Source organism: Gopherus evgoodei, chromosome 2 (assembly GCF_007399415.2).
Source record: "Gopherus evgoodei ecotype Sinaloan lineage chromosome 2, rGopEvg1_v1.p, whole genome shotgun sequence".
In the NCBI taxonomy this organism is placed as follows: domain Eukaryota; kingdom Metazoa; phylum Chordata; order Testudines; family Testudinidae; genus Gopherus; species Gopherus evgoodei.
Genome location: NC_044323.1, coordinates 164,718,356 through 164,862,534, shown reverse-complemented (window position 1 = coordinate 164,862,534; position 144,179 = coordinate 164,718,356). Strand labels below are relative to the sequence as shown.

Here is a 144,179-nt window from a genome sequence, read left to right as displayed (position 1 = left end):
TTCATAAGTGGTAATTAGAATTGTGCACGTACATGCACCCACCTCACATGTTCTCAAAGCCCCTTCTTTCTTGCACACATGGCAAAACCAGAAGGGATGTCTTCAGTAGTTTCACAGAAAGTAAATTTGTTAATGATTCCACCCCAATTTTTCAGTCTTCTACACAAAAGAAGATTGTCATTTCTATAAGCAAATAAAAAGGAACAATTTTTGCTTTGAAAACCAGTGACAATTTTGTAACTATGGCAAAAATTCTCTTTGGGGGAACTGTAGCACATATAAAACTTCATAATATTTCAAAGGTAGAATCTCATTATTTCTTACTGTAAATCACCGTGCCTGATAATAGAAATGATTTCACCTATTACCATATTCATGAAATCTAGCAAAAACTCCTGAAGCCCTCTGCTTATGTCTTTTAAAATTCAGTGAACAATTGTTGGTTTTCATTGCTCCATTGCTCATCAGCTTTTTGTGAGCAGATGTTCATTGTTCATCTGCTTAATATTGTCTAAAACTACTTGTAAAACTAATCCAAACAAAACTCATACAAAAAATACGCACAGGTTAAACAGAAGTGCATCTGTCATGGTATAATTCCCCACTCTGAACCTTAGCGTCCAAAAGATGGGGTACCAGCATGAATTCCTCTAAGCTCAGTTACCAGCTTAGTACTTGTAGCGCTGCCACCAACCAGGAATTCCAGTGCCTGTACACTCCGGTCCCCCCTAAAAACCTGGCCCGGGGACCCCCAAGACCCAGTCCCTCTGGGTCTTAACACAAGGAAAGTAAACCCTTTCCCTCACTGTTGCCTCTCCCAGACTTCCCCTCCCTGGGTTACCCTGGAAGATCACTGTGATTCAAACTCCTTGAATCTTAAAACAGAGAGGAAAATTCACCTTCCTCCTCTTTCTCCCTCCCAGACTATCCCTGAGAGAGAAAGTAATCCTAACACAGAGAGAAATTAACCTCTCTCTCTCCCCTTCCCTCCTTTCTCCCCACCAAGTCCCTGGTGAATCCAGACCCAGTCCCCTGGGGTTTCAACAGAATTAAAAAAAAAAATCAGGTTCTTAAGCAAGAAAAGCTTTTAATTAAAGAAAGAACAAAGGTAAAAATTATCTTTGTAAATTTAAGATGGAATATGTTACAGGGTCTTTCAGCTATAGACACTGGGAATACCCTCCCAGTTTAAGTATACAAGTACAAATTAAAATCCTTTCAGCAAAATACAAACTTGAACTCCTCCCAGCCAAATACACATTTGCAAATAAAGAAAACAAACATAAGCTTAGCTCGCCTTATCTATCCAGTACTCACTATTTTAAACTTATAAGAGCCTGTATTGGAGAGATTGGAGAGAAACCTGGTTGCAAATCCGGTCCCTTTGAGCCCCCAGAGTGAACAACAACCAAAAACTAACAGCATACACACAAACTTCCCTCCCTCAAGATTTGAAAGTATCCTGTCCCCTGATTGGTCCTCTGGTCAGGAGACAGCCTGGCTTACTGATCTGGTTAACCCTTTACAGGCAAAAGAGATATGAAGTACTTCTGTTCCATTAACTCTTAACTATCCGTTTATGACAGCATCCGTACATTAAAAAACCCATTAAATGAAAATGTCAAAGAGGAGAATAAGTTGACATAAGAGTCAAGAGTCACGCTCCCTGTAGACCATACACTGTACTCAGTTTCTCACAGGATGGGACCTTTGTATATGCTGGGAAGGGAACTGTAAGGGTCTGGTGCTGCAGCTCATCCATTTCAGGAGCGGCAGGGAGCCAGGGTGCCTCGCTACACAGCAGCAATCTGTCCAGGGCTCAGAGCCTTCAGTGGGGCTGAGCAAACAAACAGTCCCTAAGCAAGTCAGAGTCCCGGCCCTTCAAACAGGGGCCGGGCGGACACCGAGTCCGTAAGCCCGGCCCTGGAGCAGAGCGGGGCAGCAAACCCCGGTAAGGGTCAGACCCTCAGGCAGGGGCTGAACAGCAAGTTAAACAGTACAGAAGGCCTCCTCAGGCCAGGGGGAGGGGGACTCTGCCACCCTCAAGGGGTGGCAGGGGGGACACAGGCCCTCCCACTCCACTGCGTCCCGACCCAGGGCCCTGGCAGCAGCAAAGATTCGCTGCAGTCAGTGGGGATCCTGGCTGCAACACACTGACATTGGTTCGAGGTCCCCTGGAGCCAGACTGGGGTCAGCTACCCCAGGCCACATCCAATCTCCTCCTCTCTAGGTACCTGTCTCTCGCCGGCTTCGTCCGGTGGGTCCCAGACCATGGGCTCCTCAGGATACCGGCCGTAGGGAAGCTCAGGCGACTCCTCTGGATAGCGGGCATAGGGAAGCTCAGGCAGCTCCTCTGGATACCGGGCGTAGGGAAGCTCAGGCAGCTCCTCTGGATACCGGGCGTAGGGAAGCTCAGGCAGCTCCTCTGGATACTGGCCATGAGGAAGCTCAGGCCAGCACTCTTCGGGATACCAGGCACGGGGAAGCTCAGGCCAGCACTCTTCTGGATACCAAGCACGGGTCAGGCTGGGCCTGGCGGGAGCTTGAGCACCCACATCTGTCCCCTCCGGCGGCCTGCGCCTAACTGAGCGCTGGGGCCGGGCCTTTATACTTCCTGTCCTGCCCCTTAACTTCCGGAGGGTGGGGACTGGCAGCGGTGGCTCCGCCCATCTCGGCACCTGTTCTGGCTCGTCCCTTTCAGGCGCGGCAGGGAGCCAGGATGCCTCGCTACAGATGATAAGGCCATTGAGAAGAAACAAAATGAATTCTCTGCATCGGTCTTCTCAGCTTGGAATATGAGGGAGATTCTCAAACCTGAGATTCTTTTTAGGTGACAAATCTGAGGAATTGTCCCAGATGGAGGTGTCATTATAGGAGATTTTGGAACAAATTGATAAACTAAACAGTAATAAGTCACCAGGACCAGATGATATTCACCATACAATTCTGAAGGAACTCAAATGTGAAATTGCAGAACTATTAACTGTAGTTTGTAACCTATTATTTAAATCAACTTCCATACCAAATGGTCTAAAGATAGCTAATGTGACACCGATTTTCAAAAAGAGCTCCAGAGGTGACCCCGGCAATTAGAGGCTAGTAAGCCTAACTTCAATACCAAGCAAACTTATTGAAACTAAACCTCTACCCCAGTATAACGTGACCCGATATAACATGAATTTGGATATAATGCAGTAAAGCAGTGCTCCGGGGGGGGGGGGGCCTGCACACTCCAGTGGATCAAAGCAAGTTCGATATAACACGATTTCACCTATAACATAGTAAGTTTTTTTGGCTCCCAAGGACAGCGTTATATCGGGGTAGAGGTGTATAGTAAAGAACAAAATGGTCAGACACATAGATGGACATAATTTGTTGAGGAAGAGTCACCAGGATTTTTGTAAAGGGAAATCACGCCTCACCAATCTACTAGAATTCTTTGAGCTAGTCAACAAGCATGTGAACAAGGGGATCCAGTGGATACACTGTACTTAGATTTTCAGAAAGCCTTTGACCAGATCCCTCACCAAAAGCTCTTAAGCAAAGTAAGCTGTCATGGGATAAGCAGGAAGGTCCTCTCATGGACTGGTAACTGGTTAAAAGATAGGAAACAAAGGGTAGGAATAAACAGTCAGTTTTCAAAATGGAGAGAGGTAAATAGTGGTGTCCCCCAGGATCTGTACTGGGGCCAGTCCTATTCAACATATTCATAAATTATCTGGAAAAAGGGGTAAACAGTGAAGTGGTAAAATTTGCAGATGATACAAAACTTCTCAAGATAGTTAAGTCCCCAGAAGACTGTGAAGAGCTAAAAAAGAATCTCTCAAAACTGGGTGACTGGGCAATAAAATGGCATACGAAATTCCATGTTGATAAATGCAAAGTAATGCACATTGTAAAACATAATCCCAACTATGCATATAAAATGACGGGGTCTGAATTATCTGTTCCTACTCAAGAAAGAGATCTTTGAGTCATTGTGGATAGTTCTCTGAAAACATCCATTCAATGTGCCGTGGCAGTCAAAAAAGTGAACAGAACGTTGGGATTCATTAAGAAAGGGATAGATAATAAGACAGAAAATATCTTATTGCCTCTGTGTAAATCCGTGGTACGCCCACATCTTGAATACTGCATACAGATGTGGGTCACTCCATCTCCAAAAAGATATATTGGAATTGGAAAAGGTTCAGAAAAGGGCAGCAAAAGTGATTAAGGGTATGGAACAGCTTCTGTATGAGGAGAGATTAATAAGACTTGGACTTTTCAGCTTGGAAAAAAGACAATTAAGGGCGGGATATGATTGAGGTCTATAAAATCATGACTGGTATGAAGAAAGTAAATAAGTGTTATAACACTTATAACATAACATTTACTCCTTCTCATAACACAAGAACTAGGGGTCATCAAATGGAATTAATAGACAGCATGTTATTGTTTCTTCACACAACACATAGTAAACCTGTGAAACTCTTTGCCAGAGGATGTTGTGAAGGCCAAGACTATAAGAGGGTTCAAAAAAGAACTAGATAAATTCATGGAGATAGATCCATCAATGGCTATTAGCCAGGATGGGCAAGGATGGTGTCTCTAGCCTCTGTTTTCCAGAAACTGGGAATGAGCAGCAGGAAATGGATCACTTGATGATTATTTGTTCATTCTCTCTGGGGTACCTGGCATTAGCTGCTGTCAGAAGACAGGATACTTGGCTAGATGGATATTTGGTCTGTCCCAGTATGGCCGTTCTTATGTTCTTATGTAGGCTTCATGGCAAAGGAGAGTTTTGAGGAGGGATTTCAAGATAATTAATGAAGTAGTTTTGTGGATGTTTATGAAACATGTCCCAAACTTGAGAGACATCATGGGAAAAAGCATCAAGGTACTTATTTGAAAATTTAACAAGTGGGCAATGGAGGCTGACATGGGTATAATCAGAGGCAATCGTTGATAACTGGATAGCGAATGAGAGGTGAGAGGGAGTATGGGAATTGACACTGAAGGGCGTTGAAAGTGAAAACAAGGAGGTTATGTTTGATGCAGCAGAGAAGGAGGCGCCAGTGGAGGAATTTAAAGAGAGGGGTAACATGGTCAAAGTGACTTGGATGTCCTTTAGGTGGTTGCTTCTCATCTGCAGAGCAGTAGAATATTCTTTGAGCAGTACTTGTGAAGATCCTTGCTTGCCTCTTTGTCATATTCTCACTGGGTTATTCACATCCCAAGAGGCAAATAGGTTTGCTGTCCAGTTGTAATAGCTTTTCTGCATCATCTGTTTGAGGATCATGATCTGAAAGCACTTGATCAGAAATCCTGCATCACAGAGATAAATTTCACATGATGAATCATTGTTTCATTAAGAAATCTCAACACAAAGTCTTTATGGTACTTGGTGAAGATATAAAAGTCCTTTAAACTGTTGTGATCAATATGTGATATACTGAATATTTCATAGACATATCTGCAATCTGTTTGTTCATCTGAACTCATTAATGTATTCCTCTGGCTCTCTCTTGCATAAGCCCACACTCAAATGGCCTTCATGGATCAGATGTGCATTCCTTTTCTTTTGCTGTGTGGAAGTTAATTTAATTAATTTTAAAATTACATTATCAACCACCATTAAGCCAATATGAAATGATGATGATCATCACTAGAAATTTTTGTTTCTTTCTTTACCTCCAGCTATCCCTCAGGTATCATCGTTTTGAGAAATTCTAGTTCTCCAAGTTTTGGGGGAGGAAATAAGCAAATGCATTTTGAACAATAGCTTATCAGTGTTTATCTTCACATTGTAACTCTTATTGCATAGCAAATGTGCTTTACCTGAAACTTTTGGACGCTTTCCTCTGTTGAAAGCTGCAAATTCTTTTTGGTGCTATTTTGCTTCTTTGTATGTAGACAATTTTTTTTCCTATTATCCACTACTACGTGACCATAGTCATTTCTCTCACTGACTGATTTAATAACTTTAAATTCACCAAATATACTTACCTCTGAAGCATCTGTTCTTTTGGTGTAACTAGTTTTTTTTTTCTCCTTCGGGGATTAATACCTGGGATTTCCTCATGATTTAAACAAATCTAACGTGTGTCTTTGGTGCAACTGATTTAGTAAAACAAATCTTTGAATTGTTCTAGTTTATTATTTATATTTTGATTATATGAGGTAAGACCTGCAGTATACATTTAATCACCTATAATTTTTCACAAATTTTAATCCCTAATGCAGGCTGTTACCATACTCTGAGCAGTAAAACCAAGTGGTCTCACTGTGCATTTTTATATTCACTTAACACTTGATAATGATAATCCCAGTTACTAGCAGTTTCTTTCTGATGCAAATTCCTAAAATTTTACTTTTGTTTTCTCTACCTCAGATTTATTCCTGATTTCCTGCTATACTTTCTCTGGCAACACATTATCTTGAGCCCTCTATCAAGTTTAACAGTGACAGGAGCTTCATAGAGTTCCAAACATTGTTTTCTTTCCCATATTATTGAAAAAGAATACTCTTTCAAAAAATCTATTAATTTAATGCTGCACTTGCATCATCATATTTTTTAAAATACACTTCATTTGTTTTGAACATTTTTTGCAAAATAACTTGTTCTTTTGTGTGTGCAGATTTTTCTGATATGCAGAACTTTTAGAGTCTTTTTCAAAGCCTATTAAAGTGTGTGGAAAGCCACCTACTGACATCAGAGTCTTTGAGTTGGGACATTACTGTGTTTGAGTAATTTTCATTATAGTGTCTTCCTTTACCTACTGTTAAGTGCTCACTGTCTCTGTTTGTCTTTTAAGGAAATACACTGTTTCTAGGTGTTGAACTTTTTTGAATGACACTCAAATCAGTGGCTTCATTGTCTGACTATACCAGTGGTGGGCAACCTGCAGCCCACAAGCTGCACGCTTCCTGTCACGGTTATCCGCTGGTGGACCGTCAGACCATGTATTTACATTTGCACTGCCACCCGCAGCTCCCAATTACCACGGTTCGCCATTCCCGGCCAATAGGAGCTGTGGGAACTGACAGCCAGGCCCGCACCGCTTCCCACAGCTCCCATTGGCCAGGAACGGGGAACTGCGGCCACTGGAAGCTGCAGGCAGCTGTGAAAATGTAAACAAATGGTCTGGCAGCCCGCCACTTTATTTGAGCAAGTATTGGTGGCTAAAAGTGGACATATTTACTTGTATAAGCAGTCAAGATAACCATTATTTTCTATATATACATGATACAAATGAACCCCTTGTTTTGTTGTGTGACCTTGGGCAAGTAACTTAATCTTCCTGGGTGAAATTCACTTCACCTGTGTAGACCCTGAATGAGTGAGTGCTTTGTGGGTGAAATGTGCAAGGATTGGAGACATAAAATCCAAACCACCTAAACAGTGCTTAATTTGTGCCTTCTAGGCTTGGCAGTTCATAGCCCTGGCACCTCTGGGCTTGCTGCATCAATTATGAAGGTAAAAAGTTGCTTGGGCCCCGGCACCTAACTTCTTAAGCCCCATCGTTGCTTTCAGGCTGGGCTCAAGAAATTAGGCCAGGTTTCAAGGCTGCTGTGCTCTACTTTGCTACAGCTGCTATTCTATCCTGTGGGCTGTAATACCAGTCATGCATCCTCCACCTCATTTGCACATGGTCTTAAGGTTACTTCATCGACATCTGCACCAGCCCTCTGCTCCACAGGTGAATTTCACTCTTTATGCCTCAGTTTGGGCTTCATCCAAAGCCCAGGGAAATAAATGGGAGTCTTTAATTGATTTCAATAGGCTTTGGATCAGGTCCTTCATCTTCATTAGTAAAGGGAGGAGGGGAGGGGATAATATGTACCCACTGTAAACAGGTCTGATCCAAAGTTTATTGAAGTCCATGGAAAGAACTCCTTAGAAATCACTGAGCTTTGAACCGGTCTTTCAGTGCATGATTATTATTTATTGTTTGCAGTTGCTTACACTTTACTGTGACCACAAAACACTTTTAAATGTAGCACTGTGTCATGTTACAAGTTTTTAAAGGTACCGGTTTACCTGAAGTAATGTAGCATGTACCATCTTTCAAATTTGATCACCATGGAATGAGAACATACCATTACAATGATATCCAGTACAGTGAAGTGATACTATTTTTCTAATTAAAATGATTTTTTGTTTTAAAAAATAGCCCTACAATTCCTCTCTCCAGCTGTGATTTCAATGTCCTTATTCAGTAGTTATTCATGCAAAGCTCCCATTAAATTAAAAGGGTATTTTGTCTGGATAAAGCAAAATGACTTTAGAATTTATCCCTATTTGGGCATTTCTGCTGTAACAGTGAGGAACAACAACTGTCAACATGTGATAGCAAATTTCTGTATGTCAGATTCTTGTACGGGGCCTGGTCTTGTGCCAACTGAAGTCAATGGCAAAACTTCCATTGATTTCAGTGGTGCAGAGTGATGTCACGCAGAGCTAATAAAAATGGTTCTTGATCTTAACTCTTTGCACATATTGTTGTTAGTTTTGGACTTCATCCTACCATATAAATCTAAGAATTACCTGCATATGCTGTATTTGTGTTTTTCCACCTTAGAGCTTAGCTAGATGTATCGAAACCATTTTTGACAATTTCTGCTTTGAATGAAAACCTCCATTCCCAGGGCCTTTCCACACCCCACCCTCATTTGATGCTGCTAATTTTCCTACTAGTCAAATACAAGTACACTTAGGCAGCTCCATGTGTCAGACAGTAGAAGGTGTTACCTCAAATGTGTGAAAATACTAAGGGGCTAACTCTGATCTCATTGGTATCAGGTTTGCTTTCACAGATCATTCCTATTACTTTGGTGGTGTTGCACCAGATTTACACCATTCTAGCAGAAAAGGGCTCTCTGGCTTTATTTCCCAGTGTATAAAATACTTTTGATTTCAAGAAAGGGCAATGCTTTTGATATTAGAGGATTAGAGTAATATTATTTTTCACCAGCCAGTTATTCTCAGTGGGGATAAATGCCACATGGTAGAAGCTTGCTAATCTACACTTTGACATGCTCTTTATAACCAGCACAAAACACCTGGTGGTCCTCACAACCTACCCCACCCACCTCCATCTCTCAGCACAGATTTATTAGCAGATGCTGTAATTATGTTTTACATTGCTAACACATCACTATTTTTACAAAATAGGCTTTATAACTCATATATGCCTGCTCCAGAACGGCACAATATTTAGGAAATGTATTGACCCAGAGGGAGTTCAGTAAAGATCAGCCCCTCCATGAGTTGCTGGATGTGTGTGTGTGGGGGGGGTGCAGACTGCTCCTCATTGTGTATGTGGCCTGCTGTGGGGTCAGCCGAAGAACAGGGGTATGGCATTGTTCCTGGACCTCGACACTTCTTTGGGGTGATACGGTCCTGTAGTGAGGTGCCCTGGCTCCCCGCCACGCCGGAAAAGGAAGAACCAGAACAGATGCTGAGGTGGGCGGAGCCACCACTGCCAGTCCCTGCCTCCTGGAAGTTAAGGGGCGGGACAGGAAGTATAAAGGCCCGGCCCTAGCGCTCAGTTAGGCGCAGGCCGCCGGAGGGGACATGCTGGTGCTCGAGCTCCTGCCAGGCCCAGCCTGCCCCGTGCTTGATATCCAGAAGAGCACTGGCCTGAGCTTCCCCGTGCCCGGTATCCCAAAGAGCGCTGGCCTGAGCTTCCCTACACCCGGTATCCAGAGGAGCTGCCTGAGCTTCCCTACGCCCGGTATCCAGAGGAGCTACCTGAGCTTCCCTACGCCCGGTATCCAGAGGAGCTGCCTGAGCTTCCCTACGCCCGGTATCCAGAGGAGCTACCTGAGCTTCCCTATGCCCGCTATCCAGAGGAGTCGCCTGAGCTCCCCTACGGCCAGTATCCTGAGGAGCCCATGGTCTGGGACCCACTGGACGAAGCCGGTGAGAGACAGGTACCTAGAGAGGAGGAGATTGGATGTGGCCCAGGGGTAGCTGACCCCAGTCTGGCTCCAGGGGACCTCGAACCAATGTCAGTGTGTTGCGGCCAGGATCCCCACTGACTGCAGCGAATCTTTGCCACTGCCAGGGCCCTGGGCCGGGATGCAGTGGAGTGGGAGGGCCTGCGTCCCCCCTGCCACCCTTCTGAGGGTGGCAGAGTCCCCCATCCTCTGGCCTGAGGAGGCCTTCTGTACTGTTTAACTTGCTGTTCAGCCCCTGCCTGAGGGTCTGACCCTTACCAGGGTTTGCTGCCCCACCCTGCTCCAGGGCCGGGCTTATAGACTCTGTATTTGCTCAGCCCTGCTGAAAGGCCTGAGCTTGAACTGTTTGTTGCCCTGCCCTGCTCCAGGGCCAGGCTTAGAGACTCTGTATTTGCTCAGCCCTGTGGGGAGGCCTGAGCCTGAACTGTTCGTTGCCCCGCCCTGCTTCAGGGCCGGGCTTATGGACTCGGTGTCCGCCCAGCCCCTGTTGAAGGGCCGGGACTCTGACTTGCTTACAGACTGTTTGTTTGGTCAGCCCCGCTGAAGGGTCTGAGCCCTGGACAGATTGCTGCTGTGTAGCGAGGCGCCCTGGCTCCCCGCCGTGCCTGAAAGGGACGAGCCCCAGCGCTGGACCCTTACACATGGTGCCTTCTCTAAGGAGTTCCGCCCAGGATGTGGGCGCGATCTCTTGACTCCAGTGAGAGAGGGGCTGGGGAGGAGAGACCTCCCTCCCGGGAGATGGATTTGTCGCAGCTCTTCGCCCTCCTGACAGAGAATCAGGAGTGGCAGCAGGCGACTCAGATGGCAGCAACCAGAGCAGCAGACCGCCCAGCTTCAGCAGCAACAACAGCTCATCGAGCAGCTGGGGACTCAATAGCACCAGCTGATTCAAGACCTGGTCAAGCAGCATCAGGAGTTCCAGCAGCAATGCATCTGGCAGCTCACGGCGGTGCAGGCCCCATGGGTTGGGGGCCCAGCTGGGAGTTACCAATGGGGGCCCACGCCCCAACCCCCCGATCTGGCTGACGAAGATGGGCCCCGGCGACGACCCCGAGGCCTTTCTCGTCATCTTCGAGCGGGTGGTGGTCTTTTCAGGGTGGGCCCCTGACCAACTGGCCTCTATACTGACCCCGTACCTGACAGGGACGACTCAGGTGGTCTATCGAGGCCTGTCTGCTGAAGCTGCCCAGGATTATAGTCAGGTGAAGTCTGCTATCCTGGACGCCCTAGATGTGAGTCTGGAGACTTTCCATCAGTGGTTTAGAAGCGTGACCTACCACACTGGGGCCCGGCCTCGTATGGTGGCCCAGGAGCTCCGGGAGGCCTGCCAGCGGTGGTTGCAGCCCGAATATCGAATGTCAGAGGAGTTAGCGAAAAAGGTGATCCTGGAGCAGTTCACCCACATCCTCCCATCGCGGGGAAGGGCCTGTGTCCTCTGCCATCGGCCTGCAACACTGACCGCCACCATCACCTTGATGGAGGACTTCCTTGCCGCGGAAGCACCCGTGGGCCCAGCTGGTTGAGCAGCCCCACCAGGGACGGGATGCCAAAACCCCGAGGAGAAGGCAACACTCACCCAGGCTGCAGCACCACCCGGGCGACCGGCTCGAGCCCCGACTCCGGCCCCGCGGAAGAGGTACCAGAGCCCTGCTAGGGACACCCTCGGGGCCCGGCTCCGATCGGGATGAGACGACCTGGGGCCCTGTTTTTCCTGCGGTGAGAAAGGCCATCTCCAGCGGGACTGCCCCAGACGGGAGTGCACCTTTGGCCAGGTCTGCTCCGGGGAGGGTCATGCCCACTGCACACAGACCGCCAAAATTACTGTGCCCGTGGTTGTTAAGGGGTACCCGACAGTGGCCCTCCTCGACTCAGGCTGCAGACAGACATTGATCCGCGAACACTTAGGTCCCCAGGCCGATGCATGCCTGGGTGAAATCTGCCTGCAGTGCATCCACGGCGACGTACGGCCTCACCCCAGCGCCCAGGCCCAACTGACGATAGACGGAGTTACACGACGGATGGTAGTGGATCTCAAACCAAGGTTGGCGTATTTGGTGATCCTGGGCCGGGACTGGCCCGAGTTCCTGGCTGTCCTACGCCAACATGCCGGAGGTGGCCCGGGCCCCGTACCAGCCTTGGAGGGGGAGACCCCGGAGACTGAGGAAGACAGGTGGGAGGTCCTGGAAACTGAGGAGGATGAGCAGGAAGCACCCGACCCCACCGTCAAGATAAGGGAATGGGAGGATGTTTCCCCGGGAGGGGTGGGAGATCCCTTGACCCCCACAGACTTCTGCTGGGACCAAAGGGCCGACCCCACCCTCAGCCGGGCATATGAGCAGTTGGCTGCGGTGGACGGGACCATCCTCGATCCAGGTCAGGCGGCCCAGTGGACGCACTTTGAATTGCGGCAAGAGCGCCTGTATCGCGTTGAGAGAGACCACACACCAGGGAGCCCCGGACTCAACTCCTAGTGCCCCGATGTCACCGACGGGCGGTCATGAAGCTGGCCCATGATGTCCCAGCCGCTGGACACCTGGGTCCTGAGAAGAGCCTAGCCAGGATACTTGGAAGCTTCTTTTGGCCGGGTATACACCAGGAGGTAAAAGACGATTGCAGCTCCTGCCCGGATTGCCAGTTGGCTGCCCCAGCAAGAACTCCCAAGGCGCTGCTGGTCCCGATGCCGCTAATCGAGACCCCCTTTGAGAGCGTGGCCATGGATCTGATGGGACCCCTCCCCAAGAGCGTTGCGGGGTTCCAGTACATCCTAGTGATGCTGGACTATGCCACCCAGTTTCCCGAAGCGATTCCTCTCCGTAATGTCACAGCCCGCACCATTGCAGGCGAACTGGTGTAGGTCTTTGCCTGCGTTGGCTTGCCCCGGGAGATCCTCACGGACCAGGGGACCAACTTTACCTCACAGCTGTTACAGCAGATGTGTGGACTCCTGGGGATCAAACAGCTGCGGACATCAGTGTATCATCCCCAGACCGATGGGTTGGTTGAAAGGTTCAATCGAACCCTGAAGGATATGTTGCGGCAGTTCCCCCCAGAGGACCTCCGCCAGTGGGACCAGCTACTCCAGCCCTTGCTCCTGGCGGTATGAGAGGTCCCCCAGTTGTCGACCAAGTTCTCACCTTTTGAACTACTGTACGGCCGCTGATCCCAGGGCCTCTTGGACCTGATGAGGGAAACCTGGGAGCAAACCCCATCACCTGCCCAGGGTCTCCTAAAATATGCGCTCCAGCTACAGGAGCATCTTAAGCAGGCTGGAACCCTGGTGCGAGCAAACTTGAAAGCCGCCCAAGAAACGCAGGCCCAGACTTACAACCGGGATACACGAACCTGCGACTTTCAACCCGGAGATCGGGTCCTACTCCTCCTTCCTTCCAGTGAGTCCAAGATCCTGGCTCAGTAGCAAGGGCCGTATGAGGTGGTTCGAAAGGTGGGCCCTGTTACTTATGAGATCCATCAGCCTAACCGGCGAAAAAAGGTCCAGCGGTACCACGTCAACCTTCTCAAACCCTGGCGGGAACGAGAAGGTCTGTTGATCAATCCCTACCCACCGGAACCCGAGCTCGGACCCCAGGTGAGCCCTGCCAAAGACTCCGAGGGACCCCAGCTTGGGGAGACACTGATGGAGGAACAGCTCAAACAAACCCAGTGCCTCTTTCAAGCATTCTCCCGGACTTTTACGGCTCAACTGGGGTATACCTCCCTGATATATCATCGAATTCAGACTGAGCCGGGGGTGGTGATCTGGGGCGCGACCAGGCCCCTGCCGTATCACCAGAAGCAGATCGTTGATGAGGAAGTACGGGCTATGCTAGACCTGGGGGTGATGGAACCCTCGCAAAGCGAGTGGCGTAGCCCAGTCGTCCTGGTGCCAAAGCCCGATGGCTCCCAACGTTTTTGCATTGACTTTAGATGCATTAACGCTGTCTCCAAGTTTGACGCCTATCCCATGCCCCGAATAGTTGAGCTGTTGGCCCGATTAGGAGAGGCCCGCTATATCACAACCCTGGACCTAAGCAAGGGATATTGGCAGATCCCGCTGGAATCAGCCTCCAGGGAAAAGACCGCGTTCGCCACTCCTACGGACCTATACCAATTCACGCGTATGCCCTTCGGCCTTCACGGGGCACCCGCTATGTTCCAGTGTTTGATGGACCGCCTCCTCTAGCCACATCAGGACTACGCGGCGGCTTACCTGGATGACGTAGTCATTTATAGTCACCAGTGGGAAACCGACCTAGAGAGAGTCGCCGCCGTCCTGAGGTCCTTGCGGGTGGCTGGACTCATGGCCAACCCTAAGAAGTGCCGCATCGGCTGGCCAGAGACCACCTATTTGGGGTACACCATCGGAAATGGGCAAGTGAAACCCCTCATGAACAAGGTTCAGGCCATTGCAGCCTGTTCTCCGCCGACCACGAAATACCAAGTCCACCAGGTTTTAGCGCTGGCGGGATACTATTGACGGTTCATCCCCCAATTCGTGGCGATGGCCGCCCCCTTGACGGGGCTCCTCACCAAGGACAGCCTGCGACAGGTGCGCTGAACCCCCGACTGTGACGAAGCTCTCCAGTCGCTCAAGGCAAGCCTCTGCAGTAAGCCGGTCTTATTTAGCCCCGACTTCACTCGGCCGTTAATCCTGCAGACAGATGCTTCGGAGGTGGGGCTCGGGGCTGTCCTCTCACAGGAGGTGGATGGGGAGGAGCATCCAGTTCTCTACATCAGCCGGAAGCTGTTCCCCCATGAGAAAAACTATGCTGTGGTTGAAAAGGAAGCCCTCGCAGCAAAGTGGGCATGAGAAGCCCTGCGATACTACTTCCTTGGGGCCCCGTTCACCTTGGTCACTGACCACGCGGCCCTTCAGTGGTTGGCCCATATGAAGGACCACAATATGTGGCTCCAGCGGTGGTACTTGGCCCTGCAGCCCTACGCCCTCACCGTCCACCATAGGGCTGGGAAGGACCACACAAACACAGACTTCCTTTCCCGCCTAGGGGGTATGGATGGGCTTGGCCCCGTTGCATGGGAGCCAGCCTTGAGGGGGGTGTGTGTAGCGAGGCACCCTGGCTCCCAACTGCGCCTGAAAGGGATGAGCCAAAACAGATGCTGAGGTGAGCGGAGCCACCACTGCCAGTCCCTGCCCCCTGGAAGTTATGGGGCGGGACAGGAAGTATAAAGTCCCGGCCCCAGCGCTCAGTTAGGTGCAGGCTGCTGGAGGGGACAGATGCTGGTGCTCAAGCTCCTGCTGGGCCCAGTCTGCCCCATGCCTGGTATCCCAAAGAGCGCTGGCCTGAGCTTCCTCGTGGCCAGTATCCAGAGGAGCTGCCTGAGCTTCCCTACGCCCAGTATCCAGAGGAGCTGCCTGAGCTTCCCTACGCCCAGTATCCAGAGGAGTCACCTGAGCTCCCCTACGGCCGGTATCCTGAGGAGCCCATGGTCTGGGACCCACCAGACGAAGCCGGCAAGAGACAGGTACCTAGGGAGGGGGAGATTGGAAGTGGCCCGGGGGTAGCCGACCCCAGTCTGGCTCCAGGGGACCCCAAACCTATGTCAGTGTGTTGCGGCCAGGATCCCCACTGACTGCAGCGAATCTTTGCCACTGCCAGGGCCCCGGGTCGGGACGCAGTGGAGTGGGAGGGCCTGCGTCCCCCCTGCCACCCTTCCGAGGGTGGCAGACTCCTCCTCGCCCTGGCCTGAGGATGCCTTCTGTACTGTTTGACTCGCTGTATTTGCTCAGCCCTGCTGAAAGGCCTGAGCTTGAACTGTTTGCTGCCCCACCCTGCTCCAGGGCCGGGCTTAGAGATTCTGTATTTGCTCAGCCCTGTGGGGAGGCCTGAGCCTGAACTGTTTGTTGCCCGCCCTGCTTCAGGGCCGGGCCTACAGACTCTGTGTCTGCCCAGCCCCTGTTGAGGGGCCGGGACTCTGACTTGCTTACAGACTGTTTGTTTGCTCAGTCCCGCTGAAGGGTCTGAGCCCTGGACAGATTGCTGCTGTGTAGCGAGACACCCTGGCTCCCCGCCATGCCTGAAAGGGACGAGCCCCAGCACCGGACCCTTACATCATCCTTGAATGCTTCTTTAGCACCTTTATTGTCCAGTGGCCCGACAGGTTGTTTAGCAGGCTTTCTGTTTCTGATGTACTTATAAAAAATTGCTAGTACTTATGCCTACAAAAAATGACAACAGTTAGGTTGCTATTGTGCAGAGACCACAGCTTATCATGCTGACCAGTATTGTCTTGTTCCCTTGTAATGCCCTGTCTGTCTGTACCCATCTATTGTCCTTTGTCTTATACTTGGATCATAAGTTCTTTGGAGCAGGTACTGTGGTTTTGTTCTGTGTTCGTACATCCCCAAGCACAATGGGGTCCTGTTACAGGATTAGGAGTCTTAGGTACTATAGTAATACAAATAAATAATAAGAAGGAAATGAGAAAAAAAACTTGTTTCAGTAACACATGTGAGACACGCACCTGAAATATATAATGGAATGCATTGATGTAGAAGCCACACCAGGAGAAAGATGAGACAGTGGTGTTTGTCACGATAAAACAAATCAGGTGCATTCTACTATGCTGAAACAGTTAATTCAGTGATGTAATCCACTCTATAGTGGTAAAATAATCAGGAGACCTTCCACATAGAGGTCAGAGCATCCCCTCTCAGGATAAAGGGCAGAGGAATGAGCCCAGTAAGGGAAATTTCTATAAGTATTTCCTGATGGGGATCCCTCACATTGTCCTTTGGGGAAGATGGGCCCGGCTTCTGTCTTCACCCAAGAAAAGGGTTGGGGTCCCCAGCCCAAACCTGGGGCTGTCATAAACAGGTAGCTAAGGGTTAATGTCTCTTTCACCTGAAGCACCTGACCAGAGGACCAATCAGGAAACAGGATTTTTTTTCAACTCTGGGTGGAGGGAAGTTTGTGTCTGAGTCTTTGTCTGTCTGCCTGCTTTTCTCTCAGCTTTGAGACGTGATTTCTGTTTTCTAATCTTCTGTTTCCAAGTTGTAAGGACAAAGAGATCAAATAGTGAGTTATATGATTTCTTTTCTTTGGTATTTACATGTCTATAGTTGCTGGAGTGCTTTGATTTGTATTCTTTTTGAATAAGGCTGTTTATTCAATATTCTTTTAAGCAATTGACCCTGTATTTGTCACCTTAATACAGAGAGACCATTTGTATGTATTTTTCTTTCTTTTTTATATAAAGCTTTCTTTTTGAGACCTGTTGGAGTTTTCTTTACTGGGAAACTTCAGGGAAATTGAGTCTGTACTCACCAGGGAATTGGTGGGAGGAAGAAGTCAGAGGGAAATCTGTGTGTGTTAGATTATTCGCCTGACTTTGCATACCCTCTGGGTGAGGGGGGAAAGAGAAATTAACTCTCGGTAATTCTGTTCTCCAGGACTGGAAAACGGGGAGGGGGGAGTCCCTCTGTTTAGATTCACAGAGCTTGTGTCTGTGTATCTCTCCAGGAGCACCTGGAGGGGGGAAGGGAAAAAGGATTATTTCCCTTTGTTGTGAGACTCAAGGGATTTGGGTCTTGGGGTCCCAAGGGAAGGTTTTTCAGGGGGACTAGAGTGCCCCAAAACACTCTAATTTTTTGGGTGGTGGCAGCAAGTACCAGGTCCAAGCTGGTAACTAAGCTTGGAGGTTTTCATGCTAACCCCCATATTTTGGATGCTAAGGTCCAAATCTGGGACTAGGTTTTGACAGGGGCATCTGTGGGAAGCCATGACCATCAATGTAAAGGCCATGTGTTTCTACACTGGTTTGAGCTCCCGGCAGGGATCTCCCACCTCCCTGGCACTGAAACTCCACCTTCAGGGACTCTTCCTAGGCTATAGCAACCTCCCCCTACAATTGAAAGGTAGTAAAATTGGGGGAGGGAGATGCTAATATCTTTTTTAGGTGAGGTACACACATGACTAGAGGACTGACAACATGTGTCAGCACTCCCAACCTCATCCCATCTACTCCTCTCCCTCCAACAATGCAGATCCCAGACATTCATTAAGGATTTCACTAGTTTCCACATAGAAAGAAGATATGCATGTGAAGGCCCCCTCTTCATATGGATCTAGTGGGGTATGAGCCAACTCAGAGAGATGAATGGCACTGATGGATGTGGTCAGCTTGCAGTTCTGATTTTTAAGAGGGGACTCAATATTGTATCATATTAATATTAGAGTTTCTGCCATGTGGAATGTAACTTGTTATGTTGCTCATTCTGCAATAGTCTTTCTTCTGGTAACTTGGCCTTCTGGCCAGGTCCCCATTTAGCCCACCACTTCTGGGGCTACAGAGTCCAACAAGACCACTGTCCAAATGCCATCTCCAGATAGTGATCAGCCAAACTCTGTGCCAGTGTCTGGTAGGGGAACCCAGGTCCACCTGCTGTACTTGATTCTGGCCCAGGAACCCTATGAGCCAGCAGTCCTCTTCTGCTCAATGCCTGTCTCTCTTGCTGTTTCCCTGGGCTCCTGACTACCCAGAATCTCCCCTTTCCCTTGCCAGTTTCTGGGTTTATCAGAGGAGCTTACTTTATTGCCCATCGCTACTTCCGCCTCTTCTAGACTCTTGCTAAACCTTTCTCCAAGGCAGGATCTCATGGTGTGTTCTTCCCCTGGCTTTCCTTCTTGTCCTTGACAATCTCCCTCATTCTAGGGAGTGACAGCCGACTCCTTCTTCTACAGCTTCCTGGCTTTTTAGTACTGTCCCAGACCTTCCTCAACTGGGCTCCCCTCTCAATTAACCCTGGCTCTACCTCTGTCAGGTAAAACCAGATAATCTAATTAGCCTCTAAGGTACTCATTAACCCTATTAGGGCTGGTATTGGGTGCACAACCCAACACACTGCTCTTACCTACCCCAGCTGACAATTAGAAGCTTTGAATTAGTATTAGTGAAAAAAACTACAGGATTTCTACCATGTACTGTCTTTTTCATCATAATTTCTTATTTCAATATCTATTGCTGATTAATAACAAGGAGGGACAGTAAAAAAAAGACGGTTACTCACCTTTGTAACTGTTGTTCTTCGAGATGTGTTGCTCATATCCATTCCAGTTAGGTGTGTGCGCCGCGCGTGCACATTAGTCGGAAAATTTTTACCCTAGCAACTCAGTGGGCCGGCAGGTCGCCCCCTAGAGTGGCGCCATCATGGCACTTGATATATACCCCTGCCGGCCCACCCGCTTCTCAGTTCCTTCTTGCCGGCTACGCCGACTGTGGGGAAGGAGGGCGGGTGTGGAATGGATATGAGCAACACATCTCGAAGAACAACAGTTACAAAGGTGAGTAACCGTCTTTTCTTCTTCGAGTGATTGCTCATATCCATTCCAGTTAGGTGAATCCCAAGCCTTACGTAGGCGGTGGGATCGGAGTGAAATGTGGCAGAATGAAAACTGCTGAGCCAGAGGCTACAGCATCTCTTGACTGTTGAACCAGGGCATACTGCGAAGCAAAGGTATGGACCGAGGACCAATGGAGCTGCGCGACAGATCTCGTGGGTAGGAACACGAGCCAGCAAGGCGGCAGATGAAGCCTGAGCCCTGGTAGAATGTACGATGATGTGGCTTGGGGAAATATGAGCCAAATCATAACAAGTGCGGATGTACGCCATCACCCAAGATGAGATCCTCTGAGAGGAAAACAAGCAAGCCCTCCCTTTGGCCCGCTACCGTGACAGAGCTGGGGCACCTTACGAAATGGTTCTGTCAGCGCAATATAAATGTGAGCACTCCACAGATGTCCAAGGAGTGCAATGGTTGTGCCCATTGCGTTGAGCTGTGGGTAACCTGAAAGGCCGAAACCACCTTAGGGAGGAAATCCGGGTGCGATCATAACTGCACCTTGTCTTTGTGAAACCTAGTGTACGGCGGAACCACCGTAAGAGCTCTGAGCTCGGAGACCCGTCTGGCCGATGTAACAGCTACGAGGAAAGTTGTCGTCCAAGACAGGTATAGCAGAGGGCCGGTCGTGAACGGCTCAACTGGGGGAGACATAAGTTTGGTTAAAAATAGGTTGAGGTCCCAGGTTGGGGCTGGGCGGCGCACCCGAGGGTGCAAGCGCTCCAAGCCCTTGAGGGACCTCGAACCCATAGAGTGTGAGAACACGGAACGTCCACCTTAGCCTGGCTGGAAGGTAGAGATGGCTGCTGAGTGTATCCTCAGCGATGATACCGCCAGGTCCTGCCGCTGAAGGCCAGAGGCAGGCCAAATAGAGGGGATCGAGACCTCAGCAGGAGCAAGATCGAGCGTATTGCAGCTGTAGAAGAAACGCTTCCACCCGGCCCGGTACGTTGATCAGGTGGAAGGCTTCCTGTCACCCCGGCTCAGTTACGCAGCAGCCACACCGTGAGGCGAACAGGCTGCAGGTCCGGGTGACGAAGCCTGTCGTTGCCCTGAGTGATGAGGTCTGGTTGGGGGTGGCAGGGTAATTGGGTCGGTTATTGACAGGCCGAGCAACGTGGTATATCAGTGCTGCCTGGACCACTCTGGAGTGATCATGATGATGCGCGCTCTGCCCCTGCGGAGTTTGAGCAGGACCTAATGAACCAGTGGGAACAGTGGGAAGGCATAATGGAGTTGGCCTTTCCACGGCATCAGGAATGCGTCCAACATCGATCCCGAGGAGAGACCTTGGAAGGAGCAGAACATCTGGCATTTTCTGCTCTCGCGGTGAGCGAACAGGTCTATGTGAGGAAACATCTCCACTTCTGGAAAGCAGAACGTCTCACATGGGGCAGAGTGATCACTCGTAAGACAGGAAAGACCTGCTGAGTCAAAGCGCCAAGACGTTCTGAACGCCTGGGAGAAAGGACGTCACCAGCTCCATCGAGTGGGCCATGCAAAAGTCCCGGAAATGGATGGCCTCCTGACAAAAGGGGGGAGGACCATGTCCCTCCCTGGTTATTTATGAAGCACATGGCCGTTGTGTTGGCTGTAAACACCGAGATACCACGGCCTCGCAGCTGCCGCTGGAACCCCTGGCACGCCAGGCGGACTACTCTCATTTTTGGGGCATTGATGTGGAATGCCAGCTCCCAAGAAGACCAAAGGCCTTAAGCTCGGAGGTGACCATGAGCACTCGAGCAGAGAGATGACGCGTCCGTCGTCAGGAGCAGTGAGGGCTGGGGCGGATGAAACCGCATCCCTGCCCACACCAGGGAGGGAGCTAGCCACCACTCTAGGGAGCCTAAGGTGCTCGAGGGAATGGTGACTACCATGACCATTGGCTCCCTGTCCGGGTGGTACGCCAAGGTGAGCCGGACTTGGAGAGGACGGAGGCGGAGCTTGGCGTGTTTGGTTACAAACTTGCGGGCAGCCATGGACCCAGGAGACTGAGACAAGTACGAGCCGAGGTCGTTGGGAAAGCCTGCAGACCTCAGATGATTGTTGCCATCGCCTAAAACCGCAGTTGTGATAAGCAGGCTCCGGCTAGGTAGGAGACCAGGATAGCCCCTAGGAAGTCCAACCTCTGCGTGGGAACCAGAGTGGATTGCTCTATAGTAATCATCAGGCCTTGACCTGTGAATAAGACTGTGACGATGCCCACGCGCTGAGTGGTTTGTGTCTCAGAGTCTCCTCGGATAAGCGAATCGTCCAGATACGGAAAAACGCATATCCGACATCAGCGAAGGTAGGCGGCGACTATGGCCGTAAACCAGAAGTACTGACAGTTGGCTAGAAAGCGGAGGTATCTCCTGTGCGGAGGGAAGATGGCGTTGCAAAAGTACGCGTCCTTCATATCCAGAGCGGCATAGTAGCCCCCAGGAGGCAAGGATGGAATAATGGTTCCCAGGGATACCATGCGGAACTTCAACCTTATCCTAAACCGGTTGAGTCCGTGCAGGACTAGGAAGGTCTGAGACCTGCGTTCGAGTGGGGGACTAGGGCATAACGGGAGTAAACCCCCTTGCCCCTTTCGTCAGTCGGCGTCTGCACCTCTTGTATGAGGAATTGCTCGTGAGAGGGGTCCCTGAAGGGGGACAGGACTGGAACAAATTAGAGGTGGTACCTATGCTCCACCGTGCGCAGGACCCAGCGATCTGAAATTAACTGGGGCCACGCCAGGAGAAAGCGGGATTGGGATCCCGGCCTGTGACTGGTACACTGCCCTCAGGCGCACCTTGGAAGGTTCGTCCTTGATCCCAGTGGTAATTGCGAGGGACCTTGACCTTGCTCTTTAGGGGTCCTGAAGTTCGTCTGCGACCACCTTGGCCTCGCCGTTTGCCAAAGTCCTGTCTCTGGCTAGGCACAGAGTATGGCGGCTGGGGACAGAAAGGCCTGCGTTTGGTCGCTGGCATATGCATGCTGAGAGAGCGCATTAGGACCCTCTTGTCCATCAGGCTTCGCAGCCTGGGGCTGTCTTTGCCGCGAAGAGGCCTTTACCAACAAAGGGTAAATCCTGAATGGCATACTGCAGCTCCGGCCGGAGGTTTGAAACCTGAAGCCATGAGATGCACCTCATGGCGACACCAAAGGCCAGAGTCCTGGCTGCAGAGTCTGCTGCGTCCAACGAGGCCTGGGGGGACGCTCTGTGTACCTTTTTCCCCCGTCCTCCAAGACGGCAGCGAACTCTTGGCGGGAGTTTTGAGGGAGAAACTCCATAAACTAAACTACCTTCACCCAGGTGCTATAATTATCGCAGCTAAGCAAGGCTTGTTGCTTTGCTACCCAGAGCTGCAGGGCCTCTGCAGAGTACACCTGGCGGCCAAGCAGGTTCATTCGCCAAGCCTCTTTCGGTTTCGGGGCTGGCGCCCGCTGGCCATCATATCAGAATAGTGGTCCTGAGCATAAGATCTGTGCATGTGGGATGACACGGATGCGTGTCTGGATGGCCATGGAGGTACTAAAAGAAGGCACAGGCAGAGTCTCTGACTCTATCGGACCTTGCCCAACTCGGCACCGGGGACCGGCACCGGGAGGCGTACCGGTACCTGGAACGAGATCCAGACCTGCAACCAGAACGGTGCCGGGAGGTCGACCGAGATCTCGAGGCTCGGGGAGAGGCTACAGGAGTCAAGGTACCTGTCGCGGTGCCGGGAGTCGGAACGGTGCCGATAGCTGGTCGGCGAATGGGATACCGACCAGTGCAGCGAGTGCGACCAGTACCGATGAGGAAAACAGCACCGGGACTGCAAGTGGTGTCGGGCTTGCCGACAGGACCTGGAGTGTCTGCGGGACCGTGATCATGAACGGTGCCGCTCTGCTGTGCTGACAGAGGACGGTCACATGAAGAGACTGTATTACCCGCACTGGCGGTGCCAGGGTCAGGCAGCATCGACTCTGTCATGGCAATGAGATCCCTCGCCGTTGGTAATGTCTCCGGCGTGGAGGGAACAGCAGGCTCAACTACAGTGCATACTGGGGAGCTGTCAGGCACCGGATTCGACGGCCCTCGTGGGACCAGGATCGACGGTACCGAGGTCGTCAGAGCTTCGGTAGGTGTCAGTGCCGGGCGATCCGAGTTAGATGAGCTGTCTGGCTGTGGTGCCGTCGGCACGGAAGCAGCAGGAGCAATAAGCTCAACCACGGCGCGTGCCGGGGAGCCGTCAGGCACCGGATTCGACGGCCCTTGTGGGACTGGAATCAACGGTGCCGACGTTGTCGGTGCCTCAGAGGTGTCAGTGCCGGGCAATCCGACTTAGACGAGCTCTCTGGCTGCGGTGCCGTTGGCACAGAAGCAGCAGGAGCAGTAGCTCAACCATGGCGTGTGCCGGGGAGCCATCAGGCACCGGATTCGATGGCCCTTGTGGGACCAGGATCGACGGTGCCAACGTCGTCGGTGCCTCAGCAGGTGTCGGTGCCGGGCGATCCGACTTAGACGAGCTCTCTGGCTGTGGTGCCGTTGGCACGGAAGCAGCAGGAGCAGTAGCTCAACCACGGCGCGTGCCGGGGAGCCGTCAGGCACCGGATTCTACGGCCCTTGTGGGACCGGGATCGACGGTGCCGACGACGTCAGTGCCTCAGCAGGTGTCGGTGCCGGGCGATCCGACTTAGACGAGCTCTCTGGCTGCGGTGCAGTTGGCACGGAAGCAGCAGGAGCAGTAAGCTCTACCACGGCGCGTGCCGGGGAGCTGTCAGGCACCGGATTCAATGGCCCTGGGGGACTGGAATCGACGGTGCCGATGTCATCAGTGCCTCTGCAGGTGTCGGTGCCGGGCAATCCGACTTAGACGAGCTCTCTGGCTGCGATGCAGGTGGCACGGAAGCAGCAGGAGCAGGGGGCTCAACCACGGCGCGTGCTGGGGAGCCGTCAGGCACCAGCAGGAATCGTAGGCTCTCGACCTCGGAGGAAGGGAGCGGTGCCGAGTCGACTTCGGTGCCGGCGACGGCCGGTGCCGAAAGGCCTTGGCAGTACCGGCGGGGTCCGGTGCCGAGGAGGCGCTTCTGCCAGCCGCTTGATCATCCCTCGGCGCCAAAGGTGGAGGGGTAAGTGAAAGTCCCACTCCTTTTTGTTCTCGGCTTAAAAGCCTTGCAAATGGGGCACTTAGCTGTCAAGTGTGATTCCCTGAGGCACTTCAAACAGGAGTCGTGTGGATCTCCCTTCGGCATCGGCTTCTGGCAGGCCGAGCCCATTTTAAAACCCGGTGAGCCGTGCATGGGCTCCGGCACCGGGTTCATGGAAGGGGCTACTTCCTGAACCCCGCTAACAATTACTAAACTAACTATGTTAGCAGAGAAAAAACGTATAACTATACAAATATATATATAAAAGGATTATAACTGCATAACTATATACGAGAACTACGAGTAGCTAGGGAAGTGGAGGTCAGCTAAGCCGCGCTCCACTGTTCCAACGACCGACACGGGCGGTAAGAAGGAACTGAGGAGCGGTTGGGCCGTCAGGGGTATATATCAAGTGCCATGATGGCGCCACTCTAGGGGGCGACCTGCCGGCCCACTGAGTTGCTAGGGTAAAAGTTTTCCGACGAATGTGCACGCGCGGTGCACACACCTAACTGGAATGGATATGAGCAATCACTCGAAGAAGAACTACCCTTTAAAGCCCATGTCATACAGCTGTGATGTATAAATATTTAACTAGAGAGTTTGGCTTTAGGCACAAAATTTGGATTTGTACCCAGATCTTGGCCTATGTCTGTATGAAAATATCCCCTAAGATTTAAGGGTTTTATAAACTGAGGTTTTGGTTTGGACTCATTTTCTCCTTTAACATGGCAACTATGTAATACCATAGTTATACAACTCTCCTGTCTGTGTACTGTTTCAGAGTGGTAGCCGTATTAGTCTGTATCAGCAGAAACAACAAAGAGTCCTTGTGGCACCTTAGAGACTAACAAATTTATTTGGGCATAAGCTTTCATGAGCTAGAACCCATTTCATCAGATGAATGGAGTGGAAAATATAGGAGCAGGTATAAATGTATGAAAGGATGGAGGTTGCTTTACCAAGTGTGAGGTCAGTCTAATGAGATAAATCAATTAACAGCAGGATACCAAGGGAGGAGAAATAACTTTTGAAGTGGTAAGAGAGTGGTCCATTACAGACAGTTGACAAGAAGGAGTGAGTAACAGTAGGGATAAATTAGTATTGAGGAAATTAGGTTTAGGTTTGTGATTACCTAACCACTCCCAATCTTTATTCAGGCCTAATCTGACGGTATCCAGTTTGCAAATTAATTCCAGTTCTGCACCTTAACATTGGAGTCTGGTTTTGAAGCTTCCTACCAACACTACAAAAAGGAGGATTCTACGTGGACTCCTCCTGAAGGTTGAACCAACAGACTGGACTTCTACATAGAGTGCTTCCGCCGACGTGCATGAGCTGAAATTGTGGAAAAGCAGCATCACTTGCCCCATAACCTCAGCCATGCAGAACACAGTGCCATCCACAGCCTCGGAAACAATTCTGACATCATAAGAAAAAAGGCTGACATAGGAGGTGCTGTAGTCATCATGAATAGGTCAGAATATGAACAACAGACTGCTAGACAACTCTCTGACACTACATTCTACAGGCTATTAACCTCCGACCCACTGAGAATTACCAAAAGAAACTACATGATCTGTTTAAGAAATTCCCTAAAGAAGCACAGGAACAAATCTAGACTGACACACTCCTAGATCCCCAACCAGAGGTATTCTACTTGGCATCCAAAATCCATAAACCTGAAAATCCTGGACAGCCCATCATCTCTGGCATTGGCACCCTGACAGCAGGATTATCTAGCTATGTAGACTCAGAGGTGAAAGTAAGCCGGTCCAGTCCCGTCCGGCATACTGGCAAGAGCCAGTACGCTGTGCTGGACTGCATCGACTTCCACGGCGAGCATTGAAAGGGCTCTGGACTGCCCGCGGTTGCGGGCAGCCCAGAGCCCTTTAAATCCCGGCCGTGGGTCTGGTGGCTGGGCTGGGGATTTAAAGGGCTTAAAGCTCCCTGTGGCTGCGGGCAGCCCAAAGCCCTTTAAATCCCATCCGCGGCTGGGATTTAAAGGGCTCAGAGCTCTCTGTCACTATGGGCAGCCACAGCCCTTTGAATCCTGGCCATGGCTCCAGCAGCCGGGCTGGGGCTGAGATTTAAAGGGCTCAGAGCTCCCCGCCACTGCAGACAGCCCAGAGCCCTTTGAATCCCAGCCACAACTGGGATTTAAAGGGCTCAGAGCTTCCCGGGGCTGCAGGCAGCCCAGAGCTTTTTGAATCCCGGCTGCAGCTCTGGCGGCCGGGCTGGGGCTAGGATTTAAAGGACTCTGGACTTCCCTCAGCGGCAGGAGCTCTGGGCCTTTTAAATCCCTGCCCCTGCCCCTACCCCTGCCCCTGGCCCTGCCCCAGCCCCACAAAGCTCGTGGTTCCCCCTGGCGGCAAGAGCCCCAGTCCCTTTAATTTGCCCCTAGGCCCCAGGGGACTCCCAGCCACCTCTGCAGCTGGGAGCCCCTGGTTGATTTAAAGGCTCTGGGTCTCCCAGCCACAGCTGGTTCCCCGGGACCTTTAAATCTTGAGAGACCACACCTCTTCCAGATGAGGCCATGCCTCTTCCAGATGAGGCCACGCCCCCCTCAGGACTCCAGCAGTACCGGTAAGTCCTGTAAATTACTTTCACCCCTGTGTAGATTCTCTCCTCAGGTCCTATGCTACTAGCACTCCCAGCTATCTTCGAGACACCACAGACTTCCTGAGGAAACTACAAGCCTTTGGTGATCTTCCAGAAAACACCATCCTAGCCACTATGGATGTAAAAGCCCTCTACACCAACATTCCACACAAAGATGGACTACAAGCTATCAGGAATAGCATCCCCAATACGATCACGGCAAACCTGGAGGCTGAAATTTGTGATTTTGTACTCACCCACAACTATTTCAGATTTGAGGACAATTTGTACCTTCAAGTCAGCGGCACTGCTATGGGTACCTACATGGCCCCTCAGTATGCCAACATTTTTATGGCTGACTTAGAACAACGCTTCCTCAGCTCTTGTCCCCTTACTCCCCTACTCTACTTGTGCTACATTGATGACATCTTCATCATCTGGACCCATGGGAAGGTGGTCCTTGAGGAATTCCACCAAGAATTCAACAATTTCCACCCTACCATCAACCTCAGTCTTGACCAGTTCCCACAAGGGGTCCACTTCCTAGACACTATAGTGCTAATAAGTGATGGTCACCAAAGCACCTCCCTATACTGGAAACCTACTGATCGCTATAGTTACCTACATGCCTCCAGCTTTCATCGAGACCACATCACACGATCCATTGTCTACAGCCAAGCTCTAAGATACAACCACATTTTCTCCAATCCCTCAGACAGAGACAAACACCTATAGAATCCCTATCAAGCGTTCTTAAAACTGCAATATCCGCCTGGTGAAGTGAAGAAACAGATTGACCAAGCCAGAAGGGAACCGAGAAGTCACCTACTACAAGACAGGCCCAACAAAGGAAGTAAAAGAACACCACTAGCTGTCACCTACAGCCCCCAACTAAAACCTCTCTAGCGCATCATCAAGGATCTACAACCTATCCTGAAGGATGATCCGTCACTCTCACAGACCTTGGGAGACAGGCCAGTCCTCACTTACAGACAGCCTGAAGCAAACACTCACCAACAACTACACATCACACAACAAAAACACCAACCCTGGAACCAAATCCTGCAACGAATCCCAGTGTCAACTTTGTCTACATATCTATTCAAGGGACACCATCATAGGACCTAACCAGATCAGCCATACCATCCGGGGCTCGTTCACCTGCACATCTACCAATATGATATATGCCATCATGTGCCAGCAATGCCTCTCTGCCATATACATTGACCAAACCGGACAGTCTCTACTCAAAAGAATAAATGGACACAAATCTGACATCAGGAATCATAACATTCAAAAACCAGTAGGAGAACACTTCAATCTATCTGGTAACTCAACAACAGACCTAAAAGTGGCAATTCTTCAACAATAAAAACTTCAAAAACAGACTCCAACGTGAAGCTGCAGAACTGGAATTAATTTGCAAACTGGATACCATCAGATTAGGCCTGAATAAAGACTGGGAAAGGTTGGGTCAATACAAAACCTAAACCTAATTTCCCCAATACTAATTTATCCTTACTGTTACTCACGCCTTCTTGTCAACTGTCCGTAATGGATCACTCTCTTACCACTTTAAAAGTTATTTTTCCTCCCTTAGTATCCTGATGTTAATTTATTATCTCATTAGATTGACTTCACACTTGGTAAAGCAACCTCCATCTTTTCATATATTTATACCTGCTCCTGTATTTTCCACTCCATGCATCTGATGAAGTGGGTTCTAGCCCACGAAAGCTTATGCTCAAATAAATTTGTTAGTCTCTAAGCTGCCACTCTAAGTTGTTTGTCTGTGAACTGTTGTTTTTACCAAACACATGGTGTACCACCACGGAAGACCTTTAAAATGATATGTAAATATACTGTAAGAACATCAGGAATGGGTGATGTACAAATTGAGAAGTCAGAGTTTGCTTCTCAAATAAATTTTCCAACCAAACCTATAGTGTAATTCATCAATTTTCAAAAGGAGAAACCAAACATCCAATTGACAACTCAGGGGTCCATCCTGTCACCACCCACTCTTTTGTCAAAAGTTGCAGGAAACTTCTTCTTATCTATAGGCTTATTCTGTTGGTCACTGAAAGTAGGAGTAGCTTTTGGGACAGATCAAAGGTAATCTCCTGAAGAAGTTAGGAAAGTACTATACGTCTATCTACTTCTCTATTATATTCCTAAAAGGCAGACACCTTTGTTTACTGGCATCCCACCTGAGAGAACAATCCTGGCTCATGTTTGGTAAATTTCTCGGAGTGCGGGTAGAGATTTGTGGATACAATTTGTCTCAAAGTAAAGTCTCAATTTACAAATAATAATACTTGATACTTCTGTAGCACCTTCCATCCAAAAAAAATCTAACAGTGCTCTGCAAATATATATTTTGGCCTACAAACACCACCACCTCTTGTATTATTTTTCTCCATTTCATAGAAGGGGAACTGAGGCAGAAAGAGACAAAGTGACTTTTTCAAAGTCACATAAGAGGAGTCTGACAGAGTCCAGAAAACCAGAAAGATCTCCTGAATCCCAGTCCTCTGTCTTATAACAAGATAATGGATATTTTCATTGAAGTGTGCTTGACATTCAATGTGACTTTTTCACACAATTCTAGTTAAAACTACTAGATCAATTAACTGGTTAAATTATTAGTGCTGTGTTGTTTGTTGTATATAAATACATAGGAACAAAAACGTCAAAGCAAATACATGTTTACACTGAAAATACAATGAAAATGGTATGCAAGTATAAAGGCACATAAAATTGAAAAATAAAGCATAATGCTATGGCTCCCCCTTTTGGATAGCATATATCTAGTATTTATTTGTAAGAAAATTCCATATATTCTCAGCACCAAAACATTATACAAGCATCTAAGTTTTCCTGAAATACTATTTGACAACTGTGGAAGATAGAGTGAATAAAACATGTGTTTTTATAACAGTTTCTTGTAAAATGTAATCATAATGCACACAGAATTTGGGCACTCTATAAAAATAGACATGCTTTTGCCATTTAGTGTTTTGACTACATTTTCCATGAGATGTTTTAAAATATTAGTGCATGGTAGCAACTGTAAAAACTGAAAAGTAACAGATCCTATTTTGCAATGAGGTCTGTGATGTATTTCAAAATAAGAGTATCAAGGGAATATATATGGGGAAACATTTTTCACTAACTTACCTTTCAGACCAATATATAAAAATCTATTTAAAAAAGGCAAATTTTCTCCCTCTCTTAATATTTTGTCTTCATGTACATCACGAAAACATTAATCAACTGTAGATTTTTGGGGGGTGACGGGAAGAGGGCTAATACAGGTTGATAAAATGTGGCCAGATCAAAGGTCCCTGAAAGTTTCAAAGAGTTTTGAGTCAGTCCCTTGAAGAATTACATTAAAAGACTGCTTGCTACTTAGCACGAATACTTATTATTGTAAAATAAATAGCCATTTAGAGAGGAAAAAAAGTCAAAATGAAGTTAGAACTTAATAATTTAAACTAAGGGCCAAATTCTGGTCTCAGTGAAGTAAGAATCCAAGCTCCCATTTACTTCAAGTCTTCACCCTAATATTATGACAGAACTACCAAAGTGTGGAAATAAAAAGGCCTATATTTGATCCTTAACTTGCATTTTGGGTTCCTAGGCTTTGCAGCACACCACCAGACTCCCGCAATAAATATCTAGACACAGTTCCACATTAAGATTATTCACTAGACTTAATTTTCTAAATTTTTGACTTTCTAGTGCTGTGTGTCAACTAGGAATGTGAATTTTTTTGGCAAACATTGTATATGAAAAATTTGACCTTGTTTCTCATCAAAAGTTTCAACCAGCCTGAGTGTCAACTAAAATATTGGCGTTACTTTCTCTTTGAACTTTTCCACTTCTGCTTTCTGATTATTCTTATAGAAAATGTGTTGTGACAGACCCAGGCCAGTGTGGTACAGGAGTCTGGTAGAGGGCAAATATACTAGTCACTGGATGAGTAGTTTTCTGTTCCCTGAGTGACCAGAGCAGGGGCTGTACTAGAGTAATCAGGAACCTGCTAGAACCAATTAAGGCAGACAGGCTGATTACAACACCTGCAGCCAATCAAGGCAGGCTAATCAGGGCATCTGGGTTTAAAAAGGAGCTCACTCCAATTGAGGGAGCAGGGAGCCAAAGGAGAGGAAGTGTGTGTGAGGAGCTGGGAGTGAGAGGGTGTGCTGCTGGAGGACTAAGGAGTACAAGTGTTATCAGACACCAGGAGGAAGGTCCTGTGGTGAGGATAAAGAAGGTGTTTGGAGGAGGCCCTATGGAAGTAGCCCAGGGAGTTGTAGCTGTCATGCAGCTGTTACAGGAGGCATTATAGACAGCTGCAATCCACAGGGCCCTGGGCTGGAACCCTGAGTAGAGGGTGGGCCTGGGTTCCCCTCAAACCACCCAACTCCTGATCAGACACAGGAGGAGTTGACTCAGAGTGTGGGGAAGATCACTGAGGTGAGCAAATCTGCCAATAAGCACAGGACCCACCAAGGTAGAGGAAGAACTTTGTCACAGTGTGCACGTACATAAAAAGACACACTTTCTCTACAGTATGTTAAAAGGCTTGTGTAGCACCCTTTATTATCCAGACGTTAGACCACACTACTGCTCCACTGAACATTTAAAGGTCATATTATTAAAGAATGTTATAGATTTATATCTTTTACTTTTACAACATTACATCATTATGATTGTCACTATATCATTACCTTTACTTTATTGCCTTAATAATTCATGAAATGTTAGCCAACAGGGCAATAACATTTCAATATACTTTATTATTTATTACTAATTATCTAATAGTAATATTTATTACAAAATGTCATGTCATCCACTATTGTGATCAGGCAGCTTAAGGTATTTTCTCTGCCATGAACAGCTGCCTCTAGTTAGTTCACTCAAGTCCTTTAGCCCTCAGCTTGGAGACTCCTATTTAGGAACAATTAACGCTCTTTTGGGGCAGCTGCAGTAAAAGCATTTCAATAGCTTCTACTGCTTAACCCCTGCCTGAAATCATTATAGTCTATGGTGACATCAGGATTTGATGCAGTAGAAATGGTTAGGATGTCACGGAGGATGGGGACATCACCCAGGTACTGCACATAAAAATATCCATTCCCATGGAAAGCAAGGAAAGAGATAATCTGCCTTAATACAATTGTCTCTAGTACTTACCTATGCATTCCCAATACTGCTATCTCTTTGTACAACGCTAATTACTCTATGATGTTCTAGACCTGGTCTACACTTAAAAACTCTAGCAACTGAGACACATTGGTCAGGGAAGTGAAAAATTTCACTCTCAGGTCAACCTAACCCCTGGTCTACCAAGCTATCATGTCTCAGAGCGGTGGCTTAACTACACTGATGGAAAAACCCTTCATGATGTAGGAAGAGTCCACGCTATGGTGCCACAATGGCAGCATCATAGCTGTGCCACTGTAGCGGCTATAGTGTAGACATGCCCTAAGAGTAGCTAAGGGGCCAAAACCACAGCTGAGGATTAGTGTGATGGAGTAGGATTCTGACATGATGCGTTCAACCTGCTATGCTGGTGATTGATGGATGTGTGAATGCTCATAGCCTGGTGGGGATGCTGTGGTGTGTAGGTGCTCTTCATCACTGGTAGATTACCCTGACTTTGATCCTCTCTGGGTGAATTAAGAGGGTTTGGAGGCTCAATCATGCTGGTGAGATGGAGCAAAGCAGCTGCACTGCATTGGGGAATGTGGCCCTATGTTTTCCAAAGTGTGTCAGAGGAACCAAACAGGGTTTAACACAGTCATTTCCTTTGTTTTTTATTGTATTTGACTCTGGAGGGCAGTGAGAGGCAGGAAGACAGACAAATCTTGAGTGACACCACTAAATTAGTGGAGGTACTCTGGATTCATACTAGTAAAAGAGATCAGAAGTTCTATAATAGTGTAGTGGAGATCAGAACCTGAGCTGGGAGTTCAGACTGAAGTACAGAACCTTCCTCCTCTAGGTCACCAGTTCAAATCTGGTCCAGGAGGCCAATGGCCAACATTTGTTTCAATTGTCATCTAAAGCCTATTTGGTGGTCTAGATGAAAGAGGTAGTGGTCTCAGTCCCACTGCTATTGAGCAAATGTCCAAATCATAAAAAAGATATCAGTGCAATTAAATGCAGTCTCAGCAGCGAGGCCAAGGATTAAATGGATAAGAAGACTGATATATTGCCTCACCCCTAGAATTAATCCCACCTGGCCAAAGTTAGAGCATAACTCTCTACACAGGTTTTTATAAGGTCATCCATCACTGTGGCATATGAGGAATTGTTGGGGCAGTGTAAGAAGCTTGCACTAGTGGGACTAGTGCTATGCTGGTAGCTAAATAGAGACCTTCATTGTTCAGAGTTACCAATTTGGCACTTTTAGTAGGAACTAGATTGAACAAACATCTGAACTTGTATAGCTGAATTATAAAAGCTGGCAGCAGGGAGTGTGAGAAAAGCTGAAACAACCAGTACCACAGGAGTACAAGCAGTACTATTATTAACACTGTCTGTGATAAGGATTTGCTGAGGTACTGTAATTTTCTTTTATGAACTACTGTCGGTGATAGTTGTAGGCTATTACAAGTTTTCCTCTTTGTAACTCGCTTTTAACAAAGCAAAGAAAATACACAAGTTATCAAAACAATTATTATGAAGATGATTTAATTCACATTTAAATATGGAAGGGAGTTAAGATAAAGATTCATTCCAGACAAACATAAGGACACACAAAATCTCAACCTCATATTTATATTGACATTTCCTACACTATTGCTGTAAGTGTCAGTAAGTGTGTTGGGTTCTTGGAACTATAGGGCCAAATCTTCCACTTTGGCTGATGTCTATTAGCATACATGAGGCAACTGGGAAAAAAGGTAGCTTTAAACACATGGGACTGCCTGAGGCCAAGTCAGCTCCAGGCACAGCTTAGAGCAACCTCATGTAAGAATTTATAGACTATGAACAAGTTATCTCTTTAATTTCTCTTTGTTAAGCTAAATATATTGAGCTCCTTACATCTTTCATAATAAGGCAAGATTTCCATCCTTTAATCATTCTCAGGGCTCTTTTCTGATTCTTCCCTAATTTATTAAAAATATTCTTGAATTGTGGACACCGGAACTGGATACACAATTTCAGTAAAGGTGACAACAGTGTGAAATACAGAGGTAACATAACCTCCTTATTCCTGCTCAAGACTACCCTGTTTATACTTCCAATAATCACATTAGCCCCTTTGACCATAATGTTGCATCAGAAGCTCATGTTCAGCTGATGATCCAACATTGATTCCTGGGTCTTTTTCAGAGTCTTTTTCCCAGGATACAATCCATCATCCTCTAAATGTGGCCTACATTCTCTGTTCCTAGATGTATGACTTTACATTTGGTCATACTGGAAAACACATTGCTTGCTTGGGCCCAGTTTACCAAGCAACCCAGATTGCTCACTCTATATTAATGACCTGACCTCCTCATTATTTACCACTGCCCCAATATTTGTGTCATGTGCAAACTTTATCAGTAAAGATTTACTTTTTTTCCAAGTCATTGATAAAAATGTTAAACAACATAGGACAAAGAACCTTTCCCATACCACAAGGAACACACCTATTTGATGATTCCCTGTTTACAATTAAATGTTTGAGACCTGTCATTTAGTCAGCTTTTAATCCATGTAATGTGTATCATGTTGATTTTGTATAAATCTGGTTTCTCAATCAAAATGTTACGTGGTCCCAAGTCCAAATGCCTTAAAAAAAGTATAAGTATGTTACGTCAGCACTATTATCAACTAAACATGTAATCTCAACCAAAAAAGATGTCAAGTGAGATTGACAAGATCTATTTTCCCCAAACCCATCCTGATTGGCATTAATTATATTACCCTCCTTTAATTCTTTATTGATTTGAGTCCTTTACCAGATGTTCCATTATTTTGCTTTGGATCAATGGCAGGGTGACAGCCTATAATTACCCAGCATTATCTGGTCACACTATATGTCAGTGGAGAGGATGGCACAGCCAGCTTCACCAAATCTATATCCCAGTCTTGAAGGCAGGATATAGGGGAAATCTGAAGCTGCCTTGGTAGGGCTAATTTCCTGCACATTTGTATCACCAGATTGGTGTAAAGGGACTAGACTAAGGTGGGGAAGAACAAGTGTCAAGATCTGGACCACTATCTATTCAAATAAAACACACAATGAAATAAATTTAGTAACATTTTAACAACACTTGAGCTCTGAAAGTACAATGTTGCCATAGATGACTCTTACTGCTTCATGCATACAGGTTGACTTGGACAGACAGATCTGGAAAATAGTGCTCTGTACCTCTAGATGCTGCTTTGTTTTGTGTTCTGGCAGATAGAATGTTATGATTCAGATCATGGCACAGACACAAAATTTATATCCTCAATTGATCTGTGATCCGCCAACATGGTCTGCAGATATCCGTGGAAATAAAGCAGATATCCACAGATTTGCAAGTCTCAAGCTATGCTGTTTGTTAGGCACAAAAATGCCTTACATAATGCAGGGTATCAATATCAAAGTGCAGACAACCAGCTTATGAGTGATAAGACCTGTCATGTCAAGTAGTGATATTTCTAAAGAGGAAGCAATAAGAAGAGGATGGGGGAGGGAACCTCTTCTGTTGATGCAACATTTCTTTTTCCTCTTCATTCTGAAAACTGTTCCGTAAACACCATAAAGCTGTTGAATTTGTAAATAAAGTATGGTATACAAATGTTGGGCTGCCTAATTACATGATAAGAGTGAAATGTGTTCCCTGTGGAGTTTGATCGACACCGAAAGATCAAAGGACAGTCAAAAGACCTTGCTTTAAGGGTTTAAAAGTGGTACATTTCTTATTTTCCCCTCATGTTGATGAAAAGATGACACCGTAAAAAGGATTGCTAATGGGAGTTAAGGGTCTTTTTTAAAGAAATGAGGGCCTCCCTTCTGTGATTCAGCAGGCTGCTGCCTCAAGAACAGTTACTTTAAATTATTCTTTTTAACTTAATGTAACCCTATCTCTCACACAGCAGATCTCTGTAAAGTCTGTGTCAGTAACTACTGTGGGTTTCATTCACTAACACTCTCAGAGTAGGGTAAAACTGTGTCCTCCCACTCCTCAGAAGGAATTCACTGTTGGGAAGGGAAGATGGTGTTTTCACTGCCACACTCTTCTAGGGATTATGCCAGTGGAAAGCAAGCCCTTGCCCATGGGAACTATTCAGATATAACTCAGCATATCCTCCTGCCATCTCTACTCACATATGGGGCTATAGTGGCTCAGTGGAGCAGGGATTGAACTGATGCAAGTTCCCTTCAGGTGGACTTTCTACCAACAAGGGTCTGAAACCTTGGATAAGCAAAAAGAAGTCAGCATATTCTATGACTGAACATAACCCAGTATCTCGACCTAGAGTTGTCTTGAGGACTTGTGGTATTTTTAAATATAATGCTAACTCTAATTTCAGTAATAAGATAAATATTTATTTTAATAACCCCCATTCATCATAGATTTATTTGCCTATAGATGTGGCTATAGACATGAATTCAATAGACTTTAATATTTCAACACAGTGCTGCATTCACAATAGAGGGCAGATTTTTCAAAAAAGAGTTTCTCATCTCCCATTTAAGTACCAAAGTAAGGGGACGTCTATTTAAAACAGTTCAGCAGCACATTGAGTGCTGAACTCCTTTGAAAATCTGGCCCAAAGTGTCACAATTAAAGAGTGAGAGATTCCGCTCACCTCAGAACAACATAGCACGTGTTAGACCCAGTGTCATATCCCTGCTCTACGGCAGGAGCTTGAACCAGGATCTATCATATCCCAGCTGAGTGTCCTAACCAGCAGACTATCAGGGTCAGGACTCTCAGTCTTTTCTGTTGGAGCTCTTCCACTTTATATAACTAATTAAATAGCCCCTGGGCCAGAGAGAAGGATTGGCTCCATAGCCCAAGTCCCAGTCCCTGCATCTCCCAAGGAAGTACTTAGCTATCAGGGTAGGTCTCACACTCTTAAAACATTTTCTGTTTTTTGATGAACTGGCATTTTCTGAAGAAAAACTGTTTTGTCAGTAAATTACTGACCAGGTCTTGTCCCAAAGGGTGCTACTGATGCTGATTGTTTTTAAAAACCTGGACCTTGTTGAGGTACCTAAATAGATCAGAGCTCTTATGAAAAGCTGGTCTCAACTGCAGGTGCTGAGCACTTGAAAATCTGGCCCTTAATTATTTGGAATCATTTGTTCATTAATCCCCTTTCCACTGAAGTAAATTGCAATATTTCCACTAAGCCCACTGGGTATAACACTAGCTCATTAATACTCACGGTCTATGATAACCACCATTAAATCTATTTAAATTCTACTTTTGTGTCTCCCTAAAGCCCCCAAGAATTCTGCTAATGCCGTTAGATTTGGCTCATGTCGGCTAGGATTCTTAGTGCACACACTTTAGTTGATTAATTTTTTTCCCCTTTTTGTTCTTTTTAGTATTTTCCCCATCCTTTATATTTTGGAGGGGAAAAAAAAAGATAGGACACACATTCCACATAAAATCTACAAATATCTTGCTATTTAAAAGTCATACTGATCTCAGATCTAATTCTGCAGCCTTTATTCATATTAGTAGTTTCACTGACGTCAAAGCCAGGGACTACTCACATGAGTAAGGGCTACAAAATAAGGCCCACACTGCAGTGTATCCTGTAAGAATATGTGTTCCAGCTTTGTAGGTTCTTTGAACCTTTACAAAAAAAAGTGTATCATTTTTATGTAAAGACTTCGGAGAGACATGTCTAGTGCTTCTATTGCAGATAAACATGCACTACTTTTAGTCAGTTGAGATAAGATGGACCATACTTATGCATCTATATTCCATTATTTTAATCTTTTCATTTGGAATGGAACTTTATTTCAGTGTCAACAAATGAAACAAGTCAGGGTCTCCTTTCACACTTTGAACTTTAGCATCCAGAAGTGGGGACCTGCTTGTTCCCTTCTGAGCTTAATTCCTAGCTTAGATCTTACCACACTGCCACCAACCCAAAATATAGTGTTAGGGTACACTCCTTGTCCCCCAAAACCTTCCCTGGGGAACTCAAGACCCAAACTCCTTGGGTCTTAAAACAAAGGGAAATAAACCATTCCCCTCTCCTTTCTTCGTCCCAGATTCTCCCCTCCCTGGGTTCCACTGGGAGATCACTGTGATTCAAACTCCTTGAATCTTAAAACAGAGAGGAAATTCACCTTCCCCCCCTTCTCTCCCCCTCCCAGACTCTCCCTGAGAGAAAGACACTGATCCTAACACAGAGAGAAATTAACCTTCCCCTCCCTTCTCTCCCCCACCAATCCCTGGTCTTACACAAGAATAAAAAAAATCAATCAGGCTCTTAAAAAGAAAACTTTTAATTAAAGAAAGAAAAAGTAAAAATTATCTCTGTAAACTCAAGATGGAAAAACGTTACAGGGTCTTTCAGCTTCACCTAAACCAGAGGGATTTCCCCTCCCAGCCTAAGTATAGAAGTTACAGCAAACAGAGTTAAAATCCCTCCAGCAAAATACACATTTGCAATAAAGAAAACAAACAAATGCCTAATCCGCCTTCTCTAGCTTATACTTACTATTTTGAACATGGAAGACTGTTTCAAACAGATTGGAGGAACCTGGATGCATGTCTGGCCTCTCTTAGCCCCAGGAGAGAACAAAAACACAAAAAAAAACCCCACAAACAAAGGCTTCCCTCCACCAAGATTTGAAAGTATCTTGTCTCCTGATTGGTTCTCTGGTCAGGTGTCAGCCAGGGTCACTGAGCTTGTTAACCCTTTACAGGTAAAAGTGACATTAACCCTTAACTATCTCTTTATGACACATGCATTACTTTTAGTCAGTTGAGATATGATGGACCATACTTATGCATCTATATTCCATTATTTTTATCTTTTCATTTGGAATGGAACTTTATTTCAGTGTCAACAAATGAAACAAACTATTCTGCATGCTCTATTGTAAAGTTGCCGATGGTTAGAATAGACGCTATCATGCTTGTGAGTGACTGTGCAGCACCAATTAAATACATTACCATGGTGATTGCTATAGTAACATTTAAATTGGCATCATTGCTAACAAATCCCTGCTATTGATCCCAGCAGGCCTTATTTCACAGTACGCCTCGAGAATCTAAATAGAATGTTTTACATTCAAAAGGCTTTAAGAAATACCATTTTTTTCAATTGCTAGTGTATTAAGGAGAATTATATCTTTCATATGAAGGTAATTCATTTACCTGGAACTCCCTTAGGACTTGATATCAGACTCATTCACTGCAGTGGAAGATTTTAATGATTTCAGGTTACTTCCACAGACCTCTCAAACAGCAAAAAGCATTCATTTTCTGCCATTCAGGATCATCAGATGTAACTCGTTTGCAACCTGAGGAAAGGATGCAGGTCACAAAATGTGCATTCAAGTGTTTATATGAATAGCGTGTCCTAAATAATGTCTTTAACTCATAAGTAACTAAGGAAATAATGTGTTTTCCATTGTGTAAAAGAAAGGCTAGATAGACTAGATTGACTAGATGGTGGGGAAGGTCCAAGCAACAGATGCTGGATATATGCTGTAATATAGTATCTGACCCAACACATTTCACAGGTTAGAAAGAAAACAAACACAACCTTTCCTTCCAATCTCAGTCCATGCCTCACTGCTTCTATTGAAAATCAAAGAGGGTTTTTCCATTGTTTTCAGTGGGGACAGGATTGATCCCATCATTATAACAAATTTAACTCTACAGACAATGCATACATCTACAATATTATCACACACAATGGGAAAAGTTAGATCCATGGTTCATTAGCTCCCAAAACATAAGCCTCTGTATCAATTGTGATGAAAGAGTTTGGCTACAGTACAAGACCTATTGCCCAGTAAGCAAGCCCAGTGAACCACTCACCAGAGGGCAGCACCACAAATAAAGCCAGTTCACTACAGTATTTAACTCCTGCCCTGATTGGAATAAAATGTGGGAGCAGACAGTCTTTCCAGTATATCCTCTGTTAAAGAATTACTGCTTAGCAGGACAGAATTCCTCATTGCAAAAATCCCTAGAGCTGCTGCCTTTAACCTTGCTCCTGGGTAGAGCTTGCTGTTGATTTCAACCTACACACTAGCTAGCTGAGTGGGTTAGACATGTCCATTGGCCCATGGTTCTGCCTTGGAGATAGTGTGTATTGGCTGATGCCCAGTTTCTAGTGTTTTCTTGAGCATATAGTATGTGGATTTGGGAGGAATGATTATGCAATCCTAGAAGTCTCGAACCTGCAAACAGAAAGCTGATTCTGTTGTCAGAGATGTGAATGTATGGGGATTCAATTAACAACAGGAAAAAGCCCATGTATTCCACAAATATAATAAAGTATATTGTCTTTCTCAATAAAAAATAAAAAATGAAAAAATAAAGAGACAAGGTGGATGAAGCAATATATTTTATTGGATCAACTTCTGGGCCAGCTTTCAAGCTAAACAGAGCTTTCTTCAGCTCTGGGAAAGCTGAAGAAGATCTCGGTGTAGCTTAAAGGCTTGTCTCTTTCACTAAATTTTTCCAGTAAAAGATATTTCCTCAGCCACCTTGTCTCCCTAATATTCTGGGAACAACATTGCTACAACACTGCAAACAAATTAAAAAAGAAAGCATTGTAAGTAAGACATTGCAGAAGGTAAAATGTACTCCCTAGATTTTGTGAAGAACACTTTTGTTCAAAAGTTGATCACAAACAAATTTAATGTTGTATATTGATGTTGTTGCTTAATGAAGATGCATTCAAATATGTATTTTCACTGCAGGGTATTTGGAATTGCTCACGGAGCTAGGTGGGAAACAATTTGCCCTTCCTGAAAACATTTTTGAGATTTCAATAAATGTCCTGCTGCACATCAGGATGAAACTGAGAACTTAAAAAAATAAAAAATTGTGAAAAACAAGAGAGACCCACTCCAGACTAGCAAATAACCCAGTGACTGGGGGACTCGGCTGTGATGTGAGAGACTCGGGCTTAAATCCCTGCTTCAAAACAGAAAGATGAATATGGCTTGCCCACTTCCCAGGTGAGTGCCTTATGCACTGGCCTATTGGCTAATCTGGGCTTACTTGCTGTTGTTTTGATCCCCCCAAAAAGTGCATCCTGGACCTGAGAAACCCTCCCAATTATAGTTTCAACAAAATGAAACATTTCTTGCAAAGTTTTATGGTTTCATTAAATTGGGATTTTCTGATGAGAAACAGTTTATTTAAAAAAATTCAAACCAGCTCTAGTTGCTGATAACTAAAACTAAACATAGATGAGTTTGTCATTTCAAACAAAATAAATAAACTCCATTAGATTTGAGTCAGGTGAGTCTAATTATAAGGTAACACACTATCTATTACAGGACACATTCTTCACTTGACAAGTTGGGAATTTACAGGTGTTAAATTAATCACAGGAGAGCTCTTCCATGGTTCTCTGAACTCAACAGGAACATACTGAGAATAACAGGAGAAAAAATGAGATATTGAATATACCTAAAGAATTCAAACAAAACATGTTCTCTAATTTATGCCAAGATCTATGTACATGCATGGTTTTATGCAAATCAGAGTTCATTCACTGTGTGCTTTAATTCGTCAATTAAAAAAAGAAATGAAGAAAATTAGAATTTTCTTGCATTATAGCTATACTTTTTTGCATAAATTAGACACCTATTAAAATGTTTTATTTTTTGTTTTTAAAACATGATGCTAGAGAGTGATAAATATTCCAAGCCTTCACTTCTTTCTCAGATAAATCTGTGACTGAAGTTACTAAAATACACCAAAGCTTTGATCCTGCTTCAGGATCCCTGTGCCCGTGCAGAGCCTCACTGACATAAACTGGACTTCTCACAGATGCAAGGATCTGTACTAGCCAGGTATGGTGAAGAATCAAGTCTAACTTTCTAATCATTAAGGTCTCCAAATTTTCCCCTGAAACTGTCTGTTGACAGAAAATTTGTTTTCAACTAAATTCATTGTTTTGTGAAAAGTGTCTACTTTCTGCAGAACATTTTAACTTCTCAAAAACACAGACACCTAAAAAACAAAACAAAACAAACAAAATTATGGCTGAAAACCACAGCTCTGATTCAGAATTGGTGCCACTGTGCCTCACTGCCTCATTCTCCTTTTTGGGGCAGGGTCTGTCATAAACAGATAACTAACGGTTAATGTTCTTTTACCTGTAAAGGGTTAACAAAGGGAACCAAACACCTGACCACAGGACCAATCAGGAAACAAGATTTTTTCAAATCTGGGTGGAGGGAAGTTTTGGGTGTGAGTTCTTTGTTCTTTGTCTTGGTTCGGTGACCCTCTCGGCTCTGAGAGTAATTTTTCTATCTCCAGGCTTTCTAATCTTCTGTTTCCAAGTTGTAAGTACAAGGATAGTAAGACAATAGGTTTAAATTGTTTTTTTGTATTTACATGTGTGTTTTTGCTGGAATGTGTTAAATTGTATTCTGTTTGGATAAGGCTGTTTATTCATTTTTCTTTTAAGCAATTGACCCTGTATATTGTCACCTTGATACAGAGACCAATTTTATGTCTTTTTCTTTCTTTTTAAGACCTGTTTAAGTGTTTTTCACTGGTTAAGGCTAAGAAACGAAGGGAGGGGGAAAATCTCTTTGTGTTAGATTTACTAAGCCTGGCTTTGCATACCCTCTGGGTGAGGGGAGAGAGAGATTGATCTCTCGGTACTTGTGTTTCAAGGACTTGAAGCAGGGAGTATCCTAGGGTCCCCAGGGCAGGGAAATCTGGGAGGAGGTAAAGAGGGGGAAGGGAAATGCGTTATTTCCCTTTGTGGTGAGACTCAGGGCATCTGAGTCTTGGGGGTTCCCCAGGGAAGGTTTTAGGGAGACAAGAGTGAGCCAGACACTGGAATTCTGGCTGGTGGCAGCGATATCAGATCCAAGCTGGTAATTAAGTTTGGAGGTTTCATGCTAGCTTCTCATGTTCTGAACTCTAAGGTTCAGATCTGCGTAGGAGAGTTATGACAGGGTCCCCAGCCAGACCACATCTCCCATGATGCATCATTGTCATAGAACTCTCATAATGGAGTGCAGCTGTTCAGAAAAAATAAAAACCATATAGCTGCATGGGAGTTGTAGTCTAGCTAGGGAGCCCAGCCCATGGAAGAGAATGACGCTGTGGGTCATCCGAAGGAGAACTCCCATGAGGCACCTCAGTGGTATTTGCAAATCAAACATTTTGGCCTTCAACTGAAAAATTTCACCTTTTGGCCAGATTTTTAGGGTCTTCTGTTGAAAAATTAAACAAAAGTGACTTTTTCCTCTTTTTTGATGTTGTTTCTCCATGGAGAGACACTTTCAGATCAGCTTTACTCCAAATGCAAAATGACTCTAGTGAGATTTTCAGGCATAGATATCTTATAGAATTCATCTAGTAAATATAATTCCTCCCAGTTCAGGGGAACTGCAGGAGGCCCTTTGCTTCATTTAGACTCTTCTGAACATATACAGCTGCAAGCAGGATATCACAGTAAGTCCCTTGGCAGAGGAACTTTATAAGCAAAGGCAGGATTTAGGCAGTGGGTACACAGGAGGCATGCATATTTGTCCACTGCAAATCTTAGCTTCTTTGGAACCACTGTGCAGAGGGGGAAGGTGGGAATAGTAGGTAGGGGCAGGTAGGGGCAAAGCCAAGGTGAGCCATGTGACTGAGTAAATTGAAATCTTTATTTCTGAGTGGCTTTTCCCTCAGCATCATAGTAGCAGCTAGGGACTGGCTCTGTGATTTAGAACTCGGCTAAACGTTGTACCTAAATAACCAGAGACTGATTAAGTTTTAAGATCAAGAAACATATCACCTGATTCAATAATTATTTGTGCATGAAATCATATACCGAGGAAAAAGAGGGAGAGGAAGGAGGATGGAGAAGACTTCAAGAACCTGATATTAAAATTAGATTAATCTGTGTGTGTGATTACCTCAGTAACAAACTAAAATCCAGTGATTGTGCAGATGATTGGCCTGTTTGCTGTGCTGGCCTTTCGTGTGTGCAGTTTTCTGATTTACAAGCACAGATGTGGCAACTGCACGTGCAAGTTAGGAATGCAGTTTTAACAACCAGGCTGTAAATATATTCTAACACAGTATATTGACCCAGATATGATTACAATTCACCCAGAAAGTTTTGTCCATTTCACAGGTCCTTTAAAATAGAAATACAACCTTTCAAGAGTTTTGTTCTGGTGAAACAGAAGAGATGTCGACTCCAGCAGCATCCTTGCTAAAGCCGCAAACAATGAGGACTTGCTACAGCTTGTCATTTCTGTACTGGACCTGTATGCTTCATGTGGTTCACATGACACCATCCCCTAAAGGACTGTCAAGTATTCACAAAATGGAAGGATACTGGGGTTGTCACAGGATGATGGGAAAACCCTGCACTGCAGCAAACGTGGCTGGATGTGTAATCAGTTTTTCTTGCTGGAGGAGTACACAGGTTCAGATACTCTCAGTATGTGGGCAAAGTAAGCTTTGCATTTAAAAGACCCCAGACGGTTCACAAATCTGACAAATGAGTTCTAGGGAACTTATATCTGCGCACAGATATAAGTTGCCTAGAAGCTGCCTATTTCTTCCCTTGATATAGGTTACCAATGGGCCAGACTTCCAGGCCACTATTCAGTTGAGCCAACACCAACGTAATCACACTTATCAAGCTTATAGTTTAGAAAATGTTTAAAGATTTAAAAACACAATTCAATCTCATGAAGACTTCCTGGTGAAAGTTCATAACATGTTTAACCTAACGTGCACTATAATCCAATGGCATCTTTTTACACAGAAGTTGTCAAAAAGTTTTTAAACAATGTTTTTTTAATTGAAAAATAGCCTTTTTTCCTAAAAAAAAAATTTCATAATTCTAAGGAAATAATTCAGGGCTTTTTAAATTAAACCAGAAATGAAAAAAGTTAATCATAGAATATTAGGGTGGGAAGGGACCTCAGGAGGTCATCTAGTCCAACCCCTTGCTCAAAGCAGGACCAATTCCCAACTAAATCATCCCAACCAGGGCTTTGTCAAGCCTGACTTTAAAAACCTCTAAGGAAGGAGATTCCACCACCTCCCCAGGTAACCCATTCCAGTGCTTCACCGCTCTCTGAGTGAAAAAGTTTTTCCTAATAGCCAACCTAAACCTCCCCCACTGCAACTTGAGACCATTACTCCTTATTCTGTCATCAGGTACCACATAGAATAGTCTAGATCCATTCTCTTTGGAACCCCCTTTCAGGTAGTTGAAAGCAGCTATCAAATCCCCCCTCATTCTTCTCTTCTGCAGACTAAACAATCCCAGTTCCCTCAGCCTCTCCTCATAAGTCATGTGCTCCAGCCCCCTAATCATTTTTGTTGCCCTCTGCTGGACTTTCCAATTTTTCCACATCCTTCTTGTAGTGTGGGGCCCAAAACTGGACACAGTACTCCAGATGAGGCCTCACCAATGTCGAATAGAGGGGAATGATCACATCCCTCGATCTGCTGGCAATGCCCCTACTTATACAGCCCAAAATGCTGTTAGCCTTCTTGGCAACAAGGGCACACTGTTGACTCATATCCAGCTTCTCGTCCACTGTAACCCCTAGGTCCTTTTCTGCAGAACTGCTGCCTAGCCATTAGATCCCTAGTCTGTAACAGTGAATGGGATTCTTCCGTCCTAAGTGCAGGACTCTGCACTTGTCCTTGTTGAACCTCATCAGGTTTCTTTTGGCCCAGTCCTCTAATTTGTCTAGGTCCCTCTGTATCCTATCCCTATCCTCCAGCATATCTACCACTCCTCCAAGTTTAGTGTCATCTGCAAACTTGCTGAGGGTGCAATCCACGCCGTCCTCCAGATCATTAATGAAGATATTGAACAAAACCAGCCCCAGGACCAACCCTTGGGGCACTCCACTTGAAACTGGCTGCCAACTAGACATGGAGCCATTGATCACTACCCGTTGAGCCTGACGATCTAGCCAGCTTTCTATCCACCTTATAGTCAATCATCCAGCCCATACGTTTTTAACTTGCTGGCAAGAATACTGTGGGAGACCATATCAAAAGCTTTGCTAAAGTCAAGGAATAACACATCCACTGCTTTCCCCTCATCCACAGACCCAGTTATCTCTTCATAGAAGGCAATTAGGTTAGTCAGGCATGACTTGCCTTTGATGAATCCATGCTGACTGTTCCTGATCACTTTCCTCTCCGCTAAGTGCTTCAGAATTGTTTCTTGAGGACCTGCTCCATAATAGTCCCCCTAGTCCTCTTCCATTGCCATCCTCCATTTTTCCCCCACCTGTAACTGAATACAATAGAACATTTTTTTTTTGGTGTTTCTATGTTTTATGTATGTTTAGTGCTTGTATGTTTTGTTTTGTTTCTGCGGTTTTCCTTTTACAACTGTGCAACCTTTCACAAGTTCCAGAATGGCCAAACAAGCAAAGTATAATTCATGCTACATTGCATGCAGTGGCAAAACAGGAAAAAGAAATAGAAGGCATGGGTGGAAGAAAAAAAGTGGGGAAAAAGCAGGGGAATAGGCACAGGGAAAAGGATGAAAATGAAAATTGTCACTGTTTTTCATAAAAAATAAAAATTAAAACATAGTGCTATTTAAAAAGCTGCAGTACAAATATGTCTTCAAAAGTATTTGAATTTTTTATTTTCTTTTTCAACATGTTCTGTTCTTAAGTGAGGAGTTAGCCTCACCATAACTAGCCAGATCAATAGCCTTCTGGTAATTACCTCCCAAATGGTGCTACACTGGAACTTGGAAATATTTACCTTAACAACTGATAAGGAAAAAGGTAGACCATGAACAAAGGAATGTTAGTTTGCAACATTCTCCTCCTCAAATACTTTATTAGCTAAACTCAAGAAACCATGAACAGGTTTGCTCATTTGAGAATCATGATTGCTCAAGAATCTTAGAGCATATGTATTTATTTATTGACAGCGAGCTGGGTTTTCTACAGACAATACTTCATTGAAACATTTTCTGGAAGCAAGGTCTTTAAAACCACAGCTGTGCTCCAAATCTTAGGGCTTTCATTCAAAAGTGGTGGCTTTCTCTGACTGCCAGAATGGCCAGGAGTTGAAAACTAAAAACCAGATAAGTGCTGGTTGATTTAAAAAAAATAGAACATTTTATGAAAATTGCAATCCCTTGATAAGCATGTTAAAAACAAACCAAATAAACATTTATTATTATTATTATTGTTTTGCAAAAGTAAATTTATCTACATTTCAAAAAACCTGAAAATGGTTGAAGTGATTTAGTCCCTACCATTCACGTATTTATGCAGGTTCTTAACTCCATACTCATGAGTAATCTCATTGCCCAATGGGACTATTCACATGCATAAAGATGAACATGTCCATTGGCTAGGGAACCAGGCTAGAATTAGGGAGACTTGAGTTCAATTTCCTGCTCTGCCACAGACTTCCCAGGTGACCTTGGATAAGTAATTTAGACTCTCTGTGATTCAGTTCCCCATCTCTACAATGGGGTTAATAGTGCTTCCCTGCATCATCAGGGTACTGTGAGGATAAATACATTAAATAGCAGGAGATGTTCAATTACTGCAGTGTTGGGGTGATAAGTATGTAAGTTAGAGAGATATCTATGTGTTTGCAAGATTGGAAGCAAAGTCCACTAAACCACACATGGGAAACAAAAGAAACCCCAAAAATATTATAGAAGAAAAAAATGTAATTAAACAAATGTACAGCAAAAGAAAAGAAAAGAAAAGAAAAGCAGAAGACAACTCAATTGTTGCTCAACCCAGCCTCCTTCTCAAACACTTTCATATTCCAAAGCAAGACTGTGATATTTTACTTAAATTATAAGACCCAGGCAGACACCAATATTTTCTTACTTGTTTGTACTGCACCTAGCACAATGAGTTCCTGACCCATGGCTGGGGCTCCTGGGTACTACTGCAATAGAAATAAGAAATGATAATAATGTAAATGTGTATGTGTATGAGAGAAACCCAGGGATATGTGACTGTATGCACAGTTGTATAGATATCTGGGTGGTGTGGGGAAGAAAGATGTGTGTCTGATCTGGTAAGTTTTCTTAAGAATTTTGCAAGACTGATATCACTATCTTTATCCATGTACATGAGATAAACTGCACGTGTAACAAACAAATTTATCATGCAACTTTGATGTCCCTTCTGTCCTCTGCCCACCATTCCATCTCCCCTGGGCTTATTCTAATAGCCCAAGTCCCTGGGCAGCTATAGCCAGCCACCTTTAAAGAAAACAAATCAATAAATCCCGGAAAAGTTTCCCCCTTTCCACTCAAAAAATGTGGATTTTCTCCTAAATAATTACACTCACCAGAGGCCTTATATGGGTCACACTCTGTTGTAGACCAGATTTTCTTTCCATAAAAATGCCCCAGCTTTATCACTTATTCCTGCAAGTTTAAGCCACTGGAAATGAGAGTTAGACTGCGGAAATTTGCAGATGTATCATTTGCCTCTTATCGGGCACTCATATGCCATGTATAAAAAAGGGGGGCAAAAGGCATTTCCTGAGATGCTTTCCACATTGCATTATATTTAATCACATTGATTACAGCATCGTAGAGATGCTGAAAGGGGAAGCATTTTGACTGTATTGTGGTTTCCTAGTAACTGCCAATCTAGGGGTAAAATGAGTGTGAAACCTATCAGAGCAAATCAATATGTAACTACCTAGAAAGGGCAATTTAACTGTCTGTATCAGCTGGTGGTATTGTGCAACTTTTTGTCTCTCCCAGGAAGGCTTTATGTATAGTCACCTTGAAGGGAAAAAAGGTGAGCTGTCAACAAGCAACTGTCAAGAATATAAAATCTTTTTCTTTGCCTCCCTGTACACATTTGATACATCAAATCCTGTCCATTGTATGAAGCAGTGCACTAAAACCAGAAACTTAATTAGGCTCAAGGAGAGATATGATATGTCTAGCCAAGATAATCTGCCAATTTAACACTATACTGTACACCAATCAGCAGAGCAATCTGTAATCTGTAATCAATTCTTATAGGTATGCATTGCTACAGTCAAAGGGTCGCTTTATATGTAGACTTGGGAGAATTTTTTTTTTAAATAATTTCAACAGATAAAAATGATGTTTATTTTTAAGCTTTTTTGTTTATTGATTTAAATTTTCACAGTTATGCAACATTGCGGATTTTAAGCTTTTTATTTTTTATTGATGTAAATTTCCACAATAGGGGAAGTTATGGAGTAAATCAGACAACAGGGGAAGTAAAACAACAATTATTTAATGACAGTAGACAAAGCTTTATAGTCATTACAACACAAACTATTAACCACACACCTATAAATATATACAAAGTAAATATCCTTAAATCCAAATCTAATAAATTCTCAAGCAGCATTTTTCTTACTTTGTCTATCTGGTAATTTTCGATTATCACTGATGGGGAAAAAAATGTATTTTTTTAGTGGGAGAAGATTTACAGTGAAATTGACATTTACCGACATTTACCACAAAAAATCTAATCCTCCGAAGCCTATTCATATGTATTGCAATGGCAAACAGATTTAGTGTGAGCAAAATTATATTCTCAGTTACACCAGTCCAAATTGAAGAAAATGCTGAAGTCTCTCCTTTCTGTTTTCATACTACATAGTGGCAAAATTAGTTAGAAAACTCTTTAACCTCTCATAAAAGCTATATTATTAATATGCCATGAGTTATGAGCCCCTTCCTTGATTAATTTATTTCAGATCTCATGGAAAAATTCAACCTCAAAATTAGAGCTCATATACTAATATGGAAGCAAAGATTCCTTTTCGTGTGTGTGTGATTTGAGAGAGGGGGCTAATGTCAGGATTATAATGGAAACTGAGTTTCAACCTTAACTCTGCATCAACTTTCTTTACATGTTCTCCATTTACATGCATGAATTTCAACTGTAGGGCGAATGGCATCAACTTATAGATTTATATTGTCTAACACTTTCCATTAAAAAAAAACTTTGAAATTTATTTGGAAAAGCTCTTACAGATCCATAATTTTAAAGACGACTTTGAAATTTGGCATCAGGGTAGTCCTGGAGTCAAAGAGCTGCCTTTTACTGGACTCCTATAAATCCTGTGTTTGAGCTCAGTTACATAAAGTTAGTCCTTTAGCTCAAGCAGAGGCTTATGCTGCAGTGTTCAGATTTAGGGTTCAAACCCTTTAGGGTTCCTGATGCATATTGATTGTAAGGAGGGGTGTATTAGTGTTGCACATAATCCAATTTGGTTTTGACTTTTTTTCTTTTACAAAAAAAGAACCCTAAGAAATTACAAACAAAAATTATGTTAAAATAAAATTATTCAAATTGTAAAACTAAGCTCACGTCCACACTACAGGGTAAAATCGATGTTATTAAAATCGATTTTATAAAGCAGGCTTTATAAAATCGATTTTGCGCGTCCACACTAGGGCTACTTACATCGATGTTGAGCGTCCTTGTTCCCTGGCGTCCGTCTTTTCCCTGAGCGTTGCACTCTGGGTACCTATCCCACAGTTCCTGCACGGGTCCCTGGCCTTTGGAATTATGGGTTACTACCCCAGTGCATGATGGGATCAAAGTCCCCATCCTGGGTGGTTCTGGGTACAGCCTCCCCCCCCCCTTCCTGTAAACGGCACACAGTCAGTTCGCGCTGTTTTTACTGGCTGCAGTGAGGGAAACGCCATTTTGCAGCAAGCATGGATCCAGGTCTGCTCTTGTCCTTGATCGCGAATACTGTAAATACTTCACGCATTGTCGTTCTATCACTGCTGACCCATGATGCAGAAATGCAAGAGAGAATGCTTGAATGCGGGGACGACAGCGATGACGAACTGGAGAACGATTTTTCTGACACCCCGGGCCCCTGCACGTTGGAGCTCCTGACAGTTATGGGTGAGGTTCTACCCGTTCCGCGCCGCTTTTGGGCACGGGAAACAAGCACTGACTGGTGGGACCGCATAGTCCTGCAGGTGTGGGATGATTCGCAGTGACTGCAGAACTTTCGCATGCGTAAGAGCACTTTCTTTGAACTTTGTGACTCGCTTTCTCCTGTCCTGAAGCGGCATAATACCAGGATGAGACCAGCCCTCACAGTGGAAAAGCGAGTGGCAATAGCCATATGGAAGCTTGCAACGCCAGACAGCTACCGGTCAGTCGGGAATCAATTTGGAGTGGGCAAATCTACTGTGGGGGCTGCTGTGCTGGAAGTATCCAAAGCAATCATTAAGCTGCTGCTTCAAAAGGTTGTGACTCTGGGAAACGTGCAGGCCATTGTGGATGGCTTTGCTGCAATGGGATTCCCTAACTGTGGGGGGGCCATAGATGGAACCCATATCCCTATTTTGGCACCGGAACACCAGGGTGCCCAGTACATAAACCGCAAGGGGTACTTTTCGATGGTTCTGCAAGCCCTGGTGGATCACAAGGGACGTTTCACCAACATCCACGTGGGATGGCCAGGAAGGGTTCATGACGCACGTGTCTTCAGGAGCACTACACTGTTTAAACAGCTGCAGCAAGGGACCTACTTCCCTGACCAGAGAATAACAGTTGGAGATGTCCAAATGCCTATAGTTATCCTTGGGGACCCAGCCTACCCCTTGATGCCCTGGCTAATGAAGCCATACACAGGCAGCCTTGACAGTGCTCAGGAGTTGTTTAATTACAGGCTGAGCAAGTGCAGAATGGTGGTAGAATGTGCATTTGGCAGGCTGAAGGCGAGATGGCGAACGCTTCTTACTCGTTCAGATCTTAGCCAAACCAATATCCCCTTTGTCATTGCTGCTTGCTGTGTGCTCCACAATCTCTGTGAGAGCAAGGGGGAGGCCTTTATAGCGGGGTGGGAGACTGAGGTAAACCACCTGGTCGCTGATTATGCGCAGCCAGACACCAGGGCAATTAGAAGATCACACCAGGATGCTGTGCGCATCAGAGAAGCACTGAAAAGTAGCTTCCTCATGGGCCAGGGTACAGTTTGAATGCTGATTTTCCTTTCAATTGATTGCTGCCCTCCCCGTCTATGCGGTGTTGCTGCTGCAAGATACTTTCCCTGCAGCATTACTCAATTGTGTGCTTAGGTTACTTGCGAGAGCTGTCCATTGGAAAACATATAATTCTATATTTCCCAATTATTACCTACCTCCACCATTAGCTGCTTCCGTCTGCTGCTAGGCACTGTACCTGCAACCTTCCTTAACTGCTTTTTTATTGAAAAATAAAGTCGCTATTATTTGTTAAAAGAATTGTGCTCTTTATTTAAAATCAGACCCTTTCATCAATCAAGCATCATGCTTGTTGTTACAATACTGTGCATGAAATTTCATAACTCAGCGTTCTATGGGGGACGGAGCGAGGGAGGTTTGGAGGAAGGGCAAGGGAGGTTGGAAAGAAGACAGTGCATCAGAGAAGACAGAACAGGAATTCTCATGGACCAGGGTACGGTATGGCTGCTTTCTTTGTTTTCCCTTTATTACCCATATCCCCAATTGTCAAATCCTGATGCTGATAACTAGCTTCCGTGCAGCTTTCCAAAGCTGCTTGCTTTACTTCATTACCAAGCTACAGTCACACTGCCTTAATAGCATGACCTGAGAGTAAAAATAGGCAAAGGTGCCATGGGAGAAGTTTGGATCATTAGAGGAGGGAAAAAACAGGACACAAAGGCCTTTTCAATTTAATGAAAGCCTTCTGGTTGGAGTGTCCGCAGCGGTGGAGGGGGCTGGTGCAGAGAGCCTTCCCCCACGCGTTCTTACACGCCTGGTTCTGGAAGGTGTGGGACAGGGTGAGTACTGAGGGAGGTTATACACGGGCTGTAGGGGCATTCTGAAACCACGGAGCTCTTGCAGCATATCGCGGAGGATGTCAGTCTGATCACGAAGAAGATCCACAGTTGCTGCTCGCCAACGCTGATCTTCCTGCCGCCAGACATCATTTTTGGCGTCCCTCCTGTCTTCGCGTTGACTGGCAGCCTCCCTGTACTTTGCGACCAATTGTTTCCAGTCCCCCTGCTGAGCTCTCTCTGTACGGGTTACTGCCATAATTTCGGTGAACATGTCCTCACGCGTCCTCCTTTTCCTCAGTCTTCTTATGATACCCCCCCCCCACGTAGAGGAGAAGCAAGAGGGAGGCTGGAGAAATGTGCAGCTGTGGGGGGGGGGCGGGGGGGGATTGGAAAGAGTGATAAAAGAATCATAAGAGACACATTTCACACAACAATGCATACAGTCTTTCTCCTCACTGACCTGTGCCTGTTATCGAACCTTGAACATTTTACTTTACCACAAGGTCGCCTTAGGATTCCTTTAATACTTATTGCTTGTGGGTGAGGACAAAGATTTCTGCTCAGACGCAGGTCAGGGGAGCACACAGACCGTGTCCCGAGAAAATGGTAAGTTAATAATGGCTAGTAATCCCTGTAGTAGATTGTACTGGTAATCAAGCTGATCTCCTTTCCCGGTTTGCTCTCGCGTTCCCCGAACAAGCAGGTCTCCTTCCCTGCGGTTTGCTAGGTGGTTCGGGGAACGCGAGAGCAAACCGTGGCGAAGCTGGTCTCCTTTCCCGGTTTGCTCTCGCGTTCCCCGAACAAGCAGGATGAATCCGCCCTGTTACAATGGAGACGTTTCTAAAAACCACCTCATGGGTCACTGTTTTAGGAAAGGTTTTTAATCTACTTGGTCAGTGACTCATAGTACAGGTAGTGATTTGAATCACCCAGTAAAAAAGGCTTACATTAAACCAAAACTTTTATTAAAAGAAATTATACTCACCAGAGGACGGTCCCTCAGCTTCATTTTCTGGAGTACTGCCTTGAGATGGCTGGCAGGGAACCTCAGTAAGGGTGAGGAAAAGATCCTGGTTGTTTGGGGGGATAAAATGCTCTGTGCTCTCTGCTGGAGCCTCCTCCTCTTGGTCCTCATCATACTGATCATCGCCATCAATTAAATCTTCCGTAGTGGCAGGAATCACGACGCCCACCCCTGAATCCACAGACAAGGGGGGGTTCGTCGTTGCGCTGTTCCCCAATATTGCGTTAAGCTCGTCGTAGAACCGGCATGTTTTGGGGGCAGAGCCTGACCTGCCCTTTGCTGCTTTGGTCTTCTGATACGCCTGTCTGAGCTCTTTCACTTTCACTAGGCACTGTAACGAGTCCCTGGTATGTCCCCTCTCCCGCATGGCATTAGAAATTTTTTCAAAGGTTTTCTCATTTCGTCTGCTCGAGCGCAGTTCTGAAAGCACCGACTCTTCGCCCCATACAGCTATCAGATCCTGTAACTCCTGTGTGCTCCATGCTGGAGCTCTTTTCCTATTTTCAGGAGACTGCATTCTTCTCTCTGCTGCTGAGAGCTCCACGCTGTGCAAGCAGGAAATGGAATTTCAAAGTTCCCGGGGCTTTTCCTGTTTACCTGGCCAGCAGTAGAGTACCTTTACCTGTGTAGAGCGGCCACTAGAGCACTGTGGGATACGTCCCGGAGGCCATTAACTTCGACGGCCGTCCACACTATCATAAAATCGATTTTAAGAAATCGATTTTGGGTTTACTCCTCTCGTTTAGATGGAGTTCCAAAATCGATTTTAGGGACCCTTAAAATCGATTTTATGCACTCTGTAGTGTGGACGGTTACAGCTTTAAATCGATTTAAAGCTGTTAAAATCGATTTAAAGCTGTAGTCTGGACCTGCCCTAAGCACTCAAAAGTTAGGAAATGAAGGATTTAAGGTTGTCTGTGAAATCTTATGTTGGCCTCTTTCTGCATATGCCTCATGATACATCATCACAAATGACTTTTTCCACAGGATCCTTCCCTCATTCAGTGCTTAGGAAATGAATAAAGTTTGTGCAGTGAATGAAGCTGTTATCTTTAGGATCAATTCTTTATTCATGCTAGAAATTGAGGTAGCTATAAAGAAAGAGACTGCAGCAACAGCAGGGATGATCTTGTGGTTAAGGCAGGTGAATGCCACCAAAGATAATGCATTTCTATTCCTTCCTGTATCACACAGTTCCTCTGTGATGCTGAACAAGTCACCAAAGTTTTCAACACGAATTGCATGTTCCTCATTTTCAGGGTGCCCAACTTGAGATCTTGGGCCCTAAATTTTAGAAACTGTGAGCCCTTGCAATGGCAGCTGAAGTGAATGAGGCCTGTGAATGGATACTCAGCCCTTCTAGCAGTAAGTCAGTGTAGTCTGGAGAAATGTGCGCTGTCTTGGGAGTCAAGATGTCCAGAGTTCTAATTTTAGCTCTACCACTGATTCAATGTCTGACATCAGACAAGTCACTATCTCTCTGTTTCAGTTTTCTCACCAGTAAACTGAGGATACTACTACTTACTCATTCGCCTCAATGGAATATGACAGGTTAGCCGTATTAGTCTGTATCTGCAATGATGTGTGTACCTACAAGATGCTAAGTACTCAAGAAATCAGGCTCTCGGTATCTCAACATGGGGGAAAATCAATAAGTCACTGAAAATTAAAGTGTTCTTCCCCCAGTATTGCCCTTCATTCAGCTCTGAGCTATCCTCCCTCTACCCCCTCTGTTGCCGGCAGATAACTGCCTGAGGCCAAGCAACAGCGGGGGGGGTCCGTCGCCTGGTGTGCCGCGCCAATAAACACACCAGGATGGAGAAGCAAACCAAGTTTATTTGAGATCTCAAAGCGGTGCAGGGAGATTGATTCAGATCAAGCACACCTAAAACAAGCAGTCTGTTCCTTTATATCCATGAGAACTTTTCTCACTGACTAGCAATCCCCCGTTTCCCCTCCCTCCTTCTCCTTCCTCCCCCTGTAGCAATTACGTAAGCGCAGGTGCATTAAGTAATCTTGGCCGCGGCAGCTCGTTAGTAAGTTTTCTTTCTGCAAGTTATCTTGTCCTTCTGTTAAAGGTGCACAGGCCTCATTATTTCTGCTTTAGACCAGTTAGAACTGTTGCAACTGATAACGGCTGTTACACCTGGCCTTTTAGGTCGATTAAAGTTCAAACATGGAGGGACTCTTGTCTGCTGAGGCCTAAAACCAGGAAGGCTCCATACTCTTGTGGCCTTCCACCCTCCCGAGTTACGTAGGGTTATGCTTAGTGACACCAACAACTCCCTCCTTTGAGAATACTCAACAAACTTTTGGCTGAGTGTTCTCACATTTAAAGGATAACATGTGATTAAGCTCTAGGGAGCTGGAGTGCTTTACAGCAAGCAAGCAAGAGAAGAGTAATGATACACAACACCACACCAGTGAGCAGGAGGTGAACAATACCTTCCCCTAGTTCTCCCAGGTTGAGTAACCAGCCCCAGAGGGAATCAGAAAGAGTAGGTTTCCTTTCCTGGGCCTTCCACTGTTCAAAAGCCTGTTTGGCTGACAGGATGTGCTTGTTAATATCCTGTGCGCTTTCTGGGACATAAGTACAGCATTCATCCCCTATAAGGGCGCACACCTAGCCCTGGGAAGCCACACTTCCACCCAGGAAGTGTCCAAGTATGTCTCCATGATCACAGATCAGATGGTATTCCTGATGCGTCTGTAAGGGCAGCGGGCCAAGTCTGGTACTCAAGATCACTCCGAATGGCCATCAGCTGGTCATTTAGGAAACTGCGAATTCCTAAACATACTAGATCCCACTGCAATGCCTTCCCAGCCTCAGTTATATTTAATACCATCTTTTCTTGGTGTAGTACTATAATACACCTGTTATTTAACTATTCTCAGGTACTGTCAAAAGGCACTTCCATTAATAGCATACATTATTAGTCACTGGAATGGTTTCAATACGGGTAAAATTTCTAGTAGCAGAACAAACTCTTTGGGTACTTGTTATTTAAAATCCAATCAGAGAGAGATATATATGCTGAAGGATTTATCCAAAACACAGGGCGCAGCCTGTAGAATAAACCCCAAAATCCAATTAATACCACATTCCCAAACATGGATCCCACAAATGTCCTCCCACCAGTGTATAATTCTTTGTTTCTTCACCAGGGTCAGTTCTTAATGTCCTTTCTAGTCAGGAATTCCTGGACTTTGGCAATTTCAGTGGAGCGAATGTTCCTTCTTCTTTCCCAAAACAGTCGTGGTGCAGCATCCTTGTACTTTTTCCCTACTGTCCAGAAGGCACAGTGGAGCTAGAAGGTGAAGTAGGCTAATCATCAGTAGGAGAATTCTCCCGATGTGGAGGGGTCTTTTTGCAGTGAGAATCTTGGGTTCATGCAGTCAGTCTTTGGCACTTCACAGCAGTGTTGGTAGTCACCGGGACTTAAAGGCCTTTCCAGCATGGACCCAAAACAGTCTTTTGTCGGTGGACCTTTACATCAATCCCATCTCCTGGTTCCAAGGAGTGGCAGGGCTGCTAGGGTCTTTGGGTAGCGCTTCTTTACCTGTGAGAAAATAAACTTAACACATTTCATTAGTGCCTGGCAGTGTTTTCAGATCTCATAGCTGTGTGGACAAATTCAAGCCCTCTTTGGAGCAACAAGCCAGGACAAGCACACCCACTTTGAGGAGTTCACTCAATACAACCTCTAGTCCAATAGCCTTCCACCATCCCCAGCCCTCTGGCTAGAAATCTGAGGTAGCCAGAAAGATCCCATGTACAATATGGGGAGTGGGTTAACTTTTCATGTCTTTGCTTTCAAAGACTGTTGGTATGCAAATTTTAACAACAATTTTTGCAATTAACAGTTTGGCCAATGAAATTTCTTTTTTTTGAGGAAATGCATTAGACTTTAGTATATCACATTCTCCTGATTTATCCAAACACTTTGTATTCCAAGTTGAACAAAACAAATATCTGCATTTTAATTTAACCTTTTTGTTTGATTTTAAACTAGACTATTTTATAAAAATATTAAACACAAAAATTCCAGCCACAAGACAAACACCACAGGACAGAACATAGAACACAAAACATGATTCCTATTGTGCCAGTAAATGCATGGTACGTTGAATGCTGTTCAGCTGGCATCAGTTTTCTCTGATTATCTGAAAGACAAAAAAAAAGAGGTCTACCCACCCCTTCTGGGCAGACAATCATCGCTTGAAATATACAAATACTCTTGTTGGCTTCAGGCAAAACAGAGGAATTACCCCATAGTTTCTTGTATTTGTTTCATAGGCAGCCCAGGTTTTTGAATTACATAACACTGTATACATTCTTCAGCTAATTCAACTAAATTGTTCATAGCCAAACCAAATGATTGCAATCCAATAACTTCTTTGCCTGAATTTATTTACAAACATTTCACAGACACCAAAAACTTTTTTCTTTAGCATTTTTACAAAGTTCAACTGCTGTTTCGTTCAGCAACTACAGAGTTAACTTCTCACTCTCCCTTAAATCACTTGCTTGTCTCCCAACAGCCACTTTTATCAACTTAAATCACCATTCCAAGTAAGTCCTGGGTATTTGAAATATCCATGCTTACACTTACTGACTCCTTCCTTCCACTACACCCTTAAAGTTTTCCAACCTGCTTTCCAATCTCTCTCTCTCTCTCTCTCTCTCTCTCTCTGTTGCCTGCCTGCCTGGGCCCGATCCTGCTTTTCTTGCTGAACCATCCCTTTCATGGGCACCAACTTCTTCCACTACCAGTTTAGCTAGGAGGGTGGGCTTCTCATCTAGCCCCCACCCCTCCTGGTCTCTTCCCTTAAACATTCTTACTCACAAGACTACCCGAGTCCTCCTTCATGAGGCTTGCCACCTGGACAAAAACACATGGCCCATTGGGCAAAGGCCATTTACTTAACATATAATTTAAAGGACTATTCTTAGAGGGTTTACCCAGAGACTCATTCATCTGTTTGACACTTAAACAGAAAAGAGAATTACACAGAGAGCAGAGGGAACTACAGTCTAAGCCAGACTTTCCCACTTCTATACACTGACCGCTACAGGGGACGGGACAGAAGGATCTCAATTTGACCTCAGAGCTTCCTCGCACGCATGGCTTCCACTCCGAGGAATTACGAACGAGAGGTTCAGTTCCGCCCACACTCCTAACGCCCAAATGAACAGAGCAGGAAAACAACAGTAACCAGTTAAACAGAACAGAACCAGAACCAGATAGCGTTTTCTTATCCTATTAGGACTCACTTTTACTCATGCAGTTCTCAACATATAACACCAACAGTACCAAGCAAAGCAAACACAAAATAACAAGGGTAAAACAAATAGATGGTGTAAATTCTGCAGGGCTCCCCCCTTCTTAATTGCTCACCAAACTGTGACAAATTTCTGTTACCAATCTATCACTCGTGTCAGGTGATCAGGCTGACACTACAGGATCGTTGGGGGAAGATAAAGAAAACACACCATATAACTGTATTTTAAAGCTCCATTAATAAAATAATAAAACAACAACGGAGAGTGTTGGGAATGCCCCCTCATCACTCAGAAAAACATTAATGCCCCAAGCCCCTTTCATACCCACATACGTACGTCCAGACTGGCCACTTCTGTGTATAATGTTCAGAGAAGGGGGGAGAGGTGGACTGGAGATTATCCTGTATACAGCTTGTCCAGAATTTCTAACATGCTTCCGCTCTTTGGAGGGCTGTTCTCTTGCACCCTGGAATCTTCTGCAGCGTCTCTTTCAGAGATTCCAGTCCAGGTCAGCTGACTGCGGCTTCTTCAGTGTCACCAAGCCACACCGGCTCCGGGGTCACAAAGGCACACTGTTGGATCTTACTGGACAGTTAAGCTTTGCAAATGTAATCTTAGTTCTGTAACTTGTATTGCCTTTGGTTCGCCTCTGTCTATATTTTTTCCTTCACAGCCAGCTGGGGCCGAAAGCAGTTTTTTTTTGTACTTAGCATAGTCTGCTTTGATTCTGGACCTTGAACGCAGAGCAATCCCCCCCTTCCATCCCTGGGCCAAGATGATTTTTAAATTAACCCGTTCCTTTCCTCAATAGACAAATTTGCTCACCCTGTGTCAGGGCTTTTTGGTGATTAAACGCTCCTCTTAGATGTATGATCTTATCTAGATTGAAGTACCTTCTAGTGGGCATTGTTTAGATGGATTTTCACGCGTGTAAATATTCCATTTCTCTAAATACCTGCAGGTTGTTGAACCATAATGTACGTACATGTAATATGCTGGGGTACCCTAGGGGGTGAGGTGGAATGTTTAGACTGCCCCCCCCACCCATTTTCCACTTACACACACAGGGAGGGTGCCCTGTCCGCGCTAGCGGCTCATAAACTAAGGATTTTTCCCTACAGGGTACTCACACAGGAGAGGCTAACGAGGATGGCCACGACCCTCCTACACCTCCCTTCAGCAAAGAGCATCGGCTAGTCTCTCAGAGACAGCGCCGCTTACTCTGATTGCATCCAGTGAGATGATCAGACTGTCAGTAGCCCACACGGAAAGGAAAGGGGAAGGAAAGATGGGTACACACACTCCTAGTCCCAGGCAGCTTCCTCACCGGACGATGCCAGGCCAAGTCAGCCCACCATGGGTCGGACCTCCTAAAGATCCACTAGTTACCGGGCTTGCGTTAGAGTAGTCCTGGTCACGAGCTTTTGCTTCACAGGGTACTCTGGGTGTCTTCCGGTAACAGTCACTCACACTGGCCCCCAGTACCATTCTGCATCTGATCTTGCTTTTTAGCTACAACAGGGAGAGAGTGCACTAGGACATAGGGTCTCCCTTTTCTAGACAGGTCCCTCCTTTGTCCCTGCACTATCCCTAACCTGCTTTTTGGATCCTTGCACTCTGCCAGACAGAGGGAAGAACTGGAGCTACAGTGGGATATTTTTACAAGAGCTCTCCATACAAACAGCTTCAGAAGCTACCCATTTACTGACAAAACAGGAGTAATTAAATGATCCTTCCGGTGGCCACCTTTCTGGTCCTCTAGTTGATATTGAGGCCAGTCTACTATACAGAACTTTTTAGTTTGCTTTTAGTTAGTGGATCTGATCCAAGCACTTCCCAATTTGCTAGAATGCATTCTAAAGGTGTACACCGTGCCCTGCCTGTACTCTGTCCCTGCCCCATATCCTAGGGTGACACTGGGCGTCCCCAGGTCATAACAGGCAAAAATCCAGACCACTGGACTGTTCCTACCTTATCCAAGGGACCGGTTCCTCACCGTCGCCCTCAACTGCTTCTCCACTACTCGAGCGCGTTGCACCGTTGTGCCGTCTGGGGTCAGTCGAACTGCGTCTCCACCGAGGCCCCCGGTGAAGTCACTGGTGCGTGCTGGGCGTCAGTCATCGCCGCAATCCGTCGACCACCAGAAGGGATCCAGGCAAGGCTAATTTTAGCCTCAATGCCCCACGTTGGGCGCCAAGAACTGTTGCCGGCAGATAACTGCCTGAGGCCAAGCAACAGCGGGGGGGTCCGTCGCCTGGTGTGCCGCGCCAATAAACACACCAGGGTGGAGAAGCAAACCAAGTTTATTTGAGATCTCAAAGCGGTGCAGGGAGATTGACTCAGATCAAGCACACCTAAAACAAGCAGTCTGTTCCTTTATATCCATGAGAACTTTTCTCACTGGCTAGCAATCCCCCGTTTCCCCTCCCTCCTTCTCCTTCCTCCTTCCTCCCCCTGTAGCAATTACGTAAGCGCAGGTGCATTAAGTAATCTTGGCCGCGGCAGCTCGTTAGTAAGTTTTCTTTCTGCAAGTTATCTTGTCCTTCTGTTAAAGGTGCACAGACCTCATTATTTCTGCTTTAGACCAGTTAGAACTGTTGCAACTGATAACGGCTGTTACACCTGGCCTTTTAGGTCGATTAAAGTTCAAACATGGAGGGACTCTTGTCTGCTGAGGCCTAAAACCAGGAAGGCTCCATACTCTTGTGGCCTTCCACCCTCCCGAGTTACGTAGGGTTATGCTTAGTGACACCAACACCTCTACATCCACCCTCAATCCCAAGCTCTTACCCAGAGAGGTGGTCAGGCTGAAGAGCACCATGCCTGCCAGGGGCCAGGCAGTTTTGGGAGCCCCAGACCTCCTCCTCCTCCTTTTCCTGCATCTTCACTTCTCTAGGAAACATCATAAGCTTGGATTCAATCCTCCAACCCTCCCAGGGACTGGGGTTTTCTGGTGCCACATACTTTGCTTCTCCCTAGAGGATGGGGCTGCCCAGTTCCCACGGGCATCAGAAGGAATGCAAAGGTGTGGGGAGTAGACGGGGGGCAAGCAAGTGCATGGGCTCACAACACCCATGACGGTGAGGCAGCTAGGCCAAATATATAGGTCCACTCAGGGGCCAAGTGGGGTTCCCTATCTTCCCCACATTGTACCCTTGCTAATAGAGGCAGCAAGATATGCCTGTAAAGCACAGAGGTTCTCCTGGGTAGCATGTCTTTATGAGATATTCCGAGACCGTATATCCCTAAATACCCATCTGTCAAAGAATTCTTAGGTTGTTCCATATACTAACACTGCCCTGTGAAAGGCAAAGTCATCTAACAGAACCTGTTAAAGAAAGTGAATCCCAGACAAAGGTCATAATTAGCATGCAGTTATGGTTGAAAGAATCTGAGACTCGCTTCAGCTGGAAAATCCGTAAGAACAATGTAAATGTTTGAAAGACTACAAATTCAACACACCAGTCTCCATGACATGTTCATGGCTTTGGATTTAGTGGGCTGTCTTGTCCAAGCTTCTAACGGTAGTCCAGCTAGAGAGGGGTTCTAAGAGGAGAATAAAGAAAGAGAGTGCATCTGAGATGGTGTGGCTGCAGTGTCTGATTCGCTACAGTGTGCTGAGAGCACAGAGGGAAAAAGTAGGCAGTCAGAGTAGCGAATCTTTTACGCAGTTCTATTTGCAAAGCACTATTTAAAAAATCTTTAGTGAACAATACTTCAGAATGTTTTGAGGGTTTGTTTATTGCATGGGGAACACCGAATAACACCCTTACTCTGGGCTTGGTGAGTGACTGGGAAACTGTGGTTTTTCTAACGCTTTCTCTGTTTTCTTCATTCAGTTGATAGTCTGTTCCTGTGCAAACCTATTATTGGCATCTGTTTTGGGAAATTATTATTTCCCATTGTTTTTTATGATATCATTATAGTCAATAAGTAGAGGATTCAATACAAAAAAAAATACCAACACCACACATCAAGTGCTCTCTCTCTCTCTCTCTCTCTCTCTTCCACTAGCACTGGTGAGCTGTCCCAGATATTATAGTGGAACTTTGTTTTCATTTGTTTTTTAAAGCAATCACTGTATTTTTCACTCAGAAACTCTTGTACAATATATGTTCTGTTAACTAGGACTATATAAATATGGCATATTCTTAACTATCGGGTCTGCTGCTGTTAAAGCAGTTTAATCTAGATTCTATTCCTCCTTATGCATCTTTAATGGAGCTGTTTACTGTGTTTCAATCAGTTACACCTGTGCAAACCTATTATGGGCAATCAGCTTACATGAGTGACACTGAAGGCCAAATATGACCTGCAGAACCTTTAGTACTGGTTCTGAAGAACGGGGAAGAAAGAACTCAGTTTGGTTAAGCCTTCAGTGCCAATAATAGATTTGAAAAGTAAAACTCATTGAAACACAGTAAACAAGTCTGCTGATGATGCTCAAGAAAAAACAGAATCCAGTTCACTCTCTTGGGTGTTTTGGCTCTGCAAGGATAATTGGATTAAACTATGTTTGTCATGGTATAATTCCCCACTCTGAACCTTAGCGTCCAAAGGATGGGGTACCAGCATGAATTCCTCTAAGCTTAATTACCAGCTTAGAACCTGTAGCGCTGCCACCAACCAGGAATTCCAGTGCCTGGTACACTCTGGTCCCCCCAAAACCTTGCCCAGGGACCCCCAAGAGCCAGACCCTCTGGATCTTAACACAAGGAAAGTAAATCCTTTCCCTCACCGTTGCCTCTCCCAGACTTCCCCTCCCTGGGTTACCCTGGAAGATCACTGTGATTCAAACTCCTTGAATCTTAAACAGAGAGGAAAATTCACCTTCCCCCGTCCTTCTCAATCCCCCTCCCAGACTATCCCTGAGAGAGAAAGTAATCCTAACACAGAGAGAAATTAACCTTTCTCTCCCCCTTCCCTCCTTTCTCCCCAACAATCCCCTGGTGGATCCAGACTCAGTCCCCTGGGGTCTCACACCAGAATAAAATAAAATCAGGTTCTTAAACAAGAAAAGCTTTTAATTAAAGAAAGAAAAAACAGTAAAAATTATCTTTGTAAATTTAAGATGGAATATGTTACAGGGTCTTTCAGCTATAAGACACTGGGAATACCCTCCCAGCCCAAGTATACAAGTACAAATTAAAATCCTTTCAGCAAAATACAAATTTGAACTCCTTCCAGCCAAATACACATTTGCAAATAAAGAAAACAACCATAAGCCTAACTCGCTTTATCTACCTAATACTCACTATTCTGAATTTATAAGAGCCTGTATCAGAGAGATTGGAGATAAACCTGGTTGCACGTCTGGTCCCACTGAGCCCCCAGAGTGAACAACAACCAAAAACTAACAGCACACACAAAAACTTCCCTCCCTCAAGATTTGAAAGTATCCTGTCCCCTGATTGGTCCTCTGGTCAGGTGACAGCCAGGCTTACTGAACTTGTTAACCCTTTACAGGCAAAAGAGACATGAAATACTCCTGTTCTATTAACCCTTAACTATCTGTTTATGACAATGTTAAAAACTTATTTTCAGTTTGCGGAGCGAGCAGTTCAGGAAAAAAAATCTCCTTAGTTATCAATTAAGCATGTTTGATATGGAAATCATTGAGAATCAATAAATATAGAGCACATCACCTTTGAGGCCGGTTTTCAGGATAGAGCCAGGCTGGAAGAAAAATACATCAAAATATTTCATGGCTGACTAACTGCTAGAGCTCTGTGACATTTTTTGGATGACTAGTTTATTTGCCAAAAACTGCAATTTGATCAACCTGAAACTATTTGTGAAATAGATGCAAATTCACCAAATAGTTTCAACCATTTTTTCCTCAGCTAGATTCCAAGGGGATTTTGGCACTGTTCACATAATGGAGGGAAGAGGGAGTTGTACAGCATGGAGGATTGAGAGAAGCTCTCACCAGACTACGCACATCAGTGTCCTATAGTCCGGTGTTAGCACACATTTAAATGGGAGACTCAAGTTCAAATCACTTCTTCACAGCAGGAAGAGGTGAGAATTAAACATAGGTCTCCCAAATCCTGGGTGAGTGCCCTAATCACTTGTCTAAAAGTTATAAGGAGGCCACTCCCTCGTCCCTCCATTATGTGAACAGTGCCAAAATCCCCTTGGAATCTAGCTGAGGAAAAAATAGTTGAAACTATTTGGTGAATTTGCATCTATTTCACAAATAGTTTCAGGTCGACCAAATTGCAGTTTTTTGGCAAATAAACTAGTCATCCAAAAAATGTCACAGAGCTCTAGCAGTTAGTCAGCCATGAAATATTTTGATGTATTTTTCTTCCAGCCTGGCTCTATCCTGAAAACCGGCCTCAAAGGTGATGCGCTCTATATTTATTGATTCTCAATTATTTCCATATCAAACATGCTTAACTGATAACTAAGGAGATTTTTTTTCCTGAACTGCTCGCTCTGCAAACTGAAAACAAGTTTTTAACATAGTTTAATCCAATTATCCTTGCAGAGCCAAAACACCCAAGAGAGTGAACTGGATTCTGTTTTTTCTTGAGCATCATCTAGAGAATTTGTAACAATAGAATGCTGTACACAAGAACCATATGCTGGAAAACAGAAGATAAGAAAAGTAAATGTCATTTCCTTTTTTTAATATACAGTCACTTGGGTTACTATCACACACAGACTAGAGATGTTTAATTAAGAAGTTAGTGCTGATGTCACTAATTCAGATCAGATAAATATATTACCATTTAGCACATACATAAAACTTTTGCTTAAACACATAGGAATAGGAAATTAAACCAAACCAGATATTGCTGCTGTAATCCAGACTGAAGACATACTGCAGTTATTAAGCTGCCTTTGGACTTTTAAATTAGTTAAAATGTTAATGTAGTAGAATATTGGCTGCTGCTGCAGTATTATTGTCTGCTTTAAATTTCAAGGGCAGTTATAAAATCTTACAATGGGAACATTGGCTTATTTCCTACCTGTCACTAGATCTCAAGCTATTTTCTGTGAAGTCTCTGGATTGGCTGTGGGATCACAAACTATTATTTCAACTGTATGTTATCTGTATTTGTGGTAGCAATTGAATTAGTTTCTCATGATTTGTGGACCATGTCTCTCTCCTTTTCTATCACCACCTTCTCCGTCACGTTCATGTGCAGATTTACCCTGAAATAAGAATGTGAACAACCAGAGAGGAGTATTGGGTAGTGGTTATGTCACCGGCCTGAGAGTTGTGATCCTTGGGGACCACCTAGTCTCTCTACCAATGCAAAAATATATGAACTTGTTTGAAAATCTGTGCTAGGGAGCATCCACACTAAACTCGTTGACCACACCACTTGATTGCAAACAATCCCCTTGTGGTTTGAATATGAAGATGCTATAGAGTCCATGGCTTTAGGGATATCCTGGACTGGTGAACACTAAATGCAGTCTGCTTAGCTACCTTTTTCCCCCTACATCCACAACACTAAATGTCTTGGCTTTCAGATGATCTAATATAATTTCATATTAAGTGAATTTCTAAATCTTAACTGTACTAAACAAAGTTTTAAATCTGGAACTATATACTTATCATACCTTTTTTGCCCTAAACCACAAGGAAAGCAGCATTATAAAGGTAGACTAAGGGTATGCCTACACAATGGAGACGACACTGGCATAACTAGATATGCATATCTATACCCGCTTAGCCATGTGATGCAGAAGGTTTTTTTTCCCTCTTTCTCTCTCTGTGTAGGAACACCACATCCTTGAATGAAATTACCTATGTCAAAGGAAACCCTCTTATGTTAACATAGCTGCATCTACACTGTGAGTTATGTTGACATAGTTACACGTCACACACAGAGATGCAGGTGGTGTGACCTAGTGATTAGAACAAGAGACTGGCCTAGCAGCAGAGCAAAATAAAAAGGCAGAACCAGAGGCACGGTCAGGAGAGAAGCCAGTGGTAGGAGTCAGAAGTTCTGAGGAAGGTAGGGATGATGACTAGAGCACAGCAGACAAGGGTTGGAGCAAGAGCTTGTCAGGAAGCAGGTCTGACACAGCTATGGTCATAAGATGAATTAAGTAGACACTGTGCTACTGTTGCTACAATGCTTAAATCATGATTTTTTTTGGCCCTTCTGTTAAATCAAGGAGCATAGCCTCATAGTAGGGATTTAATGGGGCCACCTGAGTTCATTGTGTTGCTAGGCAACCAGACCTGGAGCCTACTGACTTCATGACATTACACTGGTCAGGAGTGTATTTTTCACACTCCTGACTGACATAGCTATGCCAATATAATTGTTCAGTGTAGACCAAGCCTAAAACATCCTCTACAGCAATCCAGAAAAGTTTGTATGCTAAAAATTTGATTTATGGACTGAACTTTAAATGTACCGGGAGCTAGGAGGCTGAATACAATGCGTTTGCGGGGGGGAAAGAAATAGTTTTTCATCTGAATTGCCTGGCCTCTTTCAAATATATAAATTGTACATGAAGTATAAATGTGCTGAGATGACTGAGTTGAGAGTTCAGCAATAACTAAATTACTGGCATACTTTGTATGAAAAGACAAAACTAAATCCATCGTTGGTTTGGGCTTTAGCTTCATTTTTCACAGTCTATTTTTCAGTTTCCAAGTTTCCCCTGCTGACATGTGATAGATTCAACCCAAAATAATAATTTCCTTTTATGTTTCAATTATTTATTGCTCTGCTTCCATGACCAAGAAGAGAATAAAATAAACTGCATGCAAACCCCAAGCTCCTTTTCACAAATTATCTTATCAGAGCACACAATGAAACACACCGAGAACTGCCAGAATTCATAAAAAGACCATCCAAGCCAGCCCTTATGTTAAACTATACGTCAGAACACACAGAATCTTACCCTCCACATTGGGCAAATAAGGGTAAAATCATACAGCAAACTAGATTTTATGGTAAAATACAGTGGAACGTAACAGAGGTGAAAATAATAAGGCTCCATTGCAATTACTCTACAAAACTAAGGAATTCAATAGGAAGTGATGCCCTCCTGAAAGGATCTTGTAATACTCCTGTAGAGCACTACAGAAGGGTTATAGTTCCCTCAATAATTTTGTACAATAAATAAAAACTGTGGAAAAGTTGTAGCTTTCCATTACAAGCTATTGAATTTTTTTTCATAGGAAGCATTACTGTTATACATTGAGAGGCAGGTGGTAAAAGTAGACGAGCCCTAACCATTGCTGAAACACAAAAAGGAGCATCCAGGAAATATAGGATCACACAGAAAACCAGTCCACAGTACTAACAATATAAAGAGAGGAAAAGGTGATAAACCATCTGCCCATATTAACAAAAATGCATTTTTGGACATGTAGTAAACTGGCATTATTTCTAGCTTATTCTTATATCACCCTGGATCCCTAAAAGCACCTTCACATGCACTCAGATCTGTATCTAACCCAGTACTCTCTCCAGTACAACCTAAGCCCAGAATCCTCTAAGTATCTTCCCTCCCTGCCAACAAAGTTCCCCAGACTGACTCACCACTCATCATCTTTGGAAAGAGAATCATGGCGGTTTTCAACCTCTTGATCCCTCTTTGGGAGCTTCCTCCTACTGTATCGTAGGGAAATGAAAGGGATCATACTCTTCCCCAACCATAAAGTTGAGCAGAGGAGATCATAGGCTCCTCCTTTCCCCCTAAGGCAGCACAGTCTTCTCTCAGTTGCACCCATCACTGCTCCACAGTGAACATTGCTAAAGAAATCAACAGGTTCATGACAGAACCGTATGGGTTCAGCAAATCCCACAGAGCCTGGGAGCATGGAGAGGGTGAAGGCCATCATAACACCTTCTAAAAAGTATCTAATAGCAAATAGGGGCAGAGTGTGAATGGAGTGGGACAGCCTCGGAGGTCGGGCAGTGGGGGAGAGCTGTATGGGTGGAAGCAAATGAGGTGGGACCTGGAGGATCCAAAATTAGGGCCTGGGATGAAGACAGTGCAAGAATAGCATATTTTAAAATCATTACTGCATGCAGGCAGAGTGCAAAGCTTTCAAAACCATTGTATACTTTACTGCAATATCTGCCACCATCCAGGATATGTCTACTGCTCTCTTTGTGCACCCTCTTCTCCCTTCTCTCTTTTCTTCAAAAGCATCAATATTTCTCCTTCTCACCTCATTTCACAAAAGAGCAGGTCTCTCTTGTAAACTCCCATGACTAAATCAAGGTTTTCTCTCTATTTGTCCATGACAATGTCTTTAGCCACAAGTGGCTCCTTTGGATGGGTTGAGTCCTTCTTTCCTTTTTCAGCTATGACAGGAGTTGAACAGAAATTAACTGCAGATGACATGTTCAGATTCAGGTGAAGTGTGGCAATTTTGGATTCAGGTAAGTATCTGTACATCTAGCTATACAATTTGTCTGTGTCTAGTAGAAGCCTAGATTGTGGTTCTCCTGTCACTTGCCTTGATTTTATGCCAGCATAACTCCATGAGTTACTCCTCAGTTACACAGACATAAATGAGCTGATAATCAGGTCCTTACTGTACAGTTTAGATACATCTGAAATATGGAGGGTGAAATTTCAGTAAGGGGAAAACAGACAGAATACCTCCATGCTCTCCTCTAATTGTTTCCTCTTCAACAGCAACCTTCTGTAGCCATATTGCTTTCTTCTACTTTCTACACCATGACTTCTCCTTCTGCCATATCATGCCTACAGCACACTATGATTACTTCTCCTCCTTCAACAGTGTCAACACCCTTTTTTATCCACCTATTGTAAGAAAAGTATTTTTTTAAATTCTTGCATACTAATATTGCATACATAACCACAAATATTGCTGGTGTCCAGACTCTTAAAGGCCACATAACTAATGCAATTAGCAGTTGTTAGAGAGGGAATGTGGCATTAATATGAGGCGAACTGCTGAGATCTTTCTGCTCAAATTTATATTAGAAATAGTAATATCCCTAGTAAGATGATATTGACTGGGATCAGCTACATATGGATTTTTCTGGAAGCAACACCTTTTTTATATATGAGAATGGCACATGAATTTCCCATGTTGCAGAAACAGATAGAATAGAAAATATAATTTGAAGTGTATGCTTATTCCATTTAAGTGGGAATGGGGTATAGTTTCAGGGGGGATTTCCATTTCCATATTTTCAAAGCATGCTCAATTATTCTCTCAGCTAATTCCCACCACCACAAATGTTTTTGTGTCTAACAGTCAGCAGGAGAAATCGCATTGAGGATGCCTCCAAGTAGCCATGTAGGAGACCTGCAGAAAAATATTTGTATAAGAGTAAGAATAATATTAATAGACACAGAACAGGATCCTTAAAGTGCATTGTCTGAGCTATGTCTTCATTTGAATATATTTCAAATTCAGACATATTTCTGACAGTGTGTTGCATATTACACAAACTGGGAAAAACATTTGATATCAGGAGTGAATGTTATCTACTCTGCAATTCGAATTATCTGTTTTCTTTTTAAGTATTTCGAAGCTCCCTGCAGAACTGAAAGTTTAAGTTAGTCACAGAGATTCTAAAACCTACAGTTTATGACATTAAAAGTTAGACCCCTGGCAATTAAATTATTAGTCAATATGATGTTTTCAATTACTAGAAACATTGACTAGTGAAAAGGAGCATGTAGAAGTAAATAAAGCTATATATTCCTACAGGGAGGAATTTCTACTGCTGATAAATGGCAGAGCTGAATATTTTATGAAATGTTACTTACTTTAAATATAATATATAATATAAATATAGTTTGTATGTATAAGGGGCCCTTTTTTGTTTGTTTTTTATGAACATTCCACACACCTCCAAATTTGCAAAAGTTTCTGAATTATACATATGTATATATGGGATGACATTTGTCTTGAGCTCAACACTATTCTTGTTGACATAAATGGGAGCAGGATTGGGCTAATTATTTTCTTATTATTATTACTTGGTTTTAGTAATAAATGAATATCTTAATAATAGCTTGACAATATATTGTGTCTGTAACACATACATATTTCAAATCATATTTGTTTGTGACCCACTGTGGGCTTCTTTTGGCGTAACTGAATCTTGAAATGTTGGAGAAGTATTTTCAATTTCAAATTTTAAATATCTAAATATTTTTGTAGAAGAGAAGCAATAGTGTGATAGTGGATCAGTGAAAATTAAATTATAGGACATTGGTGTAATTGTATTTATAACTAGATTCATTTGGCTATAAAGATGCACAATACTATATGCAACCACTCTAACAAAAATAATGCAGCACATTTTGCATTTAGATAATAATGGTGCCACTGCTCCATTTTACAAAGTAAGTATTTTATTTCAGCGAGGAAACCAGAAAACTGCTGAATAAAAACAACACAATGGCAATGTCTAAAACTATCATCCTGCAAGTTTCCTATGCATTATATCATAGGCAAATGAATTTTCCTGCAGTTTTTAATACAAGTAGAAAGATTTGTACATTTGCTAGAAAACAAGGATGCACTATGTTGTGACAAGTATCAGAGGGGTAGCCGTGTTAGTCTGGATCTGTAAAAGCAGCAAAGAATCCTGTGGCACCTTATAGATTAACAGACGTTTTGGAGCATGAGCTTTTATGGGTGAATACCCACTTCGTCAGATGCACCCACGAAAGCTCATGCTCCAAAACGTCTGTTAGTCTATAAGGTGCCACAGGATTCTTTGCTGCTTATGTTATGACAGTGGTGCATATTATACTTCCAATAGTGTTATTGACAGAGCAATGACAATGGGATATGGAACCTTTTATCACTGGCTGCCAGTTCAAACATAGCTCACAATCAGTAATGTCTGGTCATCAAATACTGCTTGGTAGTCGACATGAAATGCGCAGATTGTCTCCACACAATTCCTAGTGGGCAGGTGGTCTCTAAAACCAAAATCACTATTGAAACTGATTGACAGCTTTGTGACCAGTTTCAGATGAGAGGTCAAGGATACTTAACTGTTATGGAGAGGTGAAAGTACATTGAAGAGGCACCATGAGCAAACTTTAAAAGTCACTGTTAATTCTATAAGCGATAAAAGAACAGATAGAGGACTTTACCATCCAGGATGGCCGAAACTTTCATGAACATTGTACTAGGTTTAAAAAGGAAAAAAAAATTGCAATGTTCCAGTTGTTGTTGTTTTAAGATGGGCTTTCTGCAAAGGAATAGTTAATTTCATTTAATCTTTCCTTAAATAATGTTTTTGACTATTGAAAAGTTTAGTTTGTTGTAAATACTTCATGTGATATTTCTAAGAGCTGAATCATAAAATAAACAGAGCTGGTTGAAATCTGGAATTTCTATTCTGTTGGAAATTCTGACATTTCTAAATTTGTTTTCATTTGAAATTATAATGAAAACAAAAACAAGCAAAAACAAACAAACAAACAAACAATCCTGCAAAATATATTGTTCAAATTGTGTGTCTGTTTGTTTCAGGTCAAAACATTCTAATTCAGTAAAATCAAAATGTTTCATTCAGATTTCAGATAGTATAATATAAAATAAAAAGTATTGATTATTCAACAATATTTTATAACATTCAAAATTAGAATGAAACATTTTGATTGTATTGAAATGCAACATTTAAATAAAAATTTCAAAAAAAATCTCATTTGAAATGAAAAAATCAAAACATTCCATTCTGATAAGGTTGAAATAGAACATTTTCATCTTATTCAAATTATTTTTTTTCTAAACAAAATCATTGAAGTTAACACATTCCCACAAAAAAATATATATTTCAAGAAAATGGTATTTTCCAATGGAAAAATATGTTGTTGGAAAATTGTGGAACTACTATAAAAATAACATAACAGCTCATAATTAGAGCTATAAGAAACATAAAAAAGAAAATGTACAACCAGGTAAAACTGTTTTGCTTTGGGGGCTTTGTATTGAAAATAAAACTATCTTACTGTTTCCTAGAAATATTTCACTGAGTTTCTGAATTTTAGCATCAAGTTTCTATGCTCCATAAGAAAAGTGTAAATAAGTGATAAGTATTCCTCAAAAATGTTCTCAGTTGAGGTATAATGTAATCATCCAAGAGTCCATAGATTTTTATACAAAGTATATACAAACTATCTAAATTTCTTCCTTCTCTATAAGTAGGCTAGCATTCGCACAATAATGATCTATACAGAGCACCTGAAGATTGACAAACTAATATTTTGCCTGCATATTACCTTCTGCTGTGACCCTCTTTAGATTTTATCTACTTAGGAAGGTTCAAGAGCGGAATTGGAGACCCCTAAAAAATACTTTGTTGCTCCCTGATGTGGTGATACTGTTGCAGAGTCCAGTGTTACTGGATGTGCTGTATTTTATGCAAGGTGTAAGGCAGAGATTCAGATCACATCAGGCCATTAAAAACTCCATGATACTTTTTACAAGAAGAGGAATATTAAATAAATAAAATCTGCAATTGGGTAATTGCATTCTCTCTATTTAAATATCCCCATTCAGTCTCACAGGGATATTTTATTTGTAGAGCTGCCTGGGAAAGAGACTTCCAGGTCCACAAAAAAAGTCATGTTTTTGGAAAATTTGTTTTTCCAAATTGGTACAAATCTCTAAAAACTTTTTTTTTGTGTGGACCTGTAAGTCCATAATATTTTATTTTAGGAACACCAAAACCTTCCCATAGCAGAAACATTTTGATGTTTCCAAAATGACACATGTTCTCTGGGTTTCCAGGCTCCTCAGGATCCTAGTAAGTGAAGCTCCCAGACTTTTCAACTTCTCAGTTTCCTGCCAGGCAGGTAGCCGAGAAGATAAGGACCGTGGAAGCACAGGAACCACCAGCTTCCAACTTCCACACCACAAGGTCTGCCAAGAAGCTAAATAGGTGGACTAGTGGATCAGAATCCATGCAGGTGTCAATCAGTTTCAGTTTGGCAAATTGGCATTTATTGAGTGTGAACAATGTGTTGAGCTTTATGCAAACATACAGGAAGACAATCGCTTCTCCTGGGGCCTTACAGTCTCAATTAGATACAGGCAAAGCAGTGCAATATACGTTCTACAAAGACTGATGGTCAAAACATCAAGTGGGCTCTATACATTGTCTCTTCTATTCTGTTTTTTGTTTTTAATTAAAAATTAATTTACCACTGGTGAATCATCAAAGAAAGGAGTCATGAAAGAAATATATGTCAAGAAGGGATGTGAATGAGGAGAGGAAAGTCACATGGAGAACAATGGGCCAAATCCAACTCTGACATTCCATTGACTTTAGAGGGAGTTGGATGGTGCCCAGGCAAAAGGAGTGGATTCCCAGAGTAGAGAACAACATAGAAGTTATGAAGATGAAAGTGAGCATTCTCTAGTTCATATGCTGTTATACAGTGTCATTGTCCACTAATTTAACAGCTGCAGATATTCATTGCAGAAGGTGGGTGAAGCAATCTTTCAGTATCAAGATTGTATATCACTTCCTGTTTGAAAAGGACTGTAATGACATGGTGGTATAATTGCCAGATGCAGCTGGGCAGTACAGAAGATTGAAATGACTTCAGTGACTTTATTGACTTCAGTAGAATTGCATTCAGTTATGTCAAGGTTGAATTTGTCCCTAAAGATCTTGAGGATTCATCAGTGATGTAATTAAAATAATTGTCCTTAACTAAAAAAATAACAGAGAAAATAATAATTTGAAAAGCACAAAGCTTGTAAGCTTAATGAAAGCCTAGGGTGAAATACTGTCTCCACTGAATTCAACAGCAAAACTTGCATTGACTTTAATAGGGCCAGGATTTCATCCCTGACTTGAAAGCCTTCCACAGGCAGAACTCCTTTTGAAGTCAGTGGGAGCTCCAGAGTTGAAATTAAGCCGGTCCGGTCCAACATACTGGCAAGAGCTGGTACGCCGTGCCAGACTGGACTGGCAGGAGCACTGGGCCCTTTAAATCCCCACCTGAACCCTGCCACCCTGGGCTCCTGTGGTGATTTAAAGGGCACGGAGCTCTGCAGCAGCCAGACCCCGGGCCCTTTAATTTGCCCCTGAGACCTGAGGCTCCCAGCCTCCTCTGCAGCTGGGAGCTCTGGTGTGATTTAAAGGCCCTGGGCTTCCAGCCACAGCCGGAGCCCCCGGGCCTTTAAATCTTGAAAGGCCCCGTCTCTTCCAGTTAAGGCCATGCCTCTTCCAGTTAGGCCATGCCCCCACTCAGGACTCCAATGTATCAGGAAGTCCTTGAACTTACTTTCACCCCTGGGGAGCTCCACATACAGAACGCTTTTAGAATCAGGCCCAATGTGTATTGTATACAGTCAGATGCAAGATCAGGCCCCAGATAGATAGATAAGTAGTCTTACTAGGTCTGAACTAATGTACATATGTTCTATAGCCTGGGAATTCCAAACAAATCCAATTAAACGTCTACCAGGAAAAAAAATCACTAAACAAGTTACATGGATTTAAGTCAGCAGTTATATACTTTGGACAATGCACAGATACAAGAAAAAGAAGAAGAAACAAGGGACAATGACAGAAATTATATCCAAAATATACAAAGTATGTTAATTTATTAATGCATGAAAACTGAGTGTGCAAGTTCCACATATGTAGCCGTGATCAACATTACGGACAAAATAAGATGACAGTGCCCATGGAAATAGCACTTGATGACCTGTTCGTTATCAATGTCTCTGATTTATTTAACACCAACCTGCTTTACTTTAACCTAGGCATTCAGATAAATCCATTTTCGTCTTGAAATAAAATTGATCATGACCAATGTTTTTAAATTATCTTTATGCATGACATTTCTTTATACTCCACATGCAGTGGATACCAAAATACCAAAACAGCATTTGGACTCTGTGTGTGTGTGTGTGTGTGTGTGTGTGTGTGTGTGTGTGTGTGTGTGTGTGTGTGTGTGTGTGTGTGTGTGTGTGTGTGTGTGTGTACAAAAGCACAAAGACCAAAGATCAGTATTTTGAGATACTGTATGTTGTGTATATAAATGTTTCACCATTGAGCCAATGCTACGTTTATACTGTAGCTCGTATCCTGCTTTATTTGCTCATGTAAGATGTTCCATTATACAGACCAAATCGTCCTTCCCTTGATGTAATTGCAGGATCAGGCACTATGGGTGTAATCCTGGCCCTCTGGATGTCAGTGGTAAAACTTCCATTGATTTTAGTTGGGTGAAGATTTCACTCTATCCCACGTAAACCTTAGGAATGTTAGTAGCCATTAACTACAGTAGTACAACCAATGGTTTGAAGTACAGTATAGGTCAGCTACAGGTGGCATTAACATTGTCCTCACACCATAACTATTTCATCTAGTTGTCCTACAGTAAACAAGGACACTCTGATAGTATGAGTAAAATGAACAGGTTTGGGCCCTTGGAAGAGGGGGAAAAAATAGGTACTTAATGCAGAATTCAGTACAGTGACCCTTTATAACAGTAACTCCATCTTTTAGCATTTTATTCCTCATTTTGGCAAGCCAGTCAGAGTATTAAGAGTATTAATAAGTATTAAGAGTATTAAAAATGAAAACAGCACAAAATGCAGAGACAGAAACTGTTAGAGCAAGCATGGTAGCATGAACATATCAGCAGAAAAATAAATGGTATTGAGGAAATTTTCTGGAACTAAATCTTGAAGAACACCTACTTGAAGAACACCAACTTATAACATATAGTATTTTTTTAGGCTGATGAGTGCCTGTTTAAAAATGGACAGAAGGAATCTTTCTTTTAATATGGCTTTGTCTAGCCAAATAATATCATGGCGCATCAAGTTATCAAATCCTGGTCAGATGCCAATAGGATGGAACATAGTTGGGATTTCTTGATGATGAAAACTGTGCTGATTACACATCACAGGTGTCCTTAAAAAGGAAATGTATTTCCATGTATGATGAATTATGAGGATGAGAAGAATAAGAATAAAAAATTTAGCCATGTGGCATCCCTTTAATTTTAACAGGAAGAGAGCTGCTAAACTCCATGCAATGCTCTGAAAGTTTATCCCCTAGTGTTCTTGAAAATTGTTTCATGTATATAGAAGGGACCAGAGGGCGGGGGGACAGAGTAAATCATTAACTGAGACAGATGAACCTAAGAAAAAATTGGAATAGAACTATAAGGTTGTTCAGTTAGAACTTCTACATGTGCTTTCGGGAATTTCAGAAAGCTCTAATCCTTAAAGCCGATCTGTTCATCACTGGTATAAAGCAACTGGTTCTATTCTACACGTAAATACTTATTTTATCTTACAAAAAGGATTTGAGATTTTTAGATGCCTCTTATCTTCAATAAGGAGACTTCTCTGGGTTTCTGGACAGACTGTTGAAAGACACATCATTTTTATTATCATTGGGTTATTATAAATGTTACTGTATTATCTTCTGTTGTCAGTGCTACCAGTGTGGTGCTCTGCTCTGTTCAATGTTGATATCACTCGGCTGCGTGCGTGTGTTCCCTCTGTGTGCTGTCCCAGCTCTTCGAAGATAGCTGACACAGCAGACCCAAAGAGAACCCCAAATGACCACAGAGTCTGGTAAGGTACGAAGGCACTTCGGCCAGGTTTATTGCCGTATTGGACACCATAATAGTTCCCTGTAGATTTCTTAGTCTAATTCAGGGCATACTACGAGTATGTCCCCTGGTCAATGGACTCGGCTCAGTCAGTGACGGGACTTTCCACTGCCCCCTCGGCCGGACAAAGACACCGCCCCAGGGATACATTCTTATACACAGGGATACATTCTTATACAAACAAGTTACACATCACTCCTGACGTATTGAGGTGCAACCCTTCTACATAGCAAGGTACAACCCCTCTACGTAGTAAGGTGCCGCCTCTCACCTTGTACATGTTGGTTTGAACAAAACAAGTCTATCCATCATATTACCCTTTTGCTCCTGTCATTGGGATAGGTCAGTCTGTTCCTTGTTATCTGTGTGGAATGTACAAGTATGTGAATGTTCTGATATCTAGTGTTCAGTACCTTTTAGGTACGTATCTTCTTGCAGCATCAGCCTTTCCTTGCCAGCTTCTGTGAGCAGGGCCTGCCTCTGGCTCACAGCTTAACTTTGCTTTATGTTAGCAAAGTCTTGACCATTACTTTAGTTCAGGCCTTAGGCCTCATACCAGGCCTCTGATACCAAGATTTATATCTCAGGGCCTCCTCTTACTATATCTTCTACATCCCCTTGTGTCCTTATGAATTTGTTTAGAGATATTTTATGTGTGACTGAGTCTCAAATTTGTAATTTTTCCAACAGTGAGACAGAAGATAACCATTGCTGACCTCAATTACAATCAAGTTTTGTACAGACTTATTCATATATGCTGAATGATTTGGTCTGTAATAACAGTACATACATTCGTAAAATTCTTCTTTTCTACCTCCCTGAAGCTATACACTGACCAAGATAAAGGAGATGGAAATTTAAAATACATGTTAACAGGAGATGGGGCTGGCAGTCTGTTCATTATAGATGAAAATACAGGAGATATTCATGTTGCAAAGAAATTGGACCGAGAAGAAATGTCCCTGTATGTGCTACATGCCACGGCTATAGACAGAAAGACAGGAAGACAAGTGGAGCCGGAATCTGAATTTATCATTAAAATCCATGATATCAATGACAATGAACCAAAATTTACAAAGGACATATACACTGCCAGTGTTCCTGAAATGTCTGGAGTTGGTAGGTATAACTTATCCTTATATAAACTATAAAAGGGCTCTTCGGGATTCAAGAATAAAAGTCACTCCTCCTGAGGAGAACTGAGAGGTTATTATTTGGTATATTTAAATAGTAGTACAAGCTTCTGTGACTATCCATTCAATAACTCTTGTGGCCAGGAACATATCACTACTGATCAGAAACCTGGTTTTACTTATTTGTTTCATTTTCATCCACTTTTTATGCCTTATTCCACACCACTGGCTTCTGTATGGCTGTTTTAAACTCGTCACAGCCAAATGGGAATGTATACACAATGGTCTTATCAGTTACTACCAGCTACTTTTGCAACACTTCAAAATACCACTTCTGTAACATGTCCATCTAGTGTTTGTATAGGAATATTAGCATTCCAATCAATTGGACATTTCTGCATCTTTACGCACAACAGTCTGTAAATATATAAGTAAAGAAATCATTTATGTATCAAAATATGTTCTTATTAATATCTCAACCTTATTTTGCTCATTCCCACACCCACAAAAACATTCTACCTGGCTCTCTCTGTCGAGATATAAAACATATGGGAGGGAGAGGGAGAAAGGAAAGAATGACCATTTCAGTCTAAGGAGATTTTTCTAAATACAATAAATGTTTTACAGCTATTCATAATGGCAGACCTGAAAAGTAAAACATGAAATGCTTGTAAGTAGTAGGGTTAGAAATATGTTCTCAAAGGAAAATAATTCTCTGTTCTTTGTTTGTGTAATGTAATGTTTTAGCTATTATCGACCAGCATGTCACTGTAAGTATTCATCAGAAGCTGTCATAATTACCTAAGAGTCTAACTGTTTCTCGAATAGACATGGTCTCTCCAACAGAGATGAGTGGATATAAAGCACACATGCAAAGTGGGGCAACTGGTTGTTGTGGATTTATCTGCTGCTTAATCACTGTGATTTAATGTTATGATCTGCTGTATCAGCTCTGCAAAAGGCATTGGTGAGAGTGACAATAAAGTACCAATACGCATTTCTGACAGATACATATGTTCTCAAAATAACTTCAAGAAACTCACCATTGTCCTTGGCAGCAGTAGCACAAGTATGAAAACATTACACCAAACTTCATTTTGTTGACATGAAAGACGAATTCCTGCATTAGTTTATGAGCTATAAAGAACACAAATAAGGTTCTGTTAAAGAAATATGGAAAATAGGGATTAAACAGAATTATTTAAAATTATGAGGTGAAGTTTCTTTTGATAAAAGTCTATAAAGAAAAAAGTTTTGGGAATGTATCTATAGTTTTTCATTTAAAGTTTATTTCTAAAGAAAGAGCTGCACTGGAATAGTTTGGCATCAAAAACAAAGTGCCCAGTTCTGATCTCATGTACATCAATGCAGCCCCATTAGAGTGAGTAGGGAATATTAGAGAACAGAATTGGATCCAGTTTCTTGGCAGTGGAGGCTGCTGCCTATGAAATGTCCAGAGACTATGGTGGTGATGGTAATATAAATGTATATGGCTACAGTAGCTAGAGTTCAGAGAATGGCTCTGACAGAACGAGCACAGAGGAGTTTGGCAGTAAGGGTAGTAGGTTGCTTAATTAGTTGTTTGTAGATAGAAGTAAAATCAGTTGAAAACAGACAAACAGTTTATTATGCAGAATGCCTGACCACTTGACTTGTGTCCGAATGACATATGTGTATGACTGGTGTAAGCAGACCCTGGCCCTTAGAGCCCCACTATTGTACGGCATCTTGAGGCCAGAGCTGATTGAAGGGATGTACAGACAGAGACCAGATTCTGAAGAAACTAAACAGAAACACCCTAGGCAAGGCACAACTTAGAACAGTTTTCTCTATTCCTCTTGCTCAGAAAGCAGATGGCAGATTGAGAAAGGACTTGTGTGGGTTGAATGGGTAAACTTCCTTAGATAGATATGTTTTCCAGGAGACTGGAGTACACTTGTGAGATTTAGACAGGCTGTGACGGTATGGAATTTGATCATTCAAAATACTGTCAGCGGGCTATGTGGTGATCATGAAAAATATTCAGTGAATAGCATATTAGGTGTGAAAGTCATGGATCTTTTGAAAGAAATTGGGTTGTTTAGCTTACCAAAAACAAGGCTGAAAGGGATGATGTTTGCTTTCCATAAAGAATGTCATGAAGGTAGGCACCGGGGAGGGAAAGGAACTATTTAAGCTATTTAAACTATTTAAAATGGCGTAAGAACAAATGAGTATAAACTGTCCATGAATACATTTAGGCTGGAAATTAGAAGGTTCTAACCATCAGAGGAGTGAGATTCTGGAACAGCCTCCTGGTAGCTGTAGTGGGGGCAAACAGCATAACTTGTTTTAAGATGGAGCTTAATAAATTTATGAATGGGATTATATGAGGTGGTTATCTGAGATGGCAGGAGACTGATCTTGAGGACCCCAGAAGTCCCTCCCAGTCCTATGTTCTCATCTAGTTAAATCAAGTTACATAAATTTAACCCAATTAATAGCTCACAGACAGAAAAGGCATAAGAAAAAACAAACAAACAAGGGATAATGAAAGAAAGCATAGCCAAAATATAGAAGGTATGTTAATACACGAATACATGAAAACTGACTGTGCAGCTAGAAATGGCACAGATCCCACCTATATGGCTAGGGTCTATATTGCATGTGAGGTGAACTAAGTAACCAGTGCATTATGGAAATGCCATTTAAGTAGGAATGACCTCTTTGCAATTCAATGTCTAGGATTTACTGGTCACCTATATTCTTTCCTTTTTATCTCTCTGTGGATACCAATCCATTTTTTTCTTGAAATAACATTTGTCATATTCACATCAAAACACTATTTGTATTATTCATATACATCTGAGTTAATTTATTCCTCACATTTAATATCTCAACTAGCTGTGGTACATCCTGGGTATCAGTGAATTAGAGAAGTATAGAAGAGAAATCTTGAAAGCTAAGTTTAGATTAGAAAGTAGGCTGAACTCCAGGGCCTCTGCTGTAGCTTTCTTTGAAATGTGTCTGGTTCCAAGTATACGGCCAGATTCAAAGTCACAGTGTGTTGGTAAGAAAAACTTTGAATTTATCAGGCACTGATCTGGGAACTTTGTGGCAGAGATAATGCTAAAGTTTTGAGAGAAAATGGTGGTGTAAGCTAGGAAGTGGGAAGAAAACACCAACTATCAAGGAACACTCAAGTCAGACAGAGATCAGTTAGGGATGCCACTATTACTAAGATAACTTTGCCTCAGATAGTAAAGAGAAGGATAGGAAATATAGCTGATATGGAGAAGGAACAAGATGAGATCATCACAGAGGTACATTTTATAAATGAGTAAGTTAGTCAAAAACAAACTCAAAGAGCAATTTCTCATTGAAATCAACTTCTATACTGAAGGACTGGAGGGCAATAAGTGTTGTAACTATATTTTTAAATAGTATTTGGATGGAGTATAGGAATTACAGACCAGTGAGTATTCCTTCAGTAATATGTAAATGAGTTCAAATAAGGATTTAAAAGAGTTATAAAACACCTAGTCTAACATGATGCAATAGGGACAAGCTAGCCAGTTTCGGTAAAGGCAAATCAAAACAAAATGCTTGGATACCTAAGTAATGGGACAGAAAATGAAAACTGAAGCTCTGAAAAATGTATCATAATCACACTATAAATCAACGGTTGTCAAAACAATGAGGATTAATTTTTGGTCCCAAGGAAGTTAAAGGGAGTTTTTCCATTGATTTCAATAGGGCCATGATTTCATCCCTTCAATATTCTATTCTGATCAGCCAGTCTCAGTAGAGACTACTGCAGAAAGAAGAATTCAGAGATGGGTGATGAAAATGATCAGAGGCTTGGAGATAATTCTACATGTAGAGAAACTGAAAAGTTTGTATGTCCAATGGGGACATGACTTCACACTAGGAGTGTTCAGTTTATATAGTAGATGCTGAATGGATATGAAATAATGAATGACTTAGAGGAGACAAATTGAGTGATGCTATTTAACTTTTCTCATAATACAAAAGCAAAGGGAAACATACACTGAAAGGAAGAAATGTAAAGGATAGGATGAATATATATTTATTTGAACAGACTAGAAATTAAACTGTGGAATCCACTGGGCACCAGTGCCTTCTACGTGCTGAAAAGAAACTTCCCCTAAGGACATGTATTCCATAGTTGTCCATTATGGGGATTTTTGCACCTTGCTCTGAACCACTGACTACTGGCTGCTGTCAGAGATAGTACACCAGATTGGAAGGAACAATTGCCTGATCTCGTATGGCAATTCCTATATTTCAAAGGACGCAAAGGACTGATATTGTCCTTTTTAGGATGAAGTATTCAGCACCTACATAGAAGAAGATGACTATTCTTAGCACTACATTGGAAAGTGGAAATATTACAAGAAAAGTATCATGTGAAGCACCCAAATGTTTAAAAAAAACCTATAGTACCTTCCAACCTGAATAATCAAAGGGTTTGTTAAATACACATTGATAAACTGAAAATAAACTCAGCAACATCATTTGAACAGAGGCTTTTCAGGAGCAATCTATAAAGGAAAAGGTAAAATGTATGTTATACTGGTGTATATATTTATATCTAGTCTACTATTTCCTTACCTTTCACCATCACAGATAAAAGTTATGTTTATTAAAGGAAAGGCCAGCATGAAAGCGACTTTTCTGAAGTTTTAAAAGAAAGTTTTAAATTTGAAGGAAGTTGTGAAAAGACAAGTGTCATAAACAGATAAGTAAGAGTTAATAGAACAGAAGTACTTCATATCTCTTTTGACTGTAAAGGGTTAACAAGTTCAGTGAGCCTGGATGTCACCTGACCAGAGGACCAATCAGGGGACAGGATACTTTCAAATCTTGAGGGAGGGAAGTCTTTGTGTGTGCTGTTAGTTTTTGGTTGTTGTTCACTCTGGGGGCTCAGAGGGACCAGACGTGCAACCAGGTTTCTCTCCAATCTCTTTGATACAGTCTCTTATATGTCCAGAATAGTGAGTACTAGGTAGATAAGGCGAGTTAGTCTTATGTTTGTTTTCTTTATTTGCAAATGTATATTTGTCTGGGAGGAGTTCAAATGTGTATTTGGCTGGAAGGAGTTCAAATTTGTATTTTGCTGAAAGGATTTTACTTTGTACTTGTATACTTAGGCTGGGAGGGTATTCCCAGTGTCTATAGCTGAAAGACCCTGTAACATATTCCATCTTAAATTTACAAAGATAATTTTTACTGTTTTTTCTTTCTTTAATTAAAAGCTTTTCTTGTTTAAGAATCTGATTGTTGTTTTTATTCTGGTGAGACCCCAGGGGACTGGGACTGGATCCACCAAGGAATTGGTGGGGAGAAAGGAGGGAAGGGGGAGAGAAAAGTTAATTTTCTCTCTGTGTTAGGATTACTTTCTCTCTCAGGGAGAGTCTGGGAGGGGGAGAGAGAAGGAGGGGGAAGGTGAATTTTCCTCTCTGTTTTAAGATTCAAGGAGTTTGAATCACAGTGATCTTCCAGGGTAACCCAGGGAGGGGAAGTCTGGGAGAGGCAACAGTGAGGGAAAGGGTTTACTTTCCTTGTTTTAAGATCCAGAGGGACTGGGTCTTGGGGGTCCTCGGGCAAGGTTTTGGGGGGACCAGAGTGTACCAGACACTGGAGTTCCTGGTTGGTGGCAGCGCTACAAGTACTAAGCTGGTAATTGAGCTTAGAGGAATTCATGCTGGTACCCCATCTTTTGGACGCTAAGGTTCAGAGTGGGGAATTATACCATGACAACAAGTTAGTAGTAGAAGTGGTTGGAAACAAATCTGTCTTGAACTAGGTCAATATTACACACTTCTCTACCTGCCCTCTTAATGTCAGCAGGAAAGGTTTTCTAGACTTCCCTCACTCACCAATTTCCAATATACAGTTGGTAAACATCCTTCACAATATATTTTTTAATCTTCAAATTGACTTCATTTTCATAGTAAGAATAGGTGTAATATAAAGTCAAACTGCATTAATTTATCTGTCAACTCCTAGTTTCAGTCAGATTGAACAGATGCAGCTAAGGGCTGTGTGCTCTCTCTTTTTACATGCATGTAGCCACACCCACACTCAGATAAACAGGAGGGATGATTGTTTTTAAAAATAGTATTATCACTGTTCACCCCACTTCATAACCTCCTTGGAAAGACAGGCTTTATGTCTACACTATGAAGCTTTTAGCGACACGGCTGTGACGCTACAGCGATGCTTCTAAAAGGTGTACAGTGTAGCTCCTGTTTGTTGGCAGGAGGGAACTCTCCTGCCAACAAAAAATTCTATCCTCAACGAGAGGCGTTAGCTTTGTTGGTAGGAGAGCGCTCCTGTGGACAAAGCACTGTTTACACCGGTGCTTTTTGTAGGCAAACCTTTTGTCTTTCGGGGGATGGTTTTTTAACCCCTCTGAATGACAAATGTTTTGTTTTTCACTTGCCAGTGTAGACAAAGCCTAAGTACCATACACCCTAATAGCTTTCAATGAGACTACACTGAAATGTTTGCTTCAGAGTATTCTCATCAGCTTTCTTCTGCATTGTATCATCATACCTACCAATAACTCAGGGGACACTGGTTATTTCACATCTGAAACTCTTACAGGAAAAGCTACAGTGACAACAGACTTTGCATATGATAAACCTCATGTTTTCTCTTTCTGAGTTTGCTTAATAGTCAATAAGAATGAATTTAAGGATTTGTGTAAAATTTAGCATAGGAATGCATCTCATCTTTGAAATTCCATCAAGGAATATTTATATTTTTATGCTACATGGAACAGTTTTTCCCAGTCTCAGGTGCAAAAGAGCAAGGAATAAGGATGAGCCTCATAGTTTTGTTATGCTCTACAAAACCCATTTCTATTAGATTAAGAATCTGGGAGTGTTAGTTGACAAAATATGCTCTGGTTAAAGGGGAAAATAAAGTGCGCTTAGCTTTGAGTTAGCATGAAAAGAAAAGCAACAGGAGAGCCAACAAACAATGATTTTTTCATACAGTGATATACCACGTTCTGTGGTAAGAGATAGCCTTTGCACTCCAAACACTCACACCGCATAGTATAGATACCATGGATAAAATATTTGGTACAGTACAATGACTGATTTTGTGAGAATTAGGTTTCAGTTAGTATTTGCAACTTTAAATGAGTTTCAAATCCACTATATAGTGTCAAAATCTGTAGTTTCCTCAATTATGTGTATGTAATATATGTATATTTAAATTGTTTCCATTTTTTTTAATTAAGGAATCTTTAGTATTCATTATACAAATCTTTCTTAGAGACAAATTTTAACATTTTCACAGAAAAATATTTGAAGCAAAATGACAGTTCTGTGCTCAATATTTTTTTTAAAATATCAAGGTAAGAAAGCAAAATATTTCCATTTTCATAAATGTGCAAAACAAGTAAAAGTGTTTTTTTTCCAGGGCTCTGAGTACTTTTTGATATTGATACAGTTCTAGGAGTAACTCTTTCTACACAATAGCCTAATACTTCATGTTCATCAGTAATTTATATGGGACTCATTGCTAATATTATGTACTAAATTTGATGAAGAATATTCTTAGTTGGGGAAATCTCCATTTTTCAGGTAATGGGGTTTTTTTTATATTACTGGAAAAAATCCACTGAGGCCTTGTTATTCACTTCTCTAGTCCCATTTGTATTCTAAATTATGCTTATTTCTTCCTGAATTATAATTATTTTAAATAATTTATACAATGACATATGCAGTGTGAATAGCACTTTATTGACAAAATGATATGTCTCTGCCATAAGGAGCTCATAGCCTTGGGCTTTGATCTTGTAGGTTCTGTGCAGACAGACTCTTTTCCACTGAATTTAGTGGGATTTTGTTTAGGCGCAAAGATCCTCCTGCATGAATTTGATTGTACGGACAAGGTCTTAATTCTTTGTACAGATTTTATGTACACTTATGCCTATCTTTTTTTCCTACTGAAACGCCAAAAGGGCTTTTGAGCAACAATAATTAGACACGCTAAATGATATCAAAATGGAGGATTTGGGGACATTAGGAGATAGATCATGTAACACATGGGTAAATCCACAAGAAGGTAGATTTACAATTCCCCAGTTATCCCATCCCGACACATGGAAGGGCCTGAGGTCATGGCTCTCAAATTATAAAACACTTACATTCACAGACAAATCACATAACTGTCTGGACATATATAGATAGCTTGGAAAAACAAAGAAGCTCAAATTGGTTGAGCACGGACTATGCATTTTTCACATACAGGAACTTTTGCAGGTTTTGGGAGTAGAGACCTAGGCTTGTCTTCACTACAGTGGTAAATTGACCTAAGTTACGCTACTCTGACTATGTGAATAATGTAGCTGGACTCGACGTAGGTTAGGTTGACTTACCCCAGTGTCTTCACTGAGCTCCATTGACAGAAGACCTGCTAAATCAATATCTGCTGCATCTATTGCATCAGCGTTGATCTCCCCGTGGTGAAGACAAGCCCTTATACAATAAATGCTTCTTCACTCATTTCTTGTACTTATCCCTATAACTAGTATTTACATTCCCAAAAGGAAACTGTAGCATTTAGCTTAAAGTGATTAATTTCTATCAATTTTCTTTGATTTTTATGTATATCTTTGATATTTATTTAATATATTTGCTATTTTCTTTGATTAACCTTTACCACCATTGTGCAAGAGACACTCCCTCTCCTGCCAGCGATCCTTCATTTTAGTAAAGATCTCTGTGTAAGATTTGAATTGAGACCGAGTGGCAGAAGAAGTTACAGTATGTTCAAATCTGACCTTTACTTGATAGACATACAGATAGGAGCTTTAGAAAGTGAAAAAAAATGGCAATTGCCTATTTTCTGTCTGAAAACTGATGTTCCTTGAAGGTAAAATTGACCAAAAATGACCCAAGTATTTTTTTTTCTATCTGGTACCAAAGAGTACTAGTAATAATTTTACCAGTTTCTTTTGGGGTATGATTATTATTGCATAGCTCTACTTCTTACAAATATATATATACACACACACCAACATATAACACATATATAATATTAAAATAATATATTTCATTCTTGTGGCACCTTTCTTCTTGTAGAACTTTACTAATTTTATATAAACATGAATCATTTCACCCACCATTGGATTCTAAGCATCTCTGATGCAGAAGGACAGCAACCATATGGAAAACTAGTGCAGCAGAGGAGGGGGGATGGAACTTGGCTAGTAATATTGGAGTAAGCCCTCATCTCCCCAAAATGATATGGGAACTTTAATGTGCACACAAGTACAGGACCTTAGTTTTTATAATGTCTTATTTGAAAGAACACAGTGCACTCAGTGCCCATTCTATATCCCTCAGAGAGATAAAGGGCCAAGCCAACACTCCTGAGATTCAAATCACAGGTTCTAACTAATTCAAGTCATTCAGACCTGAAACGCAGAATCTCTTAGCCACTTGTGGGAGGGAATGCTAACAGCTTAGCAGGTGAGGGGACACAGGAGGTGAAGTATGGTAACTAATAACCAGATGTCATTCCCATAAAGCAGGGTAGATTTCAAAGAAGTGCCCAGGGAGTTAGGTGCTCATCAGCACATTCGAGCTGATACTAGTGAGAGGCACTTTAGTTACATCACCTTGTGCCATGATGAAAACTTTCCCCTAATAACTTATTCCATGGAACCAGAAGGATGAGAGAAAAATATATAACTTTGTAACCTTCCTTTCCAGTGTGTTTAAATGGCATTTGTAATCTGTTCCAAAGGTCAGGGAACTAGCTTAGAATTTGGGAGACTAGAGTTCAAGTCCCTGCTTCACTACAGATGCCCTGTGTAAACTTGGGCAAGTCACTTACCCTCTCTGTGCCTCAGCTTCTGATAGAACTTCCCTAACTCACAGCAGTGTTGTGAGGATTAATACATTGCAGACTGTGAGGTCCTCACATACTAAGATAGATTCAATTCTAGCAAGTGTACAAATTTCCAATCATTATTGATGACAAATGTGTGGTTTCTCTCTTTATCTCCCCCATATAATATATTGTTTTACCATTTGTGTGGATATCTTATTGGGTCCATTTTATTTCCAATTATTTCTGCATATAAAAGAGAAAGTGTTTCTGCAGCTGACTAGCTCAGATCTTTACATTCATGTTAAAAGTGCTTTTATCACACTTATACTCAGAAATTGTTTGATGTATCCATTTTCCTCCCTTTTACTTGAGTATTTTTTCAAATATAGAACTCTAACTTCTGGACAAAAGTATGATTGGCTTGAATTCCACACATTAGCACTTTTCACTCACACCTAATGCTGACACTGCAGGGGGATACCAGGGGATACATTCCGCACTGTTAGCAATGCCATCCTTTGGATAAGATGTTAAATCAAGGTTTCTTCTCTCCCTTTCTGATTGATACACAGGAAATAATCCCATAGGTACTCTGAAAATAGTAAGGGACAGATTCCTGGTTTTGGCCAATATTTTCTCTTGCACTATAGACACGTTTTAAGTCCAAGACTGTGACCTATTACCAGCACCATAACAAATATGGTTTTCCTTATATAATAACTGCACTTCAACTAGCTAACTCCAGTGAAGCTTGTTCAAGGGGAGATATATGCCAGAGGGGTGAGAGTGTAAGGAGCAATTTACCTTCCGCCAATGCAATGTAACCATGCAGGGAACAGCCGTTACTGGGCTGCAGATGCAGGAGACTGCAATGGTTGGGATCAGTTACCACTGCCTGCAGTGCTAATTACTCCAGTTTGGTGTGGAGGGAAAGCTCAGTGGTTTGAGCATTGGCCTGCTAAACCCAGGGTTGTGAGTTCAATCCTTGAGGGGTTCATCTGGGGCAAAAAATCAGTATTTGGTTCTGCTAGTGGAGGCAGGGGGTTAAACTCAATGACCTTCTAAGGTCTGTTTCCATTCTAGAAGATTAGTATATCTCCAATTATTACTCATGTCTGAGAAAGGCATAGGTGAGTCATTCCCCATCCAACAGGACCATTCAAGAAATATCTTTGCAACAGGATAGAAAGACACAACACTGTCTAGGGGCACTTGGAAATATTACACCAATAACAAAATGTCTCCCTCTCTGCTGTATTGGAGCAGAGAGTCCTCTCCTTTCCTAGTACTCCGCACCACATACATTCATAATTTAGCCCTAGAGGACAGAAAAACACTTTATGAAACTAAATTCTAACCTGCTTCAGAGTTTACTTTGGAAACATTCCTTTCAACATTTTATTCTCCATTCTTCAAAGCATGGGGCAAATCTTGCAGTCCTTACTTAGGCAAAATTTCCACTGGAGTCCAATGGAAACTAAAATTGCTCAGCCATTTTGAAAAATAATGCCACTTATTTTGGATACCTGAGTATGAATTTCAGTGGCTAACTTTAGGTATCCAAGTTTGAAAATGTCAGGCCTATTGTCTAACAGCATGTTAAAATGAAGCATATCAAATGGGTCTGTTTTGTAAGCAGAATACAAATGCAATCTCCCTCCACCAGGCTTCGCCTACAATTAGAATATTTCCAAAGTGTGCAAATAAGATCTATTTTTTAGTGCAGTGCAAAACAATATGCTGCAACTTATTTGAATACAATATAAATTAACATAATGAAGCATCACACACACAACACAGCATAGACAGATGCTTTGAACACAATGTTCAGTGTTCAGTGATGATAAAGGACACATCATATAGACTAATCACAGCATAGAAACAAAGAGCCAAGATTCTGACATCCTCACTTAAGTTGAGTAGAATGTTTTTTTCAATAGCAGTCTCATTGATTGCTACTCGGAGAGTAAGGTGCTATGTTGTTTTAGTGATGGTGTCAGAATCTGGCAGCAGGTCTGCTGCAACAAAACCATGCTGACCTAACATTACTAAGCATCAGAAAGGAAAATCTCTCCCCATAGTCCATCTTGCTCTTTCTTCCTAATGCAGACATTAAAATGGCTTTGAAAGTAAGGGGAAAATCTGAAAGTCTGTACATTGCTGGGTTTTCTGTTGCTAGATTAGCCTGTTTTCATTTTAAAAACAGTTTTAGTTTAGCACACTGTTTAATTTTATTTAATATAATAGTTTCCACAATGAAGCGCGCAGGGACAAAACCAATAATAGGAATAAATTTAGTAAATAGACTGTAGGAACATAGCAAAATAATTATTGCACGACTATGCATCTATGGTGTGTTAGTGATGGTGATTCAGCATGCGTTCCATAAAACAGTGAAATTTCCCCCTTGTCTATAGTATGGTGCACTGTCTTCCTAGAATCAGAGACAGAAAGGTAAAAAAGGGCTCACTTGGATCATCTGGTCTGACCCCCCCCCAGTTTATTTGAAGGAGTACTTGCTTTATTATTCCCAATAATGTTTTATCTATCCTATTCCTGAGTATCTGCAGTAAGAGTGCTTCCGCCATTTCTTGTGGCAGTTCATTCAAGGGGCCTGTATCTTTCACACTTAACAGGGCAGACACAGAGGTGCTGGGCATCTGAAACTCCCTATAAAATCTGTAGGAAATTCAAGCACTTAATACTAAATACGAGTAAAACTTTTTGCCCAAAACATTTTCCCCAAAAAAAGCAGATTTGATTCATCTGAGTCACTTTTGCTGAATTTTACAATCAAAAAATGTCCTTCCCCCAAAAAATCTAAATGTTTTGTTTTGACATTTTTAAAATGAAGCATTTGATTTTCCAACTCAAAGTAACTTTTCATTCCAAAATTTACTGCAAATCTATCTTAAAAATAAAAATGGAACATTTTGGTTTGGGTCAAACACATTTCATTCAACCTGAAATGCATCTCTTCTCCCCCCCACCCCCCCCCCAGTTTTGGGGTCAACACAAAATAATTTTTTTATTATTAATTATTATTATTATTTGAAAAGGCCCACAATCCGAAAAATGCAATCTCTACTCAAAACATCTCAGGATTAAGTCCAAAAACCACTAGTTTGCACAGCTTAATGTTCCCATCTCTTACAGCTCTGAATAAATTCTATTCCTTCATTTATATTGTTTACACTCTATAATCATGTTCTCCCTTGAGTTTTCTCTTTTTGAGACCATGTGTCAAATTCATTCCAACTCCATTGATATTTATATAGTCACATAATAATAATGAATCTGATCCTGAATAATTAGTGTCTGCAATTTCATCCTTGTATCTACTTTGTTGGCAGAAATTTTATTTTCTTTAGTTTTTCTATACTGTTCTTATGACATGAGACCTAAATGGCTCATATTTTATAATAGCACTACATGACCAAAAGTCCAGCTGAGGTTGCATCAAGCCTATCTAGAGCAGCATTATTACTATAGCTGACTAAAAATAAAAAAGTCAAAAACCTAACAAAAGGTTTTGATTTTCTCAAAACTAAATATTTCAATTGACCCAAAATAAACACAAAAAATTTATTTTGCAGAAAATTTCAAAATTCTTTTATTTGTTCCAATTCAGAATTAACACAAATTTCAAAATTGTGGAAAGCCTTCAAAATGGAAATTCATGTTCCCATACAGCTCTGATTGTGACGTTGCTGGCTTCATGTGCTCACCCTATCTCTGAATCAAGAATAGTCATGGCTTTTTTCACAACGATGGCAATCTCCAAGCTCATATTTAGTTTACTATGTGACCTCATATCAAAATATTTCTCAAATCGATTTTCAGCCAGCTGTCTCTATTAACCTCCTATCTATATATATAAAAGGTGCTTCGAGATTAAGAACAAGTGCGATCGAGCCCTTTGGGAATAAGAATATTGCTCATTGTACAATAGTTGTCTGTGTATAAAAATATTTAAAATACCTGCCACCCACATCTAATTAGTTTTGTCAAAATACCTTCCAAATTGTTGTTCACTGAAGCATTCATGGATGCATGCAAATGCAGTGCATAAAATATCCAGGTTGCCAGTAATTCACAGATTTTCAAGACCTTCCTGTCACAAGGCTGTCCCAAACTACTTCACTCAGCCCCACAGCAAATGTTAAATAGTGCATGACAAATAGTGCAATGTACTGGAGAAGCAAATCAGAAAGTTTATTGCCTCATAACACCCATATAATAATCCAAACCTCTTTAATATAACAGATTGGGTGAGGGCAGTGCAGCACAGGAAGAGTCTTTATAGTTCAAGCATGGGACTGGGAATCAGGAACTCCTGAACTCATTGATGACATTTTCAAAAGAGCTTAAATGATTTAAGGGACTAAGTCCTATTTTCAAAGTGACTAAGGCACTAAAAGTCTCACAGACGTACAATGAGACTTACTGTATGTCTACACAGGAGCTGTAAGTGTAATTTCCAACTTGGGTAGACAGACCAGTGCTAGCTTTAACCAAGCAAAAGTACTAAAAATAGCAGTGCAGCCCATTTGAAACCCTAAGTATGTATTCAGGGCAGCTATTCTGTCCCTGCTGCCCATGCAACCATGGCTATGCTGCAATTTTTAGCATGCTAGCTTGATTGGAGCTAGCTCTGATATGTCTATCCAGGCTGGAAATTACACTGCCAGCTCTAGTCTAGACATACTGTTAGACTATGTCTACAGTATGAGTTGCGATGTGATTCCCAGCTCTCGTACATACCCTTACAATAACTCAATGACAGCTAGTGCGAGTATGTGTACATGAACTGGGCATCACATTCCTGCCTCATAGCGCACACGTAACATTAGACTCCTGAGTTTAAAAGTAACTGTTAAAAATTACATTTAGGCACTTTTGAAAAATATTATCCAGCTCTTGATTCTGACACTGATTCACTATGTGCCCTTTGTGGGTATTCACCCACGAAAGCTCATGCTCCAATACTTCTGTTAGTCTATAAGGTGCCACAGGACTCTGTTGCTTTTTATGTGCCCTTCGGTAAGTCTGTCAGACCCACATTTTCAAATGTTAGTACCTAAACAAGATTTTCATTATTTATAATATAGTAGTGCCTAGAGGCCACAACCAATACTGGGCCCCTATTGTGCTAGACACTGTAGAAGCACAAAGGGAGAGAGATCTTTGCCTCAAAGAGTTTATAGCCTAAATAAACAAGCCAGATGAATGATGGGATGGGAAACAGAGATGAAATAATGCGTTCAAGCCCATTCAGCAGTTTTATGGCAGGATTGCCTGTCCCACAATCAATAGGTGGCTTGATTTGCTTTTGCACTGAGTACCCCCATCTCTTAGTGGGAGATAATATATGTGGACCATCAGCAGGACTGAAGCCAAAGTTTGTAAAGACTTTTGATGATAAAATGTCTAAATCTAATAGTAGAGTGAGTTCTTAGAGTGATTGCTTACTTAAAATTCTATTCCAATCATCTAGGCTCAATAGTAGCTAACTATTTTGTTCTTTTGAAAAAACAAACCTTAGTGTGGCTGGTATAATTTCACAATGCAGTTGACCAGGATAACCATGGAATTTGCTGCATCACCTTCTGCTTCAGACTTTGGATTTCTCTTTCAAATTACAGCTCTTTATTATCTTTTCCACAGACAAAGTCCACAGTATCTAACTACTACAGCAGCAAAATGCTTTCATGAATCATGCATTAAATTAATGTACATTTTAGTTCCCAATAACATCTTTATTTACAGCAAAATGACTATTTGCACAGTTATATTAATGTTTACAGAACCAGGCTTTATCAACACACAAACATGAGTTTTCTCAGCTGACTAAAATGTCCTCACATCAAACAAATGTAAGGCCAGTCTGGTGTCCTAATAATAGTGCACTATATTTGCACTGTCATGTTAGAGATTCAGGGCTGATTTCTGATTACAGTGTGTCATATCCTGGGTTGCTAAAGGCATGAGGCACTGCAGAGATCATTATTTATTCTTATGATAGTAGAATCTAGAGGCTACAATGAAGATTGAGGCCCTATTGTACTAGCTGCTTTTCAAACACATAGAAGGAGTCGACAATCTGTCAGTCTTCACAGTCTAAACAGAGGAATAAGACAAAGGATAAGAGGAGCAACAGGCATACAGAGGAAAACTGTCTTTCCCAAGATCATACAACAGGTCTTAGAGGAGAGGAAAGTGATCAGGAACAGTCAGCATGGATTCACCAAGGGCAAGTCATGCCTGACTAACCTAACTGCCTTCTATGAGGAGATAACTGGGTCTGTGGATGAGGGGAAAGCAGTGGATGTTTTATTCCTTGACTTTAGCAAAGCTTTTGATATGGTCTCCCACAGTATTCTTGCCAGCAAGTTAAAGACGTATGGGCTGGATGATTGAACTATAAGGTGGCTAGAAAGCTGGCTAGATCGTCGGGCTCAACGGGTAGTGATCAACAACTCCATGTCTAGTTGGCAACCGGTTTCAAGTGGAGTGCCCCAAGGGTCGGTCCTGGGGCCGGTTATGTTCAATATCTTCATTAATGATCTGGAGGATGGCGTGGATTGCACTCTCAGCAAGTTTGCAGATGACACTAAACTGGGAGGAGTAGTAGATACGCTGGAGGGTAGGGACAGAATACAGAGGGACCTAGACAAATTAGAGGACTGGGCCAAAAGAAAACTGATGAGGTTCAACAAGGACAAGTGCAGAGTCCTGCACTTAGGACGGAAGAATCCCATTCACTGTTACAGACTAGGGACCGAACGGCTAGGAAGCAGTTCTGCAGAAAAGGACCTAGGGGTTACAGTGGACGAGAAGCTGGATATGAGTCAACAGTGTGCCCTTGTTGCCAAGAAGGCTAACAGCATTTTGGGCTGTATAAGTAGGGGCATTGCCAGCAGATCGAAGGATGTGATCATTCCCCTCTGTTCAGCATTGGAAAGGCCTCATCTGGAGTACTGTGTCTAGTTTTGGGCCCCACACTACAAGAAAGATGTGGAAAAATTGGAAAGAGTCCAGCAGAGGGCAACAAAAATGATTAGGGGGCTGGAGTACATGACTTATGAGGAGAGGCTGAGGGAACTGGGATTGTTTAGTCTGCAGAAGAATGGGGGGGGATTTGATAGCTGCTTTCAACTACCTGAAAGGGGGTTCCAAAGAGGATGGTTTTAGACTGTTCTCAGTGGTACCTGATGACAGAATAAGGAGTAATGGTCTCAAGTTGCAGTGGGGAAGGTTTAGGTTGGATATTAGGAAAAACTTTTTCACTCAGAGAGTGGTGAAGTACTGGAATGGGTTACTTAGGGAGGTGGTGGAATCTCCTTCCTTAGAGGTTTTTAAGGTCAGGCTTGACAAAACCCTGGCTGGGACGATTCAGTTGGGGAATGGTCCTGCTTTGAGCAGGGGATTGGACTAGATACCTCCTGAGGTCCCTTCCAACCCTGATATTCTATGATTCTATGATAGAATCAGGAGTAGAACACAGTCCCCGTCTAGGGCACAGCCCCAGCCTGGACTATGTTACTTTCTCTCTCAGGGACTAAGCATCCAAGTCCTGAGATAGAAAGGGTTTTCTGCATCCTATTTCTCTCAACAGTGACCCTTTTGGTTGATGTAAGTGAAGGAACTATGGGTCACCCAATAGTTTCCATCTTGTCTTTGTTAATCAAACAAACTGGACCAAGGGCAGCTCCAGGCACTAGCGCAGCAAGCACGTGCCTGAGGCGGCAAGCCACGGGGGGCAGCATGCCGGTCATCGTGAGGGTGGCAGTCAGGGAGCCTTCAGTGGCATTTCTGCGGGAGGTCCACCAGCAATTCGGCGGCAGGTACACTGTAGGCATGGGACCAGTAGATCACCTGCAGAACCGCCGCTGAATCCGCATGACCTCCTGCAGAAATGCCACCGAAGGCTCCCTGACTGACATGCTTGGGGCAGCAAAAAACATAGAGCCACCCCTGAACTGGACACAATGGGGAGCTTTGAAGATGAGGAGAAGCAACTGTGCAAAAAAGAGATATCCTGAGGGCTCTGCCAGAGACACAAAAAAATGTGGTGTTGTGGGATTGTCTAGATATTACACAGCTATGACTGCTGCTCTTGGCTTGAGCATTTTCTTGAAAACTATAATTTCTCCTAAAAACGTAGTTGAAATTAGATTTGGATACTCTCCCTTTTATGAATCAGAATTGTTATTGATAAAGAGCCATATGGTAGCAGTTAGGCACTTTCCCACATTAAGGGCTTGCATACAAGAATAGTCAAGAAGGAACAATTCCTTCTCAAGTTCCCCAGTGCATAAGGAGTAGCCTACTCCCACACTGCATCAGGCCCATTCTTTGGGCTAGGATGGGGAAGGAAGGGGTTATAATTAGAACTGTGTTTTTGCTTTGCTGGCATTTTCAAAAACATTGAAAGAAATTGTTTTGGGCAGACCCAAAGGGAAACTTTTCAGCAAACTGAAAAGTACAAAAAATAATTTTGTGACAAATGAAACACGGTGTTTGATCAAAAATGCTTCATTATTATTTTGATCTTTTAAAGATTTAATTAAAAAAATAAAACAGAAGGAAATTTTCAACACAAAAATTCATTTCAAATTAAAAAAAAGAAATATTTTCTTTAGAACATGTCAAAATGGAACATTTTGATTGTTTTTCTTTAAAGGTTTGTTTTGCATTTAGTTTTTGTTTTGTTTTATTATTCTATTGAAATAATTTGGACAAAAAATATTTTGTCTAAACATTTTTATCTAGTCATAGTCTCATCCTCTTGGCTCCTTTTGAGGCTATCTGCACCCTCAAGAATATACAAAGGATATAGTCACTGCACTTCATGCGGGGCAGCTCCAGGAACCAGTGCACCAATCATGTGCCTGGGGCAGCAAGCCACAGGGGGGCAGCCTGCCGGTCACTGTGACGGCGGCATGCCTGTGGGAGGTCCACTGGTCCCGCGGTTTCAGCAGCAATTTGGCGGCAGGTACGCCAAAGGCGCAGGACCTGCAGACCTCCCACAGGCATGCCGCCGAATCCGCGTTACCAGCGGACCTCCCACAGGCATGCCGCTGAAAGCTCCCTGACTGCCATGCTTGGGGCGGCAAAATACACAGAGCTGCCCCTGACTTCATGCCCCATCGATGGCAGATTTTGGCAACAGACCATGAGTATCCCTATGGGCTCCAGAGGGTGAAGCCAGAGTAAAGATGACATATACAAGAAACCCATCATTGTGCTGATTGCGAGTTTCTACTTCAGTCCATTGGGACCATTGGCAGCTAGTGTAACTTAGAGCTGCATCTCGTCTGCTTGTAAATATTTACAGCACATTGAACAAAAATGAAAAACAAATACTCATATAGTTATAGTTAATTTTTTTATGGAAGACTCATCATTTTATATTGTCTCTCTTTAATTACTGAAAAAAAGGCACAAATGTGATGCTTTAATTTGACCATTTTCCTTCTCTGATTGTCTCATCATTGGTATGGTATGGGTTATACTAGAAGTGCTTCCTAGGCTGTATCTATTGGGAGGACAAGGGATGAGGAGCCAGTCTCCAGAAAGGATAAACACACATGGACATGTACACACACCGATTCAAACTACATCATTCTGCTTTTTTCAGCTCTTTGTTTCCTCCATAATGTTTTTCAAATTCTCCAGCAGAGCATCAGATGCATAATTAACACCAAACGAAAACTAAAGTTATTGTAGCAAATTACTGAACAGCAGGAAGCCAAGGGTTAGGAGTGTTATTCAGTTTTTGCCATTCTTTCTCAGTTAGACTTTATAGCATTATTCTACCATTGTAAATTCATTATATTTCGTGGCAAGAGCATTTACTCCACACAGTATTTCAGACAGATTAAATATAGAACAGCTTAGTCATATTACATCCGTCTATGTGGTAGGATTGCCTTATGGCCCTTCAGTACAAGTCCTAGTAATGCAATCGAGGATAGTATTTCATTTCATCATACAAAAGAAATCTTTGGGGAGCAAAAAAGAAAAGTGAAAACATCTAGCATATGCTAGAAAGGATGAGAATTATATCATCCTTACATTTACAAAATATATGTATATATACACAATACTGCCTCCATAGTAGTGGTGGGAGATTTATGCTATTAGAATGAATTATAGGTTTTGTGGGGGAAAGTGGGTTGCTTTTGTTACAGGAGGCAGGGTTGTATTGTGCACTAGTTACTTATGTTTTGCATGTGGGTCCTGATTAGAGCTGACCCAAAAAAGGGGAATCCCTTTTTGCCACATAACGTGCACTTTTGAATGGAAGAAATGTCCCAAAATGGGTCAAAATGTCAAAGATACAAAATTTTTCACAAGAAAGGTTTTATTCTGTTTTAGGATTTTTATTTTATTTGTTTGCTTTCTGGCTGCTATAGGGCCACTCAGCCCTCCAGTCTGGTATACTGTAACTCACTTTTCCTAATTAGACAATTAGTTCACAAGGAAGCAACAGCTGATACATTGAGCAGCGGCCAGTTTACACAATGGTACAAGTCAAAGAAAGCATATTTCACCAGTATTCCACAAACTGAACTAGAACCCCATTCTGTGTCAGATCCGAGTCTGCAAAGCTCTGAGAAGAATAAGGTTACAGTTCCTTCTGCAACTTCCGCCTGTCTGGTTGTGACTGTCCCAATGACCAAGAGAGCAAAAATAAACTCAAAAGAGATATAAGGTCAAGGTTTCTCAACACAAGCCAGACTTCACCTTTGGATCACCTTCCCTAAGGAAATCATCTTCAAGCTATACTTCTTTTCACCAAAGATTCCCCAATACCCAAATCTGATGAACAAGGTAAATACATGTTTAAAGTTTCTGACTACAATTTAACACAAAGTACATCAGAGAGTTATTCATCCTCCTGAATAGGCTTTTTGTTTTCGCAGTTCTTATTTCACTCCTAGATGCCATAGTAGAAAGCATAAAGGGATGCAAATCAGTTGATAGCTGGGAATGTGTTCTATCCACACAGCCTGAACAGACATCTGGATCTTACCTTGTAACTGGTAAGCAGGTAAAAAGAAATCTAAAGAGTGTGGGGCAGAAAATCTCCTCAGAATTTCCCTGATTGTGACATAAAGCATTTTCATAATTTTACTACTTGGTTTTGTTGCAGAGGAAGAAATATCCCTTGTCTTCTACCATGTCACCCACAATGCCCTAACCAGTAGGTAATGTTGTCAAATCACAAATGGTAAACAGGATTGCACCTTACAAGACCCAGTAGTAGTATCTGTCCTGCTTGCCTTCCCATATGGGGGTACCGTAGGGTTCTGCTCTGTCATTCCCTTTGCTTAATGCATATGTGAAGCCCTGAAGGGAATTATAAAACACCTCTGTTCCATCAATCCCAGATAATGTGGACAAACATTTTCCCAGTGTCTAGTCAAGATGAGTGCTTTGCTGGAAGATAGCTGACTAAAGCTCAATCTAGACGAGACAGAAGATGGGGAAAAACAACTAAAGGAAATGAGAGAGGTGATATCTCCCCTTTTATGGATGGAGTGTGCCCACACCTTTTCTTATTGAGGATCTGGAGACCATACAAGATATCCAGAAAGATGATGTGGCCAAAACGGTGTTTTTCTCCATCTGCAGTTGGCAAAGAGTTAATGATTTACTTAATGATTTTGGACTCACTGCATTTATCCATGCATTTGTCACCACCACCACCCTTCCCACCCCGACACTCCCTACCCCAAACACCCAAAAGGATTACTGATCTGCTCAGAAACAACAGCTAGTGCCAAACATTATGTCCCTTTTATAGTACTTAGCAGTGCTTCGCACAGAAGGCACTGTATACCTGGGTTTCACAGGCTTTTAAATCTTAATCTGTGTCCAGTTCAATGTATTGATTGTACAAAGCTATTTATGGCATGGGTCCTCTGTATCTCAGAGACCACCTCATCATTGTAGCCAGCACTTGAGATCAGCTGAGATCTTCCATTTGAGAGTTGAGAGCAGAGGGTTTTCAGAGGACAATCCTCAGATTGTGGATTTGCTGCCCCCTTGATCAATAAACTCATGATGTGTTGGTCTTTCAGATAATTCATCAAGGTCAATCTGTTTACCCAGGCTTTTTCTGAAGGATGGGCTTAAGGGAGACTTGTTTTGTTTTAATTCTGAGTAAAATGTGTTGTTTTGAATTTTATTTTAATTTTGCATGGTGAAGAAATTATTTTGCTGACAACAGTTAACACTGGATTAGTCTGATGTATTCTGTGCAGGTTTTGACTGTTCTATGCATCTGGTCATTAAATATATTTTATAAATAGAAAAAATGTGTACATCAGTCTTATGATCTAAATTATCTCTTTTCAAATGATAGATTCTTTGTTTTGTTCCTATTCAGGAACTTCTGTTATCCAAGTGACAGCTACAGATGCTGATGATGCCAACTATGGAAACAGTGCCAAAGTAGTGTATAGCATCCTCCAGGGACAACCATATTTCTCAGTGGACCCAGAGATAGGTCAGCAACCCTTTCTGTCTTACTTGTCATAATTACAGAAATACACACAGAGATCAAGATCCTTCTCACTCAAGTATTTATACCCAGTTTTATAAAAATGTTAATTAAATTGTTCAAGTACTGTTTAATATTTGTCCAGAACTCAGAATGAACATGGACTATCTATCTGGTTTTAAGCAGAAGACCCTCTTGATTTCTGCTTGAAAACTGATGGTGTGATATGGCCCCATATTATTAAGGAAGTGAACCTGCAGCATCATAAAATGTAAGTTTTATTTTCTTGAAGTAGTAGGAATAGGGAGGTTATTTTATATCTGGTTTTGGCACAGGTGAGACCACTACTGGAATACTGTGTCCAGTTCTGGGGTCCATGTTGATACAATGGAGAGGGTTTAGAGAAAAGCCCTGCAAACGACTATAAGATTGGGAAACGTAACTTATAGTGAAAGACTCAAGGAGCTCAATGTATTTAGCTTAACAGACAGAAGGTTAAGGGGTGACTTGAGCACAGTCTATACCAGAGGTCGGCAACCTTTCAGAAGTGGGGTGCTGAGTCTTCATTTATTCACTTTAATTTAAGGTTTCGCGTGCCGGTAATACATTTTAATGTTTTTTAGAAGGTCTCTCTCTATAAGTCTATATATTATATAACTAAACTAGTGTTGTATTGTAAAATAAACAAGGTTCTCAAAATGCTTAAGAAGCTTCATTTAAAATTAAATTAAAATGTTTATCTTATGCCGCCGGCCTGCTCAGCCCACTGCCGGCCTGGGGTTCTATTCGCCTAGGCCGGCAGTGGGCTGAGCGAGGCCTGCAGCCAGGATCCCGGCTGGCAAGGCTCTGGCAGCCAGAACACCAGACCGGAAGCAGGCTGTGTGGGGCCAGTGGATGGGACCCCAGACTGGCAGGGGGCTAAGCCGCTCAGCCCACTGCTGCTCAGGGGTTCCATCTGCTGGCTCCTCAGCCAGCTACCAGTCTGGGGTTCCAGCCCTGCCCACATACAGTGGGTACCTACCTTCTCCCTAGTTCTGGCCCATTCTCTTCCCCTCTCTGCACTGAGCTGAGGGTGGGAGTGGACTCAGCACAGGACTGGGGGTGAAGGGTCCAGCCAGGAGCTAGAATGAGGGAGGGGGCTCAGGGTTGGGGCAGGAGATTTGTGTGTGGGGCACTTACCTGGGCAGCTCCCATTTGGTGCGAAGGGTGCAGGTGGGAATGGGGGGGGGAGTGCAGGAGCTCCCATTTGGTGCTCAGGGTGGAGATGTGGGGCGTACAAGAGTCAGAATGTGGGGGGTGCATGGGAGGTGGGGGGACTGGGTATGTGGGGGGGTGTCAGAGTCATGGCTGGGGTCGTGGGGGGGTGAAGAAGTCAAGGAGAGGGCTGGGTGCATATGAGGAGGGTACTGGGCTCAGGGCAGGGGCCTGGGGTGTGTGCAGGGCTGTGGGGCTCAGGGCAGAGGGCTGGGTGTGCGTGGGGGGGCAGTCAGGGCAGAGTCCCCCCCACTCCTGCGGCCCCCAGCCAGCTCACCCACTTGGGGCCCGCAGTGCACCGCACCGCACGAGTGCAACTAGCACCCCCTGGCAAGAGAGTCCCCTCTGGCTGTGTCTGGAGGAACCGCTCCAGGCAGCGCATGACCCCGCAGTATGCGAGCTCCTCGCCCCAGGGCTCTCTGGCCACCACCAATTCCCGCTCGCCTGCACCTGCTACATGCTCAGCGCTGCCGGGCCATGGGGCTCTCCGCTCCTCCTAGCTCACGAACAGCAGGTCATCCATTGCCGTGGCCAGGCGCCTTCTCCCGAGGACGCTCAGCAGCCAGCGCTGCTACTGTCACCGGCCTTTCCCGCCTCCACTGCCCCCACTTCCTGCCGCTGGGAGTCAGGATCAGGTCACACAATGAACCCACTCCCCCAGCGCACTGCCAATCAGCCATTGCCAGCTATACCAAGGCAGCCCAGGTGAGCAGGACCTTCTGTGCCCCCGGGCAGGTGTCCTCACCTGGTGAGGAGACGCGGGAGCCCATGGACAGGCCACTGAGGTGGCTCTTCTCTCGGGGGGCCGGGCTCTGCCCCTCACTGGCTGTGTGTCCTCGGGACTCCGGCAGGCAGCAGTGTGCCATTAAAAATTGGTTCGCGTGCCATCACTGGCACGCGTGCCATAGGTTGCTGACCCCTGGTCTCTACTAATCTACTTGGGTTCAGAAATCTGATAATATAGGGTTCATCAATCTATCAGACAAAGGTATAATAGGATCCAGTGGCTGGAAGTTGAAGCTAAACAAATTCAGACTGGAAACATGGCACAAAAATTAATACTGAAGGTAATTTACTAACAGAACAATTTATCAAGAGTTGTGGTGAGTTCTTCCTCAAAAAAATCTTTAACTAGAAGATTCTAGAAGTTATGTTCTAGTTCTGCCACAGCTAGTGGACCCAAAATGGGAATTAATTTATAGAAATCCAGTGACCTGTGTTATGCAGGAGGTCAAACTAGATGATCTCAGTGGTCCCTTCTGAAGTTATAACCTGTGAATCTATTGAAGTTTGAAATAGTGAATCCAGGATAACACAGAATTCTGTCCTGTTAATGAAAAAGCGGTATAATGCAGAGACCACTCCAGGGTTGGAGCTAATAACTTTATCAATATAACAGCCAGGGAAACTAGCTGAATAGCTTTCATTAAAGTGACAAACCTAACATTTTTTGTCATCAAAAGGATAATTATATGGATTTGGCACAGTCCAAACACTGAATCATTGCACTACAATATTTCTCTCTTTTCTTGCAATCACATTAAATCAGTCATTGATTAAAAGCCTTATTTGAATACACCTTCAATTTTATTTGTTTGCCTGGGATTAACATCTGTACAATATATTTTGCATAAATCCATTTTAAAACTCAGGGATTAAAGTGTTTTTTTTCCCTCCCCTCTTATTCTTTTATCCAAGGAATAATCAAAACTGCTTTACCAGACATTAGCAGAGAAAATAGAGAGCAGTTATCCAGGCTAAGGACATAGGAGGCCAGATGGGAGGATTGTCAGGGACCACTACAGTGAACGTCACACTGACTGATGTCAACAACAATCTGCCTCTATTCCCCCAAAGTATGAAGCCTTTAATAGTTCTGCTGTGTTTCAAAAAGCTTCTTTAAAATTATTTAACCATCACCAACTGGGATACTTTTTTTCACATCTACAGCTGCACTGCTGTGTCTGCTTATGCTGCAGCTTTGTCAAAGCACATGGGAGTCTACTTTAAAAAAAAATACAAACTTCCTTAGCAGAATAAACTTACTTCTCAAACCCTTAAAATAATTTCAACAGGAGCCAATAACCCATAGTAATTGCAATGTTATACTTGAAACAATTTATAGTTACAGCAAATATATTGTAAAATACAAGGTCAGCTTTTCAGAATAGCTCAGTATCAAATCCACTTTGGCACCTAAATAAGTAGCCTGGTTTTCCAATCCTCATAATGGGCATTCCAAAAATCTGGCCCTACTTGCATGTGCTGAGTAATTTTGATAATCTGGCCCATATTTTAGATGATTATATTTTTGAAAGAAAACCCTTTAGGCTGCAAAACTGGCAACCAAGGAAAAGTGGGATGGTGCAGGGGATATGCAATGTGATGTCCCTTTAATCCTAGACTACTTGTTTAAATCTGATCCCAAACTGATTAGCAATCAAAAGTTGTTAAAAGCAGCACTTGATGACTGCTTGGTAGCCTATATGAAAAGAATTCACAGTTTCAGTTCAGTATCTGCTAGGAAAATATCCACATTATTCAATTACTACTGCCTTTGGCTCTGATTGGGATCCTTGCTTGCCCTCTCATCAGACATACCAAAGACTGAACAAACATCAAGACTGATTTAGAGACCATCTTTCTGGATTTATGGAAACTTGTAAGGCACTCAGATACCATGATGATGAATACAAGCAAAATAACTAGTCACCCAATCCAGAATGGATTATTATCTTGTGAGTTTGCTTACCTAATGGCCAGCTTCACAGAGCAAGCTCAGGCCACTTCTTTCTAAACAGAATGCTCCCATTTGATTTCAACAGGGCGTTCTGATAAAAAAAAAACAACAACACACAATAGTGTAATATGGTCCATGATGTTTGATCAGACTGGAGGTGTTGAACCCAAAGATGAGGTATAGTTCTTTTCACTGAATTACACACTTGGACATGGAGTTGCAATCTAAAAATAAAGGTTAAGTAATAGTAAATAGCTGTAATGTAACTTTGACATCTGAAATCCTGGAACCTTTGTTCCTGCTGGTAGTCTGCAAGGTTGGTAAAGGACCAGTCCAAAGTCTATTGAAATCAGTCTTTATGCTTACTTGAATGGGCTTTGGATCAGGCTCTTAATTAGAATGAAAGTCAGACCAGTGAAGAGGCCACATATAAGGCCCTATGCAGTGCACTGCTTAAACTTCACTGAAACACAGAAGGTGATATGGAAGGTCTTATCTGGGCTGGACACACTGGGGTGATTGTAACCTTGCTAATGACCAGTCCCCTTTCTTGCCTTGCTTCCCAGGATACTGGTTTCCTGCTCCTCCTACAAAGCAAGACATGAATGGAAAATCTACAGGTTTTCATTCCTTCTCACACAGTCATGAATTGCAGCACATTTCCAAGGAGACTGATTCTGAAAATCTGCGCCTAGCCTCCTCCTGTACCCAATTACCTCCCTTTATGTGAGGCTATAGGATACGGGAAAATTAGGCCCAAAGGGGAGGAAGAAGTTGCATGTGAAAGAGACAGGAATGAACTCCAAAATATTGAAGAATAATTTGATTTATTGAAGGGGCTAGAAAGAAGGGAAACTGACAGACACTAGCGGGAAGCCACTGTGACTTAGACTAAGTATGTAAGGATTGGTTTTTAAAAGGTACAGTTGCCCCCAAACATCTAGTAGACCTGAGCCATGAACAATATAAATGATAGGAAGGGCAAGAGCCTTACAGAATTTTACCATGTGCTCATGAAAAAATGGACACTTCGGGAACTGAATTATACCCTAAACCAAGATGATTAGCTTATATGCTGACAATATGCAGGTCACTGACATCATATCAATTACAGTGACGGCTTTCAGAATAAAACTTACCCAAAGGAAGTGTTCCCCTGGTATTTCTGTACTTCCAATATCAGGGAAAAATTGAAGTGTCATGACAAAGTTTGTGCTTATAGGATTTCTGGCTCAATTGCCAGGATGAAAAATTTAGATAAGCCTACAAACGGAAAAGGTCAGCCTTTGGAAGGCTGGTTGTCAGAAGGTCTAACTTCTTAACAGTTTTCAGCATGTTGTAAGAGAGTAACATGAATTTTGCAGCCTCACTGGTTTGCAGCCTACAGCTAATTTTTCAATTATAGGGTTGACTTTCCAACAGCCAATACAATTCACCATCATACTATATCACTCATTTTTTTCACAAATCTCTAAAGATAAGACATTTCCATTAGTCAGAGACCATGATTTAGGTGCATGACACTGGGCATACTCAACCTACTTTAGCCCACACAAGGATCTGTTATGATCAGTGTACTTGGGAAAACTCAGAAACTGCTCTCTCACTGTGCCCCAAAATGGATGAGAGGGTAGAGAAATGCCATGGATACATGAGGGAAGAACTAGTCACATCAAGTGACATAGGCTGTACCTGCTATAGGCTGGTGTAGCTTATACAGTTTGTCTGTTCATTAAACCACTCAAATAGGGATTGTACCTTCTTCAGGCACACTGTCTTCCCCAAGGCTGTGTTGGTCAGGCAAGGCTTCACAATATATCCTACCTGGGTACCAGTTTATAATTGCTACAAGTGGTATGATGCTAGTAACTAAGTGAACTGTACAAATGACAGATAACAAATATTCAACAAATTGGCATGCAAAATGTCTGAAAACTTCTCAGACCTACTTGTTACCAGTAAGGATTTGCCAACACTGTTTTAAGAACTATTTTAACCCCGCATCTTGTGAATTGAAGTTCAAGTTATATTTCCTGATTGTGATTGGTCAAGAGACTCATATAATATTAGTCCTGTTCGGCAGGAGCATAACTTTATAGTTAGTCTTTTGGTGCACATGCTGGGAAAAGAGATATTTAAAATTTACCTTCTGTACTAAGATGTGCAATGTTAAAATTCCTTTGTCAATAGCATCTAGGCTAGTAAAACCTGATTCCACAAGCATTAACAGAAATCAGGCATGAAAACAAATGGGTCCAAAGTGAATTAATTAAAAAATCTGAATATATTTGTACAACTTTCATGCAGTTCAATCAGTTAGAAGGAATATTTAAATATTACATATCTGAAATGCTTTTTGCAATATATTGTATTATGTGTTTCCATGGAAAAACTTCTATCTCACATAAAACGCACTTAAAGCTGTTCAAGGCAATTTCAAAATAGAAAACCTTGTCTATTGTATTTTAGTTTCTTCCTCAGATCTATTCTGTTTTATAAACTGTGGTTCCTAGAGAAAAAAATAATAATTGTAGGTATCACTGAAAAAGATCTATACAAGATAGACAAAATAAATAAAGCTATTAACTACTCAGGGTCATAATCACTGCTGTATTATTGTGCTTCTATCTGCGTTCCTTGCATCTGAAGTACAAAAGAAAAAGTTTATAAAGAACACAGTACTAAGTGCCTTTGAAGTGTCACACTTTCATTAAAAAAAACCAGAAAACTTTTCACTGACAGTCAAGTTGTCTTTGTTTTAAAGTTTATTCCTGATGACTAAGAGCAGTTTTCTTAGAATATTTCCACTTTCAAGACAAGTTTTAAAAAAATCTAGGGGAAACAAATGGCATTTATTATTTAGAAAGATGAATGACTAAAAAAAAGTTTGATGTAACTTTTCCAGGTACTTACCAATTCAGCTCTCCTGAGTCTGTATCGCTTGGGACTCCTCTCAGCAGAATAAAAGCCAAAGACCTCAATGTGGGTGAAAATGCTGCGACTGAGTATAGCATTTCCAACGGGGATGGATCAGACATGTTTGCTATCATCACTGACGAGGTCACACAGGAAGGGATTATAACCATCAAAAAGGTTTATTTTTGCTCCCTCTCTTTTTACTACACTTAACACTCCAGGTGGTTTTTTTCTTTCCTCAAGCGGGAGGGCAAAGGAAAGTCTCACCTGCGGTCACCTGCTGAGAAGCTGTATTGGTTTTGTTGTCCTCTTTCTTCATCAGCTATTGTTATTCCCAAGGCTTGGAGGAATTTACTTGGCATGTTACTTCACATAAAGCAATATTCTCAACAGCTGCTGTCTATCAAAGATACACTCTCACAAACAATAGTTTTGAAGTAGAACCATGAAAACCTGGAGGGGTTTATCATCTGAACTCTGCAGTGTGGTCCACAAGGGGTTGAGGTGGACAAAATGTTGTAGGTATGCCTGAAGGTCTGAGTTTGATGAACTCACACTTCTAAAGAGAACTAACTCACTACAGATAGCCTATCCTCCTGTAGCCTTCCTGTCCCTCCACTGGGGAATCTCTTTTCTAGAGCTGCAAGAAAGGTTCAACTCAAACCTACAGCCTACTTAAAATCTGCCCTATTTCCATCATACCTTGACAATTACATAATGTGTCAGTAGGTGCCCTCGGATTAAAGGAATATCCAAAACTTGAATTCATAGACAATCTGTGATTCTTTAGGGCTTTTAATTGGCCAGATAAGCATATTAAAAACTATTCTGATGTTATCTGAATACCCATTTTAGGCTATACAGTTCGCATTTTGGGGGGAAATAATGTCATCGAGCAAATTGTGCATACGCTCTTCATTCATCTGGTTTGTGGTTAATGGTCACTAGCTCACTGATCAGAGGATGACTATAAATGTAAGTTACTCTTTTCGGAAGCAAAAGAGAGATCAACAAATGCAATTATCATTAATCCTGGGTTATAGACTTGTTGCATTTTCAGATCTAAAAGCCATTTAAAAAAATATTTTCTAGTGATTTTCTGCCCAACCTGAGAAAAATCAAAGGTGCCTGATCTTCAGCAAGCAGATGCTCAATGGTTACTTAAATTAAGTCCCTATGATGATGTCTGAGGTTGAGCACCCAAAAAACTGAAGTATCCAAAATCTCTAATCATTCATGAAAATCTTAACAAAGACAATTCAGTCCAAGTTAACTTTATTATATTTCTAGGCTAAAATATATTTTGTAAAATGACTCATACTGAATAACTTCCTATACAGGTGTGTTACCCTTCTATCCTATTTAAGACCAGTGCCATGAAACTGACATTGTACAGGCTATGCTAAGCATATGGAGTTTACACTCCATCTTTCAGAAAGTGCCAAAGTCTTAAAATCTGCCCTATTTCCATCATACCTTGACAATTACATAATGTGTCAGTAGGTGCCCTCAGATTAAAGGAATATCCAAAACTTGAATACTTTGACTTGGTATTTACAGTACTCTGCACTAGTTATTCCCTATAGTAAGTACAGGGAAGCTTACCGTACTACACATTTTAAGGTAGCCTTACCTAAGGTAAAACTGGAAGCATTTAATGGTGGTTAGTAAGCAAAACTGGAAAATATAATAGAAGAAGGTGATACACACTTGTATTATATCTTGACAGATATTCTGTGGATCGACACACTGACCTCAAGAGAATATTCAACATCCACTCAGGAAATGGGTCTATATTCATCTCAAAGCCACTTGATCGGGAAGAAACCCCTGGCACAATATCACTGCTATAGCAACTGAAATCAGTGAGTTGGAGATGGCTTATCTGAAGAGAATGTTAGAACACAGAAATTTTGAAATTCTATAACAAATTTCTGTTTTAAATGTTTTTACCAGATTCACCCTTGTCTGTCTTTAAAAATTACAGCCAAGCACATCATTTGCTAACTACAAAGCAGAAAACTCAACAGGGGTAACTTTTAATAAAAAACTTATTATTTTGTGGTTTACTTACTTTTTTCCCATAGTTAAAAAAAAAAATCCCAGGTTCACTTCAGCTGTATAGAACAGAAGAAAGCTAACATAATTGGCTTCCTGAGGATTTCCCTTGCATAAATTGGTACAGAGCTAACACAGTGATTCTACATTGCTCCCTCAGGCTCTAGGAGAGGGGAAATTTATAAGAAAATGAGGGCATGGTTAGAGCATTCCAGCAATCCCAGACTGTAAGAATGGTCCTTTGGGGCCATGGGCAGACATTAGATTGGCCTTCAGGCTGCTCTAATTTACGCCAGGGATCAATCCAGCTGCAGTCACAACCAGAGGCCTGTAAAATTAGTATATTACCCTTCCCCCCAGGCAGAAAAGAAAATTTGACCTTATATCTTCCATAGAGGCACACCACAGTTGACCTTGTATCTTCCATAGGGGCACCCATAAGCAATGGGCTCTATGACACTATTTTTCTCCTCCTTACAACTTCTTCCTTCACTTTGGGAAGCAGTGAGATTAACATTGTGTGGGCTGTGATGAGCATATAGGATACCCAGACCATCTTTTAGAAAGAGTGACACCATTTTTTCTTTAAGAAAGCTATTTTCTCCAAATACTGACCCAACTGCCAATATTTCCTTCACTTTATTCATCCCATTGGCTATGATTTGGCCTAGGAGGTTACTTGCAGTGGCACATTAACGATGAAGGTGTCAGATACATTCTTCCTGCCTTTGTAGTTAGACAGGGCTTTGAATTGATTCAGAAAATTTATCTATCCCTCCTGGATTACCTTCAGCAACTCCATTTTAGGACACAGATCGCAGAAAATAAGCACATATACACTCACTGCTGATTGGAATACATTGACAAACCAGACACCTTGGATAATTTAAAATTCTGTTTTCAACTGCAAATCAATTTAGATTGAAATAGTTTTGCCTTAATATAACATTTTTCTTTTTAAAATAATGTAATGGGTTTCAAATGTAAATATGAGTCTTCTCTTCTGCAGACTAAACAATCCCAGTTCCCTCAGCCTTTCCTCATGAGTCATGTGCTCCAGTCCCCTAATCATTTTTGTTGCCCTCCGCTGGACTCTTTCCAATTTTTCCACATCCTCCTTGTAATGTGGGGCCCAAAACTGGACACAGTACTCCAGATGAGGCCTCACCAAAGTCGAATAGAGGGGGATGATCACATCCCTCAATCTGCTGACAATGCTCCTACTTATACAGCCCAAAATGCCGTTTGTCTTCTCAGCAACAAGGGCACACTGTTGACTCATATCCAGCTTCTCATCCAATGTAACCCCTAGGTCCTTTTCTTCAGAACGGCTGCCAAGCAATTCGGTCTCTAGTCTGTAGCAGTGCCTGGGATTCTTCTATCCTAAGCACAGGACTCTGCGCTTGTCCTTGTTGAACCTCATCAGATTTCTTTTGGCCCAATCCTTTAATCTGTCAAGGTCCCTCTGTATCGTATCCCTACCCTCCAGCGTATCTACCACTTCTCCCAGTTTAGTCTCATCTGCAAACTTGTTGAGGGTGCAGTCCACGCCATCATTAATGAAGATATTGAACAAAACCAGCCCCAGGACCGACCCTTGGGGCACTCTGCTTGATACCGGCTGCCAACTAGACATGGAGCCATTGATCACTACCCATTCAGCCCAACAATCTAGCCAGCTTTCTATCCACCTTATAGTCCATTCATCCAGCCCATACTTCTTTAACTTGCTTGCAGGAATACTGTGGGAGACCATATCAAAATCTTTGCTAAAGTCAAGGAAGAACATGTCCACTGCTTTCCCCTCATCCACAGAGTCAGTTATCTCATAATATATATTAATTATAATTAAGATACAATGTCTTCATCTCTGTGACATAAATTTTCATGTGTGACTAAGGTTTGAGACCTATGTAATGAGCTTAGAAATTTCATCCAATTACTGTTTATTGTACTCTAGTAGTTTTATTTTAGAATTTATTAATTACTTTTTCAACAGAAATAATTCAGATAATTCTGACCAGCAAGTCTGGATTGCTGGTATATGACCAAATTTCTGTCTATGCACCAAAACCTCTTTGCATAGTACAAGATTGTGGACAAATAATTTTTAGAATCTCAGTGATTGATATCAAAGTGAGTCATGGTAAAAGCTTTAATAGAATTGGGCAAAGCAAGATTAAGCATGTGTAATATTTTGAGTGAGGGAACTCAAATTTGGGGGTATGATCACGAACAAGTTCCACCCAGACTGGCGACTTGTCATCTCCTCTTAAATGATATCTTTCCAAACTCTGGGTAGTCCTAGATATTCTGTGGAATTTCAATTATATGGAACACTCATTAATGCACAAATTACAATTTAGCTTCCCAACTAACTGTGTATGTGTAATTCACGACATCTTCCCATTCTTTGGGTGTAAATTAGGGCTGGGATCTTCAAAGCAACCTATGGGACTTAGGTGTCCAACTCCTACTGACTTTCTATGGAGGTTAGTTGACTAACTGCCTACATTTTCATTTGCCTTTTGATTCTTCAAGTTCATATTCTGCAATAATACTTTAGAGACAAATATTTTGCATTTCACAGTTGATTTATCTACTTGATCACTCCTCTTCAGAAACCTTAGATAAACTGGAGTAAAGATTGAAAATAATTTATCACTTAACAAAAAGTTTAAGCCTTCAAAGAGAAGGCTGGTTTTAAATTGCTGTTGTGTCCACAAACACAAGTGTTAGAAAATCTAGATATTCTAATTTGAGACACTACTTATCTTGCTCCCCCCCGCAAAAAAATAATATGTTCAGTCTATTAGAAAGTATAATAAAGCTCATTTAATATCATTAAAACAATCTTAACTCTGCCACTGCATCACCTACCTGATTGACAAGAATGAGAAATTTTGAGACAATGTGATTCTCAAAGAGCATAAAGGACTAAAGCAGTGTCACCCAAGATGTATCTACATAGATACTTTTATCCCTTGTATATACTTTTGTTTTATTATTTTATTATTTTCTCCATTTTGTTTTTGCCCTCAGATCTTTCTATATTATTTATATTTAAGTGCTCAAAGATTTGACTTGGCTTTGGGTAACATCTGTGTGGATTCTAGTTAGTCAACATTCTTCCCATTACATCCCCACCAAATTTTACTTTGCTAAAAATGAAGAGAGCAGGTTTAGAGAAAACGTGCATTTAAAAAAAGTAGCTGACAGAGGCCCATTAGTTAGTCTGGTATTTAGCTATTCAGATGCTCCTTCCAAATAGCATGAGCTCAGCAATTATGATATAATTCCAGAAATTATTTTCCCCAAATGGCAAATTCAGTACTAATGCTACAGACATTAGCTGCATCAAATATCATTCCCTGAAGTACTGCCTCCTACTCGTTACATATGCAGGGATGTGATATTTGCAGGTTTCTGTGGCTGCAGGCAAGTAGGAGAGTCAAGTGAAAAATTTCAAACATGGATATCTAAAGTTTGGCACCCAAATTCATATTTAGGCACTTATGTAAAGTTGGCTTCATTGGGAGTTGCAAGTGCTCAACACCTTTAAAAATCAAGTCACTTTTAATTAGATGTCTGAATATAATTATGGATTTAAATGCACATATGTGAACATTTTGGACATATAGTATTTATATTCCAAATAGGCTCCAGTTTCGTCGCTTATTTTAATGTACTGTACAATACTATTATTGTACAATAGCGCATAATGTACAATATATTATAATATACTATTACTCATTTCATACTGTTCCACCTTATTTTAGAGCTCACTGAAAGCAGTTAGAATTATAATTGCTTCCTGTTGCGTCACATCAGTGCATTTAACGCTGATGATCACAGCATGAGGGCTAGACGGAGAAGATAAATATATTTAGTTAAATTTAAGATTTTCTTTTAATTGAGCTTAGCTATTAATCACACCACTTTCTAAATCTCATTCATATCAGGAAGCAGCCAGAAATATCAATTATTCCTTCTCATTGCCAGCTTACAATACCCATGTTCAATGTCAGCCAATATTAAAGGGTAGATTGTGGCATTTATGATGCAGCTGTGTGGAGAGATGGGGAGAGCAGTACCGAGTTGCAACATCCCAGGGGCGGCAATGATGAGAGAGTCTATTGAGGAAGGGCATCATCTCTATAAATGTTTTTTTTACATGGAAATATACCCTCTGCTTCATCATTAGGTTGAGTCCCAGATCTATTCCACAGATTTGTAATGTGGGCTAAGGTGGGAGCAGCAGGGTCCTGGCCCCAACTCATCTTTGTCCTCTTTTAAGTGTTGCTTTCTCTGCGATGGAGCTCCAGAAGCACAAGGACTGCTATTGTGGAAGGCTCTTGTGCAAGGGTCTCTCACAACCTTGTTCTATGAGCTCATTAAGAGCAGTGCATGATCCTGACCTGAACTAGGGGCAGAGTCAGGTGATTCTCTCCATGGAAGCCAGGGAGTTTTACCTTAGTAGAGCATGAATCAATGACTGCAAAATTCAGCTCTAGGATATCAGCTCATCCAAAGCCCTATATTTGCTGAGGCCACATTAACAATAATGATCAACAACTAGACTGTTTTGCTCATTGGTGTTATATTCTCTCTTGCCATTTATGAGTTCCCAAATATCAGAGCATGGATAGAGCTCACCTTATTTGGGAAGATGATAATTTTTCCCTTTCATTTTTCTGTATTTTCTCCACAGGCTGGGAAGGAGCAGGGAAAGGCATAACTGTCATGACATCATTGCTAAACATTCATCAGGCATTGTTGTACAGACCTGTAGCTGAATTATGGGTAGGCATCCACTGACTTTTTAGAGTGATATATTAAAATTCTGCAATCCTTTTAAACAGAGGGAGAGGGGAAAGATTTTCTGACCTCTGACATGCTGGTAATTATCTCTGGGGTAAGAGCCAACTTCTGATGAGTAAATCATTTGCCTTCAGAATGCCTCAAACAACAGATATTTTAGAAAGATTTCCTAAGAAGGACAGTCCCTCCCAGATTCTTATACATCTTCATCTTTCCGACCTACCATTCTGATTGATCACTGATATAGTCAGATTGTTCCTTTAACACTTACCTCTTTGTAGGGGATAGTGGAGTCACATCATCCCAAGGGGAGCATGGTAGGAAAGTCTCTTTGTGCTCTCCTTCCTATGCATTCAGCAAAGTCCAATGACAATCTCCCCCTCAGCATATTTTTCATAGTTTATCATGGATTTAGGGGAGGATTTTTGTGGAAGCCCCTTGATAAAATATGTGCAGCACATAACTAGACTAACAGATTTCAGAAAGTGATAATACAGTGATCTAAGGTTTCTGATTTATGATATTCACTCCAAGACCTTGTCTACACTAGTGGTGACATCCAGGGTACATGTAACCACATGACACAATGAAAAGCAGGCTGTGTGCACACTGCACTCTGTAGTGACAACATGCCAGTGAAACGCTCTGGTGGTGGTAGTGGGAGACAGCAGGGAAAATCTTTGTTAACAGGATGGTAGTGGGACCCTACATTGCTAAAAATAGCACTGTAGATGTGGAAGGCGCTGCTTGGGCATGCAGAGAGCCATGTCGGTTATATACCCTATGGTTCTGGCATGTTTTTACTCATCTAAGCCATGACAGTTAAGCATCCCCAGGTTAACAATACATTATCATTATTGCAAAGTACAAAACTTATGCTGTAAGTTAATTGTATTGTTTGAAAACTCCAAGGAAGGGACTGTTTAAACAAATTAGCCTCCCTGAACTCCTCAGGAATCTTCCTGGTTTCATAACAAGTGACATCACAGCTGCCTTATGCAAAGGGAATGAAAACTGTCATTTTCAAAGACAGGTGTCGTTTCATAATGACAATCAATATATACGGACAGTGACATATTGAAAAGGAGTGTGTGTGGCAGATTGCCAAGCATCTCATGGACGTGTTGGTTGTTTCAAGTTTCTGTTAAAATATCATGGTAAATATATTTTTCACAAACATTTTGCAATATCTTCTGTCCCATCCCCATTCCCTTCATAAAGATTCATACAAAAGACTTAGTTGGATTTTTATAAAGAAACTTTCAGTTCTGCCTTTAAGAGAATCTTCTAAAGCATGCTGAGAGACTTACAAATCAGCAGTCTGGAGCAATGAGGAGAAAACACCATAGCATCCAAATCATCTGCAGTATCTGAGAAAGAGATGGCATTCTGTGAAAGATACATAAACAGGGGCTGAATGTACAGGGGTGATGGAAGGATCTGCATAGTTGGGGTGCTGAGTGCCATTGAAACAAACTCTAAATCCTGTATATAATGGAAACCACTTCAAGGCAGGGTGTGGTGCAGCACCCCCAGTACCCCTAATTCCAGCACCTACGCAACTGTGGAACCCCACCTCACATCTGCAAGCATTTACTCATGGGGTGTCCCTCTGACTTCAATGGGAGTAAGACCCAGATCCTCAAAGTTATGAAATCACATAGAGAACTAAATACCTTCAAGGATCTGGGCCTAAGTGCTCACCCACATGAAAAAAGGTTGCACTGCTTGGCCTACATGGTTTAAACAGCTATAAAGCTATTCTGTGTTGGATATAAAAATAAAGTGTTTGTATGGACACTCCGGGTTTACATTATCAGCACTTGAAAAACTGAGTGATCCCCTCAAGAATGGGAATTTATCCTATAAATCCCAATGAGCTGTCTCACACTGATTCTCCTAAGAAAGGTAGAATTACTGACAGTAATGCTGAATTTTTCAATCCGAGTTCATTCACAAGGGCATCTAAACGAATAGGAATGTATTTTTCAATAGGTCTGATATGCATGAAATCACATTTGATTTGAGTAAAGGTCACTTTCTTGAAAAAAAAAATCTCTCATAAATCTTACAATGTCAGGCATCTCTCTGAAGTCTCTGTGAAGCGTGAGTACAACTCCAAATTCAGAACTGTTTCAAAATGGAAAAGCTTGTATTTCATTTGACACCACAAACTTTAAATAGCAAAACATTGTGCCCTAGTTTTCACAGTATCCTACCACACAAAAATCAGAATGGCTAAGTCTCTTTAATTTCTACATCTAGGATTGACTTTAGTTTCTTTTATTCATGATTTTGAGATCTACAAAAGCTAACTATAATATTTCTATTTTTTTCTTTGTTTGTTTTTGTTTTGATTTATTCACCCTTTGGAAAACTTTGCCCTCAATTTTTTTTCCCCTTTATTCTTCCATCTTTTCAAGAAGCCAATACCTTTAACAGGTTTGTTTGGTTTTTTTTCATTTCTGCAGCCTTATTCTCACAAAAAAAATTTCAGTGTAATTAGGTTCCTCTGTTTCTACCACAATTGTCCACTCTTCATATTATTTGCACTTGAAAGGAATCATATGTGGATCTTACAAACATCTCACTGATTACATCTCAAAAAGCCACAGGATACTCAGCTACAATGCTTTGGTAGCTATTCTAGCTGGGTATTTTCTCCCTGGATGTTTCCGAGCAATTCTTGGACAAATATCCGCACGTATTCTAATTCTCTCTCTTCTACCTGATGTTCTTATTCTCACATTGTCCTTCAGATCTCTACAAAAATGCAGGAGGAAATTTTTTTCCCAGTTGATTTGATGCTCTGCTAGCCTTCCCCCATAAGGCATTTCTGCTATAATGGCACTGGAATTGTAGACTTTGGCGATATGGGGCTTAAATGTTGTAGCTATCTAAATCCATGCCTATACTATCACATCCACCATTGCTACTGCTAGTAGTAGTGGTACCAACACTGGGAATATTTAGAGAAAAAAGTGCTAGTGGAATTACAAATTCAGTGACATGCCAACAGAGCTCCTTTGCAAAGAGTGTGAACTTGGCCAAATGTATTTTAAAAGTTCCCCAAGTGTCAGGATCCTACTTGCTTTCAAAATGTAAAGATCTTAATGTGTACTTGAGAGCCTCATTTAGTTTAAGAAATATTGCATCATCCTGCTTTAAGTATATTCTGTTCATCATGAAGGAAGACGACATTCATGAATTCCCTCACAGATTCTGCTCTGATGACAGGAAACCATAAAGACCTTGATTCTGATCTTCCCAACACTAGTGTAAATGAGGAAGTAGTGTAAATGCCAAGGAAGTTGAGGAGCCAAATTCTCATTTACACCTAAATTAACCTACTGACTATAATTAAATTACTCCAGATCCAACTATTCATCTAGTGTTTTACTATGTTTTACTATATTTTGTTGCTGTATTGTCAGGAGTGTCTAAGATAGGTCTCAAACATGAGAGATGCAGAATAACTATATAGAATATTGAATGAGTGTGTTCAATTCTCATTGAAATTAATATTCAGAAAGGTGTTTTAAGGGAACTGTGCTTAACTCAATTGCTACAAAAGCTTAAGATAGTGTTATTTAGCAGTTACTGCTTTTGCTTGGACAGTTAATGCTATGCATGTGCTCTGGAAATCTCAGTGAAACAAGCTGCATGCATAAACCTTTTGATAACAAACCCCTTTGAAGTCAGGGAAGTGGAAGATGCCCAGGACAGTGGAGACATTTAGCACCTCAAATGAGGCACTCAGCACACCGCAATATCATAAAAAGCAGGTCCATCTTCACAGCAGGTGCTAGAGGAGCTCTCTGCTCATGAGTAAAGTGGTAAGGAGAGTTCTCTGCTGAGACTTATTCTGGATTCCAGCCACAAATCCTTTCTCTGGGAAACCCACCCACTTACTCATGCCACTGAGCTATCCTGACACCTGGTTAAGCCCAAAGCTTCTACTTTTGGATAGAGCCACAACTCCGGCAGCAGCACAGTGCAAAACATTCTGGATTTTTGTGGCACTACAATAGTTAGTGAATGTGAACAATCCAGTAGTCATTTTTACTGTACATATGAATTATCACAGTTTATAGCATAGTAAATGTAATGACATCACTTTATAACTGCACAATGCTTAATATAATATTGGTACTGAACTCACTCTTCCTTACTGTGTTTGCTTTCCCAGTTTTAGCAACTTTACCTTCTTTAGCCATATCAATGCAATCAACATCTTAAATTAGTCTGAAAAATAATAGAGTACTTACTTGTTTTCTCTTTTAAAAATTATTTTTAATGTGGCAGGGGAGCGGAGCCGGTGCTAGGCATAAACAGACTAAGCAATTTCTTAGAGCCCCGAGCAGCTCAAGGAGCCCCCTTTTTGCTTTTTATTATAAGAACTTTCCTATTTTAGTATGGGCGGGGGGCAAAATATTCCTGTTTAGGGCCTCCAGTGCGATAGCACCAGCTCTGCAGGGGAATCTTCTGCATTCCAGAAGGAACCCTTAACATTTTCCTCCCCTTTATGCATGCTGGCTCCCATGGCCCTATGACAGTGCTACTATCTTCCCCTCACAACTGGACTTGACTGCCCTCCATTTTCCACCAGTGCCATTCCATAACCAGAGGTGTCCATTTAGGGTGATGCAAGGCATTTCTCCCGCTCTCCTCCCCCCAGCCCCAACAGCTGGGAATTCTGCTTCTGCAATATTCTAACTGTGTCTCCAGGAGAAAAGGACGTGGACTGGGAACTGAACCTACATTTCCCACTTGCAGAGCACAGTGTGTGAAGTAGCTTCTAATGTTGTGTAAGGACATGGGAGGAGGCTGGATTGGTCAGGGGGGCACTCTTCACACAGCAACACAGGGTACTGAGAACTAGTCAGAACAGAGAGCTGCCTGCAGCAGCGAGGAGCAAGCCCTTGTTTGTGTGTTATTAGGTGGATGTGAAGTTAAACATGAAAGAGCTGATTTGTTTAACAGAAGCTCTCCTTGTGTTGACATGAGAGCACCACATAGCACACTAACCCTTGGGCACTGGGTGGCTTCTTCAAATAAATTGTATTGGGTATTTTACAATATGCTATCAGAAAATGCTGTCTTATTTAAAAAAAAATAACAATAAAACATGTTTTCCTTATAGCTGGTACAGACTGTTAGTGCTGTGGACAAAGATGAACCTCCTCAAGGCCCCAAATTCTTCTTTGAGTTGGTGCCAGAATTTGCAGTTCATCCCAACTTCTCTGTTGTCGACAACAAAGGTAAACAACTCTGCTCCTGCATGTCATAGGCTTACCAACTTTGGCTGGATGAATTCCTGGAGGTTTCACCACATGATATTATCTTTAATTAAAGATTAATCTTTAATTCCTGGAGACTACAGGGCAATCCTGGAGGGCTGGTAACTCCAGCATGCCATCTCACTGTTTACCCCCCATGCCAGAGACCACATCACACTGTCACACACAGTTATTCTGCTCCTCCATTTCAGATAACACAGCAGGGATTCTGACTAGACGAAATGGATATAGCCGCAGTAAAATGAGTACCTATCTCCTGCCAGTCTTAATATTCGACAATGACTATCCAATCCAGAGTAGCACCGGCACGCTGACAATTCGAGTGTGTGCCTGCGATAGCTGGGGGAATATGCAGTCCTGTAATGCTGAGGCTTTGCTCCTTTCAGCTGGCCTCAGCACAGGTGCTTTGATTGCCATTCTCCTCTGCATCATTATACTGTTAGGTAAGTGATCCTTGTGACCTATATGTAATTTAATACACACGTGCTAGTCACTGCTTTATTGCCTGCTGTCACTCTACAAAGCCCTTGATTCAGGTGACTAGAAAAAAGCCTTAATATGGACATTTTCCACACTAACTACCATGTAATAGGGGGGTTTGAATGTGGACTGTAAGTCATTACAACTACTCAAAAGAAAGCTGAAAACCAGGATAAGAATGTCACTATTTTACTAAGATGTGATATGAGGCAAATAGTAATGTAGGTCTAGATTATGTTACCCCTACTCAGGCAGAGTATTATCTTACTTGACAAGTAGTCCCCATTTAACGAAGTTGAGTAATGTACCACTCAACAGGAGTACAGATGACAGAATCTGGCTCTTAATAATTAAAAATTAACAATTACACCAGTTATTAAGTCATTTATGATTTCTATATTTTAAAAACATCTGGATAGAAAATATAACAGAGGAGCTATATATACTAACTTTCAAACATTTGCAAGTGGAAAAGGCTGGGGCAGGTGACTGGTGGGCATGGAAGGGAGAAGAACAGGGAGAGAGTGAAGGGACAACCTCAGGGACATCGGGAGATATGCAGGGATTTAGGATGAAGACTTGTGAGGTGGGGTTGGGGAGATGAAGATGGCAGTTGCCAGGTTTGACAACTGGAGAAAGTGCTGAGGGAGTAGGCACAGGAAGCTGGTAAATCAGCATGAATGCCATGAGAAAGTTACTCACCTTGCAGTAACTGAGGTTCTTCGAGATGTGTGTCCCTGTGGGTGCTCCACTCTAGGTGACGGTGCATCCCGGCGCCGATGATCGGAGATTTTCGGTAGCAGTGCCTGGTTGGGGCGCACGCACCCAGATGGTATCTCCCGTCTAGTTGGAATCTTCCTCAGTGCGTGCGCCACACACCCTCCTTAGTTCCTTCTCTACCGTGGAGCATCATACTAGTACTCCAAAGCAGAGGGGAGGAGGGCGGGGAGTGGAGCACCCACAGGGACACACATCTCGAAGAACCTCAGTTACTGCAAGGTGAGTAACTTTCTCTTCTTCTTCGAGTGGTGTCCCTGTGGGTGCTCCACTCTAGGTGAATGTGTAGCAGTACCCACTAAGGTTGGTTGGACTTAGGAGATGCGGCAGGGAATATTGAAGATAGTACTGTATGGCCTACTATTGCGTCTGCCGTGGTGTCTTGTGTGAGAGCATAGTGTTTTGCAGACGTGTGTTCAGATGACCATGTAGCCGCCTTGCAGATATCAGGAATGGGAACGTTGTGTAAGAAGGCAACGGATGCCTACATGGCTCTAGTGGAATGAGTTCTAATGTTATCGGGCGGTTGAAGGTTCTTTGCACGGTAGCAGGATCTGATGCAGTCAGAGATCCACTTGGATAGACGTTGTTTAGAGATAGCCGTGCCCCTTGATCTTTCGGCAATGGAAATGAAGAGTCGTGGAGACTTGCGAAATGGTTTAGTTCGTTCTAAATAAAAGGCCATTGCTCTCCTCACATCGAGAGTATGCAGGGTTGCTTCCTGTGGAGTTTTGTGAGGTTTGGGATAGAAAGTAGGTAAGTATATAGGTTGGTTGAGGTGGAAGGTTGACACCACCTTAGGAAGAAATTTAGGATGTGGTCTCAAAGTTACTTTATCTTTGGAGAAGATTGTGTAGGGAGGGTGGGCCATGAGGGCACTCATTTCACCAACTCTCCTCGCTGACGTTATGGCAACTAGGAAAGCCACCTTCATGGACATATGGAGGTGAGAGGAGGTAGCTAACGGCTCAAATGGAGGTTTCATGAGGGCATGAAGTACGAGGTTAAGATTCCATGTAGCCACTGTTGGATGAATTTCAGGGTAAAGATTTTGCAGGCCAGCGAGAAAGCATTTAATGGTGGGGTGTGTAAAGAGTGAGTACCCATCCAATAGGTCGTGGAAGGTAGTAAGCGCCGCCAGGTGCACTTTGATGGAGCTGATTGAGAGTTCGTCTTGTTTTAGTTTCAGGAGATAGTCTAGAATGTTAGGGATGGTCACATTATTGGGTGCTAAATGGTTATGCGAGCACCAAAGAGCGAAATGTCTCCATTTCTGAAGGTAGGTTTTACGAGTTGAGTCTCTTCTACTGTGCAAGAGGACATGTTGGACGTGCTCGGAACAGGCTAGTTCATGGGTTTGGAACCATGAAGGAGTGAGGTGCAACTTCTGGAACTGGGGGTGAAGGACTTGTCCGTTGTCCTGGTAAAGGAGGTCTGGTCTGTTGGGGAGAGCCCATGGGTGATGGGAAGACATGCGGAGAAGGTAGGGGTACCATGTCTGTCTTGGCCAGGCCGGGGCAATAAGGATGACCTGGGCCTTGTCGTCCACGATCTTCCGAAGAACCCTGTGTAGTAGAGGGATAGGTGGGAAGGCGTACAGGAGATAGTTGTTCCATGGGATGAGGAATGCATCCCCTAAGGATGCAATCCCGAGTCCCGCCCTGGAGCAAAACAGAGGGCATTTCCGATTTCGAGTCGTGGCAAAGAGATCTATGGACGGCGTGCCCCAGTGGGAGAAGAGCTGTTGGAGTACTGCAGGGTGCAGTTCCCATTCGTGTTCCATCGAGAAGTGTCTGCTGAGTGCGTCGGCAGTCGTGTTGTGACAGCCTGGTAGATAGGAAGCGATGATCTGTATTCGATATCATATGCACCAATTCCATAGTCGAATAGCTTCCATGCAGAGGGAATGTGATCGTGCTCCCCCTTGTCTGCTTATGTAATACATACATGCTATGTTGTCTGTTAAGACTCACAGGTATTTGTTCTTTATAAGGGGAAGAAAGCGAAGGCACGCTCTCCTCACTGCTCTGAGCTCTAAGAGATTTATGTGTAGATGTGTCTCTGATGCAGACCACCGGCCTTGTGCCCTGTGTTCCCCTAGATGCATCCCCAACCAATCAGGGAAGCGTCCGTGGTGAGCATGAGCGTTGGGGATCGTTGCTGGAAGGGAATCCCTGTGCAGAGGTTTTCTGGACTTGTCCACCATTGTAGGGAAGTTATAACGTGAGGTGGAGGAGTTAGCAGCATCCCTAAGGGATGTCTGCTGGGTTTGAAACTGGAGTTGAGCCAGCCCTGGAGGCATCACATATGTAGCCTGGCGTGTTGAACTATGAAGGTGGTAGCTGCCATGTGACCAAGGAGTTGTAGGCAGATTCTCACTTGCGTCCTGGGACGAATAGAGAGCGTACGTATGAGCTGCGTGATAGCGAGGAATCTGTTGTATGGGAGCGAGGCCCTGCTCCGGGTTGAGTCGAGATGAGCTCCAATAAATTCGATCTGTTGCGTAGGTATCAGGGTAGATTTTTGAATGTTTATTTGGAGGCCTAGGCTGTGAAAAATGGAAGTGGCGAAGCGCGTGGCTTGAAGTGTCTCGCCACAGGAGTCGCCCCTGATGAGGCAATCGTCCAGGTAGGGGAAAAGTGTGACCCCGTGTTTGCAGAGGTGAGCCACAACCATGGCTAGGGTCTTGGAAAAAACTCTTGGAGCTGTAGAGAGTCCGAAAGGGAGAACCCTGTATTGGAAGTGATCGTGACCGATTGTGAATCGTAGGAAGCGTCTGTGAGCTGGATGTATTGATATATGGAAGTAAGCATCTTGTATGTCGAGGGCTGTGAACCAGTCCCCTTGATCCAATGCAGGAATTATTGTGCCCAATGTGACCATCTTTAATCTTTGTGTCCTCACAAATTTGTTCAGTCAGCGTAGGTCTAGTATAGGCCTCCATCCCCCGGTTTTCTTCTGCGTTAGAAAGTAATGGGAGTAGAACCCCCTTGGTGTTGCGTCGGCACAGGTTCCACTGCACCTAGTTGCAGAAGGTGTGCCACTTCTGTGCGAAGTAACTGTTCGTGAGAGGGGTCCCTGAAGAGGGATGGGGAAGGGGAAAGGGTAGGAGGGTAGGATATGAACGGGATGGAGTAACCGGTCCGAACTATTTCGAGGACCCAATGGTCCTGTGTAATCCGCTGCCAGGCATGTTGGAAATACTGGAGGCGGTGGCCAAATGGACAAGTAAGTGGTGGAATCAAGGGGTGGTCGTGCAGACCCTCGACCAAAGCTTCAAAACTGTTGTTTATTGCCTGGTGGACGGAAGGTGGTGGCTTGATTTTGATTTTGTCTGCATTTGGGAGGTCTAGTACGATTCCTAGTTGCGTCACATGGTCTGGATTGAGGGCGATAGTACTGATGTGTGAGTGGTCTTTGGTATGGTTGGTATCGTTGTCTCCTGGGAATTGATGGGTGAATGCCCAGGGTGCGCAGTGTCACTCTCGAATCTTTCATGGTGTGGAGGAGTTCGTCAGTTTTTTTCGAAAAGAGTTTGTCCTTATCAAAGGGGAGGTCCTCCACTTTGGTCTGGAGTTCTTTAGGAATGCCTGACGCAGAGAGCCATGAGAATCTGCGCATAACCACAGCAGTTGCAGTGGTACGGGCTGCTGTGTCTGCCGTGTCTAAGGATGCTTGTAGGGCTGTTCTGGAGATCAGTTGTCCCTCAGACAGGATTGATTTGAAGTCTGCTCTTCTGTCCTCTGGGATGTATGAGGCAAATTCGAGAAGCTTATTATAATTGTCAAAATCATAGCTGGCGAGGAGAGCAGAATAGTTTGCAATCCTGAACTGTAGTGTAGAGGATGTATAAACCTTGCGGCCCAGGACATCAAGGCGTCTAAGGTCCTTGTCTTGTGGGGTTGGTCAATATTGTGACTGTTTAGTTCGCTGTGTAACTGCATCAATGACCAGAGAGTTCGGTGGTGGATGAGAAAATAGGAAGCCTGCGTCCTTTGCAGGAACGTAATATTTACGTTCGATCTTCTTACAAGTTGGTACTAGAGAAGCTGGGGTTTGCCAGAGGGTGTCAGCTGGCTCCATGAGTGCTTCATTTATAGGGAGCGCGATTTTCGAGGGCGCAGACGGTTGAAGAATTTTGAGGAGTTTGTGCTGCTTCTCCTGAACCTCTTCTAAGGGGTTGTCCTGACTGATTGCAACTCTCCTGAAAAGTTCTTGAAATTGTTTGCAGTCGTCCACGGATTATGGAGGTGGAGGGAGGATGGCTTCATCTGAGGCTAATGGAGAGTTAGGGTTAGGCGAGTCAGGATATGGTGCATAGCTCCCAGATTCTGGAGGGGGCTCAGGCACCCTGGAAGTGGATGGATCAGGAGATTGAGGCACCGAAGGAAGCTGATGGGTCGGAGGATTCTGCCATGGGTACCACTGAGGCCAAGGCATAGAGTATGAGAACCCAGGCATCGCCCATGGGAGGGCAACATAGGGAAACTGAGGCTGCTGGGCTTGAGCTGTGACCTGAGGTGGTAAAGGTGCTTGTGGAGGAGGAGCAGGAGGGGAGAACTCCGCTTGCTGTTGTAGCTCAAGGTCACCGTCGGTGAAAGCCAGTTCAGGTGGAGAAAGTGGCAAGTCAAGAAAGGAGCCCTCTGTGTCTAGGAGCGGAGAGTGAGGCTCAGGTGGCACTAGAAGGTCACTTTGAGTGAGAAGCTGTTGTTCTTGCTCCCTAGGCTGATCTAAGCTTGCTCTCTGCCCTAAGTCTTTAGTAGGAGAGAGTGGTAGAGAGTGTCCTGCTGTGTTGAGCCTGGACGTGCCCTGCAGGGGGTCTGCTGCTGGTGCGCAGGCAGAAGAGTGGCTGGGTGCGGACCCTCTTCGCGGTGCTGAGGCTGATCGCGCTGTCAGCACCGCAACTATTTTCATCGTTGAAGCAGAGCGCGCCGGCTGCACCGCAGCCGCTTTTAGCGCTGAAATTGACCAGGCTGTCAGTGCCACGGCCGTTCTGGGTGTCGGAGCTGAACGCGCTGCCGGCACCACGGCCGGTGCTGGTGCTGAGGAGGAACGTGGTGCCTGTGCCGTAGCCTTCCTCGGTGCCGAAGAGGAGTGAGGTGTCAGCGCCGCAGTTGTTTGCGGCGCTGAGGGGACCGAGTCAGTAGGTGCCTTCCCCGCGCGGGAGGTCTGGTCCCTGCCTCTAAGTTCTGTCAGAGTGGTTCCTGAGGCATTAGGAGAGGCTGAAACAGCTGCCTTTCGGCTGTCAGCACAGGGGGTAGGGATCTCGCCGAAGACCCCCTACCCTTGTTAGATTCTCGTCCGTGAGACTGTTGAGCTTCTTGCCTCCGCTCCAGGGAGGGTGAAGCAAAGCTCCCCACCGGTTCCGATCTGGCTGGGGAGCGTGGGAGCAGGTTCTACCTTTCCCGTCTCCGACGGTGGCTGCAGGGATTTCTCCATCATGATGATCTTGAGGCGCAGATCCCTGTCAGGGAGAGCTCTTGACTTGAGGCTCGCACAATGGAGGCACTTCGCGGGGATGTGGGTGTCCCCGAGGCACTTCACACAGTGAGAGTGGCCATCTGAGCATGGCATAGATTCCTGACAGGAGATACATCTTTTGAAGCCTGAAGGTCCTGGCATTATGAGTTAGAGAAGAGAGTCTCAATGGGAGACAAGCCTGAGGGGTTTTTTTTGTTTTGTTTTGTTTTTTAAACAAAATAGCCTATGTAACTATACTAAAGGAAGGGAAACAACTGGGAAGTAATTAATAATTATTTCTATGTTCTTTGTTACTGTTTCCTATAGAGATCAGGGAAGAGAAGGTAGCACTGCCCCGAGTCCTGTCTTCAGCTGAGGACAATTGAGAAGGAACTGAGGAGGGTGTGGGGCGCACGCACTCAGGAAGATTCCAACTAGATGGGAGATACCATCTGGGTGCGTGTGCCCCAACCAGGCACTGTTACTGAAAATCTCCTATCAATGGCGCCGGGACGCGCCGTCACCTAGAGTGGAGCACCCACAGGGACAGCACTCGAAGAAGAAGCACAGCTTATGTAAGAGGCACTGAGCACCTGACTGTGAAAGATACTAATTCATGGCAGCCTACACAAGCGGCGGCCCAAGTTTGACAAACACTGGGCAAGAGCAATGGCACGTCCTGGTGCTACACAATAAAAGCATAGGTTATTGTGCCCTTGCCACTCCTTTTCTTCCAGGGTCAAGCATCAGTGGCCCAAATTAACCTGCATTGGTTCATGGTGTGGCCCTGGGGGTTTTGGTGTAGAGTGTGGGTGAAACAGTGGCAGGATGCCCCTCCTCTCCTCCTTTCACTCACACAGACAGTTGTCAGTGCAGAAGAGAAGTTAGTGAAAGCATCCAAGTGGGTCAGGGTCTCAAGTGAGGGATAGCTCATCCCTTACTTCCTCACTGAGTCCACATCAAAAATGATGCAGTTAGGCTGCCTCATTCCATTCAATGTCATCCATGAGTCGACAGAACTGGGCAGTGTATGAGGCAGCTGGACATTGTCCTTGCTGGACCCTTCGTAATGTGGCTTCCACTGAACAGGCACAATGAGGGTCATAAAAAAATTGTGGAAAATGCTTTCAGGAAGACGGTCCAGTCCACTAACACTGGGCTGTCCTAGTCCAGCCTGGAGGAGGCCCAGTCCAGCTCTCCTTCAGCTAGCAAACTGCTCACTAGTTCCACCATGGACCCTGGTCGGTGGGATACATTTGAGGGCAGAGCAGGAAAAGGAGATTGGTTCAGGAACCCCCTGAACTTCTGGTGGTTCTCATCAAAACATTCAGATTGTGAGGGTACTATGAGGCCCAGTTCAGAGGACAGTGGCCCAACTCAATCCTGGAGCATGGAATTCTCTTCCTGGGACCGTGGTAGCTGCAAGCTTAGTATCTGGTTTTCTGTTAGGAGTTGCAACATTTGGGACCTCAGCACATGACTGTTGGTTTGGAGTTGTGCAATCCACTCCTACAGATCTGGTGTCCCATTGGGTCCAGTGGGTGATAGCGACACTTCTTTTCCATATCCTGTTAAGATGTGCCCGAGGAGGGGTTCAGAATTGGAGCTGCACAAACTGTAAGGGACTGGAGAGTGGGCAGTCTGGCCTAGCAGTCACAGCTGGATTGGGGTCCACACATCAGGGACAGCAGTCTTTGAGCAGGGGTCTGAGGAATTGTTAGACACTGATTAAATAAGAAAGAGTCAGGGTCATAATCAAGCTGGGGTCAGAGACTGGAGATAAGAGATAGTACCAGGCTGGAATCAGGGTCAGAGTCATTCGAAAGGTAGAGACTGGAGATCAGGCAAGAGTCAGGCTAGGATTGGAGATCAAAGCTCAGGACACGAGGTGAGGTCTGGAGTCACAGCAGACTCAAAGTCTGTTGTTGGCCAGGAAACTTCTTGGGGCATCCTCCAGGGTTAAATAGGATGGTTGGCCTCAGGGTACTGTCACTCTGAGTTCCTGAGGAAGTATTTCTTCCTGTGGAAAATATCAGCTGGTCCAGGCTCTGAAGATTCAGGTTTTAGTTCCCACGTCCATACGTAGATGTTGCCATTGACCTTAATGTCACTTATTTAAATGGAGAGAAAGGAAATTGGTGGAAGAGACAGACTGATTGTCTGTTGGAGGAGAGAAGTGGATTAGACAACTCTGGTAAAACATCTCTTCTTCCATGATAGGTGCTGCTGCCCCACCTACAATACCTTGGGAAGACTAGGAACCCCATAAACTCCTAAATCAGGCACCAGCTTTTCCTGTTGTGTCTTTAGATTCCCTTGCCTCATATGTCCTCACCATATCAGCCAAGGACAGGGATCTCTACACTCTATTTTTACCAGAGGAGTGAAGCTATGTTGTCCCATGCTTTCCCCTTATTTTAACCCCCAACTTCAGGATGCATCCTAACCAACACAGGACTTGGATGGATGAGCCCAGTCCTGTGCCACTGAAATCAATGGGGGTTTTAACATTGATTGGAACAGAGCAAAACTGAGACCTACAAGAACTACATAAAGAAGCTTCTCTTAGCAGTTTTCTTCTCCTTTGGGGCGGGGAACTGAGAGACTGCACTAAAGGATATATGTGTGTGGAAATCAGAAACAATTCAATTTTCCCCCTTTTCTTGAAATTTCAAAGTATGAAATAATTCAGCCAACTCTTAAAAGAAGAATAAAAAGGCAGTTGTGTATTCTGGATAGGAGGGTGGCACCAGCAATTTTTCAGAGAATAAAGTAAGTTAGTTGTTTGTGTGTGTGTATATTTTATATACAATAGTTAATCAAAAGGAAATATTGGGGTCACTATTGGGGAAAGATGATTTCTAGGCCCAAAGAAACAGCAAAACACAACATATGTTCAGCTAAGTACATACTAGAGATGTGAGGAAGGGAGGTGGTTCCATGTTTGGTTATTGAATAATAGCCTGTCAGTATATGGAATATATTACGCTCTCCAAGTTTCCTCTGATTAATTGTGTCTTAAACTAGAGTTTAAGAAACCAGAACCTCCAGCTATGGGCAAGTTGGGATTTGCATCTTCACTACAATTTCACAAAAATCCAAAGAGGAAAAAAGCTTCTTGTCCAGCTTCAATTATGTTTCTGTAAATGTGCCACTCTTCAGCAGCAAATAGATTTTCATGATAGCCCCATGGACTCAAAAATAGGTACATTCCCAGTTATTGTTCATTTTGCCTTGAAATTCTGCACAGCTCTAGTCATAATATATTAATTTACCCTATTCATTCTCCAAACGCACTTGCTTTTAGAGCTGATGTGCCAAGTATTTCTTTTCCTCTTACAGCAGAATGACAAGCTGTGTAAAGTGAGCCTGCATGAACCCCAATTTGCGGATTTTCTGGTGGGTGTAAAATGATAATAGTGCTGTTTCATTAGGGTTTTGTCTTTCAATTTTCTGTTAGATTTACTCACAGCCACTTAGATTGCATTTGAATCACTTTATTATCCCTTGCAGCAGAACAAGAATTGCTATTGACCATAGATTCATAGATTCCAGGGCTGGAAGGGACCTCGAGAGGTCATCAAGTCCAGTCCCCTACCCTCATGGCAGGACCAAATACTGTCTAGACCATCCCTGACAGACATTTATCTAACCAACTCTTAAATATCTCCAGACATGAAGATTCCACAACCTCCCTAGGCAGTTTATTCCAGTGTTTAACCACCCTGACATTAGGAACTTTTTCCTAATGTCCAACCTAAACCTCCCTTGCTGCAGTTTAAGCCCATTGCTTCTTTCTATCCTTAGAGGCTAAGGTGAACAAGTTTTCTCCCTCCTCCTGATGACACCCTTTTAGATACCTGAAAACTGCTATAATTTCCCCTCTCAGTCTTCTCTTTTCCAAACTAAACAAACCCAATTCTTTCAGCCTTCCTTTACAGGTCATGTTCTCAAGACCTTTAATCATTCTTGTTGCTCTTCTCTGGACCCTCTCCAATTCCTCCACATCTTTCTTGAAATGCGGTACTCAGAACTGGACACAATGCTCCAGCTGAGGCCTAACCAGCACAGAGTAGAACAGAAGAATGACTTCTTGTGTCTTGCTCACAACACACCTGTTAATGCATCCCAGAATCATGTTTGCTTTTTTGCAACAGCATCACACTGTTGACTCATATTTACCCTGTGGTCCACTATAACCCCTAGATTCCTTTCTGCCGTACTCCTTCCTAGACAGTCTCTTCCCATTCTGTATGTGTGAAACTGATTGTTCCTTCCTAAGTGGAGCACTTTGCATTTGTCTTTGTTAAACTTCATCCGGTTTACCTCAGACCATTTCTCCAATTTGTCTAGATCATTTTGAATTATGACCCTATCCTCCAAAGCAGTTGCAATCCCTCCCAGTTTGGTATCATCTGCAAACTTAATAAGCACACTTTCTATGCCAATATCTAAGTCGTTGATGAAGATATTGAACAGAGCCTGTCCCAAAATAGACCCTGCGGAACCCAACTTGTTATACCTTTCCAGCAGGATTGGGAACCATTAATAACTACTCTCTGAGTATGGTTATCCAACCAGTTATGCACCCACCTTATAGTAGCCCCATCTAAGTTGTGTTTGCCAAGTTTATTGATAAGAATATCATGAGAGACCATATCAAATGCCTACTATAGTCTAGGTATACCACATCCACTGCTTCTCCCTTATCTACAAGGCTCGTTATCCTATCAAAGAAAACTATCAGATTGGTTTGACATGATTTGTTCTTTACAAATCCTTGCTGGCTATTCCCTATCACCTTACTACCTTCCAAGTATTTGCAGGTGATTTCCTTAATTACTTGCTCCATTATCTTCCCTGGCACAGAAGTTAAACTAACTAGTCTGTAATTTCCTGGGTTGTTTTTATTTCCCTTTTTATAGATGGGGACTTGTAGCAGGGTGGTTACCCGCTCTTGCCCTGAGAGGTTTAAAAAGCAGCCTGGGAGGGCTTGAAAGCTGCAGTTCTAAAAGCTGGGCTGACTGGGGAAGCGTTCGCAACTGGGACACACCCTAATCAGGCCACAGATGGCCTGTATAAAAAGGCCAGGGAAGCCAGGAGCAAACAGTCTCCCTCTCCCTCTCCCTCGAGAAAGGCCTGGCTGCAGGATGCTAGACACAGGGTACCTGAGTGGTGCAGGGGAGCTCCTGCCTGGAAAGCCCCAGGCTGTGGCCTAGCATAAGGCCAAGAGATACTGGGCATTGCAGGGGGTAGCCCAAGGGGTAGGCAAAGGCAGCAGGTCCAAACCCCTTTGCCTCTGATGAGTGGCTGATACTGCAGTCTGCCCCAGTGAATAGGGGCTAGATGGAGACTGAGCAGTGGCCGATAGTGGGTTGGGGGTTCCCCAGGGAGGAGAGACCCAGACTGGTGAGGTACTGTCAGGGGGCAGCATCCCAGTTAAAAGGGCACTGGGGTCCAGGGAGGGACATGGGGCCAAGAGGACAGGCGAATCACTGGCCTGCAGAGAGCACTCCTGGTTGGAAAAAGAGCTAATTCCCAGAAGGCACCAGCAGGAGGTGCCGTAGGGGTGAGTCCACTTGTCTGCAGCACTATATTTGCCCTTTTCCAGTCTTCTGGAATCGCTCCTGTCTACCATGATTTTCCTAAGATAATAGCTAGAGGCTCAGATACCTCCTCTATTAGCTCCTTGAGTATTCTAGGATGCATTTCATTAGGCCCTAGTGACTTGCAGGCATCTAACTTTTCTAAATGACTTTTAACTTGTTTTTTTTTTTTATCCTCTAAACCTACCCCCTTCCTATTAGCATTCACTGTTAGGCATTCCTTCAGACTTCTTGGTGAAGTCTGAAACAAAGAAGTCATTAAGCATCTCTGCCATTTCCAAGTTTCCTGTTATAGTATAGAATCCAATTATTTTTTTAAAAAAATATTGTCCAGGACCACAACCAAAAATAAGCTTAAAGGAGGAATTAGACGTGGGAGGATTTTCATGGAGAATGCAGTCAATGGTTTTGGTAGCTAGAAGTATGATGTTAGAGGTTCTTATCACTGGAAAAGAATGCAGTGGAGAATATGGCAAATGAAAGAGGGTGTGTTGGGGGTCATGTTAGTCATTTTTGTTACTAAGGGGCATGGAACATTATTTCAGCTGTTGGGAGGTGGGCACAGACTGCTTGTTGCTAGGACCAAGCCTGATACTTTGCTATCTGGGAAAGTGTTAGTTTAGGGATGCCCATCCCTTCCTCCCCTAACTACTAACTTTACTTCCAGCCAATTTCTAGTTGCCCCACAGCTTCCAGACATCCCACACCTATCATCAGCCCCATGATGCTTCTGAGTTTAGCCTTATTTTGGTGCTTTGCAACTGAACTGATATGTGCTTTAATGCCCATCCAGAAACTTTTAATTCCAGAGAGAGTGTGTGAGAGACAGAGATGGGCAGTTTTTCAGATATCTCTCAGAATATAGCAACTCAGCAGCAACGATGAGGCACTATGCTGCAACTCACTCAGAAGCAGCTTGGTCTCGAATTAATCTTTAAGACAGAGGATCACATTGGGGCAGAAGGGGAACATAGTGGAACAATAACAGGTTGTGGAACAGCTGGTCCTCAATCCATAACAAAAAGGACTATTTTTACAAGATTTCTTCCCTCTTTTCACTAACTTCCAGATGAGAAATTATCTTCTCATTGTAGAACAAATACCAAGTTCCTGAGGGTGTGAAGCTGGTAATTTTATAACAAACCTACAGGACTAAACCCCGCCCACTGTTTTGTGGCTGTACAGAGAGAAAACAGCACATGAAGAGACTTCCCCCACATTTCTCCCATACAACTGAAAGGCCTTGTTTCAACTCAGTACTCTAGAAGGTGCATCTGTCAGTGTACCATCATCCTCAGGGGCTGGCCTGCCAGCTAAAGGGCAAGAACAAGCTCCTTCCCCCAGTAGTGCATATTCTGTCCTCTACCACATGCTAAATAACTTTGATCTCTTCCAAAGGAATAGCTGTGTGCTTTTCTCTGCATGGTATGGCTGACTGCCCTCAGCCATTCTGTCCTGTGGTGCCAGAACACTTGACACTGATGTGCAACCAGCACTGCACTGTTTTACAGACAACCTTTATGTAGCACTGCCAGTAAGGAGGTGATTTTACCTACAGTAATTCAGTTCCAAGTTCACTGACTTGCTGATGTAGCCCATCATACCAACACAGAGCATTATATGTGATTTTTGTCATAAAATTTTGCAATGCAGTTTGTTACAGGAAGCAATAACCTCCTCCTAATGCAATTATGTCCAAGCCCCAGTTTGTATAAACCCTCTTTCAGAAGGGTCTTAAGTTTGGCTGTAATTATTAACTTAGGTCTGGAAATTTGGCACAAGGTTTCTTAATTCACTTTAGGTATGTATTATACCATATTAAAGAAATAAAGTTTTGTGGTATTTAAACTGGATGGACATACAAATTAGAAGTTGATTTCATCAACCCCATACGGAAGATTTCTATAAAATTGAGTGGGTTCTGCAGATACTTAATAATCTGTATTCTATAGAAATTTTGTTACAGAATTTAAGTGATCCTTTTTATAGTTTTTATGATTGTACCAGAGTACTATGCTTCTATATTAAATTATATATGCTAATTCAAAGCACCTATGGAAAGTTTATATATTTCTACAAAGTATTCTTTGTAGAATTATTTTCCATACAGGATGTAACATACTTTTAGATCCAAGTGTCAGTATAATTCAAAAATATTTAGATATTTAATATAAAATAATATAATCTAAAATATTAAGTATTTAATAAATACAACATTTACAATGGTCTGTATCTTCTTTTAGAAGCTGAATCTTTCTCATTCACCGTTACTATGAAAGCCACAGAGGAAAACAGTTACATTTAGGAGAATGCACTCTTGATTTGAAACTGATCTCCATCAGGGGCAAGAAGGTGCACACAAACTTTGCTGGTAGAAACCATAAATGTGCATGGAAAAAGAGAAATAATTAAATCTAATGAAAGGGGTGACTGCTAAATGAAGAGAGAAGGTATTTTATGCCAAAAAGAGGCTAATACATATTTATTAAACCAATAATGTATATCTATTCTAAATACATTTTATTATCTAATTGAGTGATACTTAACCTGTAGCTCTAAGGTCATTCTCAGTTCTTTAGAGCACCACACATAGCTCTTGTGAAGTCAGTAGGTTTGATCATAGCAATCTGATGTCTTATCACAGGAGAACTCTCATCACTGTATGGCAAGGAAGAAGAGAGGGGAATCTTGAATTTACAGGCCTGTTCCCCCAGGCATCCAAAGAGAAAGGGAGAGGGCAAGAACCTTCCCCTCTGTGACCAGTAAGTAAGAAAGAGGTAAGAAGAAACACACATTCCCCACTGAGTCAAAGTCAAGGTGCAAACTTCACCATTATAGAAGTGGCTGACCTGCAGTGTTTGAGCCTGTATCTATACTGTCCCAAAGTCAGGTTTAACTCAATCTTGGATTTCAGTCCAGCTATCAGGAAAACTTGGATGTGAATCCAGACTCATGATTTTTCAAAGTTCAGAGATGCTCAGATCTGGAGTCCTGGTGTGGGCAATTTTCTAATTACAGCCATGTCAAGAAATCATGCCATAATGATCATGTAGCTCTCTGCAGCTCCATTCAATAACAATATAATTTTTAGCATTACAAAGTAGAGTATGGTACAACTGAACTATACTAATATGAATATGATTTTTTCCGCAAATAAAATTTCCTCTATTACCTACTTAGTTTCTATTATAAGAAAAATGATGGTCCAGTAATTAGGCACTAGCTTGAGACTTGGGAGATCCATGTTCAACTCCTGGCTCCACCACAGACTTCCTGTGGGACTCTGGGCAAGTTGTTTAGCCTCTCTGTGCCTCAGTTCCCCATCTGTAAAGTGAGTGAGGATAGTAGCACTGCACTACCTCACCGGGGCTGGTTGAAGAGAAATACATGAGAGATTATAAGGTGCTCAGATACTATGAGGCCACACAAGTATCTAAGATAAATAATCCATTTTTATTTCTAAAAGGTCAATATATCATTGTATGGTTTGTACCTAAAACATTTAACTCTCTCATGGTGTATTTATGTAGCACCACAGTATCACATCGGAGCAACACTGTCACCTCTCTGCCCACACCTTCAAAGCTGGCAATATGCCTGGAATCTCTGAATGTACAGGATGTGATTCACCATCAGTGTGTACCTTGTGCAATCATTTACATCTGTATAAAGCAGGTGCAAAGTGCTATTGTTCTGATTTGGTAGTACATTACTCTTGCTTTTCACAGGATTCAGGGTGATGGGCAGTCAAGCCTACAGTCATGTTGTGGCAGCACCATGAAGCTTGTTGCTTGTGGACTTTGCTACTGCTTTTGCTTTTAATCCTTCTTTGTTCAAGTGAATAACAAATGATGTATACATCAGACTAGGCAAGCAAATGTCCTCTCATTTCTTTCCTGACATGGAAATAGTGGACTCTGGCAGTCCAAACTTTTCTGCTCTGCTTAGAAGTCAGGGCAGTATTATGCTACATAAAGTATCACCATAGGATACTCCTATGACAATTACATTATCTCATTGCTCTATACCAGAGTGTAACATTGCACTCTTATTAAACATGTAACAGTCCTCTTTATTGCTGTTCTTATAAGAGAAAATTAGTCCAATTTGCTTCTGTGTAAAACCTGCAAGAAGTAATACCACTGAGGTCTAGGGTGTCATGTTAATACATGTGAGAGGAGAGCCAAGCCCAATACTTTTTAATACATATATGTACATTACTACACTCTTCTAACTCAAACACGTTGCTCATTTTATTTTAGAATTTGCTGGATTGTTTCCCTCTCTGAGCTCAGGAACGGCTGGCATGGAAGTGGAAAGAGCAGTGTCTTATAGCAAATATTCTCCAGGAAACAGAACATGTAACTCCTCTAGAGAAGCTCTTTCTCCAGCTGTGGAATTAACATGGCCTGCCAGAGAGTTGCCTAGATGCACATAACTTAGCAGGTAAACAGAATATGACTCCCTCTAGCGAATTTCATATGTCTAAGGAGCCTGGGGGATTGGAGTCCGTGGGAAAGAAAGCAGTAGACAGGAAAGGCATAGTGGGAGCTGGATTGAGCGGCTGGCTGGGGAAATCTAGTTATTGATTGGAGCTATGACAACAGGCTAGCGTGCCTCCGCCCCCCTTATTTGCAGTTCTATCTATACATACAATTTTATGATAGACTTAAAAAAAAATGATGATGATGGAGTAGAACAAGTGGACGTGTTCTAAATTTAAAAAAAAACTAGTGAAAAATAAAGGATTAACTAGGTGTAGATATTGCACATTATTGGTATCTGGGTAACATGCACAATATACACTATTACAGTAACAGCAGAAAGGTTTGCTCAGTCAAAGGTATTCCCAATGTGTTTAATATATGGTATTTTATACTTCCCTCATTACTTTGGAGGGTTACCAAGGGAAGTGATGAATTCTCCATCTCTTGAAGTCTTCATTTCAAAAAATGGATGTCTTTCTGGAAGATATGCTTTATCCAAACACAAGTCAGACTAGATGAGCAAATTATCCCTTCTGGCCTCAAAATCTAGAAAAAAAACAGATTTTTCCCCCTGATATGGATGCTTTATTCTTTTGTATTTCTAATTGACCCATATCTCTCTAGTCAGACAAATGTTTCAATCAAAGGGATGTATTTATTAAATTAGGGAGTACAATTTAACCTCAGAACTCTCATTGATCTTGCTAAACTTATTATGTAAAGTAACCCAGTAGATATATATGATCTATGTGGAAGTTATATAAATCAGAATCCACTAACATAGTTTATTTGGTTGTTAATGTAGCCCTTGAATAAGATGAGATGAGCAGAAGAAGGAATTATTGCAAACCTAATAAAACAGTCCACAAGTATATAGCCTGGCTTTTTGGACTGTTTACTAGCTCCAGGATTTGGCCCCTGGAAATTTCCTTAGGGTCAGATTCTGCCTGATCCTTGCATGGGTGCCGTGTGTGTGCATGTGGGGAGATGGAAGGAGGCAATGTGGAGAAGATTGAAAGAAACACCTTCTCTTCACCTTCCTTTCAAGGCTTGCAAAAGGGCCAAGCAGAACTGCAGGCCCTACACTTGGGAAAGTTAAAGATTGCTGTGTCTCTGCTCCACCAGGGACCCACAGCACCTCAAAGGGTTGGAAAGAAGAAAGAATCATGTTCCTTCTCTCCCCTCTGCACAGACTCACAAAGCAGAACAGTGCACAGTGAGGCTGAAGTTGCAGTGACTACTACAAAAGGAAGCAGCACTAGGCAAGCTTCCTCTAAATGTCAGGGAACTCAATGGTGCTTTCTTTTTGGCCATGCACAGTACCTTTGAACTCTGGATTTTGCCTGAACCTAATTATTAGTTAGCAGCAGCAGCAAATTCCTTGATGAATATATCTAAATCAATTGCAGAGGCAAGTAGAAATTTTGAACCTTTGAGCAGTTGGCAAATTGTTATTAAATGTACTTTGGTGAGCTGATTATTTTGATAGCCAAGTGGCGATCTGTTTAGAAGTTTTCTTGGGAAGCTGAGGATGAGGAAGGGACTAAGTTATCCGCTCGTGGTTTGTGAGTGAGAGCAAATGAAGTGGTGGAGCTGAGGCAGGTATAATAGCCAAGGTTCAGCAATCCCAGCAAAGAAAGACTAAGAGCAGAGAGCTAACAAAATACCCAGAACAAGACACAGAGCAGCTACTGGTTAAACCACAGCATAGCTGAGTGATCATCTAAACGTTGCATTTTGCCTTTTTCTCTTTTTTCCCAAATAGCTCATGAATACTTAATTGCAAATATTCAATATTTGAACTTTTACATTAGTGCTGTGTTGGGCACTTACCACAACCGAATGTATTCTTTCTGATTGGATGACTTACGCAATGGTATTTCATATGCCAATTTTAGATAATAAAGTATCCCTGTAACAACAAATTGCTTATATAGAAAAGTAATATTAGCAAACTATATATTTATTCCTGGGGGAATTCTGCATCACTGCATGTGTGCAGAATTCATTTCCCCTGCAGATTTCTTTGCTTCCCCACTGAAAAATGACTTCTGATGGGGAAGAAAGGGAAGCCAAAAAAGCAGTTGTGCATCTCCCCAGCAGCTCAGGCAGGTCAGTTCAGCCGCCCAGGGCAGCCAGTAGAAACATAAATCATGGCTGGGTGGGGGATGGAGTTGGGCAATCATGCGTGTGAGAGAGACACTCTATGTCTCTCATTCACTTCTGCAGCATGCTAGGCATGGAGGGGAGGGCTTCGAGGTGTTTCTGAGGAGGTATGAGTGGGGCAAGCTCTGTTCCCTTAGGCAGAGAAGAATGTAGCAGCCTGCCTGCTTAGTGAATTGTTCCCATTGTCTTTGTGAATTCCCCCAGGAGTATAAAACAGGTGTAAAAGTTTTAAGGCTCCTTTACATTGCCATAGTGGTATAAAGGACAGTATGGCCTTATATATACTTATAAATAGGTGCTTTAGTGATTAGAACTGGTCTAAATGTTTGGGCTGAAAGGAAATTTCCTATCAAAATGTGCTCCATGACCTGTCTGCTACTAACCTTTCTGGAGATAGTCAGTAGCCACTATATATTGTGAGTTTGATTTCCCCAGCCCTCATTTGATCTTCAGTTGCCTCTGATGTAACACTGAGCATATGGATACATATATTTGTTGACTAATAATTAGAAATAAAAGGTCAAACCTAGCTACGATATATTAGGCAAGGGGTTTGGGGATTTTCTCCAATGCTCCCCACTCCCATTCTCTATCCACTGTACTGTAGTTTCAATAAATTACCAAAATAATTGAAACCAGTGTGATTATACTGATTATTCTGACAATTAAAAATGCAGAATTTTAAAATATTGACATAAGAATTTTTAATTTTTTGGCACAGAATTCCCTCAGGAATATATATTGCATTTTAAATGTTTTTATACAATAAGTTGGCACTTACAGAAGCAGCTGGAAATAAGAGCCAGTAGCATATGACATGCCAGTTCTCTACAAACCTTCAAGTAGCACTAATCACTGTTCTGTAGACCAGTGACAGCGTGCTGGCTAGGAAACCCTAAGCCAGACCTCTGTCACGTCAGCTCCAATCAGAAAAGCTACAAAGTGGTGGGAATTTCCACTGTAAATAAAAATCAGGGATGATTGCACCAAAGCAGAGGTCTCTGGCTCATTTGTGGGCGCAGAAGCAGCAGAAGATTGTGAAGCCCACCTGCGCCCTGTTACAAGACCACACATTAGAAACCATTGGAATAAATCACGAAGGGAGGATACAGCGAGACAAAAATGGAAGGATCAAATGGACTAGATATTGATAAGGATGAAAAAATAATAGAAGAAGCTGGCAACAGAAAAAAGGGAAGAAATGAAACATTCATCAAACTGTAAATTAATATTCTGGCCTTCAGGAGAGAGGACGATCAGACTAAGGAAAAGGGTAAAGATAGACAATTGTCTGCCCAATCAAAAGCAGATCCTTGTATCTGAATCCCTCCCAATGATTTTGTTCCAGGTAAGATCCAAAACTGAAAGGGATAAATTTCAGGATCTGGTTTCATGGTTCACAAGATGGTAGAAGTCTCATAAAACCAGCTAATCTTGTAAAATCTGTATCACCTATAGTCAAAATATGATTATACTGCCTCCCAAGATGGAAGAACCTAAACACTCTTTTTGACTAGCTTACACATATTTTAAAAATCCGTCACTAGAATCACACCAAGCTACTTTTTGGTATAATTCCTTCTCCCCATATGTTGATCTTATTATATTGTTGTCACTACTGGAAATTCATTCTAAGGCTGATATGTAACTGTAAAAAATGGTGGTGCTATATTTTTAATCTGTCAATAACTTCAAGTTCATATCAATACGGTTTATTAGTAAAAGGATTATTTTGATTTTTCCCAGTGCTCAAGCTCAGCATGGAATCAGAAAGTCAAGCTATGGTGGTGTCGGGTTTTGGGTTTTTGGGGTTTTTTTTTCCTGGGTGTGGGGGGAGTGAGAGGTAATTTGTTTTTTGGCTTTTGGAGTTTTTTTGCTCATGCATTACCAACAGTATTTCTGAAATTATAATGTAGTTTTATTTATTCTTTATTTCAATGTATTAATAAGTTCAAAAATAAAACTCCTAGAACTTCAGTTCAGTATGTGAACTGCAAAATAATCTAGTTTGTGCTCTCTGTATGGGCTCTGAAATGCTAAGAGCAGTAAAAACAAGTATCATTTTTAGTCACTTTTCACAGTAGAACTGTATTTTCAAGTGCACTAAGAACATTACAAAGGACCAGACAAAGACACTCCAAATAAAAGAGTAGTCTTCAAGAGAGGTCCCATCAAAATTTGTGAAAGATGTAGGATTATCCATGAATGCAATGAAATTAAGAAAAGGAAAACTTCTATTAAGTATTGGGCGTGGGGGAAACAACATCCTATCAGTGAGATCTGTTAGATAGTAGAATAGTCCCTAAGGAACAAGAGTGGAAATCCCATTACAATTAAACTAAGGAATCTCTAATACAATTAAAACTAAATTGGACAGGGCACTAGCAACCACATAGTACAGAAAAGTCCTGATAACGCAGGAGGGGAATACAGTGCTCCCAGAAGGTCTTTTCAACAACTAATATTAATGATACCACATAGTTCTAAAAGGAGATGAAATGCTATTGAGGGACAAGTTTCTCATCCTGCCTGGATTCTGTGCAGACAGATGCCTACACTAGTATGAAGCCACAGTAAATTTCTCTTTGAAAAGCCCAGGTTTACTGCTACTACTACATAAGCAAAAGCTGTGCATAAATGCCAGATTTACAATCCTGCTGTGCTTTTTATGCATTTGTTTTCAAAAAGAAATGTTTATGCTAATATAGTGAAATGCTTGAATCAGCCCAGCATGTGGTATTTGTATGTTTTCCTGCATTTCCAAGAAACATAAAAATACGGTATTTCATAGGCCCTAATTTCAACATTATGCTGCAGAAATTACAAGAAAATATAAAACAATGTGCTTATCTTTGACCATTATTAGACAATAAATCAACTGTTAACAATGTACATTTAATGTGGTGTTTCTCTGGATGTAATAAAAGGAAAATAAATCACTGATATGTCAGATACGGAAATTTAAATCTCAGTGTACACAATCTGTCTTATGCACATATATATCAATATTAGCATTCCCTGGTGGACCTTCACTTTATTCATTCTGAATTTCTTTATATCATGAATTTTTGATGTATTTTGATATGTTGCTATTATTGTACCCGGAAACTTAGATAGAAACAAAAATAATATGAAAAAAAATAGCACTTTGTACTATGTAGGAAAGAGCTATTAGGGTATTGGCCCCTGTGACTGGCTTCCAGCACTTCGGCCTGCTCTGGTTCCCTGAGTGGGACCTCTGCCATCTTGCCCAACACATTGAACAAGGGACCTCCAGAGCTAAAAGTGAGTGAACTGCTACAACTTGAGGTAAACAATCATGGATCCCTAACTAGGGCTGTAGCCAGTGGTGAGCTTGAGCCGGTTCGCACCAGTTCACAGGAACCAGTTGTTAAATTTAGAAGGCCTTTTAGAACTGGTTGTTCCAGGACAACCGTTCTATAAGGGTGTCAAGGTCTTTTCCCCCACTTTGAACTTTAGCGTCCAAAAAGTGGAGACCTGCATGGACCCTTCTAAGCTTAATTCCTTGCTTAGATTTGATAACGCTGCCACCAGCCAAAATATAGTGTTTGGCACACTTCCTGTTCCCCCAAAACCTTCCCTGGGGAACCCAAGACCCAAACCCCTGGGGTCTTAAAACAAGGAGAAATAAACCATCCCCCCTCCTTTCCCCCTCCCAGACTTTTTCCTCCCTGGGTTACCCTGAGAGGCTACACTGATCCAAACTTCTTGGATCTTAAAACAAAGAGAAATTAACCTTCCCCCCCCTCCTTTTCCCCCACCGATTCCTGGTGACTTCAGACCCAATCCCCTTGGGTCTTAAGAAAAAAACTCAATCAGGTTCTTAAAAAAGAAAGCTTTCAATTAAAGAAAGAAAAAGTAATAATTATCTCTGTAAAATCAGGATGGTAAATGCTTACAGGGTATTCAGATTCATATAGACTAGAGGGACTCCCCCCACACCCCAGCCTGAGATTCAAAGTTACAGCAAATAGAGGTAAAAATCCTTCCAGCAAAATACACATTTACAAATAAAGAAAACAAACATAAGACTAATCTGCCTTTTCTAGCTAGTACTTACTATTTTGAAACATGAGAGACTGATTCAGAAAAATTGGAGAAAACCTGGGTGCATGTCTGGTCCCGCTTAGCCCCAAGAGTGAACAACCCCCTGTTATAACCTTAGTCCCAGATTTGGACCTTAGCGTCCAAAATATGGGGGTTAGCATGAAAACCTCCAAGCTTAGTTACCAGCTTGGACCTGGTACTTGCTGCCACCACCCAAAAAATTAGAGTGTTTTGGGGCACTCTGGTCCCCCTGAAAAACCTTCCCTGGGGACCCCAAGACCCAAATCCCTTGAGTCTCACAACAAAGGGAAATAATCCTTTTTCCCTTCCCCCCTCCAGGTGCTCCTGGAGAGATACACAGACACAAGCTCTGTGAATCCAAACAGAGTGACTCCCCCTCTCCGTTCCCGGTCCTGGAAACCAAAAGGACTTTCCTATTCCCCCAGAGGGAATGTAAAATCAGGCTAGCCAATTCAACACACACCGATCTCCCCTGATTTCTTCCTCCCACCAATTCCCTGGTGAGTACAGACTCAATTTCCCTGAAGTAAAGAGAAACTCCAACAGGTCTTAAAAGAAAGCTTTATATAAAAAAGAAAGAAAAAATACAAATGGTCTCTCTGTATTAAGATGACGAATACAGGGTCAATTGCTTAAAAGAATATTGAATAAACAGCCTTATTCAAAAAGAATACAAATCAAAGCACTCCAGCAC

General features: G+C 42.7%; 1 pseudogene; it reads left to right on the top strand.

Moving 5' to 3' along the window:
* The first annotated feature begins 44,396 nt into the window (after positions 1-44,396).
* LOC115645135 lies at positions 44,397-110,048 on the top strand (annotated as a pseudogene).
* Positions 110,049-144,179: the final 34,131 nt, after the last annotated feature.